Genomic DNA, 141,139 nt, shown 5'->3' with positions numbered 1-141,139 from the left:
AGAGTCATAGTGACTCTCGCCGTTTGCCCGCTTTACCACGGCGTGTCCGCCAGACGGCGCCGATCTTCCAGCAGAGCTCCGGCGAGAGCGGACACGTGTCTAGCCGACCTCCTGGTACCCTAATCGGGCATGGCTGCACGCAAACATGCGCCATTTCCTCTCCTCTTATTTATTGATCCCCAGGGGTGGGGAAATTAGGCCCCAGCAGTATTCATACCACAGAGTGGGTATACAAAAGACACGTAGATGACCTGCGTGAACTTGGCCCCCCACTCCCCGCAAAACTTAAGCAAAATAGTCTGTTTCGTTTGTGCTTCGTTTGTGCTGGTTTGTGCAGCAAAAATGTTCGTTTGTGCTGCTATGGTTTTTTAGTTATGAACGATTCTTTTATAGGTCATCCAGAGTTCACCCAGCCCCCCATCTGCTCAGAATGGACACAAAATGGTACCGTTCGTTTGTGCTTCGTTAGTGCTGGTTTGTGCAGCAAAAAGTTTCGTTTGTGCTGCTTCCGTTTCGGAGATATTAGACATTTATTTTATAGCGATGACGTCACCCAGCCCCCCACCTGTCTCCAAATGGACCCAAAATGGTACCGTTCGTTTGTGCTTCGTTTGTGCAGGTTTGTGCAGCAAAAATTTTCGTTTGTGCTGCTTCCGTTTCGGAGATATTAGACATTTATTTTATAGCGATGACGTCTGGTAGCCCCGCCCCCTTGTTTACTTCCAAACGACCCAAAATAGTGCCGTTCGTTCGTTTGTGTTTCGTTTGTGCTGGTTTGTGCTGCAAAAATGGTACCGATTGTGCCGGCTGCTACGGTTTTGCAGATATTACACATTTAATTCATAGCGAAGACGTCACTGTATTTTGTCGCGAATTTCAAGCTCCTGGAATGCTCCTGATGCAGGACAAATACAAGGTAAATATGTTCTTAGCCTTTTTTTCTTTTCTTTTTATCTTACAGAAAACTTTCACTGCGGGGAATGGCTTTTAGTACGAGGATATTTCTGTAATTATGTTTGTATCGTGCTCATTGATTAATTTCCTTGTTTTCAATAAGCCTATGTGATCATTTTTTTCAATTACATCTGACATGCCAAAGGTTCACCGCAACCTAAATACCCTGATGAGTCTATGTCTGCTCCAAAACATTAATTAATGCAACAATTAATACATGTATGTGAAGTTGATGACAGCCAGAAAAAGAAACTTGAAAACGTGAAAAAATAACTTTCTTTGTCAAAGGGAACATTATCAACATTTTTTTCCAACAATTCAAACGATGCATCACTGCACTGTGTAGAACACAGCATGTGGGAAGATCTTAGTATTTACTGATGCTGCTTTCACTCCACTTCCCAGGTCATTATAGATCTCCCAGGCATATGCAGTCCTCCTGCAGTATGCCACATAATGCCCGAGAGAATCCTGGGTCAGTCCTGGTTCAAAGCCAATGACTGCTCTCAAAGTAAAGGTCTTCTCTTTTAGCTCCAGACTGGAGGGAAATTCAAGCAAGGCAACTTCCTTGCAACTGCTACCAAGGTCAGTGTCAATCCACACAAACTCTCCCAGATTGTAGCTGTGAGTAACATTACCTGAACACAGAACCTTGCCTGTATTGTTGTCCAGAGTTTTGAATGAAGACGGACACTGGGAAGGATTTTCAATTGGCCTGAGGCAGAGAGAGTCAGGAAGGCTGAGTCCCTCTTCAGCAGCAGTCTGAAGAGAAGCCATGCCACAGGTCTGCAGGACAGCAACGTTTGGACAAACAAGTGAAACTTGCCTTGTTACTTGTTGGCTTAAACTGCAGTACTGTGAGGAGCATTGTTTTATCAAATAAACACTTGGGATATTCCTCATTGCGCTCTCAATTACAGTGGAGATGTGGCATTGTGCATCAATTTGGAGAGCACCAGAGGTCAGGAGGACAGGTTTGAATATTTCCCCCAGCAGTTCTGCCCTCTGTGAGTATACCTGTGGGTTCACACTCTGTGTTGTGATGGTTTTCACCAGGTGGAGGAATTGGTTCCCACATTCATAGTTCAGAACAGTCTTTTCAAATGAAAAACTTTCACAGAAAGAACAGCATAAGCATTGCAAGACAGAATCAAATGCACAAGTATTGAGCACAAACACTTTTGATGTGCGAAGTTTAACAGGCTGTTGATGGTTCCCGTTTTTCAACAATGGTACCTTGACTTTTTTCCAGCCCACTTGTGTGTCAATATGCAGCCATTCAGGACAAGGAGAGAGATATGAAGTTATCTTTCTTTTTTTCTGTGGGACTGCTAAACCTCTCCAGTTTTCAACTGCACTGTCAGTAGATGCATCTGGCTCCGCTCCAGGATGAGATTTTTCTCCCCTTTTGTTTACTACTTCAGTTTGAGAAGTACTGCAGACATTGTCAGGCTCTCTGACGGTCGTAGCATCACACACATCTCTTTTTTGTTTTGCAGAGCAAATCCGCATGTTTCCCTCAATGAAGGAAAGATGACGAGCAACAAACCGGTCCACACGAATGGGTAGGCTTTCATGCTTGAAAAGGCCTTTTTTTTATGTTTTTGAACTCTGCTTCAACAGCTGCGGAACTTGCAGTGATGCTGGCGCTTTTGAAGAGAGGGACCATTATTGCTGTCCAGAGTGGCAAGTAACTTCCAAGTCTTGTTATTTGGGGAATAATCTCAGGGAGGAAGTGGATGTTATCTCTATCCCCATCAGCCATGGCAAGTGACTTGCTCTCCTCACATATTTCTGTCACCCACTCTCGGACATTAGTCTGGATGTGCTGATTTAATCCATCACTTGCTTCTTGTCCCTCAACTTCCTCATCTGAAATGGGGACAAATTCTTCTGCGATTTGCGCTCTCAAGTATTTCTTGCACTTTTCTGATGGGATAGGGGCTCCAGAATTGTCATTACCCTCTGTCTCACTCAGTGCCACAATGGTGATAGCACGAAGAAGTTCTTTTGCATGTTGCAAACATTGTGACTTAAGAAGCTGTGCTATTGACCTAACAAAGAAATCCTTAACACGAGGTCTTTTGTTTTTCAGGCAGTCCCATCGGCAGATCATCTTAATGCAGTGTGCTACATCTACCCTGATAAAACATGGGGGTAGATGTCCAGGTTGATTCCCACGTGAAGTGTTAAAGCACTCATTGATGTAGCTCTTCAGATCAGGATGAGGGGTAAAAGCTTTGACTAGAGCTCCAAGAATCGCCAGAGAAAAGTCACTCACTGCTTCTTTAGGAACAGATGCACCTGCATGGATCCATTCCTTCAGCCACTGTGTGATAGCATTAACATCATGCTTCTCTGACAGCATCTGCACAACTGGGACACTGGAGCTGGTATGCCCTGTCATAACGCCCTGATACAGGAAGATATGGCCAGACATGCCATTTGGCCTCATCAGTTTTTTAACTATTGAGCCAGTTGCATCAACACATAATATTGGGTGGGATTTCTTTAAGCTCTTGTACACATGCATTTGTGTTTGACTCCAATAGTGACAGAAGAACTTGTCAAGTCCAATGTCTTTGATGCTGTCACTGTGAGGTGCACTGTATTTCAACATCTGCAATGATAAAATTGGATTTTTGTCACCTAATGCCAAATCATTTTTCTCTTGCTTTGCCTTGCGCAGGGTGGCCAAATTTGGAAGGTGGCTTGGCTCAGGGTCTCCGAAGTCCATCAATTTATTTGCCTGTGATGCTCGCCATACATGTGGTTCCATCCTGCCCTCACAAAGTTCCTTGGCTACCTGCACACGCAACTGCCCAGATAGAAACCGCTTTGAGCTACCAGTGTGTAGGGAGTCATCACTGTTCTTAATGAAACAGTTCAATATTATTGGACTGTTCATTTCTGGCTCCCCGCTACAATTAATGTTGAGAAGGCCATGACACTCCTTGCAGTATCCTCTGATTTCGATGTAATTATTTGAGACCAATGGATAGACCTTGGCTCTTTAAAAACAAATGTGCAAGGAGTTTTGACTGTTTTCCAAATTTGTTCATTTATGATGTGGGTCCAGGTGCCAGGCTTCAAAATTGTATATTCTCTTTTTCGGGTTCGACAGTTCTTATCTTTGTATTCAGCCTTTTCCGGAATAAATTCCACCCACTTGTCAAAAGGAATATGAAGCTGAAAGGACTGTTCAGGTCCTGATTCCGAGCTTGCTTCACTGCTAGTTTCAGGATCAGTTTCATGATGACTGAATCCCAGAGCTGACCAGATATTGCGTCTGTTTGTTTTTACAAAGGTGTACAGAGCCTTTGCAGACATCTTCTTTTCCAACTGGTCACTCAGATCTGTCCACACTGTAGCGCTTGGAGTGGCTATGTTACCATTTTCAAGGATGGCCTCTTTTGATGAGCAGAGAACTGCAACAATTAAATCATTGTCTACTGCTGGTTGTTTGGGCATCTAGTTGAAGGACAAATATAAATATAATCAGGATTCATTGCTTGAATAATTAAAATTACACATGCGTGATCATTATAATTGCTATGCATGGACGGAAAAATGATGCAAAGGGAAAAATATTTTTACATCAAAATGTATCAAGCATGCTTTCTTTAGAAATTTAGTTTTCTTGGTCAGTGCAAATTACACATGTATAATAAGACAATGTTAGCCAACTAGCTATTCAGACTACCTACGGTGTTTTTAATTCTATATTGTAGGAACTCCGTTTTTCTTTTTTTTTTGACATTTTACTTACATTGGTCGATGGTCACTTCCCAGAAAAAGACGCTTTCTGTCACTCACTGTTATTAAATCTTCGGAGATAGTTGGGCATTTGTCGCTTGAAAAAGTTGCACGTCTTTGTTTTTCGCCACCCTGTTGCGATATGTCTTACCAGCCTGCAGAGGTCACTTGGCATGGTAATTAGTTGGATAATACATGTGTAAGAATTAAGGAGTTATCATGATGTCAAGTGAAAAAGAAAAAAATACATGACAGGGGGTTAATGAAGAAGCATGATTTTAATAATGAAAAATTGCAATGGCACAAACAAATGGTTAATTAACGGTCCATGGAGCAAGGATTTGACATCTCTAGAAAATAAATTAGTATTAAATAAATGACAAATTGAATGATTCACTGAACGCCAACAATTGTTTTTGCGGCACAATCGGTACAATTTTTGCAGCACAAACCAGCACAAACGAAACACAAACGAACGAACGGCACTATTTTGGGTCGTTTGGAAGTAAACAAGGGGGCGGGGCTACCAGACGTCATCGCTATAAAATAAATGTGTAATATCTCCGAAACGGAAGCAGCACAAACGAAAATTTTTGCTGCACAAACCTGCACAAACGAAGCACAAACGAACGGTACCATTTTGGGTCCATTTGGAGACAGGTGGGGGGCTGGGTGATGTCATCGCTATAAAATAAATGTCTAATATCTCCGAAACGGAAGCAGCACAAACGAAACTTTTTGCTGCACAAACCAGCACTAACGAAGCACAAACGAACGGTACCATTTTGGGTCCATTCTGAGCAGATGGGGGGCTGGGTGAACTCTGGATGACCTATAAAAGAATCGTTCATAACTAAAAAACCATCGCAGCACAAACGAAAATTTTTGCTGCACAAACCTGCACAAACGAAGCACAAACGAACGGTACCATTTTGGGTCCATTTGGAGACAGGTGGGGGGCTGGGTGACGTCATCGCTATAAAATAAATGTCTAATATCTCCGAAACGGAAGTAGCACAAACGAAAATTTTTGCTGCACAAACCTGCACAAACGAAGCACAAACGAACGGTACCATTTTGGGTCCATTTGGAGACAGGTGGGGGGCTGGGTGACGTCATCGCTATAAAATAAATGTCTAATATCTCCGAAACGGAAGTAGCACAAACGAAACTTTTTGCTGCACAAACCAGCACTAACGAAGCACAAACGAACGGTACCATTTTGGGTCCATTCTGAGCAGATGGGGGGCTGGGTGAACTCTGGATGACCTATAAAAGAATCGTTCATAACTAAAAAACCATAGCAGCACAAACGAACATTTTTGCTGCACAAACCAGCACAAACGAAGCACAAAAGAAACAGACTATTTTGCTTAAGTTTTGCGGGGAGTGGGGGGCCAAGTTCACGCAGGTCACAGATGGCATGAGCGGAACTCAAAAGGCTCTCATAAGGCTGCCACACAACGGCGCCACAAAGAAAGGCAGAAAGTGCTCAAGATAAAAGCCATCAAAGCAAAACAAAGCTAAAAGACAAAGGAAAAAAAGTAACAGCGGCCAACCAGCACCCCTCAATACAAGTGCACTATGTCTTCTCACTGTGGGACAAAAGTTAGGCTTAGAGCCTACAAGAGCACCGGCTGGAAGTCCTCAAAAAGCTCCATAACGTGTTAAAAATGCTTAGCCGCGGCCCTGGAAGCCTCCTCGGGCGTAGAAAGCGAGGGGGAAGGCCCCCAAAGCACCGGCTGGAAGTCCTCAAAAAGCTCCATAACGTGTTAAAAATGCTTAGCCGCGGCCCTGGAAGCCTCCTCGGGCGTAGAAAGCGAGGGGGAAGGCCCCCAAAGCACCGGCTGGAAGTCCTCAAAAAGCTCCATAACGTGTTAAAAATGCTTAGCCGCGGCCCTGGAAGCCTCCTCGGGCGTAGAAAGCGAGGGGGAAGGCCCCCAAAGCACCGGCTGGAAGTCCTCAAAAAACGCCATAATTGGTTAAAAATGCTTAGCCGCGGCCCTGGAAGCCTCCTCGGGCGTAGAAAGCGAGGGGGAAGGCCCCCAAAGCACCGGCTGGAAGTCCTCAAAAAACGCCATAATTGGTTAAAAATGCTTAGCCGCGTCCCTGGAAGCCTAATCGGGCGTAAAATGTTAGGCGGAACGGCCCTGAAGCTCCAGACGGAAGTCCCAAAAAACCTCCATAATTGTTTAAAAATGCTTAGCCGCCTCCCTGGAAGCCCAATCGGGCGTAAAAAGTTAGGCGGAACGGCCCTGGAGCTCGGTGTGGAAGTCCCAAAAAAGCTCCATAACGTGTTAAAAATGCTTAGCCGCGTCCCTGGAAGCCCAATCGGGCGTAAAATGTTAGGCGGAACGGCCTTGGAGCTCGGTGTGGAAGTCCCAAAAAAGCTCCATAACGTGTTAAAAATGCTTAGCCGCGTCCCTGGAAGCCCAATCGGGCGTAAAATGTTAGGCGGAACGGCCCTGGAGCTCGGCGTGGAAGTCCCAAAAAAGCTCCATAACGTGTTAAAAATGCTTAGCCGCCTCCCTGGAAGCCCAATCGGGCGTAAAATGTTAGGCGGAACGGCCCTGGAGCTCGGTGTGGAAGTCCCAAAAAAGCTCCATAACGTGTTAAAAATGCTTAGCCGCGTCCCTGAAAGCCCAAACGGGCGTAAAATGTTAGGCGGAACGGCCCTGGAGCTCGGTGTGGAAGTCCCAAAAAAGCTCCATAACGTGTTAAAAATGCTTAGCCGCGTCCCTGGAAGCCCAATCGGGCGTAAAATGTTAGGCGGAACGGCCCTGGAGCTCGGTGTGGAAGTCCCAAAAAAGCTCCATAACGTGTTAAAAATGCTTAGCCGCGTCCCTGGAAGCCCAATCGGGCGTAAAATGTTAGGCGGAACGGCCCTGGAGCTCGGTGTGGAAGTCCCAAAAAAGCTCCATAACGTGTTAAAAATGCTTAGCCGCGTCCCTGGAAGCCCAATCGGGCGTAAAAAGTTAGGCGGAACGGCCCTGGAGCTCCGTGTGGAAGTCCCAAAAAAGCTCCATAACGTGTTAAAAATGCTTAGCCGCCGCCCTGGAAGCCCAATCGGGCGTAAAAAGTTAGGCGGAACGGCCCTGGAGCTCGGTGTGGAAGTCCCAAAAAAGCTCCATAACGTGTTAAAAATGCTTAGCCGCGTCCCTGGAAGCCCAATCGGGCGTAAAATGTTAGGCGGAACGGCCCTGGAGCTCGGTGTGGAAGTCCCAAAAAAGCTCCATAACGTGTTAAAAATGCTTAGCCGTGTCCCTGGAAGCCCAATCGGGCGTAAAATGTTACGCGGAACGGCCCTGGAGCTCGGAGTGGAAGTCCCAAAAAAGCTCCATAACGTGTTAAAAATGCTTAGCCGCGTCCCTGGAAGCCCAATCGGGCGTAAAATGTTAGGCGGAACGGCCCTGGAGCTCGGTGTGGAAGTCCCAAAAAAGCTCCATAACGTGTTAAAAATGCTTAGCCGCCTCCCTGGAAGCCCAATCGGGCGTAAAATGTTAGGCGGAACGGCCCTGGAGCTCGGTGTGGAAGTCCCAAAAAAGCTCCATAACGTGTTAAAAATGCTTAGCCGCGTCCCTGGAAACCCAATCGGGCGTAAAATCTTAGGCGGAACGGCCCTGGAGCTCGGTGTGGAAGTCCCAAAAAAGCTCCATAACGTGTTAAAAATGCTTAGCCGCGTCCCTGGAAGCCCAATCGGGCGTAAAATGTTAGGCGGAACGGCCCTGGAGCTCGGTGTGGAAGTCCCAAAAAAGCTCCATAACGTGTTAAAAATGCTTAGCCGCGTCCCTGGAAGCCCAATCGGGCGTAAAATGTTAGGCGGAACGGCCCTGGAGCTCGGCGTGGAAGTCCCAAAAAAGCTCCATAACGTGTTAAAAATGCTTAGCCGCGTCCCTGGAAGCCCAATCGGGCGTAAAAAGTTAGGCGGAACGGCCCTGGAGCTCCGTGTGGAAGTCCCAAAAAAGCTCCATAACGTGTTAAAAATGCTTAGCCGCCTCCCTGGAAGCCCAATCGGGCGTAAAAAGTTAGGCGGAACGGCCCTGGAGCTCCGTGTGGAAGTCCCAAAAAAGCTCCATAACGTGTTAAGAATGCTTAGCCGCCTCCCTGGAAGCCAAATCGGGCGTAAAAAGTTAGGCGGAACGGCCCTGAAGCTCCAGACAGAAGTCCGAAAAAAGCTCCATGATTGGTTAAAAATGCTTAGCCGCGTCCCTGGAAGCCTAATCGGGCGTAAAAAGTTAGGCGGAACGGCCCGGAAGTCCGAAAAAAGCTCAAAAATTTTCCAAGTGCCAACGGCTCATTCGCCGTAATGTGTCCGCTCCGCGCTGGTTCCCCGGTCGGCCGCAAATAGCGCAAAATCAGCCTAAGTGCAGTACCAACTTTGGTCTGTTGGTGCGCCAGAGTACGATGAGTTGGTCCCCCTAGTCACTGTACTCATTACCTTTACCCCCTAATCGCAAAATATAGTCAGAACGTATATGCAGAAGACTTTTTTTTCTTTTTTAAAATTTTTCTAAGTGCCAGCGGATGCTGGCACACAAACTGTCCGAGCTACGACGGTTCCCCGGTCGGACAGCGAGGGTGAAAAAGCGGTCCTGGAGGTCCGATAAAATTTTGCGAATATTTTCTAAGTGTCACCGAGGGCTGACACGCAATCTGTCCGAGGCGCGACGGTTCCCTGGTCGGATCCAAATGTCGAAAATTCGGCCTCTCCACCACGGAGGTCGGTGAGAATTTCAGAATATTTTCTAAGTGCGAGCGTGGGCTGCCGCACAACTTGTCCGAGTGGCGACGGTTCCCCGGTCGGATCCGAATGTCGAAAATTCGGCCTCTCCACCACGGAGGTCGGTGAGAATTTCAGAATATTTTCTAAGTGCGAGCGTGGGCTGCCGCACAACTTGTCCGAGTGGCGACGGTTCCCCGGTCGGATCCGAATGTCGAAAATTCGGCCTCTCCACCACGGAGGTCGGTGAGAATTTCAGAATATTTTCTAAGTGCGAGCGTGGGCTGCCGCACAACTTGTCCGAGTGGCGACGGTTCCCCGGTCGGATCCGAATGGCGAAAATTCGGCCTCTCCACCACGGAGGTCGGTGAGAATTTCAGAATATTTTCTAAGTGCGAGCGTGGGCTGCCGCACAACTTGTCCGAGTGGCGACGGTTCCCCGGTCGGATCCGAATGTCGAAAATTCGGCCTCTCCACCACGGAGGTCGGTGAGAATTTCAGAATATTTTCTAAGTGCGAGCGTGGGCTGCCGCACAAGCTGTCCGAGTGGCGACGGTTACCCGGTCGGCCGCGAATGTCGAAAATTCGGCCTCTCCACCACGGATGTCAGTGGGAATTTCAGAATATTTTCTAAGTGCCAACGGCTCTTGCGCCGTAATGTGCCCGCTTTGTCTGGTTCCCTCGGTCGGCCACAAATAGCGAAAAATCAGCCTCTCCTTCTGGAGCTCGCGCCAACTTAGGCGAATATTTTCTAAGTGCCAACGGCTCTTGCGCCGTAATGTGCCCGCTTTGTCTGGTTCCCTCGGTCGGCCGCAAATATCGAAAAAATCAGCCTCTCCTTCTGGAGCTCGCGCCAACTTAGGCGAATATTTTCTAAGTGCCAACGGCTCTTGCGCCGTAATGTGTCCGCTTTGCCTGGTTCCCTCGGTCGGCCGCAAATAGCGAAAAATCAGCCTCTCCTTCTGGAGCTCGCGCCAACTTTGGCGAATATTTTCTAAGTGCCAACGGCTCTTGCGCCGTAAAGTGTCCGCTTCTCCTGGTTCCCTCGGTCGGCCACAAATGGCGAAAAATCAGCCTCTCCTTCTGGAGCTCGCGCCAACTTTGGCGAATATTTTCTAAGTGCCAACGGCTCTTGCGCCGTAAAGTGTACGCTTTGCCTGGTTCCCTCGGTCGGCCACAAATGGCGAAAAATCAGAGCGTTTTTTTCGATGCCAACCTAACCAGAGTGACGGGAGCGGCACAATTCAGAAAAAGTGCTCAGCTCGCCGAGAAAATGCGATTTAAGCAATAAAATTAAAAATGCTTATAAAACATAAACCAAACGTTGGAGGTGGTCATTTCTTCATGCGCAGTGATAAACTCGGCACTCTAAAGCACCCGAGAGCGTTTTTTTCGATGCCAACCTAACCAGAGTGACGGGAGCGGCACAATTCAGAAAAAGTGCTCAGCTCGCCGAGAAAATGCGATTTAAGCAATAAAATTAAAAATGCTTATAAAACATAAACCAAACGTTGGAGGTGGTCATTTCTTCATGCGCAGTGATAAACTCGGCACTCTAAAGCACCCGAGAGCGTTTTTTTTTCGATGCCAACCTAACCAGAGTGACGGGAGCGGCACAATTCAGAAAAAGTGCTCAGCTCGCCGAGAAAATGCGATTTAAGCAATAAAATTAAAAATGCTTATAAAACATAAACCAAACGTTGGAGGTGGTCATTTCTTCATGCGCAGTGATAAACTCGGCACTCTAAAGCACCCGAGAGCGTTTTTCTTCGATGTCAACCTAACCAGAGTGACGGGAGCGGCACAATTCAGAAAAAGTGCTCAGCTCGCCGAGAAAATGCGATTTAAGCAATAAAATTAAAAATGCTTATAAAACATAAACCAAACGTTGGAGGTGGTCATTTCTTCATGCGCAGTGATAAACTCGGCACTCTAAAGCACCCGAGAGCGTTTTTTTCGATGCCAACCTAACCAGAGTGACGGGAGCGGCACAATTCAGAAAAAGTGCTCAGCTCGCCGAGAAAATGCGATTTAAGCAATAAAATTAAAGATGCTTATAAAACATAAACCAAACGTTGGAGGTGGTCATTTCTTCATGCGCAGTGATAAACTCGGCACTCTAAAGCACCCGAGAGCGTTTTTTTCGATGCCAACCTAACCAGAGTGACGGGAGCGGCACAATTCAGAAAAAGTGCTCAGCTCGCCGAGAAAATGCGATTTAAGCAATAAAATTAAAAATGCTTATAAAACATAAACCAAACGTTGGAGGTGGACATTTCTTCATGCGCAGTGATAAACTCGGCACTCTAAAGCACCCGAGAGCGTTTTTTTCGATGCCAACCTAACCAGAGTGACGGGAGCGGCACAATTCAGAAAAAGTGCTCAGCTCGCCGAGAAAATGCGATTTAAGCAATAAAATTAAAAATGCTTATAAAACATAAACCAAACGTTGGAGGTGGTCATTTCTTCATGCGCAGTGATAAACTCGGCACTCTAAAGCACCCGAGAGCGTTTTTTTCGATGCCAACCTAACCAGAGTGACGGGAGCGGCACAATTCAGAAAAAGTGCTCAGCTCGCCGAGAAAATGCGATTTAAGCAATAAAATTAAAAATGCTTATAAAACATAAACCAAACGTTGGAGGTGGTCATTTCTTCATGCGCAGTGATAAACTCGGCACTCTAAAGCACCCGAGAGCGTTTTTTTCGATGCCAACCTAACCAGAGTGACGGGAACGGCACAATTCAGAAAAAGTGCTCAGCTCGTCGAGAAAATGCGATTTAAGCAATAAAATTAAAAATGCTCATAAAACATAAACCAAACGTTGGAGGTGGTCATTTCTTCATGCGCAGTGATAAACTCGGCACTCTAAAGCACCCGAGAGCGTTTTTTTCGATGCCAACCTAACCAGAGTGACGGGAGCGGCACAATTCAGAAAAAGTGCTCAGCTCGCCGAGAAAATGCGATTTAAGCAATAAAATTAAAAATGCTTATAAAACATAAACCAAACGTTAGAGCTTGTCATTTCTTCATGCGCAGTGATAAACTCGGCACTCTAAAGCACCCGAGAGCGTTTTTTTCCATGCCAACCTAACCAGAGTGACGGGAGCGGCACAATTCAGAAAAAGTGCTCAGCTCGCCGAGAAAATGCGATTTAAGCAATAAAATTAAAAATGCTTATAAAACATAAACCAAACGTTGGAGGTGGTCATTTCTTCATGCGCAGTGATAAACTCAGCACTCTAAAGCACCCGAGAGCGTTTTTTTCGATGCCAACCTAACCAGAGTGACGGGAGCGGCACAATTCAGAAAAAGTGCTCAGCTCGCCGAGAAAATGCGATTTAAGCAATAAAATTAAAAATGCTTATAAAACATAAACCAAACGTTGGAGGTGGTCATTTCTTCATGCGCAGTGATAAACTCGGCACTCTAAAGCACCCGAGAGCGTTTTTTTCGATGCCAACCTAACCAGAGTGACGGGAGCGGCACAATTCAGCTCGCCGAGAAAATGCGATTTAAGCAATAAAATTAAAAATGCTTATAAAACATAAACCAAACGTTGGAGGTGGTCATTTCTTCATGCGCAGTGATAAACTCGGCACTCTAAAGCACCCGAGAGCGTTTTTTTCGATGCCAACCTAACCAGAGTGACGGGAACGGCACAATTCAGAAAAAGTGCTCAGCTCGCCGAGAAAATGCGATTTAAGCAATAAAATTAAAAATGCTCATAAAACATAAACCAAACGTTGGAGGTGGTCATTTCTTCATGCGCAGTGATGAACTCGGCACTCTAAAGCACCCGAGAGCGTTTTTTTCGATGCCAACCTAACCAGAGTGACGGGAGCGGCACAATTCAGAAAAAGTGCTCAGCTCGCCGAGAAAATTCGATTTAAGCAATAAAATTAAAAATGCTTATAAAACATAAACCAAACGTTGGAGGTGGACATTTCTTCATGCGCAGTGATAAACTCGGCACTCTAAAGCACCCGAGAGCGTTTTTTTCGATGCCAACCTAACCAGAGTGACGGGAGCGGCACAATTCAGAAAAAGTGCTCAGCTCGCCGAGAAAATGCGATTTAAGCAATACAATTAAAAATGCTTATAAAACATAAACCAAACGTTGGAGGTGGTCATTTCTTCATGCGCAGTGATAAACTCGGCACTCTAAAGCACCCGAGAGCGTTTTTTTCGATGCCAACCTAACCAGAGTGATGGGAGCGGCACAATTCAGAAAAAGTGCTCAGCTCGCCGAGAAAATGCGATTTAAGCAATAAAATTAAAAATGCTTATAAAACATAAACCAAACGTTGGAGGTGGTCATTTCTTCATGCGCAGTGATAAACTCGGCACTCTAAAGCACCCGAGAGCGTTTTTTTCGATGCCAACCTAACCAGAGTGACGGGAACGGCACAATTCAGAAAAAGTGCTCAGCTCGCCGAGAAAATGCGATTTAAGCAATAAAATTAAAAATGCTCATAAAACATAAACCAAACGTTGGAGGTGGACATTTCTTCATGCGCAGTGATAAACTCGGCACTCTAAAGCACCCGAGAGCGTTTTTTTCGATGCCAACCTAACCAGAGTGACGGGAGCGGCACAATTCAGAAAAAGTGCTCAGCTCGCCGAGAAAATGCGATTTAAGCAATAAAATTAAAAATGCTTATAAAACATAAACCAAACGTTGGAGGTGGTCATTTCTTCATGCGCAGTGATAAACTCGGCACTCTAAAGCACCCGAGAGCGTTTTTTTCGATGCCAACCTAACCAGAGTGACGGGAGCGGCACAATTCAGAAAAAGTGCTCAGCTCGCCGAGAAAATGCGATTTAAGCAATAAAATTAAAAATGCTTATAAAACATAAATCGAACGTTGGAGGTGGTCATTTCTTCATGCGCAGTGATAAACTCGGCACTCTAAAGCACCCGAGAGCGTTTTTTTCGATGCCAACCTAACCAGAGTGACGGGAGCGGCGCAATTCAGAAAAAGTGCTCAGCTCGCCGAGAAAATGCGATTTAAGCAATAAAATTAAAAATGCTTATAAAACATAAACCAAACGTTGGAGGTGGTCATTTCTTCATGCGCAGTGATAAACTCGGCACTCTAAAGCACCCGAGAGCGTTTTTTTCGATGCCAACCTAACCAGAGTGACGGGAGCGGCACAATTCAGAAAAAGTGCTCAGCTCGCCGAGAAAATGCGATTTAAGCAATAAAATTAAAAATGCTTATAAAACATAAACCAAACGTTGGAGGTGGTCATTTCTTCATGCGCAGTGATAAACTCGGCACTCTAAAGCACCCGAGAGCGTTTTTTTCGATGCCAACCTAACCAGAGTGACGGGAACGGCACAATTCAGAAAAAGTGCTCAGCTCGCCGAGAAAATGCGATTTAAGCAATAAAATTAAAAATGCTCATAAAACATAAACCAAACGTTGGAGGTGGACATTTCTTCATGCGCAGTGATAAACTCGGCACTCTAAAGCACCCGAGAGCGTTTTTTTCGATGCCAACCTAACCAGAGTGACGGGAGCGGCACAATTCAGAAAAAGTGCTCAGCTCGCCGAGAAAATGCGATTTAAGCAATAAAATTAAAAATGCTTATAAAACATAAACCAAACGTTGGAGGTGGTCATTTCTTCATGCGCAGTGATAAACTCGGCACTCTAAAGCACCCGAGAGCGTTTTTTTCGATGCCAACCTAACCAGAGTGACGGGAGCGGCACAATTCAGAAAAAGTGCTCAGCTCGCCGAGAAAATGCGATTTAAGCAATAAAATTAAAAATGCTTATAAAACATAAATCGAACGTTGGAGGTGGTCATTTCTTCATGCGCAGTGATAAACTCGGCACTCTAAAGCACCCGAGAGCGTTTTTTTCGATGCCAACCTAACCAGAGTGACGGGAGCGGCGCAATTCAGAAAAAGTGCTCAGCTCGCCGAGAAAATGCGATTTAAGCAATAAAATTAAAAATGCTTATAAAACATAAACCAAACGTTGGAGGTGGTCATTTCTTCATGCGCAGTGATAAACTCGGCACTCTAAAGCACCCGAGAGCGTTTTTTTCGATGCCAACCTAACCAGAGTGACGGGAGCGGCACAATTCAGAAAAAGTGCTCAGCTCGCCGAGAAAATGCGATTTAAGCAATAAAATTAAAAATGCTTATAAAACATAAACCAAACGTTGGAGGTGGTCATTTCTTCATGCGCAGTGATAAACTCGGCACTCTAAAGCACCCGAGAGCGTTTTTTTTTCGATGCCAACCTAACCAGAGTGACGGGAGCGGCACAATTCAGAAAAAGTGCTCAGCTCGCCGAGAAAATGCGATTTAAGCAATAAAATTAAAATTGCTTATAAAACATAAACCAAACGTTGGAGGTGGTCATTTCTTCATGCGCAGTGATAAACTCGGCACTCTAAAGCACCCGAGAGCGTTTTTTTCGATGCCAACCTAACCAGAGTGACGGGAGCGGCACAATTCAGAAAAAGTGCTCAGCTCGCCGAGAAAATGCGATTTAAGCAATAAAATTAAAAATGCTTATAAAACATAAACCAAACGTTGGAGGTGGTCATTTCTTCATGCGCAGTGATAAACTCGGCACTCTAAAGCACCCGAGAGCGTTTTTTTCGATGCCAACCTAACCAGAGTGACGGGAGCGGCACAATTCAGAAAAAGTGCTCAGCTCGCCGAGAAAATGCGATTTAAGCAATAAAATTAAAAAAGGTTATAAAACATAAACCAAACGTTGGAGGTGGTCATTTCTTCATGTGCAGTGATAAACTCGGCACTCTAAAGCACCCGAGAGCGTTTTTTTCGATGCCAACCTAACCAGAGTGACGGGAGCGGCACAATACAGAAAAAGTGCTCAGCTCGCCGAGAAAATGCGATTTAAGCAATAAAATTAAAAATGCTTATAAAACATAAACCAAACGTTGGAGGTGGTCATTTCTTCATGCGCAGTGATAAACTCGGCACTCTAAAGCACCCGAGAGCGTTTTTTCCGATGCCAACCTAACCAGAGTGACGGGAGCGGCACAATTCAGAAAAAGTGCTCAGCTCGCCGAGAAAATGCGATTTAAGCAATAAAATTAAAAATGCTTATAAAACATAAATCGAACGTTGGAGGTGGTCATTTCTTCATGCGCAGTGATAAACTCGGCACTCTAAAGCACCCGAGAGCGTTTTTTTCGATGCCAACCTAACCAGAGTGACGGGAGCGGCGCAATTCAGAAAAAGTGCTCAGCTCGCCGAGAAAATGCGATTTAAGCAATAAAATTAAAAATGCTTATAAAACAGAAACCAAACGTTGGAGGTGGTCATTTCTTCATGCGCAGTGATAAACTCGGCACTCTAAAGCACCCGAGAGCGTTTTTTTCGATGCCAACCTAACCAGAGTGACGGGAGCGGCGCAATTCAGAAAAAGTGCTCAGCTCGCCGAGAAAATGCGATTTAAGCAATAAAATTAAAAATGCTTATAAAACATAAACCAAACGTTGGAGGTGGTCATTTCTTCATGCGCAGTGATAAACTCGGCACTCTAAAGCACCCGAGAGCGTTTTTTTCGATGCCAACCTAACCAGAGTGACGGGAGCGGCACAATTCAGAAAAAGTGCTCAGCTCGCCGAGAAAATGCGATTTAAGCAATAAAATTAAAAATGCTTATAAAACATAAACCAAACGTTGGAGGTGGTCATTTCTTCATGCGCAGTGATAAACTCGGCACTCTAAAGCACCCGAGAGCGTTTTTTTCGATGCCAACCTAACCAGAGTGACGGGAGCGGCACAATTCAGAAAAAGTGCTCAGCTCGCCGAGAAAATGCGATTTAAGCAATAAAATTAACCTTGCTAGCTTGTTAGGGTCATTACTGCACGTTTTGAGTTTTAAACATGCATTAAGTACTTCATACATCTGTTTTTAGCGTTGAAACTTTTTGACTTTGTCAGGGACTTCCATTTAAACAAAATATATATATATTTTTTTTTTTACTCAATTATAAGGTGGTCTGGTGAAAAAAGTTACTTTTGTCGTGTTCGGGTCATTTTTGTTCCTCCTGCTGTGCATGGAAGGACAGCTGCTGCAAACATCATCAAAATGACCCCAGGGGTCACGAGGTTTTCTGTGACAAGCGTAAGTGACATCAAGACGTGCTTTGATCTTTTTTTGCCATTGTCACTAAAAAAAGTCATAATTGCAATGACAAACCTTGAGGGGAAAAAAGTCCATGGCAACACGTGGAAAGACATTGATGAGACGTTCCTGGATGCCTACAATGGTGCTCTACTCCTTGCTGGAGTTTACAGATCCAGCAATGAGGCAACTGAGAGTCTCATAAATCAACGGGCGGAAATATTTTCCGGGCAACAATGTCTCTTCAGACCTTTCACATGATCTCAAGAGTCCTCAGATTTGACAATCGAGACACCAGAGCAAAATCTGACAAGCTTGCTCCCATCAGGGATGTTTGGGAGAGATGGGTGCAACTCCTTCCACAGATGTTCAACCCAGGGCCAGAGGTGACAGTGGATGAACGTTTTCTCCCTTTCCGAGGAAAGTGCCCATTCCGGCAATACATGCCCACCAAGCCAGGCAAATATGGCATAAAAATCTGGGCAGCCTGTGATGCTAAAACAAGCTATGCGTGGAACCTACAGATTTAAAAATACTTGTTTTTGCCCTTTTCTTGAAGTAAATATATACAGGTCCAAAATGACCCGAAACACCATAGATGTTACTATATTTGATAAGATTAAAATGAAAATCTTTTTTTTGTTGAACATTTAAAAAATGTGTTTTAATATCTCTCAGTTACACTCAGGTAACAGAACAGCTGATTATTTTGTTGCCTTCTTCTCTTAAGGTTCATTTGACTACTTTTTAGACATTGAAAATTAGGGGTATGGTGTTAAACCAAAGGCCCAGGGGGCCACAAAAAATATTAAAACCAACCTTTTCATGGATAAGGGAGCCCAACCAGCTAAACAAGAGTTAAGAAAAACATTGGATGATAAAAGATTGTTTTTAGGGTATTGTATGGCTGATTTAATACATGGGTCCAAAATGACCCGCTTACACCACAGATGGCAACAGAAAGCTAACAAGCTAGCAAGGTTAAAAATGCTTATAAAATATAAACCAAAGGTTGGAGGTGGTCATTTCTTCATGCGCAGTGATAAACTCGGCACTCTAAAGCACCCGAGAGCGTTTTTTTCGATGCCAACCTAACCAGAGTGACGGGAGCGGCACAATTCAGAAAAAGTGCTCAGCTCGCCGAGAAAATGCGATTTAAGCAATAAAATTAAAAATGCTTATAAAACATAAACCAAACGTTGGAGGTGGTCATTTCTTCATGCGCAGTGATAAACTCGGCACTCTAAAGCACCCGAGAGCGTTTTTTTCTATGCCAACCTAACCAGAGTGACGGGAGCGGCACAATTCAGAAAAAGTGCTCAGCTCGCCGAGAAAATGCGATTTAAGCAATAAAATTAAAAATGCTTATAAAACATAAACCAAACGTTGGAGGTGGTCATTTCTTCATGCGCAGTGATAAACTCGGCACTCTAAAGCACCCGAGAGCGTTTTTTTCGATGCCAACCTAACCAGAGTGACGGGAGCGGCACAATTCAGAAAAAGTGCTCAGCTCGCCGAGAAAATGCGATTTAAGCAATAAAATTAAAAATGCTTATTAAACATAAACCAAACGTTGGAGGTGGTCATTTCTTCATGCGCAGTGATAAACTCGGCACTCTAAAGCACCCGAGAGCGTTTTTTTCGATGCCAACCTAACCAGAGTGACGGGAGCGGCACAATTCAGAAAAAGTGCTCAGCTCGCCGAGAAAATGCGATTTAAGCAATAAAATTAACCTTGCTAGCTTGTTAGGGTCATTACTGCACGTTTTGAGTTTTAAACATGCATTAAGTACTTCATACATTTGTTTTTAGCGTTGAAACTTTTTGACTTTGTCAGGGACTTCCATTTAAACAAAATATATATATATTTTTTTTTTTACTAAATTATAAGGTGGTCTGGTGAAAAAAGTTACTTTTGTCGTGTTCGGGTCATTTTTGTTCCTCCTGATGTGCATGGAAGGACAGCTGCTGCAAACATCATCAAAATGACCCCAGGGGTCACGAGGTTTTCTGTGACAAGCGTAAGTGACATCAAGACGTGCTTTGATCTTTTTTTGCCATTGTCACTAAAAAAAGTCATAATTGCAATGACAAACCTTGAGGGGAAAAAAGTCCATGGCAACACGTGGAAAGACATTGATGAGACGTTCCTGGATGCCTACAATGGTGCTCTACTCCTTGCTGGAGTTTACAGATCCAGCAATGAGGCAACTGAGAGTCTCATAAATCAACGGGCGGAAATATTTTCCGGGCAACAATGTCTCTTCAGACCTTTCACGTGATCTCAAGAGTCCTCAGATTTGACAATCGAGACACCAGAGCAAAATCTGACAAGCTTGCTCCCATCAGGGATGTTTGGGAGAGATGGGTGCAACTCCTTCCACAGATGTTCAACCCAGGGCCAGAGGTGACAGTGGATGAACGTTTTCTCCCTTTCCGAGGAAAATGCCCATTCCGGCAATACATGCCCACCAAGCCAGGCAAATATGGCATAAAAATCTGGGCAGCCTGTGATGCTAAAACAAGCTATGCGTGGAACCTACAGATTTAAAAATACTTGTTTTTGCCCTTTTCTTGAAGTAAATATATACAGGTCCAAAATGACCCGAAACACCATAGATGTTACTATATTTGATAAGATTAAAATGAAAATCTTTTTTTTGTTGAACATTTAAGAAATGTGTTTTAATATCTCTCAGTTACACTCAGGTAACAGAACAGCTGATTATTTTGTTGCCTTCTTCTCTTAAGGTTCATTTGACTACTTTTTAGACATTGAAAATTAGGGGTATGGTGTTAAACCAAAGGCCCAGGGGGCCACAAAAAATATTAAAACCAATCTTTTCATGGATAAGGGAGCCCAACCAGCTAAACAAGAGTTAAGAAAAACATTGGATGATAACAGATTGTTTTTAGGGTATTGTATGGCTGATTTAATACATGGGTCCAAAATGACCCGCTAACACCACAGATGGCAGCAGAAAGCTAACAAGCTAGCAAGGTTAAAAATGCTTATAAAACATAAACCAAAGGTTGGAGGTGGTCATTTCTTCATGCGCAGTGATAAACTCGGCACTCTAAAGCACCCGAGAGCGTTTTTTTCGATGCCAACCTAACCAGAGTGACGGGAGCGGCACAATTCAGAAAAAGTGCTCAGCTCGCCGAGAAAATGCGATTTAAGCAATAAAATTAAAAATGCTTATAAAACATAAACCAAACGTTGGAGGTGGTCATTTCTTCATGCGCAGTGATAAACTCGGCACTCTAAAGCACCCGAGAGCGTTTTTTTCTATGCCAACCTAACCAGAGTGACGGGAGCGGCACAATTCAGAAAAAGTGCTCAGCTCGCCGAGAAAATGCGATTTAAGCAATAAAATTAAAAATGCTTATAAAACATAAACCAAACGTTGGAGGTGGTCATTTCTTCATGCGCAGTGATAAACTCGGCACTCTAAAGCACCCGAGAGCGTTTTTTTCGATGCCAACCTAACCAGAGTGACGGGAGCGGCACAATTCAGAAAAAGTGCTCAGCTCGCCGAGAAAATGCGATTTAAGCAATAAAATTAAAAATGCTTATTAAACATAAACCAAACGTTGGAGGTGGTCATTTCTTCATGCGCAGTGATAAACTCGGCACTCTAAAGCACCCGAGAGCGTTTTTTTCGATGCCAACCTAACCAGAGTGACGGGAGCGGCACAATTCAGAAAAAGTGCTCAGCTCGCCGAGAAAATGCGATTTAAGCAATAAAATTAACCTTGCTAGCTTGTTAGGGTCATTACTGCACGTTTTGAGTTTTAAACATGCATTAAGTACTTCATACATTTGTTTTTAGCGTTGAAACTTTTTGACTTTGTCAGGGACTTCCATTTAAACAAAATATATATATATATTTTTTTTTACTAAATTATAAGGTGGTCTGGTGAAAAAAGTTACTTTTGTCGTGTTCGGGTCATTTTTGTTCCTCCTGATGTGCATGGAAGGACAGCTGCTGCAAACATCATCAAAATGACCCCAGGGGTCACGAGGTTTTCTGTGACAAGCGTAAGTGACATCAAGACGTGCTTTGATCTTTTTTTGCCATTGTCACTAAAAAAAGTCATAATTGCAATGACAAACCTTGAGGGGAAAAAAGTCCATGGCAACACGTGGAAAGACATTGATGAGACGTTCCTGGATGCCTACAATGGTGCTCTACTCCTTGCTGGAGTTTACAGATCCAGCAATGAGGCAACTGAGAGTCTCATAAATCAACGGGCGGAAATATTTTCCGGGCAACAATGTCTCTTCAGACCTTTCACGTGATCTCAAGAGTCCTCAGATTTGACAATCGAGACACCAGAGCAAAATCTGACAAGCTTGCTCCCATCAGGGATGTTTGGGAGAGATGGGTGCAACTCCTTCCACAGATGTTCAACCCAGGGCCAGAGGTGACAGTGGATGAACGTTTTCTCCCTTTCCGAGGAAAATGCCCATTCCGGCAATACATGCCCACCAAGCCAGGCAAATATGGCATAAAAATCTGGGCAGCCTGTGATGCTAAAACAAGCTATGCGTGGAACCTACAGATTTAAAAATACTTGTTTTTGCCCTTTTCTTGAAGTAAATATATACAGGTCCAAAATGACCCGAAACACCATAGATGTTACTATATTTGATAAGATTAAAATGAAAATCTTTTTTTTGTTGAACATTTAAGAAATGTGTTTTAATATCTCTCAGTTACACTCAGGTAACAGAACAGCTGATTATTTTGTTGCCTTCTTCTCTTAAGGTTCATTTGACTACTTTTTAGACATTGAAAATTAGGGGTATGGTGTTAAACCAAAGGCCCAGGGGGCCACAAAAAATATTAAAACCAATCTTTTCATGGATAAGGGAGCCCAACCAGCTAAACAAGAGTTAAGAAAAACATTGGATGATAACAGATTGTTTTTAGGGTATTGTATGGCTGATTTAATACATGGGTCCAAAATGACCCGCTAACACCACAGATGGCAGCAGAAAGCTAACAAGCTAGCAAGGTTAAAAATGCTTATAAAACATAAACCAAAGGTTGGAGGTGGTCATTTCTTCATGCGCAGTGATAAACTCGGCACTCTAAAGCACCCGAGAGCGTTTTTTTCGATGCCAACCTAACCAGAGTGACGGGAGCGGCACAATTCAGAAAAAGTGCTCAGCTCGCCGAGAAAATGCGATTTAAGCAATAAAATTAAAAATGCTTATAAAACATAAACCAAACGTTGGAGGTGGTCATTTCTTCATGCGCAGTGATAAACTCGGCACTCTAAAGCACCCGAGAGCGTTTTTTTCGATCCCAACCTAACCAGAGTGACGGGAGCGGCACAATTCAGAAAAAGTGCTCAGCTCGCCGAGAAAATGCGATTTAAGCAATACAATTAAAAATGCTTATAAAACATAAACCAAACGTTGGAGCTGGTCATTTCTTCATGCGCAGTGATAAACTCGGCACTCTAAAGCACCCGAGAGCGTTTTTTTCCATGCCAACCTAACCAGAGTGACGGGAGCGGCACAATTCAGAAAAAGTGCTCAGCTCGCCGAGAAAATGCGATTTAAGCAATACAATTAAAAATGCTTATAAAACATAAACCAAACGTTGGAGGTGGTCATTTCTTCATGCGCAGTGATAAACTCGGCACTCTAAAGCACCCGAGAGCGTTTTTTTCTATGCCAACCTAACCAGAGTGACGGGAGCGGCATAATTCAGAAAAAGTGCTCAGCTCGCCGAGAAAATGCGATTTAAGCAATAAAATTAAAAATGCTTATTAAACATAAACCAAACGTTGGAGGTGGTCATTTCTTCATGCGCAGTGATAAACTCGGCACTCTAAAGCACCCGAGAGCGTTTTTTTCGATGCCAACCTAACCAGAGTGACGGGAGCGGCACAATTCAGAAAAAGTGCTCAGCTCGCAGAGAAAATGCGATTTAAGCAATAAAATTAAAAATGCTTATAAAACATAAACCAAACGTTGGAGGTGGTCATTTCTTCATGCGCGGTGATAAACTCGGCACTCTAAAGCACCCGAGAGCGTTTTTTTCGATGCCAACCTAACCAGAGTGACGGGAGCGGCACAATTCAGAAAAAGTGCTCAGCTCGCCGAGAAAATGCGATTTAAGCAATAAAATTAAAAATGCTTATAAAACATAAACCAAACGTTGGAGGTGGTCATTTCTTCATGCGCAGTGATAAACTCGGCACTCTAAAGCACCCGAGAGCGTTTTTTTCGATGCCAACATAACCAGAGTGACGGGAGCGGCACAATTCAGAAAAAGTGCTCAGCTCGCCGAGAAAATGCGATTTAAGCAATAAAATTAAAAATGCTTATAAAACATAAACCCAACGTTGGAGGTGGTCATTTCTTCATGCGCAGTGATAAACTCGGCACTCTAAAGCACCCGAGAGCGTTTTTTTCGATGCCAACCTAACCAGAGTGACGGGAGCGGCACAATTCAGAACAAGTGCTCAGCTCGCCGAGAAAATGCGATTTAAGCAATAAAATTAAAAATGCTTATAAAACATAAACCAAACGTTGGAGGTGGTCATTTCTTCATGCGCGGTGATAAACTCGGCACTCTAAAGCACCCGAGAGCATTTTTTTCGATGCCAACCTAACCAGAGTGACGGGAGCGGCACAATTCAGAAAAAGTGCTCAGCTCGCCGAGAAAATGCGATTTAAGCAATAAAATTAACCTTGCTAGCTTGTTAGGGTCATTACTGCACGTTTTGAGTTTTAAACATGCATTAAGTACTTCATACATTTGTTTTTTGCGTTGAAACTTTTTGACTTTGTCAGGGACTTCCATTTAAACAAAATATATATATATATTTTTTTTTTTACTAAATTATAAGGTGGTCTGGTGAAAAAAGTTACTTTTGTCGTGTTCCGGTCATTTTTGTTCCTCCTGATGTGCATGGAAGGACAGCTGCTGCAAACATCATCAAAATGACCCCAGGGGTCACGAGGTTTTCTGTGACAAGCGTAAGTGACATCAAGACGTGCTTTGATCTTTTTTTGCCATTGTCACTAAAAAAAGTCATAATTGCAATGACAAACCTTGAGGGGAAAAAAGTCCATGGCAACACGTGGAAAGACATTGATGAGACGTTCCTGGATGCCTACAATGGTGCTCTACTCTTTGCTGGAGTTTACAGATCCAGCAATGAGGCAACTGAGAGTCTCATAAATCAACGGGCGGAAATATTTTCCGGGCAACAATGTCTCTTCAGACCTTTCACATGATCTCAAGAGTCCTCAGATTTGACAATCGAGACACCAGAGCAAAATCTGACAAGCTTGCTCCCATCAGGGATGTTTGGGAGAGATGGGTGCAACTCCTTCCACAGATGTTCAACCCAGGGCCAGAGGTGACAGTGGATGAACGTTTTCTCCCTTTCCGAGGAAAATGCCCATTCCGGCAATACATGCCCACCAAGCCAGGCAAATATGGCATAAAAATCTGGGCAGCCTGTGATGCTAAAACAAGCTATGCGTGGAACCTACAGATTTAAAAATACTTGTTTTTGCCCTTTTCTTGAAGTAAATATATACAAGTCCAAAATGACCCGAAACACCATAGATGTTACTATATTTGATAAGATTAAAATGAAAATCTTTTTTTTGTTGAACATTTAAGAAATGTGTTTTAATATCTCTCAGTTACACTCAGGTAACAGAACAGCTGATTATTTTGTTGCCTTCTTCTCTTAAGGTTCATTTGACTACTTTTTAGACATTGAAAATTAGGGGTATGGTGTTAAACCAAAGGCCCAGGGGGCCACAAAAAATATTAAAACCAATCTTTTCATGGATAAGGGAGCCCAACCAGCTAAACAAGAGTTAAGAAAAACATTGGATGATAACAGATTGTTTTTAGGGTATTGTATGGCTGATTTAATACATGGGTCCAAAATGACCCGCTAACACCACAGATGGCAGCAGAAAGCTAACAAGCTAGCAAGGTTAAAAATGCTTATAAAACATAAACCAAAGGTTGGAGGTGGTCATTTCTTCATGCGCAGTGATAAACTCGGCACTCTAAAGCACCCGAGAGCGTTTTTTTCGATGCCAACCTAACCAGAGTGACGGGAGCGGCACAATTCAGAAAAAGTGCTCAGCTCGCCGAGAAAATGCGATTTAAGCAATAAAATTAAAAATGCTTATAAAACATAAACCAAACGTTGGAGGTGGTCATTTCTTCATGCGCAGTGATAAACTCGGCACTCTAAAGCACCCGAGAGCGTTTTTTTCGATGCCAACCTAACCAGAGTGACGGGAGCGGCACAATTCACAAAAAGTGCTCAGCTCGCCGAGAAAATGCGATTTAAGCAATAAAATTAAAAATGCTTATAAAACATAAACCAAACGTTGGAGCTGGTCATTTCTTCATGCGCAGTGATAAACTCGGCACTCTAAAGCACCCGAGAGCGTTTTTTTTCCATGCCAACCTAACCAGAGTGACGGGAGCGGCACAATTCAGAAAAAGTGCTCAGCTCGCCGAGAAAATGCGATTTAAGCAATAAAATTAAAAAGGCTTATAAAACATAAACCTAACGTTGGAGGTGGTCATTTCTTCATGCGCAGTGATAAACTCGGCACTCTAAAGCACCCGAGAGCGTTTTTTTTCGATGCCAACCTAACCAGAGTGACGGGAGCGGCACAATTCAGAAAAAGTGCTCAGCTCGCCGAGAAAATGCGATTTAAGCAATAAAATTAAAAATGCTTATAAAACATAAACCAAACGTTGGAGGTGGTCATTTCTTCATGCGCAGTGATAAACTCGGCCCTCTAAAGCACCCGAGAGCGTTTTTTTCGATGCCAACCTAACCAGAGTGACGGGAGCGGCACAATTCAGAAAAAGTGCTCAGCTCGCCGAGAAAATGCGATTTAAGCAATGAAATTAAAAATGCTTATAAAACATAAACCAAACGTTGGAGGTGGTTATTTCTTCATGCGCAGTGATAAACTCGGCACTCTAAAGCACCCGAGAGAGTTTTTTTCGATGCCAACCTAACCAGAGTGACGGGAGCGGCACAATTCAGAAAAAGTGCTCAGCTCGCCGAGAAAATGCGATTTAAGCAATAAAATTAAAAATGCTTATAAAACATAAACCAAACGTTGGAGGTGGTCATTTCTTCATGCGCGGTGATAAACTCGGCACTCTAAAGCACCCGAGAGCGTTTTTTTCGATGCCAACCTAACCAGAGTGACGGGAGCGGCACAATTCAGAAAAAGTGCTCAGCTCGCCGAGAAAATGCGATTTAAGCAATAAAATTAAAAATGCTTATAAAACATAAACCAAACGTTGGAGGTGGTCATTTCTTCATGCGCAGTGATAAACTCGGCACTCTAAAGCACCCGAGAGCGTTTTTTTTTATGCCAACCTAACCAGAGTGACGGGAGCGGCACAATTCAGAAAAAGTGCTCAGCTCGCCGAGAAAATGCGATTTAAGCAATAAAATTAAAAATGCTTATAAAACATAAACCAAACGTTGGAGGTGGTCATTTCTTCATGCGCAGTGATAAACTCGGCACTCTAAAGCACCCGAGAGCGTTTTTTTCGATGCCAACCTAACCAGAGTGACGGGAGCGGCACAATTCAGAAAAAGTGCTCAGCTCGCCGAGAAAATGCGATTTAAGCAATAAAATTAAAAATGCTTATAGAACATAAACCAAACGTTGGAGGTGGTCATTTCTTCAGGCGCAGTGATAAACTCGGCACTCTAAAGCACCCGAGAGCGTTTTTTTCGATGCCAACCTAACCAGAGTGACGGGAGCAGCACAATTCAGAAAAAGTGCTCAGCTCGCCGAGAAAATGCGATTTAAGCAATAAAATTAAAAATGCTTATAAAACATAAACCAAAGGTTGGAGGTGGTCATTTCTTCATGCGCAGTGATAAACTCGGCACTCTAAAGCACCCGAGAGCGTTTTTTTCGATGCCAACCGAACAAGAGTGACGGGAGCGGCACAATTCAGAAAAAGTGCTCAGCTCGCCGAGAAAATGCGATTTAAGCAATAAAATTAAAAATGCTTATAAAACATAAATCGAACGTTGGAGGTGGTCATTTCTTCATGCGCAGTGATAAACTCGGCACTCTAAAGCACCCGAGAGCGTTTTTTTCGATGCCAACCTAACCAGAGTGACGGGAGCGGCGCAATTCAGAAAAAGTGCTCAGCTCGCCGAGAAAATGCGACTTAAGCAATAAAATTAAAAATGCTTATAAAACAGAAACCAAACGTTGGAGGTGGTCATTTCTTCATGCGCAGTGATAAACTCGGCACTCTAAAGCACCCGAGAGCGTTTTTTTCGATGCCAACCTAACCAGAGTGACGGGAGCGGCGCAATTCAGAAAAAGTGCTCAGCTCGCCGAGAAAATGCGATTTAAGCAATAAAATTAAAAATGCTTATAAAACATAAACCAAACGTTGGAGGTGGTCATTTCTTCATGCGCAGTGATAAACTCGGCACTCTAAAGCACACGAGAGCGTTTTTTTCGATGCCAACCTAACCAGAGTGACGGGAGCGGCGCAACAGCTCGCCGAGAAAATGCGATTTAAGCAATAAAATTAAAAATGCTTATAAAACATAAACCAAACGTTGGAGGTGGTAATTTCTTCATGCGCAGTGATAAACTCGGCACTCTAAAGCACCCGAGAGCGTTTTTTTCGATGCCAACCTAACCAGAGTGACGGGAGCGGCGCAATTCAGAAAAAGTGCTCAGCTCGCCGAGAAAATGCGATTTAAGCAATAAAATTAAAAATGCTTATAAAACATAAACCAAACGTTGGAGGTGGTCATTTCTTCATGCGCAGTGATAAACTCGGCACTCTAAAGCACCCGAGAGCGTTTTTTTCGATGCCAACCTAACCAGAGTGACGGGAGCGGCACAATTCAGAAAAAGTGCTCAGCTCGCCGAGAAAATGCGATTTAAGCAATAAAATTAAAAATGCTTATAAAACATAAACCAAACGTTGGAGGTGGTCATTTCTTCATGCGCAGTGATAAACTCGGCACTCTAAAGCACCCGAGAGCGTTTTTTTCGATGCCAACCTAACCAGAGTGACGGGAGCGGCACAATTCAGAAAAAGTGCTCAGCTCGCCGAGAAAATGCGATTTAAGCAATAAAATTAAAAATGCTTATAAAACATAAACCAAACGTTGGAGGTGGTCATTTCTTCATGCGCAGTGATAAACTCGGCACTCTAAAGCACCCGAGAGCGTTTTTTTCGATGCCAACCTAACCAGAGTGACGGGAGCGGCACAATTCACAAAAAGTGCTCAGCTCGCCGAGAAAATGCGATTTAAGCAATAAAATTAAAAATGCTTATAAAACATAAACCAAACGTTGGAGCTGGTCATTTCTTCATGCGCAGTGATAAACTCGGCACTCTAAAGCACCCGAGAGCGTTTTTTTCCATGCCAACCTAACCAGAGTGACGGGAGCGGCACAATTCAGAAAAAGTGCTCAGCTCGCCGAGAAAATGCGATTTAAGCAATAAAATTAAAAATGCTTATAAAACATAAACCTAACGTTGGAGGTGGTCATTTCTTCATGCGCAGTGATAAACTCGGCACTCTAAAGCACCCGAGAGCGTTTTTTTTCGATGCCAACCTAACCAGAGTGACGGGAGCGGCACAATTCAGAAAAAGTGCTCAGCTCGCCGAGAAAATGCGATTTAAGCAATAAAATTAAAAATGCTTATAAAACATAAACCAAACGTTGGAGGTGGTCATTTCTTCATGCGCAGTGATAAACTCGGCACTCTAAAGCACCCGAGAGCGTTTTTTTCGATGCCAACCTAACCAGAGTGACGGGAGCGGCACAATTCAGAAAAAGTGCTCAGCTCGCCGAGAAAATGCGATTTAAGCAATGAAATTAAAAATGCTTATAAAACATAAACCAAACGTTGGAGGTGGTTATTTCTTCATGCGCAGTGATAAACTCGGCACTCTAAAGCACCCGAGAGCGTTTTTTTCGATGCCAACCTAACCAGAGTGACGGGAGCGGCACAATTCAGAAAAAGTGCTCAGCTCGCCGAGAAAATGCGATTTAAGCAATAAAATTAAAAATGCTTATAAAACATAAACCAAACGTTGGAGGTGGTCATTTCTTCATGCGCAGTGATAAACTCGGCACTCTAAAGCACCCGAGAGCGTTTTTTTCGATGCCAACCTAACCAGAGTGACGGGAGCGGCACAATTCAGAAAAAGTGCTCAGCTCGCCGAGAAAATGCGATTTAAGCAATAAAATTAAAAATGCTTATAAAACATAAACCAAACGTTGGAGGTGGTCATTTCTTCATGCGCAGTGATAAACTCGGCACTCTAAAGCACCCGAGAGCGTTTTTTTCGATGCCAACATAACCAGAGTGACGGGAGCGGCACAATTCAGAAAAAGTGCTCAGCTCGCCGAGAAAATGCGATTTAAGCAATAAAATTAAAAATGCTTATAAAACATAAACCAAACGTTGGAGGTGGTCATTTCTTCATGCGCAGTGATAAACTCGGCACTCTAAAGCACCCGAGAGCGTTTTTTTCGATGCCAACCTAACCAGAGTGACGGGAGCGGCACAATTCAGAAAAAGTGCTCAGCTCGCCGAGAAAATGCGATTTAAGCAATAAAATTAAAAATGCTTATAAAACATAAACCAAACGTTGGAGGTGGTAATTTCTTCATGCGCAGTGATAAACTCGGCACTCTAAAGCACCCGAGAGCGTTTTTTTCGATGCCAACCTAACCAGAGTGACGGGAGCGGCGCAATTCAGAAAAAGTGCTCAGCTCGCCGAGAAAATGCGATTTAAGCAATAAAATTAAAAATGCTTATAAAACATAAACCAAACGTTGGAGGTGGTCATTTCTTCATGCGCAGTGATAAACTCGGCACTCTAAAGCACCCGAGAGCGTTTTTTTCGATGCCAACCTAACCAGAGTGACGGGAGCGGCACAATTCAGAAAAAGTGCTCAGCTCGCCGAGAAAATGCGATTTAAGCAATAAAATTAAAAATGCTTATAAAACATAAACCAAACGTTGGAGGTGGTCATTTCTTCATGCGCAGTGATAAACTCGGCACTCTAAAGCACCCGAGAGCGTTTTTTTCTATGCCAACCGAGTGACGGGAGCGGCACAATTCAGAAAAAGTGCTCAGCTCGCCGAGAAAATGCGATTTAAGCAATAAAATTAAAAATGCTTATAAAACATAAATCGAACGTTGGAGGTGGTCATTTCTTCATGCGCAGTGATAAACTCGGCACTCTAAAGCACCCGAGAGCGTTTTTTTCGATGCCAACCTAACCAGAGTGACGGGAGCGGCGCAATTCAGAAAAAGTGCTCAGCTCGCCGAGAAAATGCGATTTAAGCAATAAAATTAAAAATGCTTATAAAACATAAACCAAACGTTGGAGGTGGTCATTTCTTCATGCGCAGTGATAAACTTGGCACTCTAAAGCACCCGAGAGCGTTTTTTTCGATGCCAACCTAACCAGAGTGACGGGACTGGCGCAATTCAGAAAAAGTGCTCAGCTCGCCGAGAAAATGCGATTTAAGCAATAAAATTAAAAATGCTTATAAAACATAAACCAAACGTTGGAGGTGGTCATTTCTTCATGCGCAGTGATAAACTCGGCACTCTAAAGCACCCGAGAGCGTTTTTTTCGATGCCAACCTAACCAGAGTGACGGGAGCGGCGCAATTCAGAAAAAGTGCTCAGCTCGCCGAGAAAATGCGATTTAAGCAATAAAATTAAAAATGCTTATAAAACATAAACCAAACGTTGGAGGTGGTCATTTCTTCATGCGCAGTGATAAACTCGGCACTCTAAAGCACCCGAGAGCGTTTTTTTCGATGCCAACCTAACCAGAGTGACGGGAGCGGCACAATTCAGAAAAAGTGCTCAGCTCGCCGAGAAAATGCGATTTAAGCAATAAAATTAAAAATGCTTATAAAACATAAACCAAACGTTGGAGGTGGTCATTTCTTCATGCGCAGTGATAAACTCGGCACTCTAAAGCACCCGAGAGCGTTTTTTTTTCGATGCCAACCTAACCAGAGTGACGGGAGCGGCACAATTCAGAAAAAGTGCTCAGCTCGCCGAGAAAATGCGATTTAAGCAATAAAATTAAAAATGCTTATAAAACATAAACCAAACGTTGGAGGTGGTCATTTCTTCATGCGCAGTGATAAACTCGGCACTCTAAAGCACCCGAGAGCGTTTTTTTCGATGCCAACCTATCCAGAGTGACGGGAGCGGCACAACTCAGAAAAAGTGCTCAGCTCGCCGAGAAAATGCGATTTAAGCAATAAAATTAAAAATGCTTATAAAACATAAACCAAACGTTGGAGGTGGTCATTTCTTCATGCGCAGTGATAAACTCGGCACTCTAAAGCACCCGAGAGCGTTTTTTTCGATGCCAACCTAACCAGAGTGACGGGAGCGGCGCAATTCAGAAAAAGTGCTCAGCTCGCCGAGAAAATGCGATTTAAGCAATAAAATTAAAAATGCTTATAAAACATAAACCAAACGTTGGAGGTGGTCATTTCTTCATGCGCAGTGATAAACTCGGCACTCTAAAGCACCCGAGAGCGTTTTTTTCGATGCCAACCTAACCAGAGTGACGGGAGCGGCACAATTCAGAAAAAGTGCTCAGCTCGCCGAGAAAATGCGATTTAAGCAATAAAATTAAAAATGCTTATAAAACATAAACCAAACGTTGGAGGTGGTCATTTCTTCATGCGCAGTGATAAACTCGGCACTCTAAAGCACCCGAGAGCGTTTTTTTTTCGATGCCAACCTAACCAGAGTGACGGGAGCGGCACAATTCAGAAAAAGTGCTCAGCTCGCCGAGAAAATGCGATTTAAGCAATAAAATTAAAAATGCTTATAAAACATAAACCAAACGTTGGAGGTGGTCATTTCTTCATGCGCAGTGATAAACTCGGCACTCTAAAGCACCCGAGAGCGTTTTTTTCGATGCCAACCTATCCAGAGTGACGGGAGCGGCACAACTCAGAAAAAGTGCTCAGCTCGCCGAGAAAATGCGATTTAAGCAATAAAATTAAAAATGCTTATAAAACATAAACCAAACGTTGGAGGTGGTCATTTCTTCATGCGCAGTGATAAACTCGGCACTCTAAAGCACCCGAGAGCGTATTTTTCGATGCCAACCTAACCAGAGTGACGGGAGCGGCACAATTCAGAAAAAGTGCTCAGCTCGCCGAGAAAATGCGATTTAAGCAATAAAATTAAAAAAGGTTATAAAACATAAACCAAACGTTGGAGGTGGTCATTTCTTCATGTGCAGTGATAAACTCGGCACTCTAAAGCACCCGAGAGCGTTTTTTTCGATGCCAACCTAACCAGAGTGACGGGAGCGGCACAATTCAGAAAAAGTGCTCAGCTCGCCGAGAAAATGCGATTTAAGCAATAAAATTAAAAATGCTTATAAAACATAAACCAAACGTTGGAGGTGGTCATTTCTTCATGCGCAGTGATAAACTCGGCACTCTAAAGCACCCGAGAGCGTTTTTTTCGATGCCAACCTAACCAGAGTGACGGGAGCGGCACAATTCAGAAAAAGTGCTCAGCTCGCCGAGAAAATGCGATTTAAGCAATAAAATTAAAAATGCTTATAAAACATAAACCAAACGTTGGAGGTGGTCATTTCTTCATGCGCGGTGATAAACTCGGCACTCTAAAGCACCCGAGAGCGTTTTTTTCGATGCCAACCTAACCAGAGTGACGGGAGCGGCACAATTCAGAAAAAGTGCTCAGCTCGCCGAGAAAATGCGATTTAAGCAATAAAATTAACCTTGCTAGCTTGTTAGGGTCATTACTGCACGTTTTGAGTTTTAAACATGCATTAAGTACTTCATACATTTGTTTTTTGCGTTGAAAGTTTTTGACTTTGTCAGGGACTTCCATTTAAACAAAATATATATATATTTTTTTTTTTACTAAATTATAAGGTGGTCTGGTGAAAAAAGTTACTTTTGTCGTGTTCCGGTCATTTTTGTTCCTCCTGATGTGCATGGAAGGACAGCTGCTGCAAACATCATCAAAATGACCCCAGGGGTCACGAGGTTTTCTGTGACAAGCGTAAGTGACATCAAGACGTGCTTTGATCTTTTTTTGCCATTGTCACTAAAAAAAGTCATAATTGCAATGACAAACCTTGAGGGGAAAAAAGTCCATGGCAACACGTGGAAAGACATTGATGAGACGTTCCTGGATGCCTACAATGGTGCTCTACTCCTTGCTGGAGTTTACAGATCCAGCAATGAGGCAACTGAGAGTCTCATAAATCAACGGGCGGAAATATTTTCCGGGCAACAATGTCTCTTCAGACCTTTCACATGATCTCAAGAGTCCTCAGATTTGACAATCGAGACACCAGAGCAAAATCTGACAAGCTTGCTCCCATCAGGGATGTTTGGGAGAGATGGGTGCAACTCCTTCCACAGATGTTCAACCCAGGGCCAGAGGTGACAGTGGATGAATGTTTTCTCCCTTTCCGAGGAAAATGCCCATTCCGGCAATACATGCCCACCAAGCCAGGCAAATATGGCATAAAAATCTGGGCAGCCTGTGATGCTAAAACAAGCTATGCGTGGAACCTACAGATTTAAAAATACTTGTTTTTGCCCTTTTCTTGAAGTAAATATATACAGGTCCAAAATGACCCGAAACACCATAGATGTTACTATATTTGATAAGATTAAAATGAAAATCTTTTTTTTGTTGAACATTTAAGAAATGTGTTTTAATATCTCTCAGTTACACTCAGGTAACAGAACAGCTGATTATTTTGTTGCCTTCTTCTCTTAAGGTTCATTTGACTACTTTTTAGACATTGAAAATTAGGGGTATGGTGTTAAACCAAAGGCCCAGGGGGCCACAAAAAATATTAAAACCAACCTTTTCATGGATAAGGGAGCCCAACCAGCTAAACAAGAGTTAAGAAAAACATTGGATGATAAAAGATTGTTTTTAGGGTATTGTATGGCTGATTTAATACATGGGTCCAAAATGACCCGCTAACACCACAGATGGCAACAGAAAGCTAACAAGCTAGCAAGGTTAAAAATGCTTATAAAACATAAACCAAAGGTTGGAGGTGGTCATTTCTTCATGCGCAGTGATAAACTCGGCACTCTAAAGCACCCGAGAGCGTTTTTTTCTATGCCAACCTAACCAGAGTGACGGGAGCGGCACAATTCAGAAAAAGTGCTCAGCTCGCCGAGAAAATGCGATTTAAGCAATAAAATTAAAAATGCTTATAAAACATAAACCAAACGTTAGAGGTGGTCATTTCTTCATGCGCAGTGATAAACTCGGCACTCTAAAGCACCCGAGAGCGTTTTTTTCGATCCCAACCTAACCAGAGTGACGGGAGCGGCACAATTCAGAAAAAGTGCTCAGCTCGCCGAGAAAATGCGATTTAAGCAATAAAATTAAAAATGCTTATAAAACATAAACCAAACGTTGGAGGTGGTCATTTCTTCATGCGCAGTGATAAACTCGGCACTCTAAAGCACCCGAGAGCGTTTTTTTCCATGCCAACCTAACCAGAGTGACGGGAGCGGCACAATTCAGAAAAAGTGCTCAGCTCGCCGAGAAAATGCGATTTAAGCAATAAAATTAAAAATGCTTATAAAACATAAACCAAACGTTGGAGGTGGTCATTTCTTCATGCGCAGTGATAAACTCGGCACTCTAAAGCACCCGAGAGCGTTTTTTTCTATGCCAACCTAACCAGAGTGACGGGAGCGGCACAATTCAGAAAAAGTGCTCAGCTCGCCGAGAAAATGCGTTTTAAGCAATAAAATTAAAAATGCTTATAAAACATAAACCAAACGTTGGAGGTGGTCATTTCTTCATGCGCGGTGATAAACTCGGCACTCTAAAGCACCCGAGAGCGTTTTTTTCGATGCCAACCTAACCAGAGTGACGGGAGCGGCACAATTCAGAAAAAGTGCTCAGCTCGCCGAGAAAATGCGATTTAAGCAATAAAATTAAAAATGCTTATAAAACATAAACCAAACGTTGGAGGTGGTCATTTCTTCATGCGCAGTGATAAACTCGGCACTCTAAAGCACCCGAGAGCGTTTTTTTCGATGCCAACCTAACCAGAGTGACGGGAGCGGCACAATTCAGAAAAAGTGCTCAGCTCGCCGAGAAAATGCGATTTAAGCAATAAAATTAAAAATGCTTATAAAACATAAACCAAACGTTGGAGGTGGTCATTTCTTCATGCGCAGTGATAAACTCGGCACTCTAAAGCACCCGAGAGCGTTTTTTTCGATGCCAACCTAACCAGAGTGACGGGAGCGGCACAATTCAGAACAAGTGCTCAGCTCGCCGAGAAAATGCGATTTAAGCAATAAAATTAAAAATGCTTATAAAACATAAACCAAACGTTGGAGGTGGTCATTTCTTCATGCGCGGTGATAAACTCGGCACTCTAAAGCACCCGAGAGCGTTTTTTTCGATGCCAACCTAACCAGAGTGACGGGAGCGGCACAATTCAGAAAAAGTGCTCAGCTCGCCGAGAAAATGCGATTTAAGCAATAAAATTAACCTTGCTAGCTTGTTAGGGTCATTACTGCACGTTTTGAGTTTTAAACATGCATTAAGTACTTCATACATTTGTTTTTTGCGTTGAAAGTTTTTGACTTTGTCAGGGACTTCCATTTAAACAAAATATATATATATATTTTTTTTTACTAAATTATAAGGTGGTCTGGTGAAAAAAGTTACTTTTGTCGTGTTCCGGTCATTTTTGTTCCTCCTGATGTGCATGGAAGGACAGCTGCTGCAAACATCATCAAAATGACCCCAGGGGTCACGAGGTTTTCTGTGACAAGCGTAAGTGACATCAAGACGTGCTTTGATCTTTTTTTGCCATTGTCACTAAAAAAAGTCATAATTGCAATGACAAACCTTGAGGGGAAAAAAGTCCATGGCAACACGTGGAAAGACATTGATGAGACGTTCCTGGATGCCTACAATGGTGCTCTACTCTTTGCTGGAGTTTACAGATCCAGCAATGAGGCAACTGAGAGTCTCATAAATCAACGGGCGGAAATATTTTCCGGGCAACAATGTCTCTTCAGACCTTTCACATGATCTCAAGAGTCCTCAGATTTGACAATCGAGACACCAGAGCAAAATCTGACAAGCTTGCTCCCATCAGGGATGTTTGGGAGAGATGGGTGCAACTCCTTCCACAGATGTTCAACCCAGGGCCAGAGGTGACAGTGGATGAACGTTTTCTCCCTTTCCGAGGAAAATGCCCATTCCGGCAATACATGCCCACCAAGCCAGGCAAATATGGCATAAAAATCTGGGCAGCCTGTGATGCTAAAACAAGCTATGCGTGGAACCTACAGATTTAAAAATACTTGTTTTTGCCCTTTTCTTGAAGTAAATATATACAAGTCCAAAATGACCCGAAACACCATAGATGTTACTATATTTGATAAGATTAAAATGAAAATCTTTTTTTTGTTGAACATTTAAGAAATGTGTTTTAATATCTCTCAGTTACACTCAGGTAACAGAACAGCTGATTATTTTGTTGCCTTCTTCTCTTAAGGTTCATTTGACTACTTTTTAGACATTGAAAATTAGGGGTATGGTGTTAAACCAAAGGCCCAGGGGGCCACAAAAAATATTAAAACCAATCTTTTCATGGATAAGGGAGCCCAACCAGCTAAACAAGAGTTAAGAAAAACATTGGATGATAAAAGATTGTTTTTAGGGTATTGTATGGCTGATTTAATACACGGGCCCAAAATGACCCGCTAACACCACAGATGGCAGCAGAAAGCTAACAAGCTAGCAAGGTTAAAAATGCTGATAAAACATAAACCAAAGGTTGGAGGTGGTCATTTCTTCATGCGCAGTGATAAACTCGGCACTCTAAAGCACCCGAGAGCGTTTTTTTCGATGCCAACCTAACCAGAGTGACGGGAGCGGCACAATTCAGAAAAAGTGCTCAGCTCGCCGAGAAAATGCGATTTAAGCAATAAAATTAAAAATGCTTATAAAACATAAACCAAACGTTGGAGGTGGTCATTTCTTCATGCGCAGTGATAAACTCGGCACTCTAAAGCACCCGAGAGCGTTTTTTTCGATGCCAACCTAACCAGAGTGACGGGAGCGGCACAATTCAGAAAAAGTGCTCAGCTCGCCGAGAAAATGCGATTTAAGCAATAAAATTAAAAATGCTTATAAAACATAAATCGAACGTTGGAGGTGGTCATTTCTTCATGCGCAGTGATAAACTCGGCACTCTAAAGCACCCGAGAGCGTTTTTTTCGATGCCAACCTAACCAGAGTGACGGGAGCGGCGCAATTCAGAAAAAGTGCTCAGCTCGCCGAGAAAATGCGATTTAAGCAATAAAATTAAAAATGCTTATAAAACAGAAACCAAACGTTGGAGGTGGTCATTTCTTCATGCGCAGTGATAAACTCGGCACTCTAAAGCACCCGAGAGCGTTTTTTTCGATGCCAACCTAACCAGAGTGACGGGAGCGGCGCAATTCAGAAAAAGTGCTCAGCTCGCCGAGAAAATGCGATTTAAGCAATAAAATTAAAAATGCTTATAAAACATAAACCAAACGTTGGAGGTGGTCATTTCTTCATGCGCAGTGATAAACTCGGCACTCTAAAGCACACGAGAGCGTTTTTTTCGATGCCAACCTAACCAGAGTGACGGGAGCGGCGCAACAGCTCGCCGAGAAAATGCGATTTAAGCAATAAAATTAAAAATGCTTATAAAACATAAACCAAACGTTGGAGGTGGTAATTTCTTCATGCGCAGTGATAAACTCGGCACTCTAAAGCACCCGAGAGCGTTTTTTTCGATGCCAACCTAACCAGAGTGACGGGAGCGGCGCAATTCAGAAAAAGTGCTCAGCTCGCCGAGAAAATGCGATTTAAGCAATAAAATTAAAAATGCTTATAAAACATAAACCAAACGTTGGAGGTGGTCATTTCTTCATGCGCAGTGATAAACTCGGCACTCTAAAGCACCCGAGAGCGTTTTTTTCGATGCCAACCTAACCAGAGTGACGGGAGCGGCACAATTCAGAAAAAGTGCTCAGCTCGCCGAGAAAATGCGATTTAAGCAATAAAATTAAAAATGCTTATAAAACATAAACCAAACGTTGGAGGTGGTCATTTCTTCATGCGCAGTGATAAACTCGGCACTCTAAAGCACCCGAGAGCGTTTTTTTCGATGCCAACCGAGTGACGGGAGCGGCACAATTCAGAAAAAGTGCTCAGCTCGCCGAGAAAATGCGATTTAAGCAATAAAATTAAAAATGCTTATAAAACATAAATCGAACGTTGGAGGTGGTCATTTCTTCATGCGCAGTGATAAACTCGGCACTCTAAAGCACCCGAGAGCGTTTTTTTCGATGCCAACCTAACCAGAGTGACGGGAGCGGCGCAATTCAGAAAAAGTGCTCAGCTCGCCGAGAAAATGCGATTTAAGCAATAAAATTAAAAATGCTTATAAAACATAAACCAAACGTTGGAGGTGGTCATTTCTTCATGCGCAGTGATAAACTCGGCACTCTAAAGCACCCGAGAGCGTTTTTTTCGATGCCAACCTAACCAGAGTGACGGGACTGGCGCAATTCAGAAAAAGTGCTCAGCTCGCCGAGAAAATGCGATTTAAGCAATAAAATTAAAAATGCTTATAAAACATAAACCAAACGTTGGAGGTGGTCATTTCTTCATGCGCAGTGATAAACTCGGCACTCTAAAGCACCCGAGAGCGTTTTTTTCGATGCCAACCTAACCAGAGTGACGGGAGCGGCGCAATTCAGAAAAAGTGCTCAGCTCGCCGAGAAAATGCGATTTAAGCAATAAAATTAAAAATGCTTTTATAACATAAACCAAATTTTGGAGGTGGTCATTTCTTCATGCGCAGTGATAAACTCGGCACTCTAAAGCACCCGAGAGCGTTTTTTTTCGATGCCAACCTAACCAGAGTGACGGGAGCGGCACAATTCAGAAAAAGTGCTCAGCTCGCCGAGAAAATGCGATTTAAGCAATAAAATTAAAAATGCTTATAAAACATAAACCAAACGTTGGAGGTGGTCATTTCTTCATGCGCAGTGATAAACTCGGCACTCTAAAGCACCCGAGAGCGTTTTTTTCGATGCCAACCTAACCAGAGTGACGGGAGCGGCACAATTCAGAAAAAGTGCTCAGCTCGCCGAGAAAATGCGATTTAAGCAATAAAATTAAAAATGCTTATAAAACATAAACCAAACGTTGGAGGTGGTCATTTCTTCATGCGCAGTGATAAACTCGGCACTCTAAAGCCCCCGAGAGCGTTTTTTTCGATGCCAACCTAACCAGAGTGACGGGAGCGGCACAATTCACAAAAAGTGCTCAGCTCGCCGAGAAAATGCGATTTAAGCAATAAAATTAAAAATGCTTATAAAACATAAACCAAACGTTGGAGGTGGTCATTTCTTCATGCGCAGTGATAAACTCGGCACTCTAAAGCACCCGAGAGCGTTTTTTTCCATGCCAACCTAACCAGAGTGACGGGAGCGGCACAATTCAGAAAAAGTGCTCAGCTCGCCGAGAAAATGCGATTTAAGCAATAAAATTAAAAATGCTTATAAAACATAAACCAAACGTTGGAGGTGGTTATTTCTTCATGCGCAGTGATAAACTCGGCACTCTAAAGCACCCGAGAGCGTTTTTTTCGATGCCAACCTAACCAGAGTGACGGGAGCGGCACAATTCAGAAAAAGTGCTCAGCTCGCCGAGAAAATGCGATTTAAGCAATAAAATTAAAAATGCTTATAAAACATAAACCAAACGTTGGAGGTGGTCATTTCCTCATGCGCAGTGATAAACTCGGCACTCTAAAGCACCCGAGAGCGTTTTTTTCGATGCCAACCTAACCAGAGTGACGGGAGCGGCACAATTCAGAAAAAGTGCTCAGCTCGCCGAGAAAATGCGATTTAAGCAATAAAATTAAAAATGCTTATAAAACATAAACCAAACGTTGGAGGTGGTCATTTCCTCATGCGCAGTGATAAACTCGGCACTCTAAAGCACCCGAGAGCGTTTTTTTCGATGCCAACATAACCAGAGTGACGGGAGCGGCACAATTCAGAAAAAGTGCTCAGCTCGCCGAGAAAATGCGATTTAAGCAATAAAATTAAAAATGCTTATAAAACATAAACCAAACGTTGGAGGTGGTCATTTCTTCATGCGCAGTGATAAACTCGGCACTCTAAAGCACCCGAGAGCGTTTTTTTCGATGCCAACCTAACCAGAGTGACGGGAGCGGCGCAATTCAGAAAAAGTGCTCAGCTCGCCGAGAAAATGCGATTTAAGCAATAAAATTAAAAATGCTTTTATAACATAAACCAAATTTTGGAGGTGGTCATTTCTTCATGCGCAGTGATAAACTCGGCACTCTAAAGCACCCGAGAGCGTTTTTTTTCGATGCCAACCTAACCAGAGTGACGGGAGCGGCACAATTCAGAAAAAGTGCTCAGCTCGCCGAGAAAATGCGATTTAAGCAATAAAATTAAAAATGCTTATAAAACATAAACCAAACGTTGGAGGTGGTCATTTCTTCATGCGCAGTGATAAACTCGGCACTCTAAAGCACCCGAGAGCGTTTTTTTCAAATGTTAGGGTGCTGTTCACTCTAACTTATTTTGCAAGGACCACACTGGAGACAAGTTAGTCGTTTTAGACACCTGCAGGCGGAGAGTTCACTCGTCGCTGTGCTCTCAGCGATGATCGAATGAAGTCTGACTCAGGCCTCGTCAGGCGCTTATTTATTGAGAGAAACAAAGTGGGGTTGGAAGTGGGGGTTTGGGAACACACAGGTTGGGGTGAAGACGGTCCCCTGCTGATCAAAGCATAGCAGGGGACCTTTTACGACGTTCTGTAAACAAAGCAACTTTGATTGCTTCCTCTGCAGCTAGTCAATAAGTTGAAATGATCTTAGCACTTTGGTAAACTAATTTTGTCTAGACAGGACAAACTAGTTAAATTATTACAGGTTACATTCCAACATAATCATACGATGAAGATATTCTGCAAACCCTAACAAGTGCTGACACAATTGCTTTGCTGCTGGGGCCACACCCCAAGGAAAATCCTCCTCGTGACTAATTGCAGCTCAATTGGACTTTCAGTTAACCATCCCATATGTGGGACTCACGATGGGATCACCGGTGTTTGAGTGATGTTCCAGTCATTTATTTTCTTTCTGTGTGTTCGCAATTGCCATGGTGATAATACTAGCCAACTTACATTGGCTCCCGGTCCATTTAAGATGTGACTTCAAGGTTCTTCTACTAACCTATAAATCGCTGCATGGCTTAGCGCCTTCATATCTCGTCGACCTAGTTGTTCCTTATGTTCCGTCTCGTAACCTTCGTTCGCAAAACGCTACCCTTTTAGCGACACCGAGGGCCAAGAAAATGTCTGCAGGCTCTAGAGCATTTTCTATTCGGGCTCCAGAGCTTTGGAATGCCCTACCAATGGATATTAGGACTGCTACCTCAGTAGAAACATTTAAGACACGTTTAAAGACACATTTCTATGACATGGCCTTTGACTAACCTGTAGTGGCCGATTCGGCTGGAGTTTGTTTTCTCTCCCTCTCCACCCCCTCCCTCCCCCCTCCCCGGCCGGGGAGGTGGTTAGGTGGCACCCATGCTGACAGCGGCTATCTGGATTCTCGTGGGCCAATTCAAGTTTGCCGCAGAATTCATCCTGAAGGCCCACGAGAGTGTCACGGTAATCAATCTTATCTGGAAGATCTCAGATACATGGTGCTCAATATTTCAATGACCTTTACATGCATCAGATCTGGGCGGCTGACGCTGGCCGAAACCACAATCCTCCCTCTGATCTAGTCTGGGAGACACAGTCCAACTGGGGACCCGTAGGCCAGGTCCACTTTACCTTGATCAACGCCAACGGAGAGGTGCCACATCTTTCAAGCGACAAGAAGCAATATTTCTCTTTTGACGTCCGTTTTTCTTCCAGGAAATAAGGATGAGCAAAGCCACTGGCGCACGTTTGGAAGATGATGATGGAAATTCCACTTCCACCGTGGGATAGAGGAAATGGAATTTCGGTTTCTTGTGTGTCTTGACATATGAAGGGATTGACAATAAAGCAGACTTTGACTTTTGACATGGTCACATTATAAAAATATTGTATAACAATACAATTAAATGGGCTTTTTTTTAAATAAAATCTGCTCCGACCTGTTGTGAAATCTAATTGAAATAATTGAAATAAAGTTGTTGTTCTTTAAAAATGATTGAATTCGTCTTTTTTCATTCTGTGTAATTACATGCTGCTTATGCACCAAAAAAAAAAGAGTGTAATATCGGTTTCATCAGTATATAATTGAAACCGTAAGGTATTCGGAAATCCCTGCGGTCAGTAGAATATATAACGGCTGTGCAATGAGAAGTCAAGACATGTTCCACGAGAGCAGGCGGTCAAGGCAAGAGTAATCTCGACGCAACATGCCCAACATGTGTAAGTCAGTGATGAATGTTTCCTGAATTTTCTTCCTCTTTTGCCATTCATTCATGATTTTCTTCTGCTTCCGCATTAGACACGCAAATTCTCGCGGTGGGCTTGGTGGCTTTTCTAGTACTGCGAGCCAATGGCGCTCCGTTGACAGAAGCGACCACCGTCTTGCCATCAAGCGACACCTCAAGTGAGGAGGAAACGGCGCCCTCTGACCTGCTGACCTCTGCTCATGTTTGGGACTCGGTTCTGGGTACCGCTAAAGAACACCAGAAAGCTGTAAGTGGAAATTCAGAAAGCACCTTCATTGTCTTCTCCTGGCTGTAAAACATATCTGACTTGTGACTAATTTCAATATCAGTTTGATGATGAATTCCAAAACAATGTCAACTTTCATTTACTGGAGCACAACAAAGCACCTCAGTTTCCAGCAAACTGCCCCAGCTCCAACTTTAGCAAGGTAAGAACCAGAAATGGAAAACCACCAGAGGTGGGAGAAAATACAGACACTGACACTTTCCATAATTGTTTGCTAGCATCGGCTTGACTTTTATGCGTAGGTTGAATAGATATTTGTTTTTTAACTGACCTAAATATTCTTTTTTCCAGGAGGCTTGCCTGCACAGGCTGGCCCAAGGTCTGTCCACTTACATAATTCTTCTCAAACACTACTCTGAACTCCTGCTCTACAATATCAAACAAAAGGTTGGCCAGTGTGACAATTTAGGGATAGGAAATGAATTTTGCTGTTACTATAATACCTATTTTGACATTGTGTTGCTTACTCTTGTCCGGCAGATGAAAAAACCAGAAGAGGTCACAGGCCTGAGTAGCAATGAGGAAGAGAGCCTATTGAGGTCACTGTACCACCCCGATGCTTTCCACAGAAAGATGACGGCGCACAACATCCTGCGGAAGCTCTACATCTTCATTGTTGACGGCGAGAGGGCGCTGAGGCGCAAAGAACGGCGAAGGGGAAAACATGCCAAGGTCTTCGCCATGTTTAGTTTATTGCGGTAGTCACGTCCGCCACTGAAGCCCGTCGGAAATGTTGGGCAAAACATGAAGTGAATTAAGTTGTTGGCTCTGCACTGACGTGTCGTAACCCACTGACGGATTGATGATGTATTTGTTTTTGCATGACGCACTGAGTTTTTTAAATTTTTTATTCTGTAGATAATCTATTTATTGCTCATTCAAAAAAGCCATTGTGAATCTAAGACCTTATTTATTGCAAACAGTCGTATGAATTATTTAAAGAAGATATTTATTACATATTATTGTTTTTATACTTGAAGGCATGATAATTATATTTATTTTTTAAACGGAATGTATTTTTAAAACATGAATAAAACTATTTGCTTACTTGTGAATTGAACTGCTTGATTTATAACACTTTGGCAGGTGTCTTTTGAGAATTTCACTTATTAGATTGAACTACAGAAATCTCTTTTTCTGAGATTCAAAGACATCGTATATATATATATATATATATATATATATATATTTGCAAAACTGAAATATCGTAAGGCCACTTATGGGCTTTACTGTCAGACATTTATTGACAAAAACATGGAACAGACTTCAAGACAATGTCGTAACAATAACAAATAAATATCTCAGACCAAATTGACTTTCAGGTGGCCAACTCGTCGTGGTCTTCAGGTGGAGGTTGTTGATGCAGGTGCACGTCATCCTTCTTCAACCCCAAAGTAAACTGAAACGAAGCAAAAACAGCCAACGATACATATGTCATTGTTGTTTTTGACTTAATCTGCCATTTTTATTAAGGTTCTCTTTCTACATATTTACCAAACACAAGCGATACATTAACTTCAATACAAAAAAAGGGCACTACCTCAAATACAACTTAGAAAACAGTTTGACTGAAATGGTAGTCATTCAATAAATAAATATACGCACATTTTCTTTTTCAAATTGCAGCCTTTGCGGTTTTGAAAATTGCAGTTGATCACATTGCAACGTCGACTTGAATTCTATTCATCTCTCAGTTTTAATGCACAGACAGACACACGAGAGAAAACGCTGACACAGAAGCAGTGGATGACGCAAATCCGTGTTGCCGCAAGCAGACCTGTTGCTGAGATTGTCTCATGTGTTGAGACGAGCGACACTAGACGGTGTTCAGGTGAACGTCACCACCAAGAATTTACCGATAACGACAGTGGAGTGGTTTTCACTACAGGTAAACAGCTGGCAAATGTGACAAAAATTCCAAAATCTCGTAGAGAAAAGTTCCTACGACAAATAAAAGCACAAGAAAAGTTAAAAGAAAAATTGGAAGTGAGACGTAAAAAACAGGAACTAAAGAGAATGATGAAAAACTCTAAAGAGAGGGAACAGTACAGTCAAATTGCAGAGGTAAGACAAAGGAAATTGGGTTATATTAGAACCCGTTATCAACAGGACAAGCGTTTTTGTGCCAAACAAAAGTCCTATTTTACACAACGTTGTCAGACGGATCATGAGTTTAAGAAGAAAAACCTTTCCCGTTTCTCACGTCGTTATAGGACAGATGAGTGTTTTACGATGAGACGACGCGCTTACATCACAGAACGTTACCGTGACGATGTTGGGTTTCGAAACAGGCAGCGCTCTTACATGACACGCCGTTATTTAAACAACCGTGAATTCCGATTAAAACATCAGGAAATCATGAGGCGCATAATGGCAAAAAAATCTGATTCACTGAAGACCAAAACAATGCGCAGAGTAAGTACGCTTTTGAAAAAATACTAAGTCATAAACCGACTATGTAGGGAGCGAAATGACTGTGTGCTCATGAAAGCTGTTGAGGTATTCAAAGCCCAAATTAAGAATGGCCCCACATTTGTCTGCACTGTTTGCCACAGAGCATTGTTTCCGAACCAAGTACGCGCTTGTCAACGTAGATTTTATAAGAAAAACAGACATGTTGTTGCAAGTTGTCTCACGGGACAATTTGTCCATATCTGTGATGATGAATGTCAGGCCTCGTGCAGCGTACCAGCTGAAAGAAAACTGGAGTGGATATGTCACACTTGCTATAGTCACCTCAAAGATGGTAAAATGCCTGCACTTGCTGTTGCGAACAATCTCACACTCTCTGATATTCCAAAGGAACTGTGTGGATTGAACATACTGGAGAGACACCTCATTTCCAAATGCATATCATTTGCCAAAATTGTACCTCTTCCCAAAGGTCAACAACGAGCCATTCGTGGAAATGTGGTGTGCGTGCCATCGGAAGTACAAGAGACGGTCAATGTCTTGCCCAGACTAAGAAGTAAGTCACAGATGTTGAGAGTGAAACTGAAGAGACGGCTTTGCTACAAAGGCCATCAGTTTTTTCAAACTGTCACTTGGTCTAAGCTAATGAGCGCTCTGATGAAACTGAAACAAGTCCATCCACAGTACAGAGACATAACCATTCGCGACGATGCGGACCTTTGCGACCCAACCCTCACTGACGATGAGAGCAGCTCCGATGAAGCGCAAATGAGCGACAGTGAGTACAATGAGGAAGCTCTGGAGGAGATGTACAGATTTGAAAGTGATGCTCTGTGTGGGATGAACAGTGACTCTCAACATGACAACAGTGGTAACAAACAGCAACAAGAAAATTCGGAAGACGGTGATCAACCAAATGGTGGAGTGAAACTTGAATCATGTCTCCAACCCAATGATGTGGCAGAGGAAATTATGAGTTTTACAGAGGGCATTTATTGTGTTGCTCCTGCAGAAAGAAACAACCCAGTAAGTTTTTTCAAGACTCCCAAGCTTGAGGCCATGGCTTTTCCGGTGCAGTTTCCCACTGGTCAGAACACCCTCGATGAAGAGAGAGCAATAAAACTCACACCAAGCAAATATTTCAAAACCCGTCTGTGTTGCGTGGATGAACGCTTTGCTCGAGATACCAACTACTTGTTCTTTGCCCAGTTTGTGACTGAAATTTACCAGGCAACGTCGAGCATGACAATACAGCTGCGCAAAGGTAAGCCTTTTACCAGGGATGGTCGAAGGATAAACAATGCCATGCTTCAGGACAAACGTGAAGTTGAGAAACTGGTGCGCAGCAAAGATGCTGTCCGATTCATGACACCGCTGAGAGGTACGCCGGCCTATTGGGAGAAAACCACCAAAGATCTTTTTGCTATGATCCGGCAGCTGGGCACACCCACGTGCTTTTGCACATTTTCTGCTGCCGAAATGCGTTGGGAAGAGGTCATCACCGCCGTCAAAGCGCAACAAGGTGAAGTAGTGAATTTCACCCAACTTGACTGGGCTACCAAGTGTGAGATCCTACGCAGCAATCCTGTGACGACGATGCGCATGTTTGACAAGCGTGTGGAAGCTCTGTTCAGAGATTTGATCCTCTCTCCGGCGCAACCGATTGGTGAGGTCGTCGACTACTTTTACCGACTGGAGTTTCAACACAGAGGAAGTCCTCACATTCATTGCCTCATATGGGTTCGAGGTGCCCCTGTATTTGAGGAAGCCACGGATGGAGCCATCTGTCATTTTGTGTCTCGCTACATCTCGGCCGAGCTGCCGGACCCGCAGAAGGAACCGGAATTGTACAAAAAGGTCACAGAGGTTCAGATGCACAGCAAAAGTCACTCCAAATCGTGCGTCAAACACCAAGGTGCAAATTGCCGCTTTGGATTCCCCAAACAACCGTGCGATGAAACAATGATCGTCAGACCTGCGCCCGTCGACGACGACAATCGAGATCAACGCAATGACGATCGGTTGGCGTCGAATGCCAAGCTTGTTCCCGTGCTAAATCTGCTGAATGAGCCTGAAACGGCATCCCTGACTTTGCCTCAGCTAGTGGCTAAATGTAAGCTCACCGGTGACAAGTACATGAACTGTTTGCGCATGACGGCCTCGTCGAGTTCTGTCGTGCTTAAGCGAGAACCGAAAGACTGCTGGGTCAACAACTACAACCGCCATTTGCTTCTTGCCTGGGATGGAAACCTGGACATCCAATACATCCTGAATGCCTACTCTTGCATCGCATACATCTGCAGCTACATCAGCAAGGCTGAACACGGTCTGAGCCAATACCTGAAATCGGTCATTGAAAACTCCCGCTGCGCAAATGTCAACGAGAGCGATGAAATGAAGCAAATTATGCAAGCGTACTCCAAGAAAAGAGAAGTGAGTGCTCAGGAATGCGTCGCACGTGCGTGCGGCTTGCATATGAAACAGTCCTCCCGCATGGTGGTGGTATTTGTACAAACGAGTGACAATGCGCTGAAAATGAGTTATCCTCTCTCGCTCCTTGAGGGCAAAACGCAGGAATCTCATGAAGTGTGGATGACTGGCCTGCCGGAAAAATACAAATCCAGACCTCAAACAGAGGAATTTGAAGTCATGTGCTTGGCTGATTTTGCATCAATGTGCAGAATTGTTTATGGCAAACAAGCCAAAGGTAAGAATGTTTTGCCTCTGCTGAACGACATGGGCTTTGTCCAGAAAAGAACAGAAAAACATGCGGTCATCAAATACTGCAAATACTCTGAACAAAAGAATCCGGAGGAATATTACTGCTCCTTGCTCAAGCTGTACCTGCCTCATCGTGCTGATTGCCAATTAAAATCTGAACGCTGTCCTTCCTATCAGTTGTTTCATGATAACGCCTGTGTACAGTTACCGTATAACGACTCTGTGGAGCGCGTGTGCCAAATTGTCAGAAGGAACAGAGAAAGGTATGAGAAATACAGTCGAGACATTGACAACGCCATCCAAGAGGTGGAGGAGAGTGGGCTCGTCATAAACGAATGGTGCCACCTGGCTCCCGAGAGTGAGTTGCAAAGACTCGAATGCGTTGAGGAAATGAACGCGAGAGATGAACCGAACGACAACGTGGAGGAAAATGTCCCGGACTATAACGTCAGGTCCAAAACAACGCAAATGTCCATCGTGACAGAGGCTGCAGCCATCGATCCCGCAGTGTTACGCGACATGTATCGTAACCTGAACCAAAAGCAAGCGTCCGTCTTCTACAAGGTCAGAGATTGGTGCATAAAACGTGTGTGTAGCTCAAAGCCCATTGAGCAGTTCTTCTACCACATCAACGGTGGCGCCGGGACCGGCAAATCGCATCTGATCAAGTGTATCCACGCAGAGGCTACCAAAATACTGCAGAGACTACCACGACTGGCTGAGGAGGCCGACATTTCCAAGCAAGCGGTTGTTCTCGCAGCTTTCACTGGCACGGCGGCGTTCAACATTTCCGGGGCAACGTTGCATTGTCTACTCAAACTGCCGAGAAGTCTCAAACCCCCGTACCACGGGCTGGGCAATAAACTGGACGAAGTCAGAGCCGAGCTGTCCATCGCCGAAATACTCATCATCGATGAGATTTCCATGGTGTCGAAAGACCTCTTTGCCTACGTGAATGCCAGGTTGAAACAAATCAAAGGAATTAATTTACCTTTCGGTGGCATGTCTGTTCTTGCTGTTGGAGATTTCTTTCAGCTCCCTCCCGTGAGACAGTCCAAACCTCTGTGCGTGTACGATCCTACGCGGCTGGACCACTGGCGTGACGACTTCAAAAAGATCACGCTCACCGCCATCATGAGGCAGAAAGACGATGTCGCCTTTGCCGAACTGCTGAACCGACTCCGCGTCAAAGAAAAGTCAGATGAACTGTCGGAAATGGACAGAGCTCTCCTTGCCACGAGGTACACTTCCCCAGAAATGTGTCCAAAGCATATTCTGCATGTTTTTGCCACCAATAAACAGGTGGATGGCCATAACTCTGCGATGCTGGAACTGTTTCATAAGGACATTGTGCAGATTGACGCGGATGACTACAAGAAAGACAAAGGAACTGGCAGAATGGCAAGGCAAGCTTCCCCTGTGCAAGGCGCTAAGAATGAGCTCCCGGACTCAATCAAAGTTGCCTTGGGTGCTCGTGTTATGATCACACGGAACGTTGATGTTCAATCAGGTCTGTGCAACGGGATGTTTGCAAAAGTTGTCAAATTGGTGAACTATCCAAATGAAGCCCGTGTCCAGAAACTTGGGTTGGAACTCGATCATGTGAGTAACACAGCGCGTGCTGCTAACCCCGTGTACATTGACAGACTGGAGGAGAAGCTGAACAAGGCTGGAGTGACGCGCCGACAGTTTCCCATCAAGCTTGCTTTTGCCTGCACGATCCACAAGGTACAAGGCATAACAACGTCACAGGCTGCAGTTTCGCTGAAAGGTGTTTTCGAACACGGCATGGGGTACGTAGCTCTGAGTAGAGTGACTTCGCTCAGTGGTCTGCATATTCTGCATATGGATGAGAGAAGGCTTCATGCAAATCCACAAATCACTGCTGCTCTTGCTGAGATGGCAGAGGATTCTTTGGAGAGCGTCATGCCCCTCCTTCACGTGATGCCGTCGGTAGATCGGGCAAATCACCTGGTTGTCGTCCATCATAACACCGAAGGGCTGTCTTGTCACATGCAAGATATCGTGTCTCATCACGAACTGCTTTTCGCTGATGTTTTGTGCTTCACAGAGACACACCTCCAAGGATCAGTGGCCGATGGACGTGCTTGCTTGGAAGGCTACACGATGTTTTGCAGGAACCGAAGTGATTCTTACACAAACTGTCCTGACTTGGCTACAAAACGTGGTGGCGGCGTAGGTATTTGTGTTAAAAGTCACATCGCGGCCCAGGAAAAGAAATACGTTCAGGGTGTGACCGACATTGAATTTGTTGTGGTGATGTTGGGATCACCGGTGTTTGAGTGATGTTCCAGTTATTTATTTTCTTTCTGTGTGTTCGTAATTGTCATGGTGATTGTTCTGGTGTTTTTTTAACTCGGCTGTATGTATTTGTTTGTTCACGCTGATTTCTCCGACTGCCCGAAATTTTCCATATTCTCAGTTTATGTGTATATCTGTCATCTCAGGGACACGAAGAAAGAATCCGATCTGGCGAAAGCCCGTGCGGCTCTGGACTCAGAGGCCACAGAGCGTGAACGTCTGCAGGTGAAGTTTTCCAAGCTGAAGAATGATTTTGACGAGCTGGAAGCAAGGTGAGGCCCGCCCGGCCATTTTATCAAAAATATGCCAACAACAAAATGGATAGTGGATATTAGTGCTGACACAATTGCTTTGCTGCTGGGGCCACACCCCAAGGAAAATCCTCCTCGTGACTAATTGCAGCTCAATTGGACTTTCAGTTAACCATCCCATATGTGGGACTCACGATGGGATCACCGGTGTTTGAGTGATGTTCCAGTTATTTATTTTCTTTCTGTGTGTTCGCATTTGTCATGGTGATAATACTAGCCAACTTACATTGGCTCCCGGTCCATTTAAGATGTGACTTCAAGGTTCTTCTACTAACCTATAAATCGCTGCATGGCTTAGCGCCTTCATATCTCGTCGACCTAGTTGTTCCTTATGTTCCGTCTCGTAACCTTCGTTCGCAAAACGCTACCCTTTTAGCGACACCGAGGGCCAAGAAAATGTCTGCAGGCTCTAGAGCATTTTCTATTCGGGCTCCAGAGCTTTGGAATGCCCTACCAATGGATATTAGGACTGCTACCTCAGAAGAAACATTTAAGACACGTTTAAAGACACATTTCTATGACATGGCCTTTAACTAACCTGTAGTGGCCGATTCGGCTGGAGTTTGTTTTCTCTCCCTCTCCACCCCCTCCCTCCCCCCTCCCCGGCCGGGGAGGTGGTTAGGTGGCACCCATGCTGACAGCGGCTATCTGGATTCTCGTGGGCCAATTCAGGATGGGGGAACTGCAGCTCAACCTCCTCGAAGACACTGCCAGGACAATTGAGGGCTCCTTCGGCAGCCCTCTGCTATGACATGGACATCCACTTTTTATTTAATTGATTTTCATGTTGTACCATTTGTGCCCTCTCTGCATCCATTTCAACCTGGTGATCCTGAAAGGGGGATCCTTCCATCTGTGGTCCCTTCTCAAGGTTTCTCATTTTCCCCTGGTAGGGGTTTTTAAGTTTTTCCTTGCCCTTTTGGGAGCTTAAGATCAGGGGATGCTTTGAGAATAATTGTCAATTTCTGTCTATGTGAAGCCCTTTGAGACTGCTTGTGATTTAGGGCTATACAAATAAACTTGACTTGACTTGATTGTTCTGGTGTTTTTTTAACTCGGCTGTATGTATTTGTTTGTTCACGCTGATTTCTCCGACTGCCCGAAATTTTCCATATTCTCAGTTTATGTGTATATCTGTCATCACAGGGACACGAAGAAAGAATCCAATCTGGCGAAAGCCCGTGCGGCTCTGGACTCAGAGGCCACAGAGCGTGAACGTCTGCAGGTGAAGTTGTCCAAGCTGAAGATTGATTTTGACGAGCTGGAAGCAAGGTGAGGCCCGCCCGGCCATTTTATCAAAAATATGCCAACAACAAAATGGATAGTGGATATTAGTGCTGACATAATTGCTTTGCTGCTGGGGCCACACCCCAAGGAAAATCCTCCTCGTGACTAATTGCAGCTCAATTGGACTTTCAGTTAACCATCCCATAGTCGCACATCAATATAAATAGCGCATTTGACTGCGTCGAGGGTTTAATACTGTTTTTGCTCAGGAAGTCGCATCACATTCAAATCCTTAAAGATGAGCTGGAGTTTGAAAAGAAGCTGCATTCCGCGGTCGGTAATTACCATCACTATCGCTTATTTAATTAATGAAAATAAAGCTGAGTCATTCTCACGTCTCACGTAGGACTTGCGCATGGTCCAAAGCCAGCACGAGTCTCGCATGGTGGAGTTGGAAGCCGGCCAAAAAGTGAAAGATCTGGAGGAGGCTCTGTCTACAGAGAGGGAGCGGACCCAGAACAAGGAGGAGAGGTCTTTTTACAGCTTTAGAACATACCACAACGTTTGCTCTCATAGCAATTAATGTCTCCACGTTTGTCCCCAGGGTACGCCAAACCATGTCGGCCAGCAAAAAGAGGAAACGTCCGAAGGACAGCGAGGGTTTGAGCTCGGGCGGATGCAATGTGCCTCGTCCTAAAATCGCCCAGCAGGTCACTGTGGATGAGCAGCAGGTCACTGTGGATGAGCAGCAGGTCATTCTGGATGAGGTGGACTCGTACGGCAAATATGTCAGACTCCGCAATACAGTTGATGAGGTCAGTGGATGTGTCACAGGGGAACATCTTACGAAATTTGCACATTTTCCAGTAACGACTAACCTGTTGAGATCAATTTCAACTATTAGGATCAGAATTTGGGGAACTGGCAGGTGAAGCTCCAGATTGGATCTTCTGCTCCCATCGTATTCAAGTTTGCCGCAGAATTCATCCTGAAGGCCCACGAGAGTGTCACGGTAATCAATCTTATCTGGAAGATCTCAGATACAAGGTGCTCAATATTTCAATGACCTTTACATGCATCAGATCTGGGCGGCTGACGCTGGCCGAAACCACAATCCTCCCTCTGATCTAGTCTGGGAGACACAGTCCAACTGGGGACCCGTAGGCCAGGTCCACTTTACCTTGATCAACGCCAACGGAGAGGTGACACATCTTTCAAGCGACAAGAAGCAATATTTCTCTTTTGACGTCCGTTTTTCTTCCAGGAAATAAGGATGAGCAAAGCCACTGGCGCACGTTTGGAAGATGATGATGGAAATTCCACTTCCACCGTGGGATAGAGGAAATGGAATTTCGGTTTCTTGTGTGTCTTGACATATGAAGGGATTGACAATAAAGCAGACTTTGACTTTTGACATGGTCACATTATAAAAATATTGTATAACAATACAATTAAATGGGCTTTTTTTTAATAAAATCTGCTCCGACCTGTTGTGAAATTTAATTGAAATAATTGAAATAAAATTGTTCTTCAAAAATGATTGAATTCGTCTTTTTTCATTCTGTGTAATTACATTCTGCTGTATGCACAAAAAAAGAAAAGAGTGTAATATCGGTTTCATCAGTATATAATTGAAACCGGAAGGTATTCGGAAATCCCTGCGGTCAGTAGAATATATAACGGCTGTGCAATGAGAAGTCAAGACATGTTCCACGAGAGCAGGCGGTCAAGGCAAGAGTAATCTCGACGCAACATGCCCAACATGTGTAAGTCAGTGTTTCCTGAATTTTCTTCCTCTTTTGCCATTCATTCATGATTTTCTTCTGCTTCCGCATTAGACACGCAAATTCTCGCGGTGGGCTTGGTGGCTTTTCTAGTACTGCGAGCCAATGGCGCTCCGTTGACAGAAGCGACCACCGTCTTGCCATCAAGCGACACCTCAAGTGAGGAGGAAACGGCGCCCTCTGACCTGCTGACCTCTGCTCATGTTTGGGACTCGGTTCTGGGTACCGCTAAAGAACACCAGAAAGCTGTAAGTGGAAATTCAGAAAGCACCTTCATTGTCTTCTCCTGGCTGTAAAACATATCTGACTTGTGACTAATTTCAATATCAGTTTGATGATGAATTCCAAAACAATGTCAACTTTCATTTACTGGAGCACTACAAAGCACCTCAGTTTCCAGCAAACTGCCCCAGCTCCAACTTTAGCAAGGTAAGAACCAGAAATGGAAAACCACCAGAGGTGGGAGAAAATACAGACACTGACACTTTCCATAATTGTTTGCTAGCATCGGCTTGACTTTTATGCGTAGGTTGAATAGATATTTGTTTTTTAACTGACCTAAATATTCTTTTTTCCAGGAGGCTTGCCTGCACAGGCTGGCCCAAGGTCTGTCCACTTACATAATTCTTCTCAAGCACGTGGAGAAGGAATATCCCGGCAGTAAAATTCTGTCTGAGGCCAAACACTACTCTGAACTCCTGCTCTACAATATCAAACAAAAGGTTGGCCAGTGTGACAATTTAGGGATAGGAAATGAATTTTGCTGTTACTATAATACCTATTTTGACATTGTGTTGCTTACTCTTGTCCGGCAGATGAAAAAACCAGAAGAGGTCACAGGCCTGAGTAGCAATGAGGAAGAGAGCCTATTGAGGTCACTGTACCACCCCGATGCTTTCCACAGAAAGATGACGGCGGACAACATCCTGCGGAAGCTCTACATCTTCATTGTTGACGGCGAGAGGGCGCTGAGGCGCAAAGAACGGCGAAGGGGAAAACATGCCAAGGTCTTCGCCATGTTTAGTTTATTGCGGTAGTCACGTCCGCCACTGAAGCCCGTCGGAAATGTTGGGCAAAACATGAAGTGAATTAAGTTGTTGGATCTGCACTGACGTGTCGTAACCCACTGACGGATTGATGATGTATTTGTTTTTGCATGACGCACTGAGTTTTTTAATTTTTTTATTCTGTAGATAACCTATTTATTGCTCATTCAAAAAAGCCATTGTGAATCTAAGACCTTATTTATTGCAAACAGTCGTATGAATTATTTAAAGAAGATATTTATTACATATTATTGTTTTTATACTTGAAGGCATGATAATTATATTTATTTTTTAACGGAATGTATTTTTAAAACATGAATAAAACTATTTGCTTACTTGTGAATTGAACTACTTGATTTATAACACTTTGGCAGGTGTCTTTTGAGAATTTCACTTATTAGATTGAACTACAGAAATCTCTTTTTCTGAGATTCAAAGACATCGTATATATATATATATATATATATATATTTGCAAAACTGAAATATCGTAAGGCCACTTATGGGCTTTACTGTCAGACATTTATTGACAAAAACATGGAACAGACTTCAAGACAATGTCGTAACAATAACAAATAAATATCTCAGACCAAATTGACTTTCGGGTGGCCAACTCGTCGTGGTCTTCGGGTGGATGTTGTTGATGCAGGTGCACGTCATCCTTCTTCAACCCCAAAGTAAACTGAAACGAAGCAAAAACAGCCAACGATACATATGTCATTGTTGTTTTTGACTTAATCTGCCATTTTTTTTAAGGTTCTCTTTCTACATATTTACCAAACACAAGCGATACATTAACTTCAATACAAAAAAAGGGCACTACCTCAAATACAACTTAGAAAACAGTTTGACTGAAATGGTAGTCATTCAATAAATAAATATACGCACATTTTCTTTTTCAAATTGCAGCCTTTGCGGTTTTGAAAATTGCAGTTGATCAGATTGCAACGTCGACTTGAATTCTATTCATCTCTCAGTTTTAATGCACAGACAGACACACGAGAGAAAACGCTGACACAGAAGCAGTGGATGACGCAAATCAGTGTTGCCGCAAGCAGACCTGTTGCTGAGATTGTCTCATGTGTTGAGACGAGCGACACTAGACGGTGTTCAGGTGAACGTCACCACCAAGAATTTACCGATAACGACAGTGGAGTGGTTTTCACTACAGGTAAACAGCTGGCAAATGTGACAAAAATTCCAAAATCTCGTAGAGAAAAGTTCCTACGACAAATAAAAGCACAAGAAAAGTTAAAAGAAAAATTGGAAGTGAGACGTAAAAAACAGGAACTAAAGAGAATGATGAAAAACTCTAAAGAGAGGGAACAGTACAGTCAAATTGCAGAGGTAAGACAAAGGAAATTGGGTTATATTAGAACCCGTTATCAACAGGACAAGCGTTTTTGTGCCAAACAAAAGTCCTATTTTACACAACGTTGTCAGACGGATCATGAGTTTAAGAAGAAAAACCTTTCCCGTTTCTCACGTCGTTATAGGACAGATGAGTGTTTTACGATGAGACGACGCGCTTACATCACAGAACGTTACCGTGATGATGTTGGGTTTCGAAACAGGCAGCGCTCTTACATGACACGCCGTTATTTAAACAACCCTCAATTCCGATTAAAACATCAGGAAATCATGAGGCGCATAATGGCAAAAAAATCTGATTCACTGAAGACCAAAACAATGCGCAGAGTAAGTACGCTTTTGAAAAAATACTAAGTCATAAACCGACTATGTAGGGAGCGAAATGACTGTGTGCTCATGAAAGCTGTTGAGGTATTCAAAGCCCAAATTAAGAATGGCCCCACATTTGTCTGCACTGTTTGCCACAGAGCATTGTTTCCGAACCAAGTACGCGCTTGTCAACGTAGATTTTATAAGAAAAACAGACATGTTGTTGCAAGTTGTCTCACGGGACAATTTGTCCATATCTGTGATGATGAATGTCAGGCCTCGTGCAGCGTACCAGCTGAAAGAAAACTGGAGTGGATATGTCACACTTGCTATAGTCACCTCAAAGATGGTAAAATGCCTGCACTTGCTGTTGCGAACAATCTCACACTCTCTGATATTCCAAAGGAACTGTGTGGATTGAACATACTGGAGAGACACCTCATTTCCAAATGCATATCATTTGCCAAAATTGTACCTCTTCCCAAAGGTCAACAACGAGCCATTCGTGGAAATGTGGTGTGCGTGCCATCGGAAGTACAAGAGACGGTCAATGTCTTGCCCAGACTAAGAAGTAAGTCACAGATGTTGAGAGTGAAACTGAAGAGACGGCTTTGCTACAAAGGCCATCAGTTTTTTCAAACTGTCACTTGGTCTAAGCTAATGAGCGCTCTGATGAAACTGAAACAAGTCCATCCACAGTACAGAGACATAACCATTCGCGACGATGCGGACCTTTGCGACCCAACCCTCACTGACGATGAGAGCAGCTCCGATGAAGCGCAAATGAGCGACAGTGAGTACAATGAGGAAGCTCTGGAGGAGATGTACAGATTTGAAAGTGATGCTCTGTGTGGGATGAACAGTGACTCTCAACATGACAACAGTGGTAACAAACAGCAACAAGAAAATTCGGAAGACGGTGATCAACCAAATGGTGGAGTGATACTTGAATCATGTCTCCAACCCAATGATGTGGCAGAGGAAATTATGAGTTTTACAGAGGGCATTTATTGTGTTGCTCCTGCAGAAAGAAACAACCCAGTAAGTTTTTTCAAGACTCCCAAGCTTGAGGCCATGGCTTTTCCGGTGCAGTTTCCCACTGGTCACAACACCCTCGATGAAGAGAGAGCAATAAAACTCACACCAAACAAATATTTCAAAACCCGTCTGTGTTGCGTGGATGAACGCTTTGCTCGAGATACCAACTACTTGTTCTTTGCCCAGTTTGTGACTGAAATTTACCAGGCAACGTCGAGCATGACAATACAGCTGCGCAAAGGTAAGCCTTTTACCAGGGATGGTCGAAGGATAAACAATGCCATGCTTCAGGACAAACGTGAAGTTGAGAAACTGGTGCGCAGCAAAGATGCTGTCCGATTCATGACACCGCTGAGAGGTACGCCGGCCTATTGGGAGAAAACCACCAAAGATCTTTTTGCTATGATCCGGCAGCTGGGCACACCCACGTTCTTTTGCACATTTTCTGCTGCCGAAATGCGTTGGGAAGAGGTCATCACCGCCATCAAAGCGCAACAAGGTGAAGTAGTGAATTTCGCCCAACTTGACTGGGCTACCAAGTGTGAGATCCTACGCAGCAATCCTGTGACGACGATGCGCATGTTTGACAAGCGTGTGGAAGCTCTGTTCAGAGATTTGATCCTCTCTCCGGCGCAACCGATTGGTGAGGTCGTCGACTACTTTTACCGACTGGAGTTTCAACACAGAGGAAGTCCTCACATTCATTGCCTCATATGGGTTCGAGGTGCCCCTGTATTTGAGGAAGCCACGGATGGAGCCATCTGTCATTTTGTGTCTCGCTACATCTCGGCCGAGCTGCCGGACCCGCAGAAGGAACCGGAATTGTACAAAAAGGTCACAGAGGTTCAGATGCACAGCAAAAGTCACTCCAAATCGTGCGTCAAACACCAAGGTGCAAATTGCCGCTTTGGATTCCCCAAACAACCGTGCGATGAAACAATGATCGTCAGACCTGCGCCCGTCGACGACGACAATCGAGATCAACGCAATGACGATCGGTTGGCGTCGAATGCCAAGCTTGTTCCCGTGCTAAATCTGCTGAATGAGCCTGAAACGGCATCCCTGACTTTGCCTCAGCTACTGGCTAAATGTAAGCTCACCGGTGACGAGTACATGAACTGTTTGCGCATGACGGCCTCGTCGAGTTCTGTCGTGCTTAAGCGAGAACCGAAAGACTGCTGGGTCAACAACTACAACCGCCATTTGCTTCTTGCCTGGGATGGAAACCTGGACATCCAATACATCCTGAATGCCTACTCTTGCATCGCATACATCTGCAGCTACATCAGCAAGGCTGAACACGGTCTGAGCCAATACCTGAAATCGGTCATTGAAAACTCCCGCTGCGCAAATGTCAACGAGAGCGATGAAATGAAGCAAATTATGCAAGCGTACTCCAAGAAAAGAGAAGTGAGTGCTCAGGAATGCGTCGCACGTGCGTGCGGCTTGCATATGAAACAGTCCTCCCGCATGGTGGTGGTATTTGTACAAACGAGTGACAATGCGCTGAAAATGAGTTATCCTCTCTCGCTCCTTGAGGGCAAAACGCAGGAATCTCATGAAGTGTGGATGACTGGCCTGCCGGAAAAATACAAATCCAGACCTCAAACAGAGGAATTTGAAGTCATGTGCTTGGCTGATTTTGCATCAATGTGCAGAATTGTTTATGGCAAACAAGCCAAAGGTAAGAATGTTTTGCCTCTGCTGAACGACATGGGCTTTGTCCAGAAAAGAACAGAAAAACATGCGGTCATCAAATACTGCAAATACTCTGAACAAAAGAATCCGGAGGAATATTACTGCTCCTTGCTCAAGCTGTACCTGCCTCATCGTGCTGATTGCCAATTAAAATCTGAACGCTGTCCTTCCTATCAGTTGTTTCATGATAACGCCTGTGTACAGTTACCGTATAACGACTCTGTGGAGCGCGTGTGCCAAATTGTCAGAAGGAACAGAGAAAGGTATGAGAAATACAGTCGAGACATTGACAACGCCATCCAAGAGGTGGAGGAGAGTGGGCTCGTCATAAACGAATGGTGCCACCTGGCTCCCGAGAGTGAGTTGCAAAGACTCGAATGCGTTGAGGAAATGAACGCGAGAGATGAACCGAACGACAACGTGGAGGAAAATGTCCCGGACTATAACGTCAGGTCCAAAACAACGCAAATGTCCATCGTGACAGAGGCTGCAGCCATCGATCCCGCAGTGTTACGCGACATGTATCGTAACCTGAACCAAAAGCAAGCGTCCGTCTTCTACAAGGTCAGAGATTGGTGCATAAAACGTGTGTGTAGCTCAAAGCCCATTGAGCAGTTCTTCTACCACATCAACGGTGGCGCCGGGACCGGCAAATCGCATCTGATCAAGTGTATCCACGCAGATGCTACCAAAATACTGCAGAGACTACCACGACTGGCTGAGGAGGCCGACATTTCCAAGCAAACGGTTGTTCTCGCAGCTTTCACTGGCACGGCGGCGTTCAACATTTCCGGGGCAACGTTGCATTGTCTACTCAAACTGCCGAGAAGTCTCAAACCCCCGTACCACGGGCTGGGCAATAAACTGGACGAAGTCAGAGCCGAGCTGTCCATCGCCGAAATACTCATCATCGATGAGATTTCCATGGTGTCGAAAGACCTCTTTGCCTACGTGAATGCCAGGTTGAAACAAATCAAAGGAATTAATTTACCTTTCGGTGGCATGTCTGTTCTTGCTGTTGGAGATTTCTTTCAGCTCCCTCCCGTGAGACAGTCCAAACCTCTGTGCGTGTACGATCCTACGCGGCTGGACCACTGGCGTGACGACTTCAAAAAGATCACGCTCACCGCCATCATGAGGCAGAAAGACGATGTCGCCTTTGCCGAACTGCTGAACCGACTCCGCGTCAAAGAAAAGTCAGATGAACTGTCGGAAATGGACAGAGCTCTCCTTGCCACGAGGTACACTTCCCCAGAAATGTGTCCAAAGCATATTCTGCATGTTTTTGCCACCAATAAACAGGTGGATGGCCATAGCTCTGCGATGCTGGAACTGTTTCATAAGGACATTGTGCAGATTGACGCGGATGACTACAAGAAAGACAAAGGAACTGGCAGAATGGCAAGGCAAGCTTCCCCTGTGCAAGGCGCTAAGAATGAGCTCCCGGACTCAATCAAAGTTGCCTTGGGTGCTCGTGTTATGATCACACGGAACGTTGATGTTCAATCAGGTCTGTGCAACGGGATGTTTGCAAAAGTTGTCAAATTGGTGAACTATCCAAATGAAGCCCGTGTCCAGAAACTTGGGTTGGAACTCGATCATGTGAGTAACACAGCGCGTGCTGCTAACCCCGTGTACATTGACAGACTGGAGGAGAAGCTGAACAAGGCTGGAGTGACGCGCCGACAGTTTCCCATCAAGCTTGCTTTTGCCTGCACGATCCACAAGGTACAAGGCATGACAACGTCACAGGCTGCAGTTTCGCTGAAATGTGTTTTCGAACACGGCATGGGGTACGTAGCTCTGAGTAGAGTGACTTCGCTCAGTGGTCTGCATATTCTGCATATGGATGAGAGAAGGCTTCATGCAAATCCACAAATCACTGCTGCTCTTGCTGAGATGGCAGAGGATTCTTTGGAGAGCGTCATGCCCCTCCTTCACGTGATGCCGTCGGTAGATCGGGCAAATCACCTGGTTGTCGTCCATCATAACACCGAAGGGCTGTCTTGTCACGTGCAAGATATCGTGTCTCATCACGAACTGATTTTCGCTGATGTTTTGTGCTTCACAGAGACACACCTCCAAGGATCAGTGGCCGATGGACGTGCTTGCTTGGAAGGCTACACGATGTTTTGCAGGAACCGAAGTGATTCTTACACAAACTGTCCTGACTTGGCTACAAAACGTGGTGGCGGCGTAGGTATTTGTGTCAAAAGTCACATCGCGGCCCAGGAAAAGAAATACGTTCAGGGTGTGACCGACATTGAATTTGTTGTGGTGATGTTGGGATCACCGGTGTTTGAGTCATGTTCCAGTTATTTATTTTCTTTCTGTGTGTTCGCAATTGTCATGGTGATTGTTCTGGTGTTTTTTTAACTCGGCTGTATGTATTTGTTTGTTCACGCTGATTTCTCCGACTGCCCGAAATTTTCCATATTCTCAGTTTATGTGTATATCTGTCATCACAGGGACACGAAGAAAGAATCCAATCTGGCGAAAGCCCGTGCGGCTCTGGACTCAGAGGCCACAGAGCGTGAACGTCTGCAGGTGAAGTTGTCCAAGCTGAAGATTGATTTTGACGAGCTGGAAGCAAGGTGAGGCCCGCCCGGCCATTTTATCAAAAATATGCCAACAACAAAATGGATAGTGGATATTAGTGCTGACATAATTGCTTTGCTGCTGGGGCCACACCCCAAGGAAAATCCTCCTCGTGACTAATTGCAGCTCAATTGGACTTTCAGTTAACCATCCCATAGTCGCACATCAATATAAATAGCGCATTTGACTGCGTCGAGGGTTTAATATTGTTTTTGCTCAGGAAGTCGCATCACATTCAAATCCTTAAAGATGAGCTGGAGTTTGAAAAGAAGCTGCATTCCGCGGTCGGTAATTACCATCACTATCGCTTATTTAATTAATGAAAATAAAGCTGAGTCATTCTCACGTCTCACGTAGGACTTGCGCATGGTCCAAAGCCAGCACGAGTCTCGCATGGTGGAGTTGGAAGCCGGCCAAAAAGTGAAAGATCTGGAGGAGGCTCTGTCTACAGAGAGGGAGCGGACCCAGAACAAGGAGGAGAGGTCTTTTTACAGCTTTAGAACATACCACAACGTTTCCTCTCATAGCAAATAATGTCTCCACGTTTGTCCCGAGGGTACGCCAAACCATGTCGGCCAGCAAATAGAGGAAACGTCCGAAGGACAGCGAGGGTTTGAGCTTGGGCGGATGCAATGTGCCTCGTCCTAAAATCGCCCAGCAGGTCACTGTGGATGAGCAGCAGGTCACTGTGGATGAGCAGCAGGTCACTCTGGATGAGGTGGACTCGTACGGCAAATATGTCAGACTCCGCAATACAGTTGATGAGGTCAGTGGATGTGTCACAGGGGAACATCTTACGAAATTTGCACATTTTCCAGTAACGACTAACCTGTTGAGATCAATTTCAACTATTAGGATCAGAATTTGGGGAACTGGATTGGATCTTCTGCTCCCATCGTATTCAAGTTTGCTGCAGAATTCATCCGTTTGCTTACATAATCTTCCTGGGGGGCGTTTTCCAACTCCATTAGCTCCTGATACTCATCCAGCTGCTGGTGCATCCGCTCCCACATGTCGGCCATTTCTCGGTCTTTCTCCCTGAGGAGGCTACGCATGGTGTTCCCTCTTTGGAGACAGAGCCTCGTCCAGATCTTTCACTTTTGCATCACGGGCTGCAAGCTAGTGTCAACACAGACTTTTTAAACTTTTGCAGCTGAGACAGATTCTAAGGTCCAAATGATAAATGGTTACCTCTTTTTGAAGGTAGAGTTTAATTTGAAGTTCATGCTGGCTTTGCATCTTCATCAAGGCTTCGGGCAGTTTACTTTCATAATCTTCCTGGGGGGCGTTTTCAAACTCCACCATGCGAGACTCGTGCCGGCGTTTGACCTTGCGCAACTCCTACGTGAGACGTGAGAATGACTCAGCTTTATTCTCATGAATTAAAAATAAGCGATAGTGATGATAATCGTGTAATAAACTGGGAATATGGAAAATGGATGGACGCAGTCAAATGTGCTATTTATGTTGATATGCGACTATGGCAGACATGGGCAAACTACGGCCCGCGGGCCACATCCGGCCCACGGGGCCGTTTAATCCGGCCCGCCAAACCTGAATAAAGTGTATTATAAATGTTTGGGGGGGTCATTTTCCCTACAATTACTATGTTTCCCCAGTAGATGGGAAAGCGCCCGCCCGCGCATTTACTCCCGGGAGCCGTCAGAAAGCTCGGTGCACACTCACAAGTACATGTGCGTACTCAGTAGTACGTAGTCATTTCATCTATCAGTGCCGAATTTTGAGTGTAGGCTGTGACGTCAATATTCTCGTAATTCGCGTGCTGAGTTTTCAGATACAGTTTTACGCTAAAGCCACCCACAAACCTTCCCCTGGAATCCTTCTATTAAAATGAGTCGCCCAAGAAAAAGCAAGGTGGACACAGTGCCGAGTGTTTAAAAGAGAGTGGCCAATTTGGCTCGACGTACGCGACGTGACGTTCAGCCACATGAACGTCAACAAAGCCAGTCACAGATCTAGGTTAATGGACCGACACCTCGGCTCTATCCTAAGAATTACCACAACAAATTTTACTCCAGACTATGATGCAACCCAATTCGGCCCGCAAGTCAAAAAGTTTGCCCGCCCCTGGACTATGGGATGGTTAACTGGAAGTCCAATGTTGAGCTGCAATTAGTCACGAGGAGGATTTTCCTTGGGGTGTGGCCCCAGCAGCAAAGCAATTATGTCAGCACTAATATCCAGCATCCATTTTGTTGTTGGCATATTTTTGATAAAATGGCCGGGCCTCACCTTGCTTTCAGCTCCTTGATTTCCTCCCTCAGCTTGCTCACCTCCAGCTCCAGACGTGCACGCTCTTTGGCCTCAGAGTCCAGAGTCGCACAGGCATCCGCCAGCTCCGTCTCGAAAACGGCCTTCAGGCCCGTCAGCTGCCGGGACACCTCTGTTTCGGATTCAGTGATGCGCAAAAGCAAGCCGGCGTTCCCCACTTCCCGGGAACGGGCGTTGTCGACGTAAATGCCCAGAAGGTCGTTGAGCTTGCGGAGATCTTCCACCTCCTGGGAGAGGGCGTTGTTTGCACCTTGAGGAATGTTTTCTGGGGTCGCCGTCTCGAGCTTGCTTCTGCTGATCCAGGAAAGACTCAGTGTCATGCATTACACCAATGCCTGATTGCACTTATCAAAGAAACTGCATAGAGGTTTCTTCAAAGTCAAACAAAGGTTCCTTTGTAAATACACATAAAAAACAACAACTCACTCTTTGCAATGGTTCAAAGAAACTATGCAACGGATGGATCCTAAGGGCGGCTCGGTGGGGCACTGGGTAGCACGTCCGCCTCACAGTTAGGTGGGTGCTGGTTCGATTCCACCTCTGGCCCTACCTGTGTGGAGTTTCCTCCCTCAGCTTGCTCACCTCCAGCTGCAGACGGTCGTTGAGTAGGGGTGTAACGATACATCGATACACATCGATTAATCCATATAATGCTCTACGATTTATTGGCATCGATGCTAAAGGTAAACATCGATTTATATCGCCGTGTTTGACCTCGGACATTAGACGCGACTTTATTTTGAAATCCAGTTCATTGTTGCTTGCTTCCTCTTTCCGGGAGCAGGGAGCACAGGGCTCGAAGCTTATTTTTTGCCCAAGTTGCCCTCGGGCAAGTTGGAGAAAATTTTACTTGCCCGAAACAAAATTTTACTTGCCCGAATTTTTTTGGAGTGGATTTTTACTTGCCCGACACATTTTTGCAATAAAAAAGACAACACTATAAGTTTTGCCTTCATATGCCTTCGTATCCGCCAACCGGAAACAAGCTCTGCTGGTGCGCAGGCGCAGAAGAGCCAGGGACGGGTGAGAGAGCATGCATTTAATTACGAAGCGCTTTGCCGTTATCAATGTATTGCAGACTTACACGAGAAACTAACCGCTCCCTAGAAAACAAAATGTCGGACCAGAAGCGGCAGAAGTTGCGAGAAATTATGCACAAAATCGTCTTTTTACAGCTTGAAAACATGGTATTATGGCAGGGCAAGTTCGGGCAAGTGAGGAAAAAATTCTACTTGCCCGTCTGCCATCGCTACTTGCCCCGGGCAATCGGGCAATCGTTAGTTTCGAGCCCTGGAGCAGTGCGCGGCGTTGCTGCACGTGAAAGGGGAGTCGACAACTAGTACGCGGCTCCTGGGCTGGTGCTATGGCTAGTGTCCAAAAAGACAAGGAAATTGGCTCCCCTTTAGGCTTCAAGTCATTCGTTTGGAAGCACTTTGGATTCCAAAGAAAAGATGGCTCAACGAACAAGACACGAGCAGTTTGTAAATCCTGCCATGCGGTGATCAAATATTCAGGGAGCACAAATCTCGCCGCACATTTAAAGAAAAAACACGACATCAAAGTTAAGTGTTAAAGTAAGCAATTTGTATACTACAATACTCTTGTAATTTCCTAAATAAAGAGTTTGCAGTACCTTGTTGATTTTGCGTATGAATTGTTATAAATCAGGATATTGTTCTATAGTTTTTATTAAAAAAAATGTACACATCGATCGCAGAGGACTATATCGCGATATATCGTGAATGAATCGCAGCAGGCTTTAAGATATCGGCAAATATCGTATCGTAGTTCTTTATATCGATATTATATCGTATCGTGACAAAACCCGCGATTTACACCCCTATCGTCGAGGTTGCTGAGATCTTTCTTCTCCACCAATTTGTGCTTTTCAGCAATAACAACCTGCTTTGGCGATCTCCTCTGCCACGATAAAATTCGCTTTCACAGCAGCTTCACTTTGTGATTTTGAACGGGTGAAAAACGTCTGCTGGAATATCAGCTTCTTCTTTACCTTTTCTTTAACTCTTCTACCTTCTGTCATTCTGCTCTGCATTCAGGTCTTTCAGGTTATCCAGATGTTTTGTTTCATAGTGCCGTCTTAGATTAAAATCTTTCAATACAGCCACATTAGCGCCACACATGAGACAAACGGGCTTACCGGCAATGTCAGTAAACATATACTCAACCTTTTTAAAGGCTTTGTTTTCAGAATCAACTTTTCTCTTCGGCATCATGAGGGGCTAGCTCCGCAATAACTTGCAGCAACAAGCACTTGTCCTGATTGCCGCGGAAAAACGCTCAGCAAGGCAGCGAAAGCACTGCATTATGGGATCTGTAGTTTATTGTGTTATCATCGCTTCATATCGTCGGGCCATTAGTAACAATAATATAAAATGATCTCGCGGGCCTTGAGTTTGACACACATATGGTTTAGACTCTTTGCAAACGCTTTTCTTTATATCTTTAAGCTGTTTGACACTTTTACTTGCTTTCTATCAGAGTTGTTTTACTCCTGCTTCGGCAATGTTTCATTTCTACACCCAAACGATCATTGAATTCATTTTTGTCCTATTTTTCGAATTTAGCAACTGTGTAACATTGCGGCTACTGCAAGACGTCAAAACAAAGGTATTAAGGTCATTTCAAGAAGACGTACCAGTTCGAACTTAAGACTCAATCTCAACGTTTGGGTTTAGTTAGCTTTTATCATGTGTTCAGGTTTTACATTTTAAGTTACATTTGTTTTATTTTACTTAATTTTATTGCACTATAGTGCAGTGCGGCACTGTACTTTATTTTTATCTTAACATGTAGTTTGCTTATGTGACCACACGGCGGCGCCTCTCACCCGCGACAAGCTCTGATCAACTTTATTTGATGCTAGTTTCGAGCTTTACGTTATTCTTTGGAGAATAATTGAGCGGGTTAATGTCTGAAAGACAAAAACAGTTCATATTTTCTATTATTCTGTCTGCAGTTGGAACATTGCAGCACTTGACATGTTGGAGTTCAATGCCCCTCATCGGCCATTTAAATCCACTTGTGAAAAAATAAAAAATATTGCCATTCTTTTTAATCTGCAAAAAAAAAAAAAAAAAAGAACAATTCCAATAATGTTATTGATCATATATTGCCTGATTTGAACCTTGTCTCCTGAATATTACCGTTTTTTTCCGTGTATAGTGCGCAAAATTTAACGAATTTATTGTCCTAAAATCTGGGGTGCGCATTATACATGGGTACAAAAAATTTTTGATTTTTTTTTTTTTAAATTTTTTTTTTTTTTTTTTTTTTTAGAAAACAAAACCAACAACAGGACTGACCGACAAAGTCGTGGAACAAAAAGACAGGGTGACATTACCAAAGACAGGAACAGAAAGCAAACAGACATCATGACAGTAACACATGCAATGATCCAACGGTGAGCGAGGGGCAGACAGGACTTAAATACAAAACACGTTACATCGATTGAGGTGACACAGGAAGAGAGGGGCGACGCGAACAGAAACTATGGCAACCTAGACACATAGCAAAACTGGGGACGAGACGTGACAAATGTCCCTCGAAATGAAACTTGAAATCACCAAGTTTTGGTTTCCAAGGGTGTTTTTATTCCTCTTCAACGTCTCTCCCATACAGAGCCGCCTTTTTCACGTCCGCACGCCTCTTTCCCGTGCGCGCACGGAGCGCGGTGGTGCGTTTATGGGCAGTCGGAGAAATCAACGCCAACAAAAAAAATTACATCCAGCCTAGTTAAGACCATACCAAAGACTATAAAAATGGGACCCATTGCCTCCCTGCGTGTGTGACGATCATTGGGACTTAAAAAAAAAAAATAAAAAATAAATCATAAAGAAAAATTCATAAAAATTGGGTGCATATTATACATGGGTACAGGCTTTTTTTCAGCATCAGCATGCCATTTTTAGGGTGCGTATTATACATGGGGGCGCACTATACACGGAAAAAAACGGTAATTCAGGAGGCAAGGTTGAAATCTTCTTTGCGAGTTGCATACTTTGGATCCGAATCTGACGTGGGGCCGTGGTACTAGTGGTGCGCGGGGCGTGGAATCACAAAAGGGCTGAACTGGAAGGCTTGGAACCGCCTCCCAAAGAAAAAGGATGCAACTTGCAACTATTTGAACCTTTTTTTTCCCCATTGAATCCTTTCAATGTGTTAGGCTACGGATTTTAGTTATTGATCTGACTCCAAATTGCGATCAACACTTAACACAAGAGTTGTTATGTCCAAATCCACACAATGTCGCACCTAACAATTTTGCGAGTTCGTTCGGTCAAAGAGAAGACCAGTAGATCAATTAGGCCGAATTGACCAATTGTGTAATCCTGACAAAGCAAGCTAATACAGGCGCCTGGGTCTCGGGTCCTTAACACAAAAAACTTGTGTGCCTTCTGTGACCATCAAAAGACAACACATTCTTCTGGGTTGCCCAGTTTTAAAGAAACATAATATGAATATTCAAGCATGCAAAATATTGTGTGGTGATTGGTCGATGGTTGATGGCCAGCTCCTCCTCGTTTGGGTTTTCCCCTGCTCAGCACAGGTGTCTGGACCACGACGAGTTGTTATTCGCGTTCCCCGTCGGCCTTGAGATGTCCTCCCTGTCTGGACATCCTGTTCCACAATACTTTGAAGAAAACAAATTCATGTAGTCTGCACATCCCTTTCCACTTATTAATCGACCACACTACTACTAGAAATTATATTGACATGACTCTTTGTTTGATCATCTGCCCTCTGGGAAGAGGTACAGGAGCCTGCGCTCCCGCACCACCAGACTCACCAACAGCTAGATAATCTTTGGGAACAACCGGATGTTATTCTGCCGGTCAGTATCACTGCGCATGCGCTAGCAAACTCGATCGCAAAGAAATGTTTCGGATTTGTGTAGGGTACATTGTGACAGCAAACGAGCAGGTGATCGAGCAAGTGTCTGATACAACAGCATTGTGTTCGTATGGAGCGTGTTTGAAGTGAACACCAGAGAAGAAAGCGTATCTGTAATGGCGGCCTCCGGATCATATCCGGATTAAAAAATATATATATATTTATTTGTACCCATGTATAATGCGCACCCCAGATTTTAGGACAATAAATTAGTTAAATTTTGCGCATTATACATGGAAAAAAAACGGTACTTGTATTTCTTCTGCAGACAAGAGGAAGCCCAGCGCATTGATGAGGAGCTCTTCAGTGAGTACGGCTTCAGTGTGGACCAGCTGATGGAGCTCGCAGGGCTCAGTTGTGGTACCACCATCACAAGAGTGAACCACACTGTCCTTCCAGAATGATCATAACGTGAATCTAAGCATCTTCTACTATTCCTCCCCCGGTTGGGGAGCGTCGGAAGCGGTGTGCGAGGAGGCTGAAGCCAACTCAGCTCGCCCGGCCGTGCCTTCCATTCTTCTGGCGAATATTCGATCGCTGGACAACAACATGGTTGACATTCGCCTGCTGAGATCTACGAACCGGACAGTGCGTAACTGCTGTGTGCTCGTGTTCACTGGGACTTGGTTGACCGTCAACATTCCGGACTCTGCTGTACATCTGGAGCGGCTAGCGGGCGGACCGGGCCATTGTACGAGGGGGAACATCGCGAGAAGGTGGAATGCGCGTCTACATCCGTGACGAATGGTGCCGGGACTCTGTAGTGGGATGCAAGCACTGCTCGCCACTGGCGGAGTTTGTGATCTCCAGGCTGTTGGGGTCCTGAACTCCTTCCCCTTCTGAGTGGCGTCCTGTTAGAGTTAGGGTTAGGGTGCGAAAGGGACTCCAGTCGGATCCGGGTCTGCTGGAGCTCCTCGTGTGCCGTGCAGCTGAAATTGATCTCAACAGGTTAGTCGTTACTGGAAAATGTGTAAATTTTGTAAGATGTGCGATGTTCCACTGTGACACATCCACTGACCTCATCTCCTTTATTGCTGAGTCGGACATATTTGCCGTCCTGCTCCACCTCATCCACGGTGACCTGCCCGCTAGCAGAGGCCTGCTGGGTGATGGGAGTACGAGTCACAGCGCTTCCAGCGAAGCTCGAAGCCTCGCTGTCCGTGTCGTTGGGACGCTTCCTCTTCCCGCTGGCCGACGTGGTCGAGCGTACCGTGCGGACAAACGTGGAGACATTAATTGCTATGAGAGGAAAAGTTGTGGTATGTTTGTAAGCCACACACACCTCTCCTCCTCGCTGTCAAGCACCTACCTGTAGGCAATTATCTCCATATCCAGCGCTAGCTTGACATCCATTAGCTCCTGATACTCATCCAGCTCCTGTAGGCACTTATCTCCAGATCCAACGCTAGCTTGAAATCCATTAGCTCCTGATACTTATCCAGCTTCTGCTCTAACCGCTCCCTCATGTCGACCATTTCTCGGTCTTTCTCCCCGAAGAGGTCTATCTTTGGAGACAGAGCCTCCTCCAGATCTTTCACTTTTGCATCACGGGCTGCAAGCTGGTGTCAACACAGACTTTTTAAACTTTTGCAGCTGAGACAGATTCTAAGGTCAAAATGATAAATGGTTACCTCTTTTTGAATGTAGAGTTTAATTTGAAGTTCATGCCGGCTTCCCATCTTCATCAAGGCGTCGGGCAGTTTGCTTTCATAATCTTCCTGGGGGGCGTTTTCCAACTCCATTAGCTCCTGATACTCATCCAGCTGCTGGTGCATCCGCTCCCGCATGTCGGCCATTTCTCGGTCTTTCTCCCCGAGGGGGCTACACATGGTGTCCCCTCTTTGGAGACAGAGCCTCCTCCAGATCCTTCAATTTTGCATCACGGGCTGCAAGCTAGTGTCAACACAGACTTTTTAAGCTTTTGCAGCTGAGACAGATTCTGAGGTCCAAATGATAAATGGTTCCCTCTTTTTGAATGTAGAGTTTAATTTGAAGTTCATGCTGGCTTCGCATCTTCATCAAGGCGTCGGGCAGTTTGCTTTCATAAACTTCCTGGGGGGCGTTTTCCAACTCAATTAGCTCCTGATACTCATCCAGCTGCTGGTGCATCCGCTCCCGCATGTCGGCCATTTCTCGGTCTTTCTCCCCGAGGAGGCTACGCATGGTGTTCCCTCTTTGGAGACAGACCCTCCTCCAGATCTTTCACTTTTGCATCACGGGCTGCAAGCTAGTGTCAACACAGACTTTTTAGACTTTTGCAGCTGAGACAGATCCTAAGGTCCAAATGATAAATGGTTATCTCTTTTTGAATGTAGAGTTTAATTTGAAGTTCATGCTGGCTTCGCAACTTCATCAAGGCGTCGGGCAGTTTGCGTTCATAATCTTCCTGGGGGGCGTTTTCCAACTCCATTAGCTCCTGATACTCATCCAGCTGCTGGTTCATCCGCTCCCGCATGTCGGCCATTTCTCGGTCTTTCTCCCCGAGGAGGCTACGCATGGTGTCCCCTCTTTGGAGACAGAGCCTCGTCCAGATCTTTCACTTTTGCATCACGGGCTGCAAGCTAGTGTCAACACAGACTTTTTAAACTTTTGCAGCTGAGACAGATTCTAAGGTCCAAATGATAAATGGTTACCTCTTTTTGAAGGTAGAGTTTAATTTGAAGTTCATGCTGGCTTTGCATCTTCATCAAGGCTTCGGGCAGTTTACTTTCATAATCTTCCTGGGGGGCGTTTTCAAACTCCACCATGCGAGACTCGTGCCGGCGTTTGACCTTGCGCAACTCCTACGTGAGACGTGAGAATGACTCAGCTTTATTCTCATGAATTAAAAATAAGCGATAGTGATGATAATCGTGTAATAAACTGGGAATATGGAAAATGGATGGACGCAGTCAAATGTGCTATTTATGTTGATATGCGACTATGGCAGACATGGGCAAACTACGGCCCGCGGGCCACATCCGGCCCACGGGGCCGTTTAATCCGGCCCGCCAAACCTGAATAAAGTGTATTATAAATGTTTGGGGGGGTCATTTTCCCTACAATTACTATGTTTCCCCAGTAGATGGGAAAGCGCCCGCCCGCCCGCGCATTTACTCCCGGGAGCCGTCAGAAAGCTCGGTGCACACTCACAACTACATGTGCGTACTCAGTAGTACGTAGTCATTTCATCTATCAGTGCCGAATTTTGAGTGTAGGCTGTGACGTCAATATTCTCGTAATTCGCGTGCTGAGTTTTCAGATACAGTTTTACGCTAAAGCCACCCACAAACCTTCCCCTGGAATCCTTCTATTAAAATGAGTCGCCCAAGAAAAAGCAAGGTGGACACAGTGCCGAGTGTTTAAAAGAGAGTGGCCAATTTGGCTCGACGTACGCGACGTGACGTTCAGCCACATGAACGTCAACAAAGCCAGTCACAGATCTAGGTTAACGGACCGACACCTCGGCTCTATCCTAAGAATTACCACAACAAATTTTACTCCAGACTATGATGCACTGGCAAAAAAGGGAAACCAACAATACTATTGATTTCTTTATTTAGATGTATTCTTTCACTGATTCTTCAAGATGATGTATTTGGTCAGAATGTTTGCCGTTGGATGTGATGTTGCCTCATTAGATAAACATATTTCATAAATCTGACCTGCAGGCGCTGAAGTGATGGAAAATGTTATACATCATAACAATGTCGTATTTAATAAAAATCACTGATAGTAGTTTTTTGGTGAAATATTTTTTTAATGCTGTTAATAAATGCATTTGTTTTCAAAAAATCCATGCTAAAAGTAAAAAGCTTTTATGCAATGACCTTTACATGTCATTTATATGACCTTTACACACAAACACTACATCCATCTGCTCCTGGTTCGGCCCCCCGGTCAAAATTTAGAACCCAATTCGGCCCGCAAGTCAAAAAGTTTGCCCGCCCCTGGACTATGGGATGGTTACCTGGAAGTCCAATGTTGAGCTGCAATTAGTCACGAGGAGGATTTTCCTTGGGGTGTGGCCCCAGCAGCAAAGCAATTATTTCAGCACTAATATCCAGCATCCATTTTGTTGTTGGCATATTTTTGATAAAATGGCCGGGCCTCACCTTGCTTTCAGCTCCTTGATTTCCTCCCTCAGCTTGCTCACCTCCAGCTCCAGACGTGCACGCTCTTTGGCCTCAGAGTCCAGAGTCGCACGGGCATCCGCCAGCTCCGTCTCGAAAACGGCCTTCAGGCCCGTCAGCTGCCGGGACACCTCTGTTTCGGATTCAGTGATGCGCAAAAGCAAGCCGGCGTTCCCCACTTCCCGGGAACGGGCGTTGTCGACGTAAATGCCCAGAAGGTCGTTGAGCTTGCGGAGATCTTCCACCTCCTGGGAGAGGGCGTTGTTTGCACCTTGAGGAATGTTTTCTGGGGTCGCCATCTCGAGCTTGCTTCTGCTGATCCAGGAAAGACTCAGTGTCATGCATTACACCAATGCCTGATTGCACTTATCAAAGAAACTGCATAGACGTTTCTTCAAAGTCAAACAAAGGTTCCTTTGTAAATACACATGAAAAAAAAACAACTCACTCTTTGCAATGGTTCAAAGAAACTATGCAACGGATGGATCCTAAGGGCGGCTCGGTGGGGCACTGGGTAGCACGTCCGCCTCACAGTTAGGTGGGTGCTGGTTCGATTCCACCTCTGGCCCTACCTGTGTGGAGTTTCCTCCCTCAGCTTGCTCACCTCCAGCTGCAGACGGTCGTTGAGTAGGGGTGTAACGATACATCGATACACATCGATTAATCCATATAATGCTCTACGATTTATTGGCATCGATGCTAAAGGTAAACATCGATTTATATCGCCGTGTTTGACCTCGGACATTAGACGCGACTTTATTTTGAAATCCAGTTCATTGTTGCTTGCTTCCTCTTTCCGGGAGCAGGGAGCAGTGCGCGGCGTTGCTGCACGTGAAAGGGGAGTCGACAACTAGTACGCGGCTCCTGGGCTGGTGCTGTGTCACCTCAATCGATGTAACGTGTTTTGTATTTAAGTCCTGTCTGCCCCTCGCTCACCGTCGGATCATTGCATGTGTTACTGTCATGATGTCTGTTTGCTTTCTGTTCCTGTCTTTGGTAATGTCACCCTGTCTTTTTGTTCCACGACTTTGTCGGTCAGTCCTGTTGTTGGTTTTGTTTTCTAAAAAAAAAAAAAAAAAATTAAAAAAAAAAATAATCAAAAATTTTTTGTACCCATGTATAATGCGCACCCCAGATTTTAGGACAATAAATTCGTTAAATTTTGCGCACTATACACGGAAAAAAACGGTAATTCAGGAGGCAAGGTTGAAATCTTCTTTGCGAGTTGCATACTTTGGATCCGAATCTGACGTGGGGCCGTGGTACTAGTGGTGCGCGGGGCGTGGAATCACGAAAGGGCTGAACTGGAAGGCTTGGAACCGCCTCCCAAAGAAAAAGGATGCAACTTGCAACTATTTGAACCTTTTTTTTCCCCATTGAATCCTTTCAATGTCTTAGGCTACGGATTTTAGTTATTGATCTGACTCCAAATTGCGATCAACACTTAACACAAGAGTTGTTATGTCCAAATCCACACAATGTCGCACCTAACAATTTTGCGAGTTCGTTCGGTCAAAGAGAAGACCAGTAGATCAATTAGGCCGAATTGACCAATTGTGTAATCCTGACAAAGCAAGCTAATACAGGCGCCTGGGTCTCGGGTCCTTAACACAAAAAACTTGTGTGCCTTCTGTGACCATCAAAAGACAACACATTCTTCTGGGTTGCCCAGTTTTAAAGAAACATAATATGAATATTCAAGCATGCAAAATATTGTGTGGTGATTGGTCGATGGTTGATGGCCAGCTCCTCCTCGTTTGGGTTTTCCCCTGCTCAGCACAGGTGTCTGGACCACGACGAGTTGTTATTCGCGTTCCCCGTCGGCCTTGAGATGTCCTCCCTGTCTGGACATCCTGTTCCACAATACTTTGAAGAAAACAAATTCATGTAGTCTGCACATCCCTTTCCACTTATTAATCGACCACACTACTACTAGAAATTATATTGACATGACTCTTTGTTTGATCATCTGCCCTCTGGGAAGAGGTACAGGAGCCTGCGCTCCCGCACCACCAGACTCACCAACAGCTAGATAATCTTTGGGAACAACCGGATGTTATTCTGCCGGTCAGTATCACTGCGCATGCGCTAGCAAACTCGATCGCAAAGAAATGTTTCGGATTTGTGTAGGGTACATTGTGACAGCAAACGAGCAGGTGATCGAGCAAGTGTCTGATACAACAGCATTGTGTTCGTATGGAGCGTGTTTGAAGTGAACACCAGAGAAGAAAGCGTATCTGTAATGGCGGCCTCCGGATCATATCCGGATTAAAAAATATATATATATTTATTTGTACCCATGTATAATGCGCACCCCAGATTTTAGGACAATAAATTAGTTAAATTTTGCGCATTATACATGGAAAAAAAACGGTACTTGTATTTCTTCTGCAGACAAGAGGAAGCCCAGCGCATTGATGAGGAGCTCTTCAGTGAGTACGGCTTCAGTGTGGACCAGCTGATGGAGCTCGCAGGGCTCAGTTGTGGTACCACCATCACAAGAGTGAACCACACTGTCCTTCCAGAATGATCATAATGTGAATCTAAGCATCTTCTGCTATTCCTCCCCCGGTTGGGGAGCGTCGGAAGCGGTGTGCGAGGAGGCTGAAGCCAACTCAGCTCGCCCGGCCGTGCCTTCCATTCTTCTGGCGAATATTCGATCGCTGGACAACAACATGTGTCAGGAATGAGGTGAGCCAGGGCGACCAAATGCAGCTTGGACTAGGATTTATTGAAGGGAAAGGGAGTGGGAAGGGAGTCAGGTGGGGAAACGAAGACACAAACGGGATAGAGACTCACGGCCAGCAAACAGACAGAAGTCTTCTTGGACACTTGGATACTTGGACACTTGGAAACTTGGACAAGGATAAAATTCTGACCGTGAGCCTCCAGACAGACCGTGGAAAACCAAACAACAGGAACACTGGGCGCGGACAGGGACGGATCACAACAGTAGACACCGACAGGGAGAAATACACGGGCAGGGCTTAAATACACAGGGTAACAAGAGGAACCAGGTGACAGACATTACGGTAACGAAAGGGGTGTGGCCGAGGGAAGTGCAGGCAGCCCGTGCTCTGGCACGGTTGTGACAACATGGTTGACATTCGCCTGCTGAGATCTACGAACCGGACAGTGCGTAACTGCTGTGTGCTCGTGTTCACTGGGACTTGGTTGACCGTCAACATTCCGGACTCTGCTGTACATCTGGAGCGGCTAGCGGGCGGACCGGGCCATTGTACGAGGGGGAACATCGCGAGAAGGCGGAATGCGCGTCTACATCCGTGACGAATGGTGCCGGGACTCTGTAGTGGGATGCAAGCACTGCTCGCCACTGGCGAAGTTTGTGATCTCCAGGCTGTTGGGGTCCTGAACTCCTTCCCCTTCTGAGTGGCGTCCTGTTAGAGTTAGGGTTAGGGTGCGAAAGGGACTCCAGTCGGATCCGGGTCTGCTGGAGCTCCTCGTGTGCCGTGCAGCTGAAATTGATCTCAACAGGTTAGTCGTTACTGGAAAATGTGTAAATTTTGTAAGATGTGCGATGTTCCACTGTGACACATCCACAGACCTCATCTCCTTTATTGCTGAGTCGGACATATTTGCCGTCCTGCTCCACCTCATCCACGGTGACCTGCCCGCTAGCAGAGGCCTGCTGGGTGATGGGAGTACGAGTCACAGCGCTTCCGGCGAAGCTCGAAGCCTCGCTGTCCGTGTCGTTGGGACGCTTCCTCTTCCCGCTGGCCGACGTGGTCGAGCGTACCGTGCGGACAAACGTGGAGACATTAATTGCTATGAGAGGAAAAGTTGTGGTATGTTTGTAAGCCACACACACCTCTCCTCCTCGCTGTCAAGCACCTACCTGTAGGCAATTATCTCCATATCCAGCGCTAGCTTGACATCCATTAGCTCCTGATACTCATCCAGGTCCTGTAGGCACTTATCTCCAGATCCAACGCTAGCTTGAAATCCATTAGCTCCTGATACTTATCCAGCTTCTGCTCTAACCGCTCCCTCATGTCGACCATTTCTCGGTCTTTCTCCCCGAAGAGGTCTCTCTTTGGAGACAGAGCCTCCTCCAGATCTTTCACTTTTGCATCACGGGCTGCAAGCTGGTGTCAACACAGACTTTTTAAACTTTTGCAGCTGAGACAGATTCTAAGGTCAAAATGATAAATGGTTACCTCTTTTTGAATGTAGAGTTTAATTTGAAGTTCATGCCGGCTTCCCATCTTCATCAAGGCGTCGGGCAGTTTGCTTTCATAATCTTCCTGGGGGGCGTTTTCCAACTCCATTAGCTCCTGATACTCATCCAGCTGCTGGTGCATCCGCTCCCGCATGTCGGCCATTTCTCGGTCTTTCTCCCCGAGGGGGCTACACATGGTGTCCCCTCTTTGGAGACAGACCCTCCTCCAGATCTTTCACTTTTGCATCACGGGCTGCAAGCTAGTGTCAACACAGACTTTTTAGACTTTTGCAGCTGAGACAGATCCTAAGGTCCAAATGATAAATGGTTATCTCTTTTTGAATGTAGAGTTTAATTTGAAGTTCATGCTGGCTTCGCAACTTCATCAAGGCGTCGGGCAGTTTGCGTTCATAATCTTCCTGGGGGGCGTTTTCCAACTCCATTAGCTCCTGATACTCCTCCAGCTGCTGGTGCATCCGCTCCCGCATGTCGGCCATTTCTCGGTCTTTCTCCCCGAGGATGCTACACATGGTGTCCCCTCTTTGGAGACAGAGCCTCCTCCAGATCTTTCACTTTTGCATCACGGGCTGCAAGCTAGTGTCAACACAGACTTTTTAGACTTTTGCAGCTGAGACAGATTCTAAGGTCCAAATGATAAATGGTTATCTCTTTTTGAATGTAGAGTTTAATTTGAAGTTCATGCTGGCTTCGCATCTTCATCAAGGCGTCGGGCAGTTTGCGTTCATAATCTTCCTGGGGGGCGTTTTCCAACTCCATTAGCTCCTGATACTCCTCCAGCTGCTGGTGCATCCGCTCCCGCATGTCGGCCATTTCTCGGTCTTTCTCCCCGAGGATGCTACACATGGTGTCCCCTCTTTGGAGACAGAGCCTCCTCCAGATCTTTCACTTTTGCATCACGGGCTGCAAGCTAGTGTCAACACAGACTTTTTAAACTTTTGCGGCTGAGACAGATTCTAAGGTCCAAATGATAAATGGTTACCTCTTTTTGAAGGTAGAGTTTAATTTGAAGTTCATGCTGGCTTCGCATCTTCATCAAGGCGTCGGGCAGTTTGCGTTCATAATCTGCCTGGAGGGCGTTTTCCAACTCCATTAGCTCCTGATACTCATCCAGCTGCTGGTTCATCCGCTCCCGCATGTCGGCCATTTCTCGGTCTTTCTCCCCGAGGAGGCTACACATGGTGTCCCCTCTTTGGAGACAGAGCCTCCTCCAGATCTTTCACTTTTGCATCACGGGCTGCAAGCTAGTGTCAACACAGACTTTTTAGACTTTTGCAGCTGAGACAGATTCTATGGTCCAAATGATAAATGGTTATCTCTTTTTGAAGGTAGAGTTTAATTTGAAGTTCATGCTGGCTTCGCATCTTCATCAAGGCGTCGGGCAGTTTGCTTTCATAATCTTCCTGGGGGGCGTTTTCCAACTCCATTAGGTCCTGATACTCATCCAGCTGCTGGTTCATCCGCTCCCGCATGTCGGCCATTTCTCGGTCTTTCTCCCCGAGGAGGCTACGCATGGTGTACCCTCTTTGGAGACAGAGCCTCCTCCGGATCTTTCACTTTTGCATCACGGGCTGCAAGCTAGTGTCAACACAGATTTTTAGACTTTTGCAGCTGAGACAGATTCTAAGGTCCAAATGATAAATGGTTACCTCTTTTTGAATGTAGAGTTTAATTTGAAGTTCATGCTGGCTTCGCATCTTCGTCAAGGCGTCGGGCAGTTTGCTTTCATAATTGTACTAGAGGGCGTTTTCCAACTCCATTAGCTCCTGATACTCATCCAGCTGCTGGTGCATCCGCTCCCGCATGTCGGCCATTTCTCGGTCTTTCTCCCCGAGGAGGCTACACATGGTGTCCCCTCTTTGAAAACAGAGCCTCCTCCAGATCTTTCACTTTTGCATCACGGGCTGCAAGCTAGTGTCAACACAGACTTTTTAGACTTTTGCAGATGAGACAGATTCTAAGGTCCAAATGATAAATGGTTACCTCTTTTTGAATGTAGAGTTTAATTTGAAGTTCATGCTGGCTTTGCATCTTCATCAAGGCGTCGGGCAGTTTGCTTTCATAATCGTCCTGGGGGGCGTTTTCTAACTCCATTAGCTCCTGATACTCATCCAGCTGCTGGTGCATCCGCTCCCGCATGTCGGCCATTTCTCGGTCTTTCTCCCCGAGGAGGCTACGCATGGTGTCCCCTCTTTGGAGACAGAGCCTCCTCCAGATCTTTCACTTTTGCATCACGGGCTGCAAACTAGTGTCAACACAGACTTTTTAGACTTTTGCAGATGAGACAGATTCTAAGGTCCAAATGATAAATGGTTATCTCTTTTTAAAAGTAGAGTTTAATTTGAAGTTCATGCTGGCTTCGCATCTTCATCAAGGCGTCGGGCAGTTTGCTTTCATAATCGTCCTGGGGGGCGTTTTCTAACTCCATGAGCTCCTGATACTCATCCAGCTGCTGGTGCATCCGCTCCCGCATGTCGGCCATTTCTCGGTCTTTCTCCCCGAGGAGGCTACGCATGGTGTCCCCTCTTTGGAGACAGAGCCTCCTCCAGATCTTTCACTTTTGCATCACGGGCTGCAAGCTAGTGTCAACAGACTTTTTAAACTTTTGCAGCTGAGACAGATTTTAAGGTCCAAATGATAAATGGTTACCTCTTTTTGATGGTAGAGTTTAATTTGAAGTTCATGCTGGCTTCGCATCTTCATCAAGGCGTCGGGCAGTTTGCTTTCATAATCTTCCTGGGGGGCGTTTTCCAACTCCATTAGGTCCTGATACTCATCCAGCTGCTGGTGCATCCGCTCCCGCATGTCGGCCATTTCTTGGTCTTTCTCCCCGAGGAGGCCACGCATGGTGTCCCCTCTTTGGAGACAGAGCCTCCTCCAGATCTTTCACTTTTGCATCACGGGCTGCAAGCTAGTGTCAACAGACTTTTTAAACTTTTGCAGCTGAGACAGATTCTAAGGTCCAAATGATAAATAGTTATCTCTTTTTGAAGGTAGAGTTTAATTTGAAGTTCATGCTGGCTTCGCATCGTCATCAAGGCGTCGGGCAGTTTGCTTTCATAATCTTCCTGGAGGGCGTTTTCCAACTCCATTAGCTCCTGATACTCATCCAGCTGCTGGTTCATCCGCTCCCGCATGTAGGCCATTTCTCGGTCTTTCTCCCCGAGGAGGCTACGCATGGTGTCCCCTCTTTGGAGACAGAGCCTCCTCCAGATCTTTCACTTTTGCATCACGGGCTGCAAGCTAGTGTCAACACAGACTTTTTAGACTTTTGCAGATGAGACAGATTCTAAGGTCCAAATGATAAATGGTTACCTCTTTTTGAATGTAGAGTTTAATTTGAAGTTCATGCCGGCTTCCCATCTTCATCAAGGCGTCGGGCAGTTTGCTTTCATAATCTTCCTGGCGGGCGTTTTCCAACTCCATTAGCTCCTGATACTCATCCAGCTGCTGGTGCATCCGCTCCCGCATGTCGGCCATTTCTCGGTCTTTCTCCCCGAGGAGGCTACGCATGGTGTCCCCTCTTTGGAGACAGAGCCTCCTCCAGATCTTTCACTTTTGCATCACGGGCTGCAAGCTAGTGTCAACAGACTTTTTAAACTTTTGCAGCTGAGACAGATTCTAAGGTCCAAATGATAAATGGTTACCTCTTTTTGAAGGTAGAGTTTAATTTGAAGTTCATGCTGGCTTCTCATCTTCATCAAGGCGTCGGGCAGTTTGCTTACATAATCTTCCTGGGGGGCGTTTTCCAACTCCATTAGCTCCTGATACTCATCCAGCTGCTGGTGCATCCGCTCCCACATGTCGGCCATTTCTCGGTCTTTCTCCCTGAGGAGGCTACGCATGGTGTCCCCTCTTTGGAGACAGAGCCTCGTCCAGATCTTTCACTTTTGCATCACGGGCTGCAAGCTAGTGTCAACACAGACTTTTTAAACTTTTGCAGCTGAGACAGATTCTAAGGTCCAAATGATAAATGGTTACCTCTTTTTGAAGGTAGAGTTTAATTTGAAGTTCATGCTGGCTTCGCATCTTCATCAAGGCTTCGGGCAGTTTACTTTCATAATCTTCCTGGGGGGCGTTTTCAAACTCCACCATGCGAGACTCGTGCCGGCGTTTGACCTTGCGCAACTCCTACGTGAGACGTGAGAATGACTCAGCTTTATTCTCATGAATTAAAAATAAGCGATAGTGATGATAATCGTGTAATAAACTGGGAATATGGAAAATGGATGGACGCAGTCAAATGTGCTATTTATGTTGATATGCGACTATGGCAGACATGGGCAAACTACGGCCCGCGGGCCACATCCGGCCCACGGGGCCGTTTAATCCGGCCCGCCAAACCTGAATAAAGTGTATTATAAATGTTTGGGGGGGTCATTTTCCCTACAATTACTATGTTTCCCCAGTAGATGGGAAAGCGCCCGCCCGCCCGCGCATTTACTCCCGGGAGCCGTCAGAAAGCTCGGTGCACACTCTCAAGTACATGTGCGTACTCAGTAGTACGTAGTCATTTCATCTATCAGTGCCGAATTTTGAGTGTAGGCTGTGACGTCAATATTCTCGTAATTCGCGTGCTGTTTTCAGATACAGTTTTACGCTAAAGCCACCCACAAACCTTCCCCTGGAATCCTTCTATTAAAATGAGTCGCCCAAGAAAAAGCAAGGTGGACACAGTGCCGAGTGTTTAAAAGAGAGTGGCCAATTTGGCTCGACGTACGCGACGTGACGTTCAGCCACATGAACGTCAACAAAGCCAGTCACAGATCTAGGTTAACGGACCGACACCTCGGCTCTATCCTAAGAATTACCACAACAAATTTTACTCCAGACTATGATGCACTGGCAAAAAAGGGAAACCAACAATACTATTGATTTCTTTATTTAGATGTATTCTTTCACTGATTCTTCAAGATGATGTATTTGGTCAGAATGTTTGCCGTTGGATGTGATGTTGCCTCATTAGATAAACATATTTCATAAATCTGACCTGCAGGCGCTGAAGTGATGGAAAATGTTATACATCATAACAATGTCGTATTTAATAAGAATCACTGATAGTAGTTTTTTGGTGAAATATTTTTTTAATGCTGTTAATAAATGCATTTGTTTTCAAAAAATCCATGCTAAAAGTAAAAAGCTTTTATGCAATGACCTTTACATGTCATTTATATGACCTTTACACACAAACACTACATCCATCTGCTCCTGGTTCGGCCCCCCGGTCAAAATTTAGAACCCAATTCGGCCCGCAAGTCAAAAAGTTTGCCCGCCCCTGGACTATGGGATGGTTAACTGGAAGTCCAATGTTGAGCTGCAATTAGTCACGAGGAGGATTTTCCTTGGGGTGTGGCCCCAGCAGCAAAGCAATTATGTCAGCACTAATATCCAGCATCCATTTTGTTGTTGGCATATTTTTGATAAAATGGCCGGGCCTCACCTTGCTTTCAGCTCCTTGATTTCCTCCCTCAGCTTGCTCACCTCCAGCTCCAGACGTGCACGCTCTTTGGCCTCAGAGTCCAGAGTCGCACGGGCATCCGCCAGCTCCGTCTCGAAAACGGCCTTCAGGCCCGTCAGCTGCCGGGACACCTCTGTTTCGGATTCAGTGATGCGCAAAAGCAAGCCGGCGTTCCCCACTTCCCGGGAACGGGCGTTGTCGACGTAAATGCCCAGAAGGTCGTTGAGCTTGCGGAGATCTTCCACCTCCTGGGAGAGGGTGTTGTTTGCACCTTGAGGAATGTTTTCTGGGGTCGCCGTCTCGAGCTTGCTTCTGCTGATCCAGGAAAGACTCAGTGTCATGCATTACACCAATGCCTGATTGCACTTATCAAAGAAACTGCATAGAGGTTTCTTCAAAGTCAAACAAAGGTTCCTTTGTAAATACACATAAAAAAAAAAAACTCACTCTTTGCAATGGTTCAAAGAAACTATGCAACGGATGGATCCTAAGGGCGGCTCGGTGGGGCACTGCGTAGCACGTCCGCCTCACAGTTAGGTGGGTGCTGGTTCGATTCCACCTCTGGCCCTACCTGTGTGGAGTTTCCTCCCTCAGCTTGCTCACCTCCAGCTGCAGACGGTCGTTGAGTAGGGGTGTAACGATACATCGATACAGATCGATTAATCCATATAATGCTCTACGATTTATTGGCATCGATGCTAAAGGTAAACATTGATCTATATCGCCGTGTTTGACCCCGGACATTAGACGCGACTTTATTTTGAAATCCAGTTCATTGTTGCTTGCTTCCTCTTTCCGGGAGCAGGGAGCAGTGCGCGGCGTTGCTGCACGTGAAAGGGGAGTCGACAACTAGTACGCGGCTCCTGGGCTGGTGCTATGGCTAGTGTCCAAAAAGACGAGGAAATTGGCTCCCCTTTAGGCTTCAAGTCATTCGTTTGGAAGCACTTTGGATTCCAAAGAAAAGATGGCTCAACGAACAAGACACGTGCAGTTTGTAAATCCTGCCATGCGGTGATCAAATATTCAGGGAGCACAAATCTCGCCGCACATTTAAAGAAAAAACACGACATCAAAGTTCAGTGTTAAAGTAAGCAATTTGTATACTACAATACTCTTGTAATTTCCTAAATAAAGAGTTTGCAGTACCTTGTTGATTTTGCGTATGAATTGTTATAAATCAGGATATTGTTCTATAGTTTTTATTAAAAAAAATTTATACATCGATCGTAGAGGACTATATCGCGATATATCGTGAATGAATCGCAGCAGGCTTTAAGATATCGGCAAATATCGTATCGTAGTTCTTTATATCGATATTATATCGTATCGTGACAAAACCCGCGATTTACACCCCTATCGTCGAGGTTGCTGAGATCTTTCTTCTCCACCAATTTGTACTTTTCAGCAATAACAACCTGCTTTGGCGATCTCCTCTGCCACGATAAAATTCGCTTTCACAGCAGCTTCACTTTGTGATTTTGAACGGGTGAAAAACGTCTGCTGGAATATCAGCTTCTTCTTTACCTTTTCTTTAACTCTTCTACCTTCTGTCATTCTGCTCTGCATTCAGGTCTTTCAGGTTATCCAGATGTTTTGTTTCATAGTGCCGTCTTAGATTAAAATCTTTCAATACAGCCACATTAGCGCCACACATGAGACAAACGGGCTTACCGGCAATGTCAGTAAACATATACTCAACCTTTTTAAAGGCTTTGTTTTCAGAATCAACTTTTCTCTTCGGCATCATGAGGGGCTAGCTTCGCAATAACTTGCAGCAACAAGCACTTGTCCTGATTGCCGCGGAAAAACGCTCAGCAAGGCAGCGAAAGCACTGCATTATGGGATCTGTAGTTTATTGTGTTATCATCGCTTCATATCGTCGGGCCATTAGTAACAATAATATAAAATGATCTCGCGGGCCTTGAGTTTGACACACATATGGTTTAGACTCTTTGCAAACGCTTTTCTTTATATCTTTAAGCTGTTTGACACTTTTACTTGCTTTCTATCAGAGTTGTTTTACTCCTGCTTCGGCAATGTTTCATTTCTACACCCAAGCGATCATTGAATTCATTTTTGTCCTATTTTTCGAATTTAGCAACTGTGTAACATTGCGGCTACTGCAAGACGTCAAAACGAAGGTATTAAGGTCATTTCAAGAAGACGTACCAGTTCGAACTTAAGACTCAATCTCAACGTTTGGGTTTAGTTAGCTTTTATCATGTGTTCAGGTTTTACATTTTAAGTTACATTTGTTTTATTTTACTTAATTTTATTGCACTATAGTGCAGTGCGGCACTGTACTTTATTTTTATCTTAACATGTAGTTTGCTTATGTGACCACACGGCGGCGCCTCTCACCCGCGACAAGCTCTGATCAACTTTATTTGATGCTAGTTTCGAGCTTTACGTTATTCTTTGGAGAATAATTGAGCGGGTTAATGTCTGAAAGACAAAAACAGTTCATATTTTCTATTATTCTGTCTGCAGTTGGAACATTGCAGCACTTGACATGTTGGAGTTCAATGCCCCTCATCGGCCATTTAAATCCACTTGTGAAAAAATAAAAAATGTTGCCATTCTTTTTAATCTGCAAAAAAAAAAAAAAAAGAAAAATTCCAAAAATGTTATTGATCATATATTGCCTGATTTGAACCTTGTCTCCTGAATAAAAACGTTTTTTTCCGTGTATAGTGCGCAAAATTTAACGAATTTATTGTCCTAAAATCTGGGGTGCGCATTATACATGGGTACAAAAAAGTTTTGATTTTTTTTTTTTTTTTTTTTTTTTAGAAAACAAAACCGACAACAGGACTGACCGACAAAGTCGTGGAACAAAAAGACAGGGTGACATTACCAAAGACAGGAACAGAAAGCAAACAGACATCATGACAGTAACACATGCAATGATCCGACGGTGAGCGAGGGGCAGACAGGACTTAAATACAAAACACGTTACATCGATTGAGGTGACACAGGAAGAGAGGGGCGACGCGAACAGAAACTATGGCAACCTAGACACATAGCAAAACTGGGGACGAGACGTGACAAATGTCCCTCGAAATGAAACTTGAAATCACCAAGTTTTGGTTTCCAAGGGTGTTTTTATTCCTCTTCAACGTCTCTCCCATACAGAGCCGCCTTTTTCACGTCCGCACGCCTCTTTCCCGTGCGCGCACGGAGCGCGGTGGTGCGTTTATGGGCAGTCGGAGAAATCAACGCCAACAAAAAAGATTACATCCAGCCTAGTTAAGACCACACCAAAGACTATAAAAATGGGACCATTGCCTCCCTGCGTGTGTGACGATCATTGGGACTTAAAAAAAAAAAAAAAATCATAAAAAAAAATTCATAAAAATTGGGTGCGTATTATACATGGGTACAGGCTTTTTTTCAGCATCAGCATGCCATTTTTAGGGTGCGTATTATACATGGGGGCGCACTATACACGGAAAAAAACGGTAATTCAGGAGGCAAGGTTGAAATCTTCTTTGCGAGTTGCATACTTTGGATCCGAATCTGACGTGGGGCCGTGGTACTAGTGGTGCGCGGGGCGTGGAATCACGAAAGGGCTGAACTGGAAGGCTTGGAACCGCCTCCCAAAGAAAAAGGATGCAACTTGCAACTATTTGAACCTTTTTTTTCCCCATTGAATCCTTTCAATGTGTTAGGCTACGGATTTTAGTTATTGATCTGACTCCAAATTGCGATCAACACTTAACACAAGAGTTGTTATGTCCAAATCCACACAATGTCGCACCTAACAATTTTGCGAGTTCGTTCGGTCAAAGAGAAGACCAGTAGATCAATTAGGCCGAATTGACCAATTGCGTAATCCTGACAAAGCAAGCTAATACAGGCGCCTGGGTCTCGGGTCCTTAACACAAAAAACTTGTGTGCCTTCTGTGACCATCAAAAGACAACACATTCTTCTGGGTTGCCCAGTTTTAAAGAAACATAATATGAATATTCAAGCATGCAAAATATTGTGTGGTGATTGGTCGATGGTTGATGGCCAGCTCCTCCCCGTTTGGGTTTTCCCCTGCTCAGCACAGGTGTCTGGACCACGACGAGTTGTTATTCGCGTTCCCCGTCGGCCTTGAGATGTCCTCCCTGTCTGGACATCCTGTTCCACAATACTTTGAAGAAAACAAATTCATGTAGTCTGCACATCCCTTTCCACTTATTAATCGACCACACTACTACTAGAAATTATATTGATATGACTCTTTGTTTGATCATCTGCCCTCTGGGAAGAGGTACAGGAGCCTGCGCTCCCGCACCACCAGACTCACCAACAGCTAGATAATCTTTGGGAACAACCGGATGTTATTCTGCCGGTCAGTATCACTGCGCATGCGCTAGCAAACTCGATCGCAAAGAAATGTTTCGGATTTGTGTAGGGTACATTGTGACAGCAAACGAGCAGGTGATCGAGCAAGTGTCTGATACAACAGCATTGTGTTCGTATGGAGCGTGTTTGGAGTGAACACCAGAGAAGAAAGCGTATCTGTAATGGCGGCCTCCGGATCATATCCGGATTAAAAAATATATATATATTTATTTGTACCCATGTATAATGCGCACCTGAGGTAAATTTTAGATTCTAGGCGTCGCCGTATGTCACCTTAAATGGTGACTTAGCTGCAGTGAGGAGACCATAAGCTATTTTGGCTGGCCAGAGATGCCTCAGTTTCTGCAAGGTATAGCAACTTAGAATATAGAAGGGAGCAGCTGTTGTTATGCAGGGGAAAGCGTCTTCTACATGTCCTTCTTAGGACATTTGGGAGCAACGAGTAGACTAAAATACGAACAGCAGCTGCACCCCAAGTCATGACATCAACGGTTCGGGCAGGTATAAGATAGGCTTTTCTGTCAGAGGGGGGAGCTTTTTTGGGGCGAACATCTGTGCCGTCGAGAGCTGAACCATCTTTGCTTTTGGGGCCACTCAAACTTTTGGAGAGACATCACTTTGACATCGGTTGAATAAAATATTTTCCCAATCAGCCGTGTGTCACTGGAGTGCTTGGCCGGGACAGCCATTGTCCACCGAGTGTTTTTGGAGACCAGCGAAACAACAAAGACCATTCACCACATTTTTGGCGTCACGAACAGGATTCGTGTTCCCCCGGGGAATTCGCGCCCGCTTCCTGAGCGAGAATCCAGCGGTCGACCAGCGGCTGTCATTAAGGTGAGATGCTTCGCCCGCAGCTGCCGCGATATGCTCGGTTCTTGGACATGTGGGGGGTCGGCCCCTTGAGGGGGGCAGTTACAACTGAATCTGATGTGGCCATGAGCTGTCTCGGGAGTAAGTTGTCTCTCCCAGTCAAAAAGTCGTCATAATTCGACTTTCGAAGGGGGAGTGGCCCCAAATAGAAGCAGCAAAGGAAAAATAAAATAAAAAATAGAAAATAAATAAAAAATAAGAAATAAAAAGTGAACAGTAACTTAGAACTTAATGGGGAATGTGCACAGTGGAGTGAGTGACATGTCTGGTGAGAATGATGAATGATGAAAAAGAAAAAAGCCCGAAGTAGTGTGGCTCGTGACGGGACAGGTTGTCAGGGACATCGCTGTTGACCGTCACAATAAAAGAATGGTAGAAAGTCCCATAAAACGTGGACTTTAGTTTGGCGACAGATCCGATGGAGGATAGAAATTTTAGCTGTGTGAATGAGGCGAAAACACAGATACGATTGAACACTGTTGCGACAGGAAACGACCCGCCCCAGATGCAGTTCCTGGAAAAGCCGAGACACTGCAGTCGCACTCAGTGGCCGTACGGGCCAAGTGCGCACCTGTGGAGAGTTTCGGTGGCCGGGTTAGTCTCCGTCAAAAGTCCGACAAAAAAGGGAGGCTTGCGCTGACCGCGTTTGGCAAATAGGAAAAGTGCGCAGCCTTGGCATCCGTAACTGTGAGCATGAATGTGGAAGTGACCCGGTCAGACCCTTTTTTTTAAGGGTGCCGAAGTGGTCCGGTCAGACCCAGTTATGGGTGCCGAGATCCGGTCAGATTTTAAGGGTACCGAGGAAAATAAAGCGCGCGTAAGCCACGTCGTTTGGACACTGATCGAATTAGAAGTGTGTGGGGGTTACAAGGCTCCTCGATTTAAACGCTGGTGCAAGAAAATGGCAGAGTAAACTCGGTGGGCTGTTATTTTTGAATATCGAGGTAGCTGGTGCGTCATCGCGGCAACGGTCCGATCCCGATTTGTCGAGGCGCACTGTAATAGCATGCACGTCTGTCAAAGTTTGATAAATTTGAGCCGGCGACAAAACCGCTATTGGACGAAGGTTTTGTGCGGCTGCTGTGTGAAAAATGGAAAACGTGGAAAAGAGGCCTCCGGGGGGTTTAGTAGTGATATAACAAGTAATTTGTGTGCACACTTAAGTTAAATTCTGCAGAATAAAGGGGAAATATACAGCGCTATTAGGAACGAAACGAAACGAAACAAAAAGTTAAGTAAGACGTGCGTATTTGTCAGTGCATCTGCTCTGATGACAGTTAAAATGACCAAACTGCTCAACAGCAGTTGGAAAGAAGCAAAATGTGGAATGGATTCGAATCCCGTTGTATGTCTTTTGTGTCCGTGTGTAATCTTTGTGAACTCTGTCAGCTTAATGTTGTCTGTTTGAGCTTCCAAATGAATGGACGCTTGATGTGTGTACTTGTTGGGCCCCGAAAGTGTGTGTGTAGGTGTGTGTGCGTGCGTGTTTGTGTGGGTGCGCGCGTGTCCGTAAGTATGTGGGTGTGTGAATGTGCTCATGAGCGCGCATGGGGGTGAGTTTGAGTGTTTGGAAAACCACCAAAAATAACGGATAGTAGAGTGCACTCTCGTTGCTCTGGGGCGCGTGCACGCCTGCGGTGCCCGCGCGCGGGGGGGAGATCTGGCAGTGGGTAGGGCAGGGAGTGGCCAACCTGTATCTGCCCACTGTGTTTAAGGCTGGCCCCTCCCCGCGCGGTGATGCCGAGGCGGGGCGCAGGGCCGAAGTTATGCCCAATTAAGGGGGCCTGCCCTGCCAGCAACGAGAGAAACTATGATAGAATGGTGGAAGACGGAATGCTGAAGGAGCAAAAGAATGCATGACCAACTGGAGAAATAGGAGCATGCGAGTGTTACCCAAATACGACACTAATATAGATGTGCATGTAAGTTGAGACAACAAGTTGTGGCTGAAGAGGGTAGCCCCCTCGTAAATAATGGGGGACCCCATTAAGGCCAGCTGGCGCCACCTTTAGCATTCTGAAAGGAATGGCAAGGTAGAACTGAAGAAGAGCCCAACTTGTTAATTTAAGTTGTGAAGGAGGACAAATTTAAAACAAATTAGTGATACTGCTCTGTTTCTTTGGAACTCTCCTCAATACTTCTGATTTTCTGTTTGCATAAAAAACCTGAGACGGCAGATACATCCGTTTTCTCCAGGAGGACAAAGAGACACAGACTGAACTTACCGGTCGTCTGGAGAAGAGCTTCGTGGAGCGCCGCATCCAAAATTCTTAAGGCCAGTGTGATTTATCCACAAACTCTTGCAGTTCACTCTCACCAGCAATCAAAGGATTGCATAGCAGACTGACAACAGACTGATCGTCATAAAGATTGTGAATAACTGTTTTTCAGACAAATCATCATCTCAAACATAAGTCGAGTGCTGGTACAGGAATAGTGCGTGCGAGTACACCGAATTAAATATCAAGAAAGCGCATGACAATACGGTCCTAAGGGTCGCATCTGAAGTTGGCAAAATCTTATCTCAATTGTTTAATTGACACTGAATTAAAAAAAAAAAAAAAAAAAAAAATGGGAGAAAGGAGCTTTGCAAGCCCAATAATGACTACCCCCATAGAGGTGGTGTTGAGAAACAACCCGCTTATCAAGGGGGTCAAAGAAATATCTAAGAGATGGAATAAGAGATGGCCGGATATTGAAAGGCCTTGGCCGGTGGAAGGGACTTTTAACAGGGAAGTAATCGAGACTATACGAATACTTGTATCAGCATACAAGGCAGGAAATAAAAAAGGAAAAATAGGAGAAAAAAGGAAGGAAAAAAGAGAATGGGAATTGGGATTGTTGAAAATATTTGACGAAGAAGGACTCAAATTGAACCGAGAGTTCAAACAGAAAAAAGAGAAAATGACAGCTGAAATGCTGAAAAATGTGGAGGAAGCTAGGAAATTAATGGAAAAAGCAAACACGCCTTTTTCACATGTGTCCCCTGTTAAGAATCCCCCACCGTATGATGCGAGTGAAAACAACGGTAATGTCTATCCACAACTCCCGATAATCAACCAAGAAGGAAGTTACCAGCTGGAGACGGAGGATAAAGACATTGTCGAAACAGGAAGAGCGAAGACAACCATCATCATGCACCCCAGCCCTACCCACAAAAGAAATAAAACACGATTTGCGAAGCAAGGCACCTCTGACTACACCAGAAAGGAGGCGCGGTATGACAGCCAGAGTGACGCTGAAGGAGCAGCTGGGGGTTACGCCCCCATAATTAAAAGCATCTTAAAACGAGCGGAGGAAAAAGGACGCACTCCAGGGAAAAAGATTAGGACAAAAACATATTTTAGCAGTACCGACAGTGGGAGCGACAGTAGTGATGACGAGTGGGGCGGCAAGGTCCCAACGCCCACCTCATGCTCCACCCCCATGGCTATAGAGGATTGGAGACGAACGGCTTTAATAAGCATTAAGACCAAGAAAAAGCAATGCCTGGAGGAATTGGACTGGTGTGGGGAGCCCAGGGAGCAAGAGGAGCTGGAAGAAGAATTGCAAAGATTAGAAGTTGCTGAACGCGAGCTGAAGAAAGAAGCATCCAAGCTGCCGGCGAATCCTTTAAGGCATGGGCGAAAATTAAGGGGAGCACATACAATTCTGCCAGTGTTGGTAAGAGGACAACAGCTGGAATACAAGCCATGGCAGAATTCCGACATGTCAGCCATCCTTGAGAAGCTGCCCACCATTCAGGATGGAGCACACCCTTGGATATCCAAGTTGGAGGAGTGCATGGTGGGGACGCAGTTTGCGGTAGGCGACATCAAGAGGCTCCTGGCTAATGTGGTAGGTCCATACCATGAAAGACCTTTTGGGAGAAGCAGGGCTACATCAATTTACCACAACATCAGCGAATGACTCCGACCTGTTTGCAGCAGTCCGAGGCCAGATGTGGGGAGCACTGAAGGCAGCTTATCCGACCAATGCAAACCCCGATAACATTGTGATCGAACCCCTGGGACCGATGGAGAATGCACGCTCATACGTGGCAAGAGCGCATCAAACTTGGAGACACATTACTGGAAACGACCCGGACACAACCCAAATGGAAAAATCTATCTTGCGGGATAAGATCCAGAAGGGCCTGCCCCTGCAAGTGAGGAGTAAACTGGCTGAAGTAGTGGGACTGGGAAACATGACGACTAATGTCTACACCGATCACGTAGCTCATCAAGTTGATTGGTTCCGCAAGAAGGAGATGGCCCAAAAGGAACAAGACCAAGAAGTGGTGAGGAGGCTGAACCAGGTGCAACTCGCGGACAATAAGAAGGAGAAGAAGCAGACGGTCGTGGTGCAAGCTCCACCGCAACAAATCATATTACAGCCCACGCCCCCGCCTGGACAACCGCCGCAGTCAGCTATGGCAGTGCCCTTCAGTCCAGCCCCTCAATGGGGAAATAGACAGACCCATCTCTGGGGAGCCAAAGCCCGTGGAGACAAAGGATGGGCAGGAAGGCCGAATCTCCCGGGGGGCCTACAACAAAGACCTACTGTGTGTTACAATTGCGGGAAACCAGGCCACATGGCTCGCCACTGCGACAGACCCAACAACAGCTCCCCTGGAGGTGGCTTCAGAGGGGGCGTCAAACAACGAGTCCAAATGCCCCAAGGCCCGGCACACCCCTTTGGGGGCCCGGAGCCCGGATTTTAGGGGTGCCCAGAGTGCCCTAAGGGGGGATGTCAGCTGGTAGTGTCAGGTCCGGAACAGGAGCCAATAATAACAGTGAAAGTAAATGATCAACCATTAACAGCTATGGTTGACAGCGGAGCTGCTTTCACTTGTATCCGGCCCGAAGACGCTACACATCTCCCCATGTCCGGTCATTTCGTGCGGACAATAGGGTTCGAGGGTATTAAACAGCTGATCCCTTCCACAAGACCAGTAAAGCTCTGCTGGCAAGACCACACGATAAGAATACCAGTCCTGGTCTCAGACCGTACACCTATTGCCCTCCTTGGCAGAGATGCTTTGTGTGGATTAAACTGCACCATAAAGTGTTCCCCCGATGGATGTGAGATTGAAATCCCATACCAAGCGTGCCATCAGGTGATGATGCTGTCAGAGTCCAGGAAGTCAACACCCACTGTATTTTGGGTGGGTAAGATCAGCGACGACCTGTTGAAACCATACAAGAAATGGGAAAAGTTTATCCACTCCAATAAACCAGGAGCAAGGACCCCCGAGTACCCGTTTCACTGTACATTACAATACCACAAAGACCTAACGCAGGCCCAGGCAGAAGAGTGGTTACGTCGGCAACCCCATGGAGTGCAATTGAATGGGACTTGTATCGTCCTGGGACCACAGGGAGTGGCCATGAAAATACAGAGAGACATATACATCAACAAGGAATTCAAGGTCAAAAATAGCATCCCACATGTGACCTTGTTGGTGGCAGAGGACTGTGAGCAGCAACATGTGGGGGAGATGATGGTGGAGGCGGAGAGGCGCAAGTTTTCCCCGCTGGAAGGAAACGTTGCGCTGTGGGTGAGCGCTGATAAGCAGTATATGAAGATCATGATCTCAGCGCACGGACACGGACAACCACAAACGGTGCAGCTGTCGCACGACTCCATCCTCAGTATGGCGACTGATCAACTCAAAGAGGACATGTTGCGGCAGGTCCCTGACTACCTGTGGTCGCGCCATAGTACAGATATTGGACTTGTAAAATCAGCGCAACCGGTAAAAGTGGATCTTCGGCCAGGCTGTAGGCCGCCGTGGAAAACACAGTATCCACTGAAAGAGGAAGCAGTTCAAGGGATCGAGACACAGATTGAAGGGCTGCTCGTGGCAAATGTGTTAAGAATAACGCAGACCCCTCTTAGTAATACGCCAATATTGCCCTTGAAAAAACCTGACAACACCCATCGGCTGGTACATGATCTTCGAGCAGTGAACGAGGTGGTAATTGACAATGTAGCCGATGTGCCGGATCCGCACACCCTGCTGGCACAGATACCGCCGGATGCTGAGTGCTTCTCAGTGGTGGACCTTTGTGGCGCCTTTTTCAGTGTCCCACTCAGCTGTGAATCACAAGGACTGTTCGGGTTTACATTCAAGGGGCAGTTTTATCAATATCAGAGACTTCCTATGGGCTATAAACATAGCCCTCATGTGTTTAACAAAGTGTTAAAAGATGACCTCGAAGGGCTGGAACGACAGGTGCAGAGCACTGTTATTCAATATGTGGACGATATTATTGTCTGTGCCGTAGATGTTGAAACGTGTCACAAAGACTCAATCAGACTGTTGCAAATTTTGGCAGAAAATGGTCATAAAGTGTCCCAAAAGAAATTGCAATACTGTAAAAAACAAGTTGACTATTTGGGTCAGAAAATATCATATGGACAGAGACGTATCTCAGATGGCCATTTGGAGGCCATACGGACGGCTCCGAAACCCAGAACCGTCAGGCAAATGTTAACATTTCTGGGAATAGCGGGCTATTCGGCCTCCTGGGTCGAAGAATACGCCAAATTGGTAGGGCCGCTAAGGGCTATGATCAAAGACACAGGCAATAATGACCTCCACGCAACACTGGATTGGACACAGGATGGCCTTGTGGCGTTTGAAACAACCAAGGCAAGGTTGCAAGAGGCCCCGGCATTGGCTTTACCAGACTATTCCAAAAATTTCGTGTTATTCACGTCAATCTCAGCAGGGGGAAAGTTTGCGTGTGCGATTCTTTGTCAGCCTACAGGCACCGGGTCTGGACCCCAACCTGTGGCCTATTATTCAACATCCTATTCCGAGGTGGAGATGGGACTGCCGCCTTGCTATAGAGCTATGGTGGGAGTCTATTTGATGTACGACAAAGCCTCTGCCATAACCATGGGCTATCCTGTGACCATTCTGACTCACCATAGTCTTCGGACTCTGTTAAACCATGGCAAGTACACCTTGACAGAGCCCCGGCTCCGGGACTATTACAGACTTTTGGAGCAAGAGGATGTCACTCTAGCAAGGTGTACTACTGTAAACCCAGCTGAATTTTTGCCAACTTCAGAGGACGGAGACCCTCACGATTGCTTACATGAGTCAGAAAAATACTCGAGATTACGGTCTGGTTTGCAAGCCATCCCCTTGGGCGAGGCGGATCTCGAACTCTGGACGGACGGTTCTTGTTATCGAGTCGGGGAAAATTTGTGCGCTGGCTATGCAGTGGTACAAGCGCAAGGTCCTGAGTTTGCGACAATCAAAGCCGAAGTGGTGCCACAACCAGCCTCGGCCCAGCTTGCTGAACTAGTGGGGTTAACGGAAGCGTGCTTGCTCGCGGAAGGGAAAAGAGTGACGATCTATACAGATTCCGCATACGCGCATAGTGTGTGCCACCTGTTTGGTGCTGTGTGGAGGAATCGGGGCTTCAAGAAAACTGACGGTTCCCCCATCCAGCATCATGCGCAGATAATGAGACTGCTGATGGCTATGATGAAGCCCAGTGAAATAGCCATCGCGAAGTGTGCGGCCCACAAGTCCGATGCGTCCAGGGTTACGCAGGGAAACAAGATGGCAGACGAGGCAGCCAGGGCTGTCACGAAGGGAAGCCAGAAGGGAAGAGTTTTGTTAGTAACGCATGAGGTTGACCTCGAGGACAGGGTCACGCTCAGAGATGTACTGTTGATGCAAACGGCCGTTAATCCGATGGACAAACATCTTTGGGCACAGAGGGGGGCGAGTCAGGACTCTACCGGCGTTTGGAGAAATCACGAGGGTCTGATAGTGGCGCCGCCAGATTTGTTGGGACTGTTAATCCAGGAGGCACATGGGTTAGCCCATGTGTCAAGGGGGGAGGTGAAGCGAAAAATAACCGCAGAATATGGGTTTTGGGCGCCCTATCTGCTCGAACAAATCGACCAGGTTATTGGAAGATGTGTAATTTGTTTGAAAAACAATGTGAGGAGAGGGGTAGCCACCCCCACGGGTTACATCCCGACTCCTAATGGCCCCATGAGAGAACTAGTGATAGATTTCGTCGACATGATACAACCTGTTGAAGGGAAAAGATACATGTTGGTGGTCGTAGACCGATTCTCAAGATGGCCGGAGGCCTGTCCAACTAAACGAAAAGATGCTCAGTCTGTGGCCAAGTTCCTGTGCCGTGAAGTCATCAGCAGATGGGGTCTGCCGGATAGGATTTCTTCAGATAACGGGAGAGAGTTTGTGGATAAAACGGTCAAAATCATATTTCAAAAATTGGGAATTAAACAGCGGCTTGGCGCAGTATATCATCCACAAAGCCAAGGCATTTGTGAAAAAATGAACGGCGTTTTAAAAAATAGAATTTCCAAAATTTGTCAACATACAGGCTTGAATTGGATAGCTGCCTTACCACTGGCACTGATGGTCTGCAGGTCGAGTCAACTACGCGATTTGCATTTGACCCCACACGAATTGGCAACCGGTAGACGCATGCCTTCACCATGTTTGCGAACCAGTGGGAAAGGCCCAAGCCTGTCAATTTTGGAGGACGAAATGAAAGCCTATGTCAAACACTTAACCACGATACATAGGGATATTTCCACCTATGTTGTTGACAGGCAGAAACAAGAAGAGGCACAAGAGAGACTCGAGGCAAATACTAAAGACACTGTTCAGCCAGGAGACAAGGTGTATGTGAAAGTGTTCCGGCGCAAGTGGTTCAACGAAAGGCGGCAGGGGCCATTCGAAGTTGTCCGCTGTACCGGAACTGCGGTGCAAGTACAAGGGTCGCCAACTTGGTACCATTTGACACACTGCGTCAAGGTGCCCAAAGATGAAGATCCCCAAAGAGGGAGGCGCGACTGCGAAACTGCAGAACCACTGCCAGAACAAGAATCGCCAGAGGGCCCGGATCGGGACAAAGATGGGCATGATCAAGCTGTGGTGGATAATGTGTCTGCTGAACCTGTCCCTGAGGACATCACGGGCAGCACAGCCGACGACAGAGGAGACCAACAATTCAACGATATCGATCTTGACGACGCACCCGCCCCAGGCGCAGATGACGACCCTCAGCACAACAACACTGAGCCAACTACCGCCGGAGGTAGTGCCCCCAGAGAACAACGCCACCCAGCAGGACCCAGCGGCGGACGCCCAGTCCGCCACAGAGTCCGGCCGGAGCGGTACATTGAGCAATGTTGAGGGAGTGTTGGTGGGGGCTGCAATACTGCCATGCAATTGCAGAAAGGAAGAAGGGTCCCTGTGCAGACGCACCGCCGAATGGGAAGACAACACCGGTAACATACTTGCCCTGGCCGGGCGAACACATGCGGACAATGTGCTGTTATTAAATACATATAGACGGTTTGAGGTGCTAGGAGATTGTGCTCTACTTCTGACAAAAATTGGCATAGATGATTTCGGGTACTATACGTGTACTTGTCTCAAACGGGGGGCGAGAAAGGCAGACCGCACGGGCGGCCATAAGACGGTGGACAGCGTTAATTTCGTGACGTTGGTGGAGAGAAAAGAAATTGCGAAACAGCATCCATACAGCCCCGTCGCGGAAGGGGTCAAAAAGGAAGAAGCAGTCACCATAAAAAATGTCGCCTTACCCTTGACAACAATTGGTGACAGCTTTGAAACACAGTCTGCCGCTTCAGGGACGCTCATGTCGGAGGTAGAGGCTGTAGAGCCGACGCCTGACGTTCCAGAAAATGTTAACGAAGCGCTTGCGGAATCGAACTGGTCCCCGGCAGAGGTGCAAGCCAATTTGCATGCCATGGCGAGACGGGAGATTGCATGGAAGGCTTATGGGTTCGACGCCTTGGCATTACCTGGGGTCGATGAATGGGCAGGAAGGAACATGTGGTATCAACTGATGGTGCATTCGATTAAATCGTCTAAGGCGGTGAGTGGGCCGTGTTTAGTAAGAGTGAAATCACCAAGTACGCTTAAGGCCGTGTTCCAGACCATACCGGTGCCGGTATCCGACAATTGCCAGCTTAGATTATTGCTTTGGTTGGTATACGAACAGTCGTGGAAGGCACCTGAAACCGACGCGCAGGTCAGGAAGATTTTCAAGCCCACAGGGGAGTGCGCCTGGATAAGCGAACTTCCCTACTTGGATTTGCTCGCCGTGCATGAGGACATCCAAGTCGCGGTGCCAGAATCCATAGATGTGCCATCTGTAAAGGTGCCCACCTGTTTTTGCTCTAATGTGACACATGGAGGGCCGGGGGTGCCTATGGGGGTGGCAGACTGCGACTATTACTCCATGCAATTCCCAGGAGAAGCATGGGGGCAGAGGGGAGCCGTCCATCCGGTGACCTTTGCTCTACCAGACTCCTATCAGGCGATTACTGTGATGGTGGCGAATCGCACGGTGCCTGGGAACACGACTGTAGGGAATCTTAGAGACATCTGGTGGGTTTGTGGAACTAGAGCTTATTTGTTTTTGCCGTATGGATGGATGGGTTGCTGCTATTCTGCCACCCTGAAGCTTCCGTTCGAGGTGTTGGCGATTAGGAAGGGCCACAAGCCTGAGGAGAAGGCTTTTAGGGAGGTCCCTAGTAGGGCTAAGAGAGAGATGGCAGCGTTTCATACTACGGACGCGTATCATTGGAGAATTAGCTTGGGAGAAAAATGGGGCCTTGGGATTTTTCCCTGGTATGGGGTCACATTTTTGGCAGATCACATTGATAACATCACGTATACCCTTCAGGGGTTCGCGAATGAGACGATCAAGGGTTTCAGACAGTTGTCGCTTACCCAAAGGAGCCATCGGCTGACTCTGCTTAAACACGACATGGCTTTGGATTATATCTTGGCAAGGCAAGGGGGGTTGTGCGTAGCCCTAAATTTGACGGACGACGCTTGCTACACTTTGATCCCAGATAACACTGACAACATCACCAGTATCATCGACGCGCTTAGAGTCATTCGGGATTCTTTTGGGCCGTCTGAGGGCGCTGGTTGGTCAGCGACGGGGTGGATACAGGATAGACTGGGACCTGTGGGAACGATAGTGGCGCAGGTGCTGGGGGCACTCGGGATATCGCTGTGTGTAATGTTTTGTTTTTGCACTGTGATATTGACTTGTGCAAAGGCCATGATATTACGGTGGATAGGTGTGGTAATGCCGAGGGACCAGACCCAGATGCCGTTACTCCCGTTCGACCGCGATGCAGATCTGAAATGCGCGGATGGGATGCTAATAAATGATAGGTACTCGGATTAAATTTAACAGATTGGCGACGTGAGTACAAAGGTAGGGAGGACTGAGAGTAGCGATAGAAAACACTAAAAATAAATAAAGGACCGGGGATAGGACAGTGATGTGAGCGGAAAACCAGGTGTAGGGAACAAGAACACAGCACCAATGTCTTGGTATTCCGATTTTCAATTTTCTTTTGCTGTGTTGCATGATTCCAGTGTGATGTGGTCCACCGTACAGTGTTGCCCGGCCCTTGACAGACTTTACCACCTTCGTTATGTCAAAGTTGCATGTGTGCTTTGTGTTTCGTGCCATTGCCATCACTGGATACTGGCAGAAGTTCTCATTCGTTGCAGAACCCCTGGATGTGGACCGGGGCCGTGCAAGGGACTCTATGGACAGTGAACTGGACATAAGGACTTTGTATGGACAGCAGGCCCTGGGCAGGGGTACCTGGCACGACCCACCATGGGAAGATTCGGTGGACTGGACTCTGCCTCAGCACGCACTCACACATGAGAAGGGGGGCTACATTTCGGGGTTTTGAGTTGATAAGCATGTTTTGATACCTCTTTGTTGTATACCTCGTTGTTTTGTTCCGTTTTTATACCTCCTTTTGTTAAATCATGGCATGTTGATTAGGTGGCGATGCGACTTGACCGTTTGGCAGTCGTTGAACGTGTCATTTCTTTTTCTTACTGTTCTGTGAGCTCATACTGTTTTGTGATGTGTGCCAGGACTCCTTGTTACCTGGCTGACGCCAGGTGGAGGGAATCACTGGGGTTGTTAGGAAGGGCCTCCCTCTTTTTCCTTGTCATTAGACTGGCAGTTTTTTTCTCGAGGGAGGGCCGACAGCTTTTTGGGGTTTCTAACGGACCACGCCAAATTCATTACTTCCCAAATTATCGATGGTGTTACGGTATTACCTAAGGGGGGTGGTTATCGTCATTTGGAGGAGGTGGACTTCAATTATCTTTATTTGTGGTTCCTGTGAGGCCTCAGGTTGCTGTCGAGGAGCAGTTGGATACCTAAAGAGTTTGAGCTTTCCTAGACAATGTAACCTTGCGTAGCATGTCTTGAGCGTGATTTAGGCTGCGATTTTCTAGGCCGTATTGTAGACGTGACTGTAAAATTTGGTTGGGTGAAGATTTTTGGATGTTTACCGATGTCATCTTTCTTTTTCGGACCGTTTTCGGGACATTTATAACGTCCCGGAGGGGGGAATGAGGTAAATTTTAGATTCTAGGCGTCGCCGTATGTCACCTTAAATGGTGACTTAGCTGCAGTGAGGAGACCATAAGCTATTTTGGCTGGCCAGAGATGCCTCAGTTTCTGCAAGGTATAGCAACTTAGAATATAGAAGGGAGCAGCTGTTGTTATGCAGGGGAAAGCGTCTTCTACATGTCCTTCTTAGGACATTTGGGAGCAACGAGTAGACTAAAATACGAACAGCAGCTGCATCCCAAGTCATGACATCAACGGTTCGGGCAGGTATAAGATAGGCTTGTCTGTCAGAGGGGGGAGCTTTTTTGGGGCGAACATCTGTGCCGTCGAGAGCTGAACCATCTTTGCTTTTGGGGCCACTCAAACATTTGGAGAGACATCACTTTGACATCGGTTGAATAAAATCTTTTCCCAATCAGCCGTGTGTCACTGGAGTGCTTGGCCGGGACAGCCATTGTCCACCGAGTGTTTTTGGAGACCAGCGAAACAACAAAGACCATTCACCACACACCCCAGATTTTAGGACAATAAATTAGTTAAATTTTGCGCATTATACATGGAAAAAAACCGGTACTTGTATTTCTTCTGCAGACAAGAGGAAGCCCAGCGCATTGATGAGGAGCTCTTCAGTGAGTACGGCTTCAGTGTGGACCAGCTGATGGAGCTCGCAGGGCTCAGTTGTGGTACCACCATCACAAGAGTGAACCACACTGTCCTTCCAGAATGATCATAATGTGAATCTAAGCATCTTCTGCTATTCCTCCCCCGGTTGGGGAGCGTCGGAAGCGGTGTGCGAGGAGGCTGAAGCCAACTCGGCTCGCCCGGCCGTGCCTTCCATTCTTCTGGCGAATATTCGATCGCTGGACAACAACATGGTTGACATTCGCCTGCTGAGATCTACGAACCGGACAGTGCGTAACTGCTGTGTGCTCGTGTTCACTGGGACTTGGTTGACCGTCAACATTCCGGACTCTGCTGTACATCTGGAGCGGCTAGCGGGCGGACCGGGCCATTGTACGAGGGGGAACATCGCGAGAAGGTGGAATGCGCGTCTACATCCGTGACGAATGGTGCCGGGACTCTGTAGTGGGATGCAAGCACTGCTCGCCACTGGCGGAGTTTGTGATCTCCAGGCTGTTGGGGTCCTGAACTCCTTCCCCTTCTGAGTGGCGTCCTGTTAGAGTTAGGGTTAGGGTGCGAAAGGGACTCCAGTCGGATCCGGGTCTGCTGGAGCTCCTCGTGTGCCGTGCAGCTGAAATTGATCTCAACAGGTTAGTCGTTACTGGAAAATGTGTAAATTTTGTAAGATGTGCGATGTTCCACTGTGACACATCCACTGACCTCATCTCCTTTATTGCTGAGTCGGACATATTTGCCGTCCTGCTCCACCTCATCCACGGTGACCTGCCCGCTAGCAGAGGCCTGCTGGGTGATGGGAGTACGAGTCACAGCGCTTCCGGCGAAGCTCGAAGCCTCGCTGTCCGTGTCGTTGGGACGCTTCCTCTTCCCGCTGGCCGACGTGGTCGAGCGTACCGTGCGGACAAACGTGGAGACATTAATTGCTATGAGAGGAAAAGTTGTGGTATGTTTGTAAGCCACACACACCTCTCCTCCTCGCTGTCAAGCACCTACCTGTAGGCAATTATCTCCATATCCAGCACTAGCTTGACATCCATTAGCTCCTGATACTCATCCAGCTCCTGTCGGCACTTATCTCCAGATCCAACGCTAGCTTGAAATCCATTAGCTCCTGATACTTATCCAGCTTCTGCTCCAACCGCTCCCTCATGTCGACCATTTCTCGGTCTTTCTCCCCGAGGAGGTCTCTCTTTGGAGACAGAGCCTCCTCCAGATCTTTCACTTTTGCATCACGGGCTGCAAGCTAGTGTCAACACAGACTTTTTAAACTTTTGCAGCTGAGACAGATTCTAAAGTCCAAATGATAAATGGTTACCTCTTTTTGAAGGTAGAGTTTAATTTGAAGTTCATGCTGGCTTTGCATCTTCATCAAGGCTTCGGGCAGTTTACTTTCATAATCTTCCTGGGGGGCGTTTTCAAAATCCACCATGCGAGACTCGTGCCGGCGTTTGACCTTGCGCAACTCCTATGTGAGACGTGAGAATGACTCAGCTTTATTCTCATGAATTAAAAATAAGCGATAGTGATGATAATCGTGTAATAAACTGGGAATATGGAAAATGGATGGACGCAGTCAAATGTGCTATTTATGTTGATATGCGACTATGGCAGACATGGGCAAACTACGGCCCGCGGGCCACATCCGGCCCACGGGGCCGTTTAATCCGGCCCGCCAAACCTGAATAAAGTGTATTATAAATGTTTGGGGGGGGTCATTTTCCCTACAATTACTATGTTTCCCCAGTAGATGGGAAAGCCACCCACAAACCTTCCCCTGGAATCCTTCTATTAAAATGAGTCGCCCAAGAAAAAGCAAGGTGGACACAGTGCCGAGTGTTTAAAAGAGAGTGGCCAATTTGGCTCGACGTACGCGACGTGACGTTCAGCCACATGAACGTCAACAAAGCCAGTCACAGATCTAGGTTAACGGACCGACACCTCGGCTCTATCCTAAGAATTTTCTTTCGGTATGGCGCCGTAAGTGGCTGCCTCCCAGCAGTGTTCTCTCTTTTCCTCTTTATTTCTTTCTTTTCTCCTTTTTCTTTCTGTCTTTTTGTCCATTCGGCGATGCTGGTGCCTTCTACCGCACCTCGGTATCTCTTCGGATCGGATATTTTGTATTATTTTTTTTTCTTCCTGGGACCGGGATCATCGGTCGAGACCGGCGTAACTCTACGGCGGCTTCCTGCTTATCCGGGCAGTGATGACCGGGTCCCTCGCCTTGGCCTTGCAGCCGCAACCCCTGTGGGGAGTCCGCTCCCTCGTGCTCGTCGGAACCAACGACTTTCGCCATGCTAGCCCCGTGGTGACCATCTGCACGTGCACCCGACTGGGTGCCCAGGACGCTGCTCACACGTTTGCCTGCTTTGTGATGTTTTTCACCGATTCACGACCACGGTCCATTGGGCGCCGTTGAACTGGACTGCCCCTACACCTGTCTATGGACCCCGTGGAGGCTATTTAGTGTGTTTTGGGGTGTTCTCTTGTATTGAGGGGTGCTGGTTGGCCACAGTTACTTTTTTTCCTTTGTCTTTTATCTTTGTTTTGCTTTGATGGCTTTTATCTTGAGCACTTTCTGGCTTTCTTTGTGGCGCCGTTGTGTGGCAGCCTTATAAGAGCCTGTTGAGTTGCGCTCATGCCATTTGTGCGTCTTTTGTATACCCACTCTGTGGTATTAATACTGCTGGGGCCTGAATTTCCCCACCCCTGGGGATCAATAAATATTCAATCAATCAATCAATCAATCAATCAATCAACAAATTTTACCCCAGACTATGATGCACTGGCAAAAAAGGGAAACCAACAATACTATTGATTTCTTTATTTAGATGTATTCTTTCACTGATTCTTCAAGATGATGTATTTGGTCAGAATGTTTGCCGTTGGATGTGATGTTGCCTCATTAGATAAACATATTTCATAAATCTGACCTGCAGGCGCTGAAGTGATGGAAAATGTTATACATCATAACAATGTCGTATTTAATAAGAATCACTGATAGTAGTTTTTTGGTGAAATATTTTTTTAATGCTGTTAATAAATGCATTTGTTTTCAAAAAATCCATGCTAAAAGTAAAAAGCTTTTATGCAATGACCTTTACATGTCATTTATATGACCTTTACACACAAACACTACATCCATCTGCTCCTGGTTCGGCCCCCCGGTCAAAATTTAGAACCCAATTCGGCCCGCAAGTCAAAAAGTTTGCCCGCCCCTGGACTATGGGATGGTTAACTGGAAGTCCAATGTTGAGCTGCAATTAGTCACGAGGAGGATTTTCCTTGGGGTGTGGCCCCAGCAGCAAAGCAATTATGTCAGCACTAATATCCAGCATCCATTTTGTTGTTGGCATATTTTTGATAAAATGGCCGGGCCTCACCTTGCTTTCAGCTCCTTGATTTCCTCCCTCAGCTTGCTCACCTCCAGCTCCAGACGTGCACGCTCTTTGGCCTCAGAGTCCAGAGTCGCACGGGCATCCGCCAGCTCCGTCTCGAAAACGGCCTTCAGGCCCGTCATCTGCCGGGACACCTCTGTTTCGGATTCAGTGATGCGCAAAAGCAAGCCGGCGTTCCCCACTTCCCGGGAACGGGCGTTGTCGACGTAAATGCCCAGAAGGTCGTTGAGCTTGCGGAGATCTTCCACCTCCTGGGAGAGGGCGTTGTTTGCACCTTGAGGAATGTTTTCTGGGGTCGCCATCTCGAGCTTGCGTCTGCTGATCCAGGAAAGACTCAGTGTCATGCATTACACCAATGCCTGATTGCACTTATCAAAGAAACTGCATAGAGGTTTCTTCAAAGTCAAACAAAGGTTCCTTTGTAAATACACATAAAAAAAAAACTCACTCTTTGCAATGGTTCAAAGAAACTATGCAACGGATGGATCCTAAGGGCGGCTCGGTGGGGCACTGGGTAGCACGTCCGCCTCACAGTTAGGTGGGTGCTGGTTCGATTCCACCTCTGGCCCTACCTGTGTGGAGTTTCCTCCCTCAGCTTGCTCACCTCCAGCTGCAGACGGTCGTTGAGTAGGGGTGTAACGATACATCGATACACATCGATTAATCCATATAATGCTCTACGATTTATTGGCATCGATGCTAAAGGTAAACATCGATTTATATCGCCGTGTTTGACCTCGGACATTAGACGCGACTTTATTTTGAAATCCAGTTCATTGTTGCTTGCTTCCTCTTTCCGGGAGCAGGGAGCACAGGGCTCGAAGCTTATTTTTTGCCCAAGTTGCCCTCGGGCAAGTTGGAGAAAATTTTACTTGCCCGAAACAAAATTTTACTTGCCCGAATTTTTTTGGAGTGGATTTTTACTTGCCCGACACATTTTTGCAATAAAAAAGACAACACTATAAGTTTTGCCTTCATATGCCTTCGTATCCGCCAACCGGAAACAAGCTCTGCTGGTGCGCAGGCGCAGAAGAGCCAGGGACGGGTGAGAGAGCATGCATTTAATTACGAAGCGCTTTGCCGTTATCAATGTATTGCAGACTTACACGAGAAACTAACCGCTCCCTAGAAAACAAAATGTCGGACCAGAAGCGGCAGAAGTTGCGAGAAATTATGCACAAAATCGTCTTTTTACAGCTTGAAAACATGGTATTATGGCAGGGCAAGTTCGGGCAAGTGAGGAAAAAATTCTACTTGCCCGTCTGCCATCGCTACTTGCCCCGGGCAATCGGGCAATCGTTAGTTTCGAGCCCTGCACGAAGAAAGAATCCGATCTGGCGAAAGCCCGTGCGGCTCTGGACTCAGAGGCCACAGAGCGTGAACGTCTGCAGGTGAAGTTGTCCAAGCTGAAGATTGATTTTGACGAGCTGGAAGCAAGGTGAGGCCCGCCCGGCCATTTTATCAAAAATATGCCAACAACAAAATGGATAGTGGATATTAGTGCTGACACAATTGCTTTGCTGCTGGGGCCACACCCCAAGGAAAATCCTCTTCGTGACTAATTGCAGCTCAATTGGACTTTCAGTTAACCATCCCATATGTGGGACTCACGATGGGATCACCGGTGTTTGAGTGATGTTCCAGTTATTTATTTTCTTTCTGTGTGTTCGCAATTGTCATGGTGATAATACTAGCCAACTTACATTGGCTCCCGGTCCATTTAAGATGTGACTTCAAGGTTCTTCTACTAACCTATAAATCGCTGCATGGCTTAGCGCCTTCATATCTCGTCGACCTAGTTGTTCCTTATGTTCCGTCTCGTAACCTTCGTTCGCAAAACGCTACCCTTTTAGCGACACCGAGGGCCAAGAAAATGTCTGCAGGCTCTAGAGCATTTTCTATTCGGGCTCCAGAGCTTTGGAATGCCCTACCAATGGATATTAGGACTGCTACCTCAGTAGAAACATTTAAGACACGTTTAAAGACACATTTCTATGACATGGCCTTTAACTAACCTGTAGTGGCCGATTCGGCTGGAGTTTGTTTTCTCTCCCTCTCCAGCCCCTCCCTCCCCCCTCCCCGGCCGGGGAGGTGGTTAGGTGGCACCCATGCTGACAGCGGCTTTCTGGATTCTCGTGGGCCAATTCAGGATGGGGGAACTGCAGCTCAACCTCCTCGAACACACTGCCAGGACAATTGAGGGCTCCTTCGGCAGCCCTCTGCTATGACATGGACATCCACTTTTTATTTAATTGATTTTCATGTTGTATCATTTGTGCCCTCTCTGCATCCATTTCAACCTGATGATCCTGAAAGGGGGATCCTTCCATCTGTGGTCCCTTCTCAAGGTTTCTCATTTTCCCCTGGTAGGGGTTTTTAAGTTTTTCCTTGCCCTTTTGGGAGCTTAAGATCAGGGGATGCTTTGAGAATAATTGTCAATTTCTGTCTATGTGAAGCCCTTTGAGACTGCTTGTGATTTAGGGCTATACAAATAAACTTGACTTGACTTGATTGTTCTGGTGTTTTTTTAACTCGGCTGTATGTATTTGTTTGTTCACGCTGATTTCTCCGACTGCCCGAAATTTTCCATATTCTCAGTTTATGTGTATATCTGTCATCACAGGGACACGAAGAAAGAATCCAATCTGGCGAAAGCCCGTGCGGCTCTGGACTCAGAGGCCACAGAGCGTGAACGTCTGCAGGTGAAGTTGTCCAAGCTGAAGATTGATTTTGACGAGCTGGAAGCAAGGTGAGGCCCGCCCGGCCATTTTATCAAAAATATGCCAACAACAAAATGGATAGTGGATATTAGTGCTGACATAATTGCTTTGCTGCTGGGGCCACACCCCAAGGAAAATCCTCCTCGTGACTAATTGCAGCTCAATTGGACTTTCAGTTAACCATCCCATAGTCGCACATCAATATAAATAGCGCATTTGACTGCGTCGAGGGTTTAATACTGTTTTTGCTCAGGAAGTCGCATCACATTCAAATCCTTAAAGATGAGCTGGAGTTTGAAAAGAAGCTGCATTCCGCGGTCGGTAATTACCATCACTATCGCTTATTTAATTAATGAAAATAAAGCTGAGTCATTCTCACGTCTCACGTAGGACTTGCGCATGGTCCAAAGCCAGCACGAGTCTCGCATGGTGGAGTTGGAAGCCGGCCAAAAAGTGAAAGATCTGGAGGAGGCTCTGTCTACAGAGAGGGAGCGGACCCAGAACAAGGAGGAGAGGTCTTTTTACAGCTTTAGAACATACCACAACGTTTGCTCTCATAGCAATTAATGTCTCCACGTTTGTCCCCAGGGTACGCCAAACCATGACGGCCAGCAAAAAGAGGAAACGTCCGAAGGACAGCGAGGGTTTGAGCTCGGGCGGATGCAATGTGCCTCGTCCTAAAATCGCCCAGCAGGTCTGTTAGAAAAATGTATATATATGTTATCATGCGTTTTCTAATCAATGCTTTACCCCAATAGTCCTGCAAGAGATGCTCGCTGTTTGGCCTTGCTGTTTTTATGATGTACCATAGAAGAGAGATTACAGCTGGGTCAGACAGGACGTAGCTGGCAACTCAGTGACAACTCAACAAAAAGGAAGACATCTACCGTTCCTTTCTGACAATGACCACTTTGTTAGACAACATGCCTCATTGCTGTCTTGCACCCCAGATGAACCTCCAAGTGACCATTAAAGTCACGGTTTTTCCTAACTATCTTTATTGTAGGATTAGGTTGGAATGTATATAACCAGTAATAAATAACTTAGCTTGTTGCATCCTACACAATGTCGTAAAACTTCCCTTGCTATGTTTTTACTAGAGGTCAAAGGTTTTTTTCTTCTGTATCCAGTCCACTCAAACTCCTCTTCCCAGATGTTCTTATCAGTATGTAAACACCTAGTGATTTTTTTGCTTACGAGACAAGGCCCACATGCCTCCCCCCTCCCCTTAGTTGGCTCTTGTCTCACACTGTGGGTAGGGCAAATCCAAATAAAAAGAGCGGGAGTGCATACAGATATTTTAGTGTAGTGAGATTGTTGTGAAGGATCTGTACTGCACTCCTCGCGAGAAAAGACTTAATATTTCTGTCTCACTTGTGGTTTGTTTGCTGTTGCTCTTCTATTCACGTATTCAGTCAGCGAAATAAACCTGACAGAAATTGGGGGCTCGTCCGGGATCTCGACACACCTGGCGGGTCCAGCGGACTCTTCGACGCAGGCGAAAATCCTCGGCCGAGGTAAACAAAAACCCTTTGACGGGACTGTCTCGATCAGTCCGGCTGGATACCGGGAGGGTTGACGAGATCTTCCGAGGAAGAGAATCAGCAGACCGTGAGTAGGAATATTAATTCTACTAAATAGAAACAGTTAAATTCCGCAGGGGCGGATGTGGAGCCCCCTAGCTTTCAAGCTAGTTAAATTCTGCAGCAGGAGGGGCGGACTCCTCTGTTATTAAAAAAAACAAAACCAAAAAAAACCTTGAGAATTCTAGACCCTATCAAGTACAACTAAAAACAGTTAAATTCTGCAGGGGCGGATGTGGAGCCCCCTAACGTTTTATGTTAGTTAAATTCCGCAGCAGGAGGGGCAGACTCCTCTGTTATTAACAAAAATCGCGCGTGGTATGCTTGTGTACGGTTTGACTGAGAGTGATCTCATTTGAGCGCTCCTCTATATAAACACACAGGATTGTAAACGGTGGCTTTGTGTAGGTGCAGAGGCATCAACTCTTTCGGGGGAGGTGAAAGGAGACTTACCACACATTGAATTTTTTACCACTGTCCTGTGAATAAAGTTGGTTTTAGGACACTGTAGGTGCCATTTAAACTACCAACTCCAAAATTTAGAAAAATAAACTATGGGAAACTTAAATAGTAAGCGAAAGTCCCTACCCCGACATAAACTAAAATGCAAGGATTGGAAATTAATGGAATGGGTCGACCCAGAAAATGTAAAATATCTTGACAAATGGATAACCGATTACAACTTTGATGGCCAGCTGAGCTCAAAATCATTAAATGACCTAAAGCAATCAATTAAAGCCAAGTGTGGCGCGGATAAAAAGAATAAAGACGGGTATCATTTAATAGTACAATGGGAATTGGAAGCTGAGAAAAGAAAATGTGGACAATTGAAAGAAAAATTGAAGAATAAGGGGAGTGAAGAAAAATCCAAAGAGAGCTTGTTGTTGCATAGGCAGGAAGATGATGAAACAACATCAGCGCGGCCTCGCTTGAGGGCCGTAGCTGAGGGTGTGATAAATGAAGATGAAAAGGATGATCAAATTACAAAGAAAGGCGTTGTGGGACGCCAAAGCGAACCATCCTTTCCAACTTTGTACCCCAAATTGTCAAGCGCAGATGATCCTCCAAAATATAGTGATTCTGCTCATGCCATGGTGACGCGGAGCCGCGTGAAGTCAGAAGCTCCCTCTCCCTCAGCCCCCGCGGCAAGCTGCGGCCCAGGCTACATGGGAGCGGAAGTAGCTGACGCTTACCCAATGATTCAAGTAGCAAATCCTCATGATGACGGGGGCCCCACAATTTTAGTATACAGAACATGGACACAAGCCGATGTAAAATCAGCTACAGAAGGAATGGCATTGCCTTCTGAAGACGTTGAACAATACTGCACCGACATAATACAACTCATTGCTTCCTATAACTTGAGAGGTGATGAGGTGCAGCAGGTTTTTATGGCAACCTTGACCAAAGATTGGGCCAGTGTCAAGGGCGGGTGGAATCCTTTTGATGACCAAGGCCGTCCATTAGAATATAATGGGGTGGCATTGAAAACTCAAATTGACCAACTATTGGGTAGGATAAAAATAAAATTTCAACGTAGAGCAAATTATACAGATATTGGCCGAACCAAACAAAAAGAGGATGAGTTGTTTGAAGATTATAGACACAGATTGGAGAAGGTGTTCAAAGCCAATAGTGGTTTGGAGCCTGGTACTGATGTCTATAACCAACAACTCAAAAATGCTCTACATGCAAATTCACGACCGGCAATCCAAAGCTGGGTTGCTAAACACATGATCACTTTCCCGACCTCTACATTGCCACAATTTATTGATCATGCTATACACGCTGAAAAGGTTGTCAATTTAAAAAAGGGAAAAGAAAAAGGGAAAGTGGCCGCCATCTTTTTTGCAAATGATGATTCATCTGAGGTGTTTTATCAAAACAGAACCTTCGAACCACGCCGGAGAGGGCGCGGTCGTGAGAATTTCCGTGGCAGAGGCAGAGGAGGGTATAATCGTGGTGCGCTCGATTATGACCCAAACTGCCAGCCCGCCCAGGGTCAGTCAAAGCGATATGACTCCCGACCTCCTCTTTGTTGGTCATGTGGCAAAGAGGGCCATATAGCAAAATACTGTCCAAATCCCCATAAGGCTCAGGCTGATCCTCCCTTATGACTAACCGATGGTCAACAGAAAATTGAAAAGGCTGTCCTGGCGACAGCTCCCCCTGCTGATGTAGATTTGAACATTCAGGACTTGTTGATGAACAATGTAGAGAAACCTTTGATAACTTTGATGGTAAATGGGACTCCCATAACGTTTTTGTGTGACTCAGGCGCGTGTGTGACCACATGTCGCGACATACCTGCTGATGTGCGAGAAGGAGGAAAGACTTTCTGGGTGAGAGCGGCAAATGGTGTGACAACCCCAGTACCCCAGTCTCGTCCAGTCTGGATACGGGACCCAGAAGGGGAAAGTTGTTGCATTCCCATTTTGCTGATGCCCAATTGCCCTGTTAATTTGCTAGGAAGAGATGCTCTCACTGCACTTAGTCTTTCCCTTGTGCCCATTAATGACAAAATCGTTGTCAAAAGGCGACATCAATTACAGATTTTTGGTCAGTTTCATTGCTATTATTTCTATTCATTGGATTTGACTGATGCAGAAGTTGTGCAGTTTGGAACCCCTCTTTTAGCCCAGGCAGGCACCCTGTTGCGCTGCCCTGAACAGGCGATGGACCCAACCAACCTGCACGTAACCATGTGGCATAAAGACACGCCTGGTCCTGATCACAACTACGAGAACATGCTTGAGGCTGTTACGCCTGCCTCCTTGAAGACATCTTTCCTCCTGCATGATGGTGAAAGCCGTGCCTGTGTTGTCATAGGGCCGGCTCCCTCTGAAGTGCAGAAATTACACATGTCTCCCACTCCGCTCCACATCTCATTGTTTCGGCCTTTTACGGCCACATGGCAGAGTTTGGGATTTATGGCCAGAGATGCACTGGTGGCTTCTGATTGGACTCAAGTTGGGCCTGACTCCTTTTATAGTCCTTCTACTAAGTTTTTTAAACAAAACATGAACCAGGTCCTGTCATTTGTTAGTGGAGTTCACGTTGACTCCTGTTCTGAGAAAGCATCCTCATTTTGACATTTTGTGCTGTCGTCCGATGACGAGCAGATCCTCGCTGGGATTCCAAGTGAACTTTGGTCGACAGGTCCCTCTGATGTAGGTTTAGTGAAAGGAGCACTTCCTGTTGTTATTAGACCTAAAAATGAATACCGCCCTTGTGTGAGACAGTACCCATTGAAACCCGATGCCTTGCAGGGTATTGCACCTGTTATTTCTGATTTATTAAGGGCAGGTGTCATCATTCCTTGCCCTGATTCTCCTTGCAATACTCCAATTTTCCCTGTGAAAAAGGCACTACCTTCTGTCGGGTGGAGATTGGTGCAAGATTTGCAAGCTGTGAACAATGCTGTCATTCAAAGAGCACCTTGTGTCCCTGACCCGCATACCCTGTTGAATTCGTTAACACCTGATGCGAAGATATTTTCAGTAATTGACATTAGCAATGCCTTTTTCTCTGTCCCTATTGCTGAAGAAAGTCAGTTTTGGTTTGCTTTTACATATGCTGGTTTGAGGTACACCTTTACCCGATTGCCTCAGGGGTACTGTGAAAGCCCTACAATTTACTCGCAGGTGATGGCAGCCAGCATGGCGAAATTTGTCCCACCAATGGGGAGTCAGATTTTGCTCTATGTTGATGACATTTTGGTGGCGTCCCCTGATTATGCCTCTTGTCAGACAGACACGCTTGCAGTGCTGCATCACTTGGCAAAAGAAGGCCACAAAGTCAGCAAAAATAAACTCCAGTTGTGGTCAACTGAAATAAAATATTTAGGCCACAATCTGAGTTCCCAAGGTCGGACTATAGTTGAAAGTAGGAAGACCTCTATTTTGCTAGCTCCTAAACCACTCACAAAGAAACAAATGATGTCTTTTTTGGGGCTCACGGGTTATTGTAGAAGCTGGATACCTGACTATGCACAAATTGTTGCTCCTCTGTCCAAATTGATGTATGAAGAGAACATCTCAATGTCCACTCAATTAAAATGGACTCCCGAAGCTGAGGATGCTTTTGTGCTAATCAAGCAGGCTCTGGTCTCCAGCTCCACTCTGGCCCTACCTAACTATGATAAAGCGTTTGTTCAAACTGTTGATTGCAAAGGTCATTATATGACCTCTGTTTTGCTTCAATCGCATGGCTCAAAGTTTCGACCTATTGCCTTTTATTCTTCGAAATTGGATAGTGTTGCTTGTGCTCTCCCGCCATGTGTGAGGGCCGTGGTGGCGGCCTCCATGGCTGTGGAAAGCAGTGCTAGTGTTGTGTTATTTCATCCTTTGACTCTGAAGGTTCCCCATGCGGTCTCGGCTCTTTTGCTGCAAACAAATATGACCTTCTTGTCGCCTGCACGTCATCTGTCGTGCATGGCTACGTTGCTTTCTCAGCCGCATTTGACTATTGAAAGGTGCACGACACTCAATCCTGCTACTCTTATTCCCCTTCCTGACGATGGCGAATTCCATGATTGTGTTGATGCTGCTCAGCAAGTTGCGAAGGCTCGACCCGATCTGGAAGACACACCTTTACCTGACAGTCATGTGGTTTTCGTTGATGGGTCGTCAAAGAAAAGTGAACTTGGCGTGACCCTCTCTGGGTATGCCGTTGTCTCTGCTACTGAGGTTTTAAGAGCTGTCAAACTGCCATCCCATATGTCAGCACAGGCCGCTGAACTCATTGCTCTCACTGAGGCTTGCAAAATGTTTGCCAACAAGTCTGTCACTATTTGGACTGATAGCCAGTATGCCTTTGCTACGGTGCACGTTTTTGCTCAACAATGGAGCAACCGTGGCATGATAACTTCTACGGGCAAGCCCGTTACCCATTCTACATTGCTGCCTCAACTTTTGGTCGCTGTGCAGTTGCCCGCTAGGGTGGCAGTCTGCAAATGTGCTGCTCACACTACCAGGACTGATCCTGTTTCACTTGGTAATGCTTTTGCTGATAAATCTGCCAAGGCTGCCGCAGAGGGCCTGCTCCATGTCCTCTCGTCTTCCACTGATTGTGGTTCGATGTCACACGTCTCCTCTGACGTGCTGCTTGACATGCAGTCTCAGAGCCCCTCTCAGGAGCGGCTCTCTTGGGAGAGGCGAGGGGCAATAAAAAACAACGATGGCCTTTTTGTGTGACCTCTGGGCAAGCCGGTTTTGCCTCGGAACTTGTTTAAGTGGGCTGCTATTTCGAGTCATGGAGTCACCCATGTCTCGACGGGGGGTATGGTCAAACAAGTTGAAGCTATTTACACAGCATACGGATTTGCGGGTTTTTCACAGCAATTTTGTAGAGCATGTTTGATCTGTGCTAAACATAATCCACAAGGTAATTTAAGACCTCGGAGAGGGAAGTTCCCGACTCCATTATATCCGTTTCAGACAATACATATGGATTATATCCAATTAAATAAAAGCGAAGGAAAAGAATATTGTCTGGTCATAATAGATGCGTTTTCTAAATGGGTAGAAATTTTTCCTACCAAACATGCTGATGCACTCACAGTGGCAAAAGCCTTATGCAAAGATATCATTCCAAGATATGGTATTCCAGAAACAATTTATAGTGACAATGGTCAACATTTTGTTAATCAGGTAGTACAAAATATTGGGAGAATGTTCCACATAAATATAAAAAATCATTGCTCATACCGACCACAATCTGCAGGCCTGGTTGAGAGATTTAATGGAACTATAAAAAACAGGCTAAAGAAATGTATGGAAGAAACCAAACGGCCATGGACTCAGTGTTTAGACTTGGTCAAAATGTACATTAATATAACAAGTACAACGGGGCTAACTCCCTACGAAATCGTTTTTGGAAAACCTTATAGGCTTCCTCAGTTTAAAAACACATGGGACATCCCTGAAGAAGCCACATTAGCCGATTACATGAGGAAAATGCTAGAACGTCACAAGAACCAGACCATTAACACTGATAATGACCCCATTTCTCCGCAGGAAGACCCCAAAGTGGTACCGGGAGACTGGGTCTTGATCAAGAGTATCAAGAAGAAGAATTGGCATTCACCCAAGTGGGAAGGTCCCTTTTTGGTATTGCTCACAACGCCTCATGCCTTGAAAATAGCTGAACGCAACACGTGGATTCATTTATCTCATTGTAAAAAGGTGATCTCCACAGATCCAACCTAAGTACGGAAGGTGAGCAAAGTCTGGTAATAGTGCCTGATCCTGGTGTCAAGATCCAGGGTTGACACGAAAGCTAGCAGAAGAATTCCAAGACACCAACCTGAAGCTCAGGGCGTTGACTCTGGGGAGATCTAAAAATAAAGGTTAGGATTAAAAATTAGAATTAGGACGTTACTGTATAAATCCTTTGAGAGAGTGCGGGCCTGCGCCTTCTGGATGACTGTTCTCACGTGTGTTGCTGTAGTAGCATGGGTTGTGTGCTATCGGCCTCTAACCTCTTTTCATCAGAAAAACACTAACCTGGCTAGCGCTCATACTAACCAATATAGTTCATGGGATGAGACTGCTAGACGTAAGTGTGACGCCCAACCCCCTTTTGATCATGTTGTCTGCACGCCTCACATTATCCACACTCCGACTTGCGTACCGTGGCTTTTGTCTTGGACTTACAATAACTCATTAATGTTCACTGTGGCTCCTAACACATCTTCCACTATTACCTTACCTATGAAGAGTTTAAAGGGTTTTCAAAATGGCCACCCCACTACTGGGGACAAATGGCTCGGATATTGGTGGTATTTAACTGGTCATCCAGTTAGCACTGACTGGAGCACCCTTGTCACCACACAAGCGTTAGAATATTGGCCCTCTGGATCCAGTGAAGAGGCTGTGTTTTTTGCTAGGCGAGTAACTTTAAAAAACCAAGGCACAAGCCTCCTTTTGACCTTTGCACTCCCTGATGGCCAAATTCGGCCTCCAAATGCCACTTTGTTTAACACTTCCTGTTGGGGGTTTCAGTTGTGGGCTTGGTCCTCCGGTGTTGATCCTCATTTCCCTGTCGTAATCTGCATTAACAAAACTATGTCGGTGGCCGACCGTCCCGGTATGAATAATTATACTGAAACAGTTGGGGTGAAGATCACGAGTGTGCGCCTCACTGATATAGACAGCTATTTCATGGCCTCCACAGGTATAAGTGGTCAGACTAACAACTGGCTCCTTATGACTGAACAAGCCGCTAAGATGGCTAACACCAGTTGCGTTGTGTGTATGGGACCAAGACCCCTTTTAAGAATTATACCTGCAAACGTTGTTCCAAAGTGTGCTGTTGTTTTAATGTTGAACTCATCCATACCACCTGCTCATGATTGTTTTATATGGGATAGGATTTATCCCGTTTACCCCATAACAAAAAATAAACCCCTTTTTTCTTCCACTGTAGCTAAGGGTAATTTCACGTGCTTCAAGCTGCCTGGTACCGGTGTGAAGCTGGGTGCTCTAGCCGCACCAATGTGTGCTTCCCTGATTAATGTTACTGCCCCTTTTTTACCCATTGCTCGTAGTGATATTTGGTTTTGGTGTAATAGTAACGAACTTTATGATAGGTTGCCTTTCAATAGCTCTGGAATTTGCGCTTTGGTGACCCTTTTGCTTCCTGTTCAATTGATTCCCATGACTCCTTATGATCTGGGATCTTTTGTTAAATCCATGGTACCCGAATTCTGGTTAAGGACGAAGCGAAGCGCTGAATGGCTGGGCGCAACAGATCCAACGTACATAGATGCCATTGGTGTTCCCAGGGGAGTACCGGATGAGTATAAGCTGGTGAATCAGATAGCAGCTGGTTTTGAATCCGCCCTGTGTTGGTGGTGTACTCTTAACAAAAATGTCGACAGGATCAACTACATCCATTACAACGTGCAGAGGCTTGGAAATTGGACCGAGGCGGGTTTCAGGGCGGTCCACTCCCAACTGGCTGCAACTTCCCTCATGGCTTTCCAGAACCGAATGGCCCTTGACATGCTGCTCTCAAAGGAGGGTGGTGTCTGCGCCATGCTTGGTGAGCAGTGCTGCACGTTTATTCCAAATAATACTGCCGCTGATGGAAGCCTGTCCCAGGCCCTTGAGGGCCTGAGGACCTTGAATGGGAAAATGAAGGAACACAGTGGAGTGAACACGGAGGTTTGGAACGACTGGCTAAACGTGTTCGGAAAGTACCGTACCCTGGTGTCCTCGGTCCTAGTCTCCCTTGCCGTTTTTTCTGCTGTTTTGACCTTGTGTGGATGTTGTTGTATTCCGTGTCTCCGGTCTCTAATTAACAGGTTAATTACAACTGCTATCTCTCCAGCGGCTGAGACTTTTCCGTTCCTCCAAGGGGAAGACTTTGCGTCTGACGAGGGTTGTCGCTCTGGCGATGGCTCCATCTTTGAAGCTCCTGTGGTAAACCTGTCCGATTTGTTTCCCGACTCTGACGTTGATTATTAAGGCTCAATCTCCTCCCGGGTGTAAATTTGTTCTTATGAATTATGATCCTACGGCTGAAAATCTTTTTGAAGTGGCCGATTTTAGGTGATGAGATGGTCTCTGAGAACTTATGATAAACAGGGGGGAATTGTTAGAAAAATGTATATATATGTTATCATGCGTTCTCTAATCAATGCTTTACCCCAATAGTCCTGCAAGAGATGCTCGCTGTTTGGCCTTGCTGTTTTTATGATGTACCATAGAAGAGAGATTACAGCTGGGTCAGACAGGACGTAGCTGGCAACTCAGTGACAACTCAACAAAAAGGAAGACATCTACCGTTCCTTTCTGACAATGACCACTTTGTTAGACAACATGCCTCATTGCTGTCTTGCACCCCAGATGAACCTCCAAGTGACCATTAAAGTCAGGGTTTTTCCTAACTATCTTTATTGTAGGATTAGGTTGGAATGTATATAACCAGTAATAAATAACTTAGCTTGTTGCATCCTACACAATGTCGTAAAACTTCCCTTGCTATGTTTTTACTAGAGGTCAAAGTTTTTTTTCTTCTGTATCCAGTCCACTCAAACTCCTCTTCCCAGATGTTCTTATCAGTATGTAAACACCTAGTGATTTTTTTGCTTACGAGACAAGGCCCACATGCCTCCCCCCTCCCCTTAGTTGGCTCTTGTCTCACACTGTGGGTAGGGCAAATCCAAATAAAAAGAGCGGGAGTGCATACAGATATTTTAGTGTAGTGAGATTGTTGTGAAGGATCTGTACTGCACTCCTCGCGAGAAAAGACTTAATATTTCTGTCTCACTTGTGGTTTGTTTGCTGTTGCTCTTCTATTCACGTATTCAGTCAGCGAAATAAACCTGACAAGGTCACTGTGGATGAGCAGCAGGTCACTGTGGATGAGCAGCAGGTCACTCTGGATGAGGTGGACTCGTACGGCAAATATGTCAGACTCCGCAATACAGTTGATGAGGTCAGTGGATGTGTCACAGGGGAACATCTTACGAAATTTGCACATTTTCCAGTAACGACTAACCTGTTGAGATCAATTTCAACTATTAGGATCAGAATTTGGGGAACTGGCAGGTGAAGCTCCAGATTGGATCTTCTGCTCCCATCGTATTCAAGTTTGCCGCAGAATTCATCCTGAAGGCCCACGAGAGTGTCACGGTAATCAATCTTATCTGGAAGATCTCAGATACATGGTGCTCAATATTTCAATGACCTTTACATGCATCAGATCTGGGCGGCTGACGCTGGCCGAAACAACAATCCTCCCTCTGATCTAGTCTGGGAGACACAGTCCAACTGGGGACCCGTAGGCCAGGTCCACTTTACCTTGATCAACGCCAACGGAGAGGTGACACATCTTTCAAGCGACAAGAAGCAATATTTCTCTTTTGACGTCCGTTTTTCTTCCAGGAAATAAGGATGAGCAAAGCCACTGGCGCACGTTTGGAAGATGATGATGGAAATTCCACTTCCACCGTGGGATAGAGGAAATGGAATTTCGGTTTCTTGTGTGTCTTGACATATGAAGGGATTGACAATAAAGCAGACTTTGACTTTTGACATGGTCACATTATAAAAATATTGTATAACAAGACAATTAAATGGGCTTTTTTTTAATAAAATCTGCTCCGACCTGTTGTGAAATTTAATTGAAATAATTGAAATAAAGTTGTTGTTCTTTAAAAATGATTGAATTCGTCTTTTTTCATTCTGTGTATCTACATTCTGCTGTATGCACCAAAAAAAAAAGAGTGTAATATCGGTTTCATCAGTATATAATTGAAACCGGAAGGTATTCGGAAATCCCTGCGGTCAGTAGAATATATAACGGCTGTGCAATGAGAAGTCAAGACATGTTCCACGAGAGCAGGCGGTCAAGGCAAGAGTAATCTCGACGCAACATGCCCAACATGTGTAAGTCAGTGATGAATGTTTCCTGAATTTTCTTCCTCTTTTGCCATTCATTCATGATTTTCTTCTGCTTCCGCATTAGACACGCAAATTCTCGCGGTGGGCTTGGTGGCTTTTCTAGTACTGCGAGCCAATGGCGCTCCGTTGACAGAAGCGACCACCGTCTTGCCATCAAGCGACACCTCAAGTGAGGAGGAAACGGCGCCCTCTGACCTGCTGACCTCTGCTCATGTTTGGGACTCGGTTCTGGGTACCGCTAAAGAACACCAGAAAGCTGTAAGTGGAAATTCAGAAAGCACCTTCATTGTCTTCTCCTGGCTGTAAAACATATCTGACTTGTGACTAATTTCAATATCAGTTTGATGATGAATTCCAAAACAATGTCAACTTTCATTTACTGGAGCACTACAAAGCACCTCAGTTTCCAGCAAACTGCCCCAGCTCCAACTTTAGCAAGGTAAGAACCAGAAATGGAAAACCACCAGAGGTGGGAGAAAATACAGACACTGACACTTTCCATAATTGTTTGCTAGCATCGGCTTGACTTTTATGCGTAGGTTGAATAGATATTTGTTTTTTAACTGACCTAAATATTCTTTTTTCCAGGAGGCTTGCCTGCACAGGCTGGCCCAAGGTCTGTCCACTTACATAATTCTTCTCAAGCACGTGGAGAAGGAATATCCCGGCAGTAAAATTCTGTCTGAGGCCAAACACTACTCTGAACTCCTGCTCTACAATATCAAACAAAAGGTTGGCCAGTGTGACAATTTAGGGATAGGAAATGAATTTTGCTGTTACTATAATACCTATTTTGACATTGTGTTGCTTACTCTTGTCCGGCAGATGAAAAAACCAGAAGAGGTCACAGGCCTGAGTAGCAATGAGGAAGAGAGCCTATTGAGGTCACTGTACCACCCCGATGCTTTCCACAGAAAGATGACGGCGCACAACATCCTGCGGAAGCTCTACATCTTCATTGTTGACGGCGAGAGGGCGCTGAGGCGCAAAGAACGGCGAAGGGGAAAACATGCCAAGGTCTTCGCCATGTTTAGTTTATTGCGGTAGTCACGTCCGCCACTGAAGCCCGTCGGAAATGTTGGGCAAAACATGAAGTGAATTAAGTTGTTGGATCTGCACTGACGTGTCGTAACCCACTGACGGATTGATGATGTATTTGTTTTTGCATGACGCACTGAGTTTTTTAAATTTTTTATTCTGTATATAACCTATTTATTGCTCATTCAAAAAAGCCATTGTGAATCTAAGACCTTATTTATTGCAAACAGTCGTATGAATTATTTAAAGAAGATATTTATTACATATTATTGTTTTTATACTTGAAGGCATGATAATTATATTTATTTTTTAAACGGAATGTCTTGTTCACGAGTGAGGGGAGGATGGAGCGCGAGATCGACAGGCGGATCGGTGCAGCGTCGGCAGTAATGCGGACTTTGTACCGGTCCGTCGTGGTAAAGAGAGAGCTGAGCCAAAAGGCAAAGCTCTCAATTTACCGGTCGATTTACGCTCCTACCCTCACCTATGGTCACGAGCTATGGGTCGTGACCGAAAGAACGAGATCCCGGATACAAGCGGCCGAAATGAGTTTTCTCCGCAGGATGTCCGGGCTCTCCCTTAGAGATAGGGTGAGAAGTTCGGTCATCCGGGAGAGACTCGGAGTAGAGTCGCTGCTCCTCCACGTTGAGAGGAGCCAGATGAGGTGGCTCGGGCATCTCATCAGGATGCCTCCTGGACGCCTCCCTGGGGAGGTGTTCCGGGCATGTCCCACCGGTAGGAGACCCCGGGGACGACCCAGGACGCGCTGGAGAGACTATGTCTCTCAGCTGGCCTGGGAACGCCTTGGGATCCCCCGGGATGAGCTAGACGAAGTGGCTGGGGAGAGGGAAGTCTGGGAGTCCCTCCTGAAGCTGCTGCCCCCGCGACCCGACCCCGGATAAGCGGAAGAAGATGGATGGATGGATGGACGGAATGTATTTTTAAAACATGAATAAAACTATTTGCTTACTTGTGAATTGAACTGCTTGATTTATAACACTTTGGCAGGTGTCTTTTGAGAATTTCACTTATTAGATTGAACTACAGAAATCTCTTTTTCTGAGATTCAAAGACATCGTGTATATATATATATATATATATTTGCAAAACTGAAATATCGTAAGGCCACTTATGGGCTTTACTGTCAGACATTTATTGACAAAAACATGGAACAGACTTCAAGACAATGTCGTAACAATAACAAATAAATATCTCAGACCAAATTGACTTTCAGGTGGCCAACTCGTCGTGGTCTTCGGGTGGAGGTTGTTGATGCAGGTGCACGTCATCCTTCTTCAACCCCAAAGTAAACTGAAACGAAGCAAAAACAGCCAACGATACATATGTCATTGTTGTTTTTGACTTAATCTGCCATTTTTTTTAAGGTTCTCTTTCTACATATTTACCAAACACAAGCGATACATTAACTTCAATACAAAAAAAGGGCACTACCTCAAATACAACTTAGAAAACAGTTTGACTGAAATGGTAGTCATTCAATAAATAAATATACGCACATTTTCTTTTTCAAATTGCAGCCTTTGCGGTTTTGAAAATTGCAGTTGATCACATTGCAACGTCGACTTGAATTCTATTCATCTCTCAGTTTTAATGCACAGACAGACACACGAGAGAAAACGCTGACACAGAAGCAGTGGATGACGCAAATCAGTGTTGCCGCAAGCAGACCTGTTGCTGAGATTGTCTCATGTGTTGAGACGAGCGACACTAGACGGTGTTCAGGTGAACGTCACCACCAAGAATTTACCGATAACGACAGTGGAGTGGTTTTCACTACAGGTAAACAGCTGGCAAATGTGGCAAAAATTCCAAAATCTCATAGAGAAAAGTTCCTACGACAAATAAAAGCACAAGACAAGTTAAAAGGAAAATTGGAAGTGAGACGTAAAAAACAGGAACTAAAGAGAATGATGAAAAACTCTAAAGAGAGGGAACAGTACAGTCAAATTGCAGAGGTAAGACAAAGGAAATTGGGTTATATTAGAACCCGTTATCAACAGGACAAGCGTTTTTGTGCCAAACAAAAGTCCTATTTTACACAACGTTGTCAGACGGATCATGAGTTTAAGAAGAAAAACCTTTCCCGTTTCTCACGTCGTTGTAGGACAGATGAGTGTTTTACGATGAGACGACGCGCTTACATCACAGAACGTTACCGTGACGATGTTGGGTTCGAAACAGGCAGCGCTCTTACATGACACGCCGTTATTTAAACAACCCTGAATTCCGATTAAAACATCAGGAAATCATGAGGCGCATAATGGCAAAAAAATCTGATTCACTGAAGACCAAAACAATGCGCAGAGTAAGTACGCTTTTGAAAAAATACTAAGTCATAAACCGACTATGTAGGGAGCGAAATGACTGTGTGCTCATGAAAGCTGTTGAGGTATTCAAAGCCCAAATTAAGAATGGCCCCACATTTGTCTGCACTGTTTGCCACAGAGCATTGTTTCCGAACCAAGTACGCGCTTGTCAACGTAGATTTTATAAGAAAAACAGACATGTTGTTGCAAGTTGTCTCACGGGACAATTTGTCCATATCTGTGATGATGAATGTCAGGCCTCGTGCAGCGTACCAGCTGAAAGAAAACTGGAGTGGATATGTCACACTTGCTATAGTCACCTCAAAGATGGTAAAATGCCTGCACTTGCTGTTGCGAACAATCTCACACTCTCTGATATTCCAAAGGAACTGTGTGGATTGAACATACTGGAGAGACACCTCATTTCCAAATGCATATCATTTGCCAAAATTGTACCTCTTCCCAAAGGTCAACAACGAGCCATTCGTGGAAATGTGGTGTGCGTGCCATCGGAAGTACAAGAGACGGTCAATGTCTTGCCCAGACTAAGAAGTAAGTCACAGATGTTGATAGTGAAACTGAAGAGACGGCTTTGCTACAAAGGCCATCAGTTTTTTCAAACTGTCACTTGGTCTAAGCTAATGAGCGCTCTGATGAAACTGAAACAAGTCCATCCACAGTACAGAGACATAACCATTCGCGACGATGCGGACCTTTGCGACCCAACCCTCACTGACGATGAGAGCAGCTCCGATGAAGCACAAATGAGCGACAGTGAGTACAATGAGGAAGCTCCGGAGGAGATGTACAGATTTGAAAGTGATGCTCTGTGTGGGATGAACAGTGACTCTCAACATGACAACAGTGGTAACAAACAGCAACAAGGAAATTCGGAAGACGGTGATCAACCAAATGGTGGAGTGATACTTGAATCATGTCTCCAACCCAATGATGTGGCAGAGGAAATTATGAGTTTTACAGAGGGCATTTATTGTGTTGCTCCTGCAGAAAGAAACAACCCAGTAAGTTTTTTCAAGACTCCCAAGCTTGAGGCCATGGCTTTTCCGGTGCAGTTTCCCACTGGTCAGAACACCCTCGATGAAGAGAGAGCAATAAAACTCACACCAAGCAAATATTTCAAAACCCGTCTGTGTTGCGTGGATGAACGCTTTGCTCGAGATACCAACTACTTGTTCTTTGCCCAGTTTGTGACTGAAATTTACCAGGCAACGTCGAGCATGACAATACAGCTGCGCAAAGGTAAGCCTTTTACCAGGGATGGTCGAAGGATAAACAATGCCATGCTTCAGGACAAACGTGAAGTTGAGAAACTGGTGCGCAGCAAAGATGCTGTCCGATTCATGACACCGCTGAGAGGTACGCCGGCTTATTGGGAGAAAACCACCAAAGATCTTTTTGCTATGATCCGGCAGCTGGGCACACCCACGTTCTTTTGCACATTTTCTGCTGCCGAAATGCGTTGGGAAGAGGTCATCACCGCCATCAAAGCGCAACAAGGTGAAGTAGTGAATTTCGCCCAACTTGACTGGGCTACCAAGTGTGAGATCCTACGCAGCAATCCTGTGACGACGATGCGCATGTTTGACAAGCGTGTGGAAGCTCTGTTCAGAGATTTGATCCTCTCTCCGGCGCAACCGATTGGTGAGGTCGTCGACTACTTTTACCGACTGGAGTTTCAACACAGAGGAAGTCCTCACATTCATTGCCTCATATGGGTTCGAGGTGCCCCTGTATTTGAGGAAGCCACGGATGGAGCCATCCGTCATTTTGTGTCTCGCTACATCTCGGCCGAGCTAACGGACCCGCAGAAGGAACCGGAATTGTACAAAAAGGTCACAGAGGTTCAGATGCACAGCAAAAGTCACTCCAAATCGTGCGTCAAACACCAAGGTGCAAATTGCCGCTTTGGATTCCCCAAACAACCGTGCGATGAAACAATGATCGTCAGACCTGCGCCCGTCGACGACGACAATCGAGATCAACGCAATGACGATCGGTTGGCGTCGAATGCCAAGCTTGTTCCCGTGCTAAATCTGCTGAATGAGCCTGAAACGGCATCCCTGACTTTGCCTCAGCTACTGGCTAAACGTAAGCTCACCGGTGACGAGTACATGAACTGTTTGCGCATGACGGCCTCGTCGAGTTCTGTCGTGCTTAAGCGAGAACCGAAAGACTGCTGGGTCAACAACTACAACCGCCATTTGCTTCTTGCCTGGGATGGAAACCTGGACATCCAATACATCCTGAATGCCTACTCTTGCATCGCATACATCTGCAGCTACATCAGTAAGGCTGAACACGGTCTGAGCCAATACCTGAAATCGGTCATTGAAAACTCCCGCTGCGCAAATGTCAACGAGAGCGATGAAATGAAGCAAATTATGCAAGCGTACTCCAAGAAAAGAGAAGTGAGTGCTCAGGAATGCGTCGCACATGCGTGCGGCTTGCATATGAAACAGTCCTCCCGCATGGTGGTGGTATTTGTACAAACGAGTGACAATGCGCTGAAAATGAGTTATCCTCTCTCGCTCCTTGAGGGCAAAACGCAGGAATCTCATGAAGTGTGGATGACTGGCCTGCCGGAAAAATACAAATCCAGACCTCAAACAGAGGAATTTGAAGTCATGTGCTTGGCTGATTTTGCATCAATGTGCAGAATTGTTTATGGCAAACAAGCCAAAGGTAAGAATGTTTTGCCTCTGCTGAACGACATGGGCTTTGTCCAGAAAAGAACAGAAAAACATGCGGTCATCAAATACTGCAAATACTCAGAACAAAAGAATCCGGAGGAATATTACTGCTCCTTGCTCAAGCTGTACCTGCCTCATCGTGCTGATTGCCAATTAAAATCTGAACGCTGTCCTTCCTATCAGTTGTTTCATGATAACGCCTGTGTACAGTTACCGTATAACGACTCTGTGGAGCGCGTGTGCCAAATTGTCAGAAGGAACAGAGAAAGGTATGAGAAATACAGTCGAGACATTGACAACGCCATCCAAGAGGTGGAGGAGAGTGGGCTCGTCATAAACGAATGGTGCCACCTGGCTCCCGAGAGTGAGTTGCAAAGACTCGAATGCGTTGAGGAAATGAACGCGAGAGATGAACCGAACGACAACGTGGAGGAAAATGTCCCGGACTATAACGTCAGGTCCAAAACAACGCAAATGTCCATCGTGACAGAGGCTGCAGCCATCGATCCCGCAGTGTTACGCGACATGTATCGTAACCTGAACCAAAAGCAAGCGTCCGTCTTCTACAAGGTCAGAGATTGGTGCATAAAACGTGTGTGTAGCTCAAAGCCCATTGAGCAGTTCTTCTACCACATCAACGGTGGCGCCGGGACCGGCAAATCGCATCTGATCAAGTGTATCCACGCAGAGGCTACCAAAATACTGCAGAGACTACCACGACTGGCTGAGGAGGCCGACATTTCCAAGCAAACGGTTGTTCTCGCAGCTTTCACTGGCACGGCGGTGTTCAACATTTCCGGGGCAACGTTGGATTGTCTACTCAAACTGCCGAGAAGTCTCAAACCCCCGTACCACGGGCTGGGCAATAAACTGGACGAAGTCAGAGCCGAGCTGTCCATCGCCGAAATACTCATCATCGATGCGATTTCCATGGTGTCGAAAGACCTCTTTGCCTACGTGAATGCCAGGTTGAAACAAATCAAAGGAATTAATTTACCTTTCGGTGGCATGTCTGTTCTTGCTGTTGGAGATTTCTTTCAGCTCCCTCCCGTGAGACAGTCCAAACCTCTGTGCGTGTACGATCCTACGCGGCTGGACCACTGGCGTGACGACTTCAAAAAGATCACGCTCACCGCCATCATGAGGCAGAAAGACGATGTCGCCTTTGCCGAACTGCTGAACCGACTCCGCGTCAAAGAAAAGTCAGATGAACTGTCGGAAATGGACAGAGCTCTCCTTGCCACGAGGTACACTTCCCCAGAAATGTGTCCAAAGCATATTCTGCATGTTTTTGCCACCAATAAACAGGTGGATGGCCATAACTCTGCGATGCTGGAACTGTTTCATAAGGACATTGTGCAGATTGACGCGGATGACTACAAGAAAGACAAAGGAACTGGCAGAATGGCAAGGCAAGCTTCCCCTGTGCAAGGCGCTAAGAATGAGCTCCCGGACTCAATCAAAGTTGCCTTGGGTGCTCGTGTTATGATCACACGGAACGTTGATGTTCAATCAGGTCTGTGCAACGGGATGTTTGCAAAAGTTGTCAAATTGGTGAACTATCCAAATGAAGCCCGTGTCCAGAAACTTGGCTTGGAACTCGACCATGTGAGTAACACAGCGCGTGCTGCTAACCCCGTGTACATTGACAGACTGGAGGAGAAGCTGAACAAGGCTGGAGTGACGCGCCGACAGTTTCCCATCAAGCTTGCTTTTGCCTGCACGATCCACAAGGTACAAGGCATGACAACGTCACAGGCTGCAGTTTCGCTGAAAGGTGTTTTCGAACACGGCATGGGGTACGTAGCTCTGAGTAGAGTGACTTCGCTCAGTGGTCTGCATATTCTGCATATGGATGAGAGAAGGCTTCATGCAAATCCACAAATCACTGCTGCTCTTGCTGAGATGGCAGAGGATTCTTTGACGAGCGTCATGCCCCTCCTTCACGTGATGCCGTCGGTAGATCGGGCAAATCACCTGGTTGTCGTCCATCATAACACCGAAGGGCTGTCTTGTCACGTGCAAGATATCGTGTCTCATCACGAACTGCTTTTCGCTGATGTTTTGTGCTTCACAGAGACACACCTCCAAGGATCAGTGGCCGATGGACGTGCTTGCTTGGAAGGCTACACGATGTTTTGCAGAAACCGAAGTGATTCTTACACAAACTGTCCTGACTTGGCTACAAAACGTGGTGGCGGCGTAGGTATTTGTGTCAAAAGTCACATCGCGGCCCAGGAAAAGAAATACGTTCAGGGTGTGACCGACATTGAATTTGTTGTGGTGATGTTGGGATCACCGGTGTTTGAGTCATGTTCCAGTTATTTATTTTCTTTCTGTGTGTTCGCAATTGTCATGGTGATTGTTCTGGTGTTTTTTTAACTCGGCTGTATGTATTTGTTTGTTCACGCTGATTTCTCCGACTGCCCGAAATTTTCCATATTCTCAGTTTATGTGTATATCTGTCATCTCAGGGACACGAAGAAAGAATCCGATCTGGCGAAAGCCCGTGCGGCTCTGGACTCAGAGGCCACAGAGCGTGAACGTCTGCAGGTGAAGTTGTCCAAGCTGAAGATTGATTTTGACGAGCTGGAAGCAAGGTGAGGCCCGCCCGGCCATTTTATCAAAAATATGCCAACAACAAAATGGATAGTGGATATTAGTGCTGACACAATTGCTTTGCTGCTGGGGCCACACCCCAAGGAAAATCCTCCTCGTGACTAATTGCAGCTCAATTGGACTTTCAGTTAACCATCCCATATGTGGGACTCACGATGGGATCACCGGTGTTTGAGTGATGTTCCAGTTATTTATTTTCTTTCTGTGTGTTCGCAATTGTCATGGTGATAATACTAGCCAACTTACATTGGCTCCCGGTCCATTTAAGATGTGACTTCAAGGTTCTTCTACTAACCTATAAATCGCTGCATGGCTTAGCGCCTTCATATCTCGTCGACCTAGTTGTTCCTTATGTTCCGTCTCGTAACCTTCGTTCGCGAAACGCTACCCTTTTAGCGACACCGAGGGCCAAGAAAATGTCTGCAGGCTCTAGAGCATTTTCTATTCGGGCTCCAGAGCTTTGGAATGCCCTACCAATGGATATTAGGACTGCTACCTCAGTAGAAACATTTAAGACACGTTTAAAGACACATTTCTATGACATGGCCTTTAACTAACCTGTAGTGGCCGATTCGGCTGGAGTTTGTTTTCTCTCCCTCTCCACCCCCTCCCTCCCCCCTCCCCGGCCAGGGAGGTGGTTAGGTGGCACCCATGCTGACAGCGGCTATCTGGATTCTCGTGGGCCAATTCAGGATGGGGGAACTGCAGCTCAACCTCCTCGAAGACACTGCCAGGACAATTGAGGGCTCCTTCGGCAGCCCTCTGCTATGACATGGACATCCACTTTTTATTTAATTGATTTTCATGTTGTACCATTTGTGCCCTCTCTGCATCCATTTCAACCTGGTGATCCTGAAAGGGGGATCCTTCCATCTGTGGTCCCTTCTCAAGGTTTCTCATTTTCCCCTGGTAGGGGTTTTTAAGTTTTTCCTTGCCCTTTTGGGAGCTTAAGATCAGGGGATGCTTTGAGAATAATTGTCAATTCCTGTCTATGTGAAGCCCTTTGAGACTGCTTGTGATTTAGGGCTATACAAATAAACTTGACTTGACTTGATTGTTCTGGTGTTTTTTTAACTCGGCTGTATGTATTTGTTTGTTCACGCTGATTTCTCCGACTGCCCGAAATTTTCCATATTCTCAGTTTATGTGTATATCTGTCATCACAGGGACACGAAGAAAGAATCCAATCTGGCGAAAGCCCGTGCGGCTCTGGACTCAGAGGCCACAGAGCGTGAACGTCTGCAGGTGAAGTTGTCCAAGCTGAAGATTGATTTTGACGAGCTGGAAGCAAGGTGAGGCCCGCCCGGCCATTTTATCAAAAATATGCCAACAACAAAATGGATAGTGGATATTAGTGCTGACATAATTGCTTTGCTGCTGGGGCCACACCCCAAGGAAAATCCTCCTCGTGACTAATTGCAGCTCAATTGGACTTTCAGTTAACCATCCCATAGTCGCACATCAATATAAATAGCGCATTTGACTGCGTCGAGGGTTTAATACTGTTTTTGCTCAGGAAGTCGCATCACATTCAAATCCTTAAAGATGAGCTGGAGTTTGAAAAGAAGCTGCATTCCGCGGTCGGTAATTACCATCACTATCGCTTATTTAATTAATGAAAATAAAGCTGAGTCATTCTCACGTCTCACGTAGGACTTGCGCATGGTCCAAAGCCAGCACGAGTCTCGCATGGTGGAGTTGGAAGCCGGCCAAAAAGTGAAAGATCTGGAGGAGGCTCTGTCTACAGAGAGGGAGCGGACCTAGAACAAGGAGGAGAGGTCTTTTTACAGCTTTAGAACATACCACAACGTTTGCTCTCATAGCAATTAATGTCTCCACGTTTGTCCCCAGGGTACGCCAAACCATGTCGGCCAGCAAAAAGAGGAAACGTCCGAAGGACAGCGAGGGTTTGAGCTCGGGCGGATGCAATGTGCCTCGTCCTAAAATCGCCCAGCAGGTCACTGTGGATGAGCAGCAGGTCACTGTGGATGAGCAGCAGGTCACTCTGGATGAGGTGGACTCGTACGGCAAATATGTCAGACTCCGCAATACAGTTGATGAGGTCAGTGGATGTGTCACAGGGGAACATCTTACGAAATTTGCACATTTTCCAGTAACGACTAACCTGTTGAGATCAATTTCAACTATTAGGATCAGAATTTGGGGAACTGGCAGGTGAAGCTCCAGATTGGATCTTCTGCTCCCATCGTATTCAAGTTTGCCGCAGAATTCATCCTGAAGGCCCACGAGAGTGTCACGGTAATCAATCTTATCTGGAAGATCTCAGATACAAGGTGCTCAATATTTCAATGACCTTTACATGCATCAGATCTGGGCGGCTGACGCTGGCCGAAACCACAATCCTCCCTCTGATCTAGTCTGGGAGACACAGTCCAACTGGGGACCCGTAGGCCAGGTCCACTTTACCTTGATCAACGCCAACGGAGAGGTGACACATCTTTCAAGCGACAAGAAGCAATATTTCTCTTTTGACGTCCGTTTTTCTTCCAGGAAATAAGGATGAGCAAAGCCACTGGCGCACGTTTGGAAGATGATGATGGAAATTCCACTTCCACCGTGGGATAGAGGAAATGGAATTTCGGTTTCTTGTGTGTCTTGACATATGAAGGGATTGACAATAAAGCAGACTTTGACTTTTGACATGGTCACATTATAAAAATATTGTATAACAATACAATTAAATGGGCTTTTTTTTAATAAAATCTGCTCCGACCTGTTGTGAAATTTAATTGAAATAATTGAAATAAAGTTGTTGTTCTTTAAAAATGATTAAATTCGTCTTTTTTCATTCTGTGTAATTGCATTCTGCTGTATGCACCAAAAAAAAAGAGTGTAATATCGGTTTCATCAGTATATAATTGAAACCAGAAGGTATTCGGAAATCCCTGCGGTCAGTAGATTATATAACGGCTGTGCAATGAGAAGTCAAGACATGTTCCACGAGAGCAGGCGGTCAAGGCAAGAGTAATCTCGACGCAACATGCCCAACATGTGTAAGTCAGTGATGAATGTTTCCTGAATTTTCTTCCTCTTTTGCCATTCATTCATGATTTTCTTCTGCTTCCGCATTAGACACGCAAATTCTCGCGGTGGGCTTGGTGGCTTTTCTAGTACTGCGAGCCAATGGCGCTCCGTTGACAGAAGCGACCACCGTCTTGCCATCAAGCGACACCTCAAGTGAGGAGGAAACGGCGCCCTCTGACCTGCTGACCTCTGCTCATGTTTGGGACTCGGTTCTGGGTACCGCTAAAGAACACCAGAAAGCTGTAAGTGGAAATTCAGAAAGCACCTTCATTGTCTTCTCCTGGCTGTAAAACATATCTGACTTGTGACTAATTTCAATATCAGTTTGATGATGAATTCCAAAACAATGTCAACTTTCATTTACTGGAGCACTACAAAGCACCTCAGTTTCCAGCAAACTGCCCCAGCTCCAACTTTAGCAAGGTAAGAACCAGAAATGGAAAACCACCAGAGGTGGGAGAAAATACAGACACTGACACTTTCCATAATTGTTTGCTAGCATCGGCTTGACTTTTATGCGTAGGTTGAATAGATATTTGTTTTTTAACTGACCTAAATATTCTTTTTTCCAGGAGGCTTGCCTGCACAGGCTGGCCCAAGGTCTGTCCACTTACATAATTCTTCTCAAGCACGTGGAGAAGGAATATCCCGGCAGTAAAATTCTGTCTGAGGCCAAACACTACTCTGAACTCCTGCTCTACAATATCAAACAAAAGGTTGGCCAGTGTGACAATTTAGGGATAGGAAATGAATTTTGCTGTTACTATAATACCTATTTTGACATTGTGTTGCTTACTCTTGTCCGGCAGATGAAAAAACCAGAAGAGGTCACAGGCCTGAGTAGCAATGAGGAAGAGAGCCTATTGAGGTCACTGTACCACCCCGATGCTTTCCACAGAAAGATGACGGCGCACAACATCCTGCGGAAGCTCTACATCTTCATTGTTGACGGCGAGAGGGCGCTGAGGCGCAAAGAACGGCGAAGGGGAAAACATGCCAAGGTCTTCGCCATGTTTAGTTTATTGCGGTAGTCACGTCCGCCACTGAAGCCCGTCGGAAATGTTGGGCAAAACATGAGGTGAATTAAGTTGTTGGATCTGCACTGATGTGTCGTAACCCACTGATTGATGATGTATTTGTTTTTGCATGACGCACTGAGTTTTTTAATTTTTTTATTCTGTAGATAACCTATTTATTGCTCATTCAAAAAAGCCATTGTGAATCTAAGACCTTATTTATTGCAAACAGTCGTATGAATTATTTAAAGAAGATATTTATTACATATTATTGTTTTTATACTTGAAGGCATGATAATTATATTTATTTTTTAAACGGAATGTATTTTTAAAACATGAATAAAACTATTTGCTTACTTGTGAATTGAACTGCTTGATTTATAACACTTTGGCAGGTGTCTTTTGAGAATTTCACTTATTAGATTGAACTACAGAAATCTCTTTTTCTGAGATTCAAAGACATCGTATATATATATATATATATATTTGCAAAACTGAAACATCGTAAGGCCACTTATGGGCTTTATTGTCAGACATTTATTGACAAAAACATGGAACAGACTTCAAGACAATGTCGTAACGATAACAAATAAATATCTCAGACCAAATTGACTTTCAGGTGGCCAACTCGTCGTGGTCTTCGGGTGGAGGTTGTTGATGCAGGTGCACGTCATCCTTCTTCAACCCCAAAGTAAACTGAAACGAAGCAAAAACAGCCAACGATACATATGTCATTGTTGTTTTTGACTTAATCTGCCATTTTTGTTAAGGTTCTCTTTCTACATATTTACCAAACACAAGCGATACATTAACTTCAATACAAAAAAAGGGCACTACCTCAAATACAATTTAGAAAACAGTTTGACTGAAATGGTAGTCATTCAATAAATAAATATACGCACATTTTCTTTTTCAAATTGCAGCCTTTGCGGTTTTGAAAATTGCAGTTGATCACATTGCAACGTCGACTTGAATTCTATTCATCTCTCAGTTTTAATGCACAGACAGACACACGAGAGAAAACGCTGACACAGAAGCAGTGGATGACGCAAATCAGTGTTGCCGCAAGCAGACCTGTTGCTGAGATTGTCTCATGTGTTGAGACGAGCGACACTAGACGGTGTTCAGGTGAACGTCACCACCAAGAATTTACCGATAACGACAGTGGAGTGGTTTTCACTACAGGTAAACAGCTGGCAAATGTGACAAAAATTCCAAAATCTCATAGAGAAAAGTTCCTACGACAAATAAAAGCACAAGAAAAGTTAAAAGGAAAATTGGAAGTGAGACGTAAAAAACAGGAACTAAAGAGAATGATGAAAAACTCTAAAGAGAGGGAACAGTACAGTCAAATTGCAGAGGTAAGACAAAGGAAATTGGGTTATATTAGAACCCGTTATCAACAGGACAAGCGTTTTTGTGCCAAACAAAAGTCCTATTTTACACAACGTTGTCAGACGGATCATGAGTTTAAGAAGAAAAACCTTTCCCGTTTCTCACGTCGTTATAGGACAGATGAGTGTTTTACGATGAGACGACGCGCTTACATCACAGAATGTTACCGTGACGATGTTGGGTTTCGAAACAGGCAGCGCTCTTACATGACACGCCGTTATTTAAACAACCCTGAATTCCGATTAAAACATCAGGAAATCATGAGGCGCATAATGGCAAAAAAATCTGATTCACTGAAGACCAAAACAATGCGCAGAGTAAGTACGCTTTTGAAAAAATACTAAGTCATAAACCGACTATGTAGGGAGCGAAATGACTGTGTGCTCATGAAAGCTGTTGAGGTATTCAAAGCCCAAATTAAGAATGGCCCCACATTTGTCTGCACTGTTTGCCACAGAGCATTGTTTCCGAACCAAGTACGCGCTTGTCAACGTAGATTTTATAAGAAAAACAGACATGTTGTTGCAAGTTGTCTCACGGGACAATTTGTCCATATCTGTGATGATGAATGTCAGGCCTCGTGCAGCGTACCAGCTGAAAGAAAACTGGAGTGGATATGTCACACTTGCTATAGTCACCTCAAAGATGGTAAAATGCCTGCACTTGCTGTTGCGAACAATCTCACACTCTCTGATATTCCAAAGGAACTGTGTGGATTGAACATACTGGAGAGACACCTCATTTCCAAATGCATATCATTTGCCAAAATTGTACCTCTTCCCAAAGGTCAACAACGAGCCATTCGTGGAAATGTGGTGTGCGTGCCATCGGAAGTACAAGAGACGGTCAATGTCTTGCCCAGACTAAGAAGTAAGTCACAGATGTTGATAGTGAAACTGAAGAGACGGCTTTGCTACAAAGGCCATCAGTTTTTTCAAACTGTCACTTGGTCTAAGCTAATGAGCGCTCTGATGAAACTGAAACAAGTCCATCCACAGTACAGAGACATAACCATTCGCGACGATGCGGACCTTTGCGACCCAACCCTCACTGACGATGAGAGCAGCTCCGATGAAGCACAAATGAGCGACAGTGAGTACAATGAGGAAGCTCCGGAGGAGATGTACAGATTTGAAAGTGATGCTCTGTGTGGGATGAACAGTGACTCTCAACATGACAACAGTGGTAACAAACAGCAACAAGGAAATTCGGAAGACGGTGATCAACCAAATGGTGGAGTGATACTTGAATCATGTCTCCAACCCAATGATGTGGCAGAGGAAATTATGAGTTTTACAGAGGGCATTTATTGTGTTGCTCCTGCAGAAAGAAACAACCCAGTAAGTTTTTTCAAGACTCCCAAGCTTGAGGCCATGGCTTTTCCAGTGCAGTTTCCCACTGGTCAGAACACCCTCGATGAAGAGAGAGCAATAAAACTCACACCAAGCAAATATTTCAAAACCCGTCTGTGTTGCGTGGATGAACGCTTTGCTCGAGATACCAACTACTTGTTCTTTGCCCAGTTTGTGACTGAAATTTACCAGGCAACGTCGAGCATGACAATACAGCTGCGCAAAGGTAAGCCTTTTACCAGGGATGGTCGAAGGATAAACAATGCCATGCTTCAGGACAAACGTGAAGTTGAGAAACTGGTGCGCAGCAAAGATGCTGTCCGATTCATGACACCGCTGAGAGGTACGCCGGCCTATTGGGAGAAAACAACCAAAGATCTTTTTGCTATGATCCGGCAGCTGGGCACACCCACGTTCTTTTGCACATTTTCTGCTGCCGAAATGCGTTGGGAAGAGGTCATCACCGCCATCAAAGCGCAACAAGGTGAAGTAGTGAATTTCGCCCAACTTGACTGGGCTACCAAGTGTGAGATCCTACGCAGCAATCCTGTGATGACGATGCGCATGTTTGACAAGCGTGTGGAAGCTCTGTTCAGAGATTTGATCCTCTCTCCGGCGCAACCGATTGGTGAGGTCGTCGACTACTTTTACCGACTGGAGTTTCAACACAGAGGAAGTCCTCACATTCATTGCCTCATATGGGTTCGAGGTGCCCCTGTATTTGAGGAAGCCACGGATGGAGCCATCTGTCATTTTGTGTCTCGCTACATCTCGGCCGAGCTGCCGGACCCGCAGAAGGAAGCGGAATTGTACAAAAAGGTCACAGAGGTTCAGATGCACAGCAAAAGTCACTCCAAATCGTGCGTCAAACACCAAGGTGCAAATTGCCGCTTTGGATTCCCCAAACAACCGTGCGATGAAACAATGATCGTCAGACCTGCGCCCGTCGACGACGACAATCGAGATCAACGCAATGACGATCGGTTGGCGTCGAATGCCAAGCTTGTTCCCGTGCTAAATCTGCTGAATGAGCCTGAAACGGCATCCCTGACTTTGCCTCAGCTACTGGCTAAACGTAAGCTCACCGGTGACGAGTACATGAACTGTTTGCGCATGACGGCCTCGTCGAGTTCTGTCGTGCTTAAGCGAGAACCGAAAGACTGCTGGGTCAACAACTACAACCGCCATTTGCTTCTTGCCTGGGATGGAAACCTGGACATCCAATACATCCTGAATGCCTACTCTTGCATCGCATACATCTGCAGCTACATCAGCAAGGCTGAACACGGTCTGAGCCAATACCTGAAATCGGTCATTGAAAACTCCCGCTACGCAAATGTCAACGAGAGCGATGAAATGAAGCAAATTATGCAAGCGTACTCCAAGAAAAGAGAAGTGAGTGCTCAGGAATGCGTCGCACGTGCGTGCGGCTTGCATATGAAACAGTCCTCCCGCATGGTGGTATTTGTACAAACGAGTGACAATGCGCTGAAAACGAGTTATCCTCTCTCGCTCCTTGAGGGCAAAACGCAGGAATCTCATGAAGTGTGGATGACTGGCCTGCCGGAAAAATACAAATCCAGACCTCAAACAGAGGAATTTGAAGTCATGTGCTTGGCTGATTTTGCATCAATGTGCAGAATTGTTTATGGCAAACAAGCCAAAGGTAAGAATGTTTTGCCTCTGCTGAACGACATGGGCTTTGTCCAGAAAAGAACAGAAAAACATGCGGTCATCAAACACTGCAAATACTCTGAACAAAAGAATCCGGAGGAATATTACTGCTCCTTGCTCAAGCTGTACCTGCCTCATCGTGCTGATTGCCAATTAAAATCTGAACGCTGTCCTTCCTATCAGTTGTTTCATGATAACGCCTGTGTACAGTTACCGTATAACGACTCTGTGGAGCGCGTGTGCCAAATTGTCAGAAGGAACAGAGAAAGGTATGAGAAATACAGTCGAGACATTGACAACGCCATCCAAGAGGTGGAGGAGAGTGGGCTCGTCATAAACGAATGGTGCCACCTGGCTCCCGAGAGTGAGTTGCAAAGACTCGAATGCGTTGAGGAAATGAACGCGAGAGATGAACCGAACGACAACGTGGAGGAAAATGTCCCGGACTATAACGTCAGGTCCAAAACAACGCAAATGTCCATCGTGACAGAGGCTGCAGCCATCGATCCCGCAGTGTTACGCGACATGTATCGTAACCTGAACCAAAAGCAAGCGTCCGTCTTCTACAAGGTCAGAGATTGGTGCATAAAACGTGTGTGTAGCTCAAAGCCCATTGAGCAGTTCTTCTACCACATCAACGGTGGCGCCGGGACCGGCAAATCGCATCTGATCAAGTGTATCCACGCAGAGGCTACCAAAATACAGCAGAGACTACCACGACTGGCTGAGGAGGCCGACATTTCCAAGCAAACGGTTGTTCTCGCAGCTTTCACTGGCACGGCGGCGTTCAACATTTCCGGGGCAACGTTGCATTGTCTACTCAAACTGCCGAGAAGTCTCAAACCCCCGTACCACGGGCTGGGCAATAAACTGGACGAAGTCAGAGCCGAGCTGTCCATCGCCGAAATACTCATCATCGATGAGATTTCCATGGTGTCGAAAGACCTCTTTGCCTACGTGAATGCCAGGTTGAAACAAATCAAAGGAATTAATTTACCTTTCGGTGGCATGTCTGTTCTTGCTGTTGGAGATTTCTTTCAGCTCCCTCCCGTGAGACAGTCCAAACCTCTGTGCGTGTACGATCCTACGCGGCTGGACCACTGGCGTGACGACTTCAAAAAGATCACGCTCACCGCCATCATGAGGCAGAAAGACGATGTCGCCTTTGCCGAACTGCTGAACCGACTCCGCGTCAAAGAAAAGTCAGATGAACTGTCGGAAATGGACAGAGCTCTCCTTGCCACGAGGTACACTTCCCCAGAAATGTGTCCAAAGCATATTCTGCATGTTTTTGCCACCAATAAACAGGTGGATGGCCATAACTCTGCGACGCTGGAACTGTCTCATAAGGACATTGTGCAGATTGACGCAGATGACTACAAGAAAGACAAAGGAACTGGCAGAATGGCAAGGCAAGCTTCCCCTGTGCAAGGCGCTAAGAATGAGCTCCCGGACTCAATCAAAGTTGCCTTGGGTGCTCGTGTTATGATCACACGGAACGTTGATGTTCAATCAGGTCTGTGCAACGGGATGTTTGCAAAAGTTGTCAAATTGGTGAACTATCCAAATGAAGCCCGTGTCCAGAAACTTGGGTTGGAACTCGATCATGTGAGTAACACAGCGCGTGCTGCTAACCCCGTGTACATTGACAGACTGGAGGAGAAGCTGAACAAGGCTGGAGTGACGCGCCGACAGTTTCCCATCAAGCTTGCTTTTGCCTGCACGATCCACAAGGTACAAGGCATGACAACGTCACAGGCTGCAGTTTCGCTGAAAGGTGTTTTCGAACACGTCATGGGGTACGTAGCTCTGAGTAGAGTGACTTCGCTCAGTGGTCTGCATATTCTGCATATGGATGAGAGAAGGCTTCATGCAAATCCACAAATCACTGCTGCTCTTGCTGAGATGGCAGAGGATTCTTTGGAGAGCGTCATGCCCCTCCTTCACGTGATGCCGTCGGTAGATCGGGCAAATCACCTGGTTGTCGTCCATCATAACACCGAAGGGCTGTCTTGTCACGTGCAAGATATCGTGTCTCATCACGAACTGCTTTTCGCTGATGTTTTGTGCTTCACAGAGACACACCTCCAAGGATCAGTGGCCGATGGACGTGCTTGCTTGGAAGGCTACACGATGTTTTGCAGGAACCGAAGTGATTCTTACACAAACTGTCCTGACTTGGCTACAAAACGTGGTGGCGGCGTAGGTATTTGTGTCAAAAGTCACATCGCGGCCCAGGAAAAGAAATACGTTCAGGGTGTGACCGACATTGAATTTGTTGTGGTGATGTTGGGATCACCGGTGTTTGAGTGATGTTCCAGTTATTTATTTTCTTTCTGTGTGTTCGCAATTGTCATGGTGATTGGTCTGGTGTTTTTTTAACTCGGCTGTATGTATTTGTTTGTTCACGCTGATTTCTCCGACTGCCCAAAATTTTCCATATTCTCAGTTTATGTGTATATCTGTCATCTCAGGGACACGAAGAAAGAATCCGATCTGGCGAAAGCCCGTGCGGCTCTGGACTCAGAGGCCACAGAGCGTGAACGTCTGCAGGTGAAGTTGTCCAAGCTGAAGATTGATTTTGACGAGCTGGAAGCAAGGTGAGGCCCGCCCGGCCATTTTATCAAAAATATGCCAACAACAAAATGGATAGTGGATATTAGTGCTGACACAATTGCTTTGCTGCTGGGGCCACACCCCAAGGAAAATCCTCCTCGTGACTAATTGCAGCTCAATTGGACTTTCAGTTAACCATCCCATATGTGGGACTCACGATGGGATCACCGGTGTTTGAGTAATGTTCCAGTTATTTATTTTCTTTCTGTGTGTTCGCATTTGTCATGGTGATAATACTAGCCAACTTACATTGGCTCCCGGTCCATTTAAGATGTGACTTCAAGGTTCTTCTACTAACCTATAAATCGCTGCATGGCTTAGCGCCTTCATATCTCGTCGACCTAGTTGTTCCTTATGTTCCGTCTCGTAACCTTCGTTCGCAAAACGCTACCCTTTTAGCGACACCGAGGGCCAAGAAAATGTCTGCAGGCTCTAGAGCATTTTCTATTCGGGCTCCAGAGCTTTGGAATGCCCTACCAATGGATATTAGGACTGCTACCTCAGTAGAAACATTTAAGACACGTTTAAAGACACATTTCTATGACGTGGCCTTTAACTAACCTGTAGTGGCCGATTCGGCTGGAGTTTGTTTTCTCTCCCTCTCCACCCCCTCCCTCCCCCCTCCCCGGGCGGGGAGGTGGTTAGGTGGCACCCATGCTGACAGCGGCTATCTGGATTCTCGTGGGCCAATTCAGGATGGGGGAACTGCAGCTCAACCTCCTCGAAGACACTGCCAGGACAATTGAGGGCTCCTTCGGCAGCCCTCTGCTATGACATGGACATCCACTTTTTATTTAATTGATTTTCATGTTGTACCATTTGTGCCCTCTCTGCATCCATTTCAACCTGGTGATCCTGAAAGGGGGATCCTTCCATCTGTGGTCCCTTCTCAAGGTTTCTCATTTTCCCCTGGTAGGGGTTTTTAAGTTTTTCCTTGCCCTTTTGGGAGCTTAAGATCAGGGGATGCTTTGAGAATAATTGTCAATTTCTATGTGAAGCCCTTTGAGACTGCTTGTGATTTAGGGCTATACAAATAAACTTGACTTGATTGTTCTGGTGTTTTTTTAACTCGGCTGTATGTATTTGTTTGTTCACGCTGATTTCTCCGACTGCCCGAAATTTTCCATATTCTCAGTTTATGTGTATATCTGTCATCACAGGGACACGAAGAAAGAATCCAATCTGGCGAAAGCCCGTGCGGCTCTGGACTCAGAGGCCACAGAGCGTGAACGTCTGCAGGTGAAGTTGTCCAAGCTGAAGATAGATTTTGACGAGCTGGAAGCAAGGTGAGGCCCGCCCGGCCATTTTATCAAAAATATGCCAACAACAAAATGGATAGTGGATATTAGTGCTAACATAATTGCTTTGCTGCTGGGGCCACACCCCAAGGAAAATCCTCCTCGTGACTAATTGCAGCTCAATTGGACTTTCAGTTAACCATCCCATAGTCGCACATCAATATAAATAGCGCATTTGACTGCGTCGAGGGTTTAATACTGTTTTTGCTCAGGAAGTCGCATCACATTCAAATCCTTAAAGATGAGCTGGAGTTTGAAAAGAAGCTGCATTCCGCGGTCGGTAATTACCATCACTATCGCTTATTTAATTAATGAAAATAAAGCTGAGTCATTCTCACGTCTCACGTAGGACTTGCGCATGGTCCAAAGCCAGCACGAGTCTCGCATGGTGGAGTTGGAAGCCGGCCAAAAAGTAAAAG

The 141,139-nt window shown here is 45.4% G+C and overlaps 1 protein-coding gene and 3 long non-coding RNA genes across 4 annotated transcripts; all 4 read left to right on the top strand.

Annotated features, from left to right (window-relative positions):
* The first annotated feature begins 42,431 nt into the window (after positions 1–42,431).
* On the top strand, positions 42,432–42,764 carry LOC133153875 (uncharacterized). The gene is made up of 2 exons (XR_009714406.1): positions 42,432–42,552; positions 42,615–42,764. It is a non-coding gene; the product is annotated as an uncharacterized LOC133153875 (long non-coding RNA).
* A 10,740-nt stretch (positions 42,765–53,504) lies between these two features.
* On the top strand, positions 53,505–53,837 carry LOC133153853 (uncharacterized). Its single transcript, XR_009714399.1, has 2 exons — positions 53,505–53,625; positions 53,688–53,837. It is a non-coding gene; the product is annotated as an uncharacterized LOC133153853 (long non-coding RNA).
* Positions 53,838–60,627: 6,790 nt separating this feature from the next.
* LOC133153809 (uncharacterized) lies at positions 60,628–61,172 on the top strand. Its single transcript, XM_061277965.1, has 2 exons — positions 60,628–60,909; positions 61,025–61,172. The coding sequence occupies exons 1-2, from the start codon at positions 60,671–60,673 to the stop codon at positions 61,149–61,151; spliced, it is 366 nt and encodes a 121-aa protein (XP_061133949.1). The 5' UTR covers positions 60,628–60,670; the 3' UTR covers positions 61,152–61,172.
* A 69,212-nt stretch (positions 61,173–130,384) lies between these two features.
* LOC133153667 (uncharacterized) lies at positions 130,385–130,985 on the top strand. The gene is made up of 3 exons (XR_009714349.1): positions 130,385–130,583; positions 130,654–130,773; positions 130,836–130,985. It is a non-coding gene; the product is annotated as an uncharacterized LOC133153667 (long non-coding RNA).
* Positions 130,986–141,139: the final 10,154 nt, after the last annotated feature.

This window comes from Syngnathus typhle, linkage group LG5, assembly GCF_033458585.1.
Source record: "Syngnathus typhle isolate RoL2023-S1 ecotype Sweden linkage group LG5, RoL_Styp_1.0, whole genome shotgun sequence".
Classification (NCBI taxonomy): domain Eukaryota; kingdom Metazoa; phylum Chordata; class Actinopteri; order Syngnathiformes; family Syngnathidae; genus Syngnathus; species Syngnathus typhle.
This window is presented reverse-complemented; position numbering and strand designations above follow the sequence as displayed.

Excerpts from the sequence above, each read along its gene's own strand:
- LOC133153809 (XM_061277965.1), top strand. The coding sequence starts at position 60,671 with ATGTCTGTTCTTGCTGTTGGAGATTTCTTTCAGCTCCCTCCCGTGAGA. Across the intron at positions 60,910-61,024 it reads AGAGCTCTCCTTGCCACGAG|ATTGACGCGGATGACTACAA; the intron begins GTACACTTCCCC and ends GACATTGTGCAG.